The sequence below is a fragment of the Balaenoptera musculus genome, chromosome 5 (genome assembly GCF_009873245.2).
Source record: "Balaenoptera musculus isolate JJ_BM4_2016_0621 chromosome 5, mBalMus1.pri.v3, whole genome shotgun sequence".
Classification (NCBI taxonomy): Eukaryota; Metazoa; Chordata; class Mammalia; order Artiodactyla; family Balaenopteridae; genus Balaenoptera; species Balaenoptera musculus.
The window spans coordinates 48174759-48318937 of record NC_045789.1 but is presented as its reverse complement, the minus strand read 5'-3'; the positions used below and the strand labels follow the sequence as shown (position 1 = coordinate 48318937).

The 144179-nt window shown below is 38.1% G+C and overlaps 3 protein-coding genes across 7 annotated transcripts; 1 reads left to right on the top strand and 2 right to left on the bottom strand.

Annotated features, from left to right (window-relative positions):
- Positions 1-8383: 8383 nt before the first annotated feature.
- Positions 8384-9616, bottom strand: CXCL11 (C-X-C motif chemokine ligand 11). Of its 2 annotated transcripts, none has more exons than XM_036853892.1 (4): positions 9556-9616; positions 8844-8970; positions 8663-8735; positions 8384-8425 (listed from the first exon to the last, which is right to left on the bottom strand). In XM_036853892.1, the coding sequence occupies exons 1-4, from the start codon at positions 9614-9616 to the stop codon at positions 8384-8386; spliced, it is 303 nt and encodes a 100-aa protein (XP_036709787.1). The 2 variants fall into 2 exon arrangements, with proteins under 2 accessions (XP_036709787.1, XP_036709788.1); XM_036853893.1 differs by having other exon boundaries at positions 8410-8427; positions 8669-8735.
- Positions 9617-72369: 62753 nt separating this feature from the next.
- On the top strand, positions 72370-109818 carry ART3 (ADP-ribosyltransferase 3 (inactive)). Of its 4 annotated transcripts, XR_005019966.1 has the most exons (11): positions 72370-72479; positions 73649-73726; positions 79427-80138; positions 99669-99701; positions 100548-100580; positions 103530-103562; positions 104173-104205; positions 104834-104866; positions 106489-106566; positions 107566-107595; positions 109248-109308. XR_005019966.1 is itself a non-coding variant. In XM_036852845.1 (10 exons), the coding sequence occupies exons 2-10, from the start codon at positions 73658-73660 to the stop codon at positions 109388-109390; spliced, it is 1107 nt and encodes a 368-aa protein (XP_036708740.1). In that variant the 5' UTR covers positions 72370-72479; positions 73649-73657; the 3' UTR covers positions 109391-109818. The 4 variants fall into 4 exon arrangements, 3 of the variants coding, with proteins under 3 accessions (XP_036708740.1, XP_036708739.1, XP_036708738.1); XM_036852845.1 differs by lacking the exon at positions 106489-106566 and having other exon boundaries at positions 109260-109818; XM_036852844.1 differs by lacking the exon at positions 106489-106566 and having other exon boundaries at positions 109254-109818.
- Positions 109819-111484: 1666 nt separating this feature from the next.
- On the bottom strand, positions 111485-141609 carry NUP54 (nucleoporin 54). The gene is made up of 12 exons (XM_036852842.1): positions 141419-141609; positions 137549-137632; positions 136942-137091; positions 129646-129872; positions 127855-128042; positions 126929-127125; positions 125212-125266; positions 124688-124781; positions 119399-119506; positions 115127-115246; positions 114479-114589; positions 111485-112338 (listed from the first exon to the last, which is right to left on the bottom strand). Exons 1-12 carry the CDS (start codon positions 141483-141485, stop codon positions 112210-112212), a joined length of 1530 nt encoding a protein of 509 aa, XP_036708737.1. The 5' UTR covers positions 141486-141609; the 3' UTR covers positions 111485-112209.
- Between the last annotated feature and the right edge of the window lie 2570 nt (positions 141610-144179).

Below are 144179 nucleotides of genomic sequence, written 5' to 3'. Positions count from 1 at the left end.
TTCAAAGCTCCTCTTGGTTAATTAGAAGAAACAGTTCTGAACTTCTAAATCACTGTGGATATTTGACATCTCAGGTTTCATATATTTAAAACCCAACCTTCAGTTTTCTCTGCTAAACCACACCTTCCCCTGATCTACCTATTCCTGTTAGTGGCAGTACTTTTCTTCTAAACCTCAAAACCTCAGCTTCTTTTCTCGATTCCTTTCACTGCCTCTACTTCAAATTCAAATCCTTAGCATTTTCCTCGATTCCTTTCCTCAGCTTCAGCCTTCACATACAATCTATCACTAAGTCTTATTGATTCTTTTTGCAGTGTAATCTCATTATATTTCCATTTTCACCGTTACCACCTTATTTTAGCCATTATTATTTTTGTGGTAAAATACACGTAACATAAAAGCTACCATTTTAACCATATAAAATTATAAAATTCAGTGGCATTAAGTTCACAGTGTTGAACATTCACAGTGTTGTATGATCATCATTAGAATCTAGTTCCAGAACTTTTATCACCAACCCAAGCAGAAACTCTGGATCCATTAAGCAGTCTCTCCTCATTACCTCCTCCCCGTAGGCCCTGACAACTATTAATCTGCTTTCTGTTTCTATGGATTTGCCTATTCAGAGTATTTCATATAAATGCAGTCATACAATATGTTGCCTTTTGCATCGGGCTTTTTTTTTTTTTTTTTTTTTTACTGAGTATGTTTACAGGGTTCATCCATGTTGTAGCGTGTATCAGTATTTCATTCATTTAAAATTTTTTTAAATTTTATATTGGAGTATAGTTGATTTAAAATGTTGAGTTAGTTTCAGGTGTACAGCAAAGTGATTCAGTTATACATATATCTATTCTTTTCCAGATTCTCTTCCCGTATAGGTTATTACAGAGTATTTATTTATTTATTTATATTTTATTGGAGTATAGTTGCTCTACAATGTTGTGTCAGTTTCTGCTGTACAACGAAGTGAATCAGCCATATGTATACATATATCCCCATATCTCCTCCCTCTTGGACCTCCCTCCCACCACCCCCCCATCATCCCACCCATCTAGTTCATCACAGAGCATGGAGCTGAGCTCCCTGTGCTATACAACAGGTTCCCACTAGCTATCAGTTTTACACATGGTAGTGTATCTATGTCAATCCCAGTCTCCCAATCCATCCCACCTCCCCCTCCCCCCCCGTTATCCATACATTTGTTCTCCATGTTTTTGTCTCTATTTCTGCTTTGCAAATAAGTTCATCTATACTATTTTTCCAGATTCCACATATATGCATTAATATGCAATATTTGTTTTTCTCTTTCTGACTTACTTCACTCTGTATGGCAGTCTCTAGGTCCATCCACATCTCTGCAAATGGCACAATTTCATTCCTTTTTATGGCTGAGTAATATTCCATTGTATATATTTACTACATCTTCTTTATCCATTCCTCTGTTGATGGGCATTTAGGTTGCTTCCATGTCCTGGCTATTGTAAATAGTGCTGCAGTGAACACTGGGGTGCATGTATCTTTTTGAATTATGGTTTTCTCAGGGTATGTGCCCAGGAATGGGATTGCTGGATCACATGGTAGTTCTGTTTTTAGTTTTTTAAGGAACCTCCATACTGTTCTCCATAGTGGCTGTATCAATTTACATTCCCACCAACAGTGCAAGAGTGTTCCTTTTTCTCCCCAGCCTCTCCAGCATTTATTTTTTGTAGATTTTTTTGATGATGGCCATTCTGACTGGTGTGAGGTGATACCTCATTATAGTTTTGATCTGCATTTCTCTAATAATTAGTGATGTTGAGCATCTTTTCATGTGTTTGTTGGCCATCTGTATGTCTTCTTTCAAGAAATGTTTGTGAAGTCTTCTGCCCATTTTTTTGATTGGGTTGTTTGGTTTTTTTGATATTGAGCCACATGAGCTGTTTGTATGTTTTGGAGATTAATCCCTTGTCAGTTGCTTTGTTTGCAAATATTTTCTCCCATTCTGAGGGTTGTCTTTTCGTCTTGTTTATGGTTTCCTTTGCTGTGCAAAAGCTTTTAAGTTTAATTGGTCCCATTTGTTTATTTTTGTTTTTATCTTCATTACTCTAGGAGGTGGGTCAAAAAAGATCTTGCTGTGATTTATGTCAAAGAGTGTTTTTCCTATGTTTTCCTCTAAGAGTTTTATAGTGTCTGGATTTACATTCAGGTCTTTAATCCTTTTTTTTTTTTTTTTAAACATCTTTATTGAAGTATAATTGCCTTACAATGGTGTGTTAGCTTCTGCTTTATAACAAAGTGAATCAGTTATACATATACAATATGTTCCCATTTCTCTTCCCTCTTGCATCTCCCTCCCTCCCACCCTCCCCATCCCACCCCTCTAGGTGGTCACAAAGCGCCGAGCTGATCTCCCTGTGCTATGCGGCTGCTTCCCACTAGCTATCTATTTTACATTTGGTAGTGTATATATGTCCATGACACTCTCTTACCCTGTCACATCTCACCCCACCCCCTCCCCATATCCTCAAGTCCATTCTCTAGTAGGTCTGTGTCTTTATTCCCGTCTTGCCACTAGGTTCTTCATGGCCTTTTTTTTTTTTTTCCCTTAGATTCCGTATATATGTGTTAGCATACTGTATTTGTTTTTCTCTTTCTGACTTACTTCACTCTGTATGACAGACTCTAACTCCATCCACCTCATTACAAATACCTCCATTTCATTTCTTTTTATGGCTGAGTAATATTCCATTGTATATATGTGCCACATCTTCTTTATCCATTCATCTGTCGATGGACATTTAGGTTGCTTCCATGTCCTGGCTATTGTAAATAGAGCTGCAATGAACATTTTGGTACATGACTCTTTTTGACCTATGGTCTTCTCAGGGTATATGCCCAGTAGTGGGATTGCTGGGTCGTATGGTAGTTCTATTTGTAGTTTTTTAAGGAACCTCCATACTGTTCTCCATAGTGGCTATATCAATTTACATTCCCACCAACAGTGCAAGAGTGTTCCCTTTCCTCCACACCCTCTCCAGCATTTATTGTTTCTAGATTTTTTGATGATGGCCATTCTGACCGGTGTGAGATGATATCTCATTGTAGTTTTGATTTGCATTTCTCTAATGATTAATGATGTTGAGCATTCTTTCATGTGTCTGTAGGCCATCTGTATATCTTTTTTGGAGAAATGTCTATTTAGATCTTCTGCCCATTTTTGGATTGGGTTGTTCGTTTTTTTGTTATTGAGCTGCATGAGCTGCTTGTAAATCTTGGAGATTAATCCTTTGTCAGTTGCTTCATTTGCAAATATTTTCTCCCATTCTGAGGGTTGTCTTTTGGTCTTGTTTATGGTTTCCTTTGCTGTGCAAAAGCTTTTAAGTTTCATTAGGTCCCATTTGTTTATTTGTGTTCTTATTTCCATTTCTCTGGGAGCTGGGTCAAAAAGAATCTTGCTGTGATGTATGTCATAGAGTGTTCTGCCTATGTTTTCCTCTAAGAGTTTGATAGTGTCTGGCCTTACACTTAGGTCTTTAATCCATTTTGAGTTTATTTTTGTGTATGGTGTTACAGAGTGTTCTAATTTCATTCTTTTACATGTAGCTGTCCAGTTTTCCCAGCACCACTTACTGAAGAGACTGTCCTTTCTCCATTGTATACTCTTGCCTCCTTTGTCATAGATTAATTGACCATATGTGCATGGGTTTATCTCTAGGCTTTCTACCCTGTACCATTGACTTATATTTCTGTTTTAGTGCCAGTACCATACTATCTTGATTGCTGTAGCTCTGTAGTATAGTCTGAAGTCAGGGAGCCTGATTCCTCCAGCTCCATTTTTCTTTCTCAAGATTGCTTTGGCTATTCGGGGTCTTTTGTGTTTCCATACAAATTAAAAAATTTTTTGTTCCATTTCTGTGAAAAATGCCATTGGTATTTTGATAGGGATTGCATTGAGTCTGTAGATTACCTTGGGTAGTATAGTTGTTTTGATAATGTTGATTCTTACAGTCCAGAAACATGGTATATCTTACCATCTGTTTGTGTCATCTTCGATTTCTTTCATCAGTATCTTATAGTTTTCTGCATACAGGTCTTTTGCCTCCTTTGGTAGGTTTATTCCTAGCTATTTTATTCTTTTTGATGTGATGGTAAATGAGACTATTTCTTTAATTTCTCTTTGTGATTTTTTTGTTGTTAGTGTATAGAAATGCAACAGATTTCTGTGTATTAATTTTGTATCCTGCAACTTTACTGAATTCATTGATGAGCTCTAGTAGTTTTCTGGTAGCATCTTTAGGACTTTTTTATGTATAGTATCATGTCATCTACAAACAGTGACAGTTTTATTTCTTCTTTTCCAATTTGTATTCCTTTTATTTCTTTTTCTTCTCTGATTGCCATGGCTAGGACTTCCAAAACTATGTTGAATAATAGTGGTGAGAGTGGACAACCTTGTCTTGTTCCTGATCTTAGAGGAAATTGTTTCAGCTTTTCACTGTTGAGTGTGATGTTACCTGTGGATTTGTCATATATGGCCTTTATTATGTTGAGGTACGTTCCCTATGCCCCCACTTTTTGGAGAGTTTTTATCATAAATGGGTGTTGAATTTTGTCAAAAGCTTTTTCTGCATCTATTGAGATGATCATATGCTTTTTATTCTTCAGTTTGTTAATGTGGTGTATCACACTGATTTGTAGATATTGAAAAATCCTTGCATCCCTGGGATAAATTCCACTTGATTGTGGTGTATGATCCTTTTACTGTATTGTTGGATTCAGTTTGCTAGTATGTTGTTGAGGATTTTTGCATCTATGTTCATCAGTGATACTGGCCTGTAATTTTCTTTTTCTTGTGGTATCTTTGTCTGGTTTTGGTATCAGGGTGATAGTGGCCTCATAGAATGAGTCTGGGAGTGTTCCTTTGCAAGTTTTTGGAATAGTTTCAGATGGATAGGTGTTAACTCTTCTCTAAATGTTTCATAAAATTCGCCTGTGAAGCCATCTGTCCTGGACTTTTGTTTGTTGGGAGTTTTTAAAATCACAGTTTCAACTTTAGTACTTGTGATTGGCCTGTTCATATTTTCTATTTCTTCCTGGTTCAGTTTTGGGAGATTGTACGTTTCTGAGAATTTGTCTTATTTCCTTTTATTGTTACATTTTATTTCTATAGCAAGTGATGCTGATTTCACATGTACAGTAGTGAAAGTTTGCTTTTTATGCAAATGTAAGCAAAATAAAGGTGGTACACAGAAGTTGCTAAGGATAATGAAAATTGATCAGAAATGTGGTAAAAAAAAATTGTGATGATGGTATGAGAATGACTTGAATTTTGGTAAATACAGACCTGAGCTATGGCAACATATTCCCTTTCCCAAGCTTTTCTAGTTCCAGTCAACCTTCTATACCATTCCCAGAATAATTTAGAATAACTTGGAATAACTTGGATAAGGTCATTCTCTTATTCGTGAACATTTAATGAATCCCCATTTTATAGAAAGTAAAATTCAAGGTTGTTTAGCTAGACATTTGATGTCCTTCATACTCACTTCAACCAAACTAATTTAATTATTATTTTCAAAGCTCACCTTATACTTTCCTACCATTGTGCATTCCTTCATGACATTCCTCTGCTGTAAGTTCCTTTCCCCTTAGTTTCTATTGCCATTCAGTCATTGTATTCTTAAATATTTGTCAAGGGGTCTCATATCTGCTAGGCACTGTACTGTGGGCTAGGACTACAGTAGCTTTCTTATTGAGCTTACACTTGTGGGAGAGGAGATATTAAGTACAGGAATACTTCTTTACTTGCAACAAATAGTGTCATGAAAAAGTAGAGTGTTCTGAAAACAAATAGGACACCTAATCTAGTTGAGATTGAGGGGGTTGTTTCAAAGATGACCACTTGGAGAAAATGTCACTTAAGCTGAGATCTTATTGATGAATAGGCATTAGCTTAATGAAGGAATGGGCTAAGGGAATAGTCTGTGCAAAGGTACTGAGGTGGGAAGGATCTTGGCTCAAGTATGTTAATTCATTCATATGTTTATTTTGCTGTGAAGAAATTTAAGTTTTATGTTGTTTCTCAATAATAATGTACTGGTCTATGCTACTTTACTTTAAAAATATAAATATCTCAATCATATGTTTATTGTATGATATATAATATAGATATATAGTTTAAAAAATACCAAATTTATCATGTAGTTCTTACTCAGTGAATTTTTTTATTTTTATAGAGACTCTTAAAAAAAATACTGTAAATAGTCAAATGATAGATCCAGGTTTTAAAACTATCCAGGGAATTCATCTAGAAGTCCCATTTCTATGTAGAAATTTATATAGATTTGTGATATATACATATATAATATTTATACTACATATCTATATTATATATCATAGAATAAACATATGATTGAGATATTTATTTATTTATATACAAATCCCCTAGATAACATTTTGGTTTCTCATTATTGCTTGTAGGCACCAGTCAAAAAGTTAGTCAGTAGGAGGGCCTGTTAGGTTCCAGGCAGCCTACTCTGCTATTTACTTTTCTGTCCATTCTCTGATCTGCTTTATGGTTGGCTCTTTGATATCGATGAGAAGGGTACACCAAAGATGCATTTAAATTGTTCTTTTGTTTTCAAATAAACAGAAATACCTGATTTTTGGTAATTCTATAAATATTTTCATTTTTCAAATGTATAGTTGTCTATATAAACAGTGATGTAACAGCTAAGGTTTTTGGATACACGCAGAGAAACCAATTCTGGCTAGCTTCAGCAGGAAAGGAATTTAACTGGTAGTTGAAGAAGCCACAGGAAGACTGAAGAATCAAACTTGGAAAATATACAAAACCTAAGGGTGCTAGGTGGCAGGAAGGACTATAGCCAAAGTCATGCTACAGGAACGTGTTAGGAAGCCTGTACTATCAGACTTACACTGTTACTACTGCTACTTTAAATATTTCTTAGTGATAGCATCTTTGTGGTGCTAGCTGGAGTTCAAAGTCTAGGAACTTCTTCCTTTGGCTTCTGCCTTTTGGCTTCCCACCAAAGCTCACATAATAAGAAATTTGCCCTGAGTAAGAAGGGAGTTTGAGCCTAGGAAGACCCTTTTAAAAAAGGGATAGCTGTCCTTCACGACTACTCATTAAAATATATTTCAAAACAATTCTGTGTGATGACAGGTAGCTGTATGCCTCTTGAAATACAAGGTAAAATTGTTCAAGGCATCTCACATTTCTTGAAAACATATAATTGTTTCTGTTTTAAGAAGGGTTGTGGTGGTTTATTAGAGAAAAATTATTTTCTTTTCAAAGTGAAACTATCATAGATATCTCTAAATTTTATAGTACAGGCATGACTAAAATAGATTAGATGTGTATTTTTCTAAGAAAAAGAATCACAGAAAGTAAAGGTGATTGCCAGATATGCACATATACTTATTTCAACATTTTTATTTGGTAGAGAAAAGCATTTCATATTTAAAATGTGTTCAAAATATTAGTATAATTTATAACAGTAGATAAAACCAAAATTCACGGTAAACACATACATCCTAATTGCTTCAAAATATCTCAATGAAAAAAAAGTTGCTAAAAAAAATCAAGGGCTTCCCTGGTGGAGCAGTGGTTAAGGATCCGCCTGCCAATGCAGGGGACACGGGTTCGAGCCCTGGTGTGGGAAGATCCCACATGCCGCGGAGCAACTAAGCCCGTGCGCCACAACTACTGAAGCCCTCGTGCCGCAACTACTGAAGCCCATGCGCCTAGAGCCCGTGCTCTGCAACAAGAGAAGCCACCACAATGAGAAGCCCGCGCACCGCAACGAAGAGTAGCCCCCGCTCGCCGCAACTAGAGAAAGCCCGTGTGCAGCAATGAAGACCCAACGCAGCCAAAAATTAAAAAAAAAAAAAAAAAATCAAATCAAGACCAGAGCTACTAATTCTGTTATGAAATATTTGCACTCTTACCAGTTACCCTTAGCTTATAATTGTCTTCATAGTACATTTCATGAATTACAGCCTTTTTTATAAAACAAGATGGTGTTTAAGGACTTTTTCCAATTTTTAGGAAAAGGAATGTGGATTTGCATAAAAATATTTAGGGAATGTTCATGGATGCTTTTGACTTATGAGTCATGGTCTTGATTTCAGTAATAATACATATTGTAATATAAAATATAGGTCAAATACAGACAGATAACTTTTAGAGACAGAAATGTTTTCATAGCCACAGCAGAATAGTTACAAGCATCAAATCTCCTAGAAAGTTTCCTAACCTAGAAGTGCATGAATGTTCATTACAACAGGCAGGAGAAAGTCAGTTTCCTATTGCAGAATTCTTATCATGTTTGTAGTCAGTTACACTGTTCTAGGTTTTCAAATCCTCCTTTCCAGGACTTCATACTTTTTGATATTTTAAAAAATTCATTCTTTCAATTTTCTGTAATGAGAAGATGAGAGTTTTACAAACTTGGGCTGTTCTTGTTTCCCAGTGATTTAGAAGTTGACATACAAAAACATACAGCAGGAAAGGGAAGCTAATTATAACCAGAGACCCCTTATCAAAACATTTACACAGGATCATAGCAGAACAATTCTGCAGTTGTCAATTTTATTTTTTCAAAAGATTTGTCTTGGATAAAACAGATTATAAAATGGAAGTAATCTAGTAACCTACCTTCATTATAACTTTTGCTTGCTTTGACTTGGTATTTAGGCATCTTTGTCCTCTATGTGTTTTCAGGGTGATACTGTTAAGGGAAGATCCAAAACAGTCTTAAATTTCAGATGGAAAAACATAAGAAAAACAAAGCAAAAAAGCCACCACCATTGTTATCTTCAGTGAGTCCATTACTTACATCACTTCTGTTTTGTCACAGTTATTACTTGGGTAAATTATGGAGACTTTCTCAATAACTGCCACTTTCACTGCTTTTACTCCAGGGCCTATGCAAAGACACCGTCCCCCTTTGAACATGGGGAAGCCTAGAACAGATCATAGCATCAGTTACTAATACATCTGATTGCAATCATATAGCTATGATTTATGTATAATCTTGATTGAAGAATGTGGGCCAGGTAGGCTAAAGATAGTAATTTGTCAAATAGCACTCAACACTGCTGTTACTGGGAAAGGAGCTTAAGTAAGAAGTTGATGATCTTCTCTTTAAATTTGTAAGCAAACCATTAAAGAATAAGGGGAAGAATGAAAGACGTTTATTGGAGGTCAAGCTTATTTGCCTCTTGCTTTTATGCTCAAGAATTTTTCCAGAAAGCTAATAACATTATCTCATATAAAATCTTCTTAGCAGACATTTAAAACTATTGCTAAAGGCTCTTACCAGATTTTGCAGCCAAATAAGAAATTCTATTAAATTTATCATCTCTAGTTTAAGTAATCATCTCTAGTACTTTAAACATTTCCAATATTCTCTGCCAAACCTATAGTAACTTCTAATGTGTGAGGTTAAATAAAAATTTACTGTATCTTTTAGGATAAAAGTGGAAGAAAAGACATTTGAAGCATTAGAAAAGAAATTTATAGGTTGAGAAGTAAAAAGTACCATATACCTTGAACAATTGTAGCACAGAATATCACAGCCAGGACTGTAGCCATGCCCTTCATATTCATGTTTGTCTGTTGCTGCTGCTTTGGCTTTGATACTCTTCTTGGAGGGAGTAGAAATGCTGATCATGGAAGAGAAGTCTTAATTGGCATATATAAGGCATTTTATACACCAGCAGTCCTCTTACGGCAATAGGAATTTCCCTCCTTGAGTCATGTTCCTTTCTTCCAATAGTTTCTATTTTGTTCTCATCTAAATATTACTCTCCCTTCCTTTTGTTACAGGGTTGAAAGTAATACGAATGTGAAAGCTCTTTGTAGATAGTAAAGTGCTGTATAAATATAGAATAGAGTACACCCACATGGGAACCAGCCTTAAGGTAGCATTTCCTAGAAATGTATTTAATTATTGGACTACCCTGGGCAGTGAAATTCTGATTGCCATTCATTCTTCCATTCAGGAAGATTGTCTTCCTATATTCAGTCCTTTCACTCTCCATCCTTCACATAACTATATAAAAGAACATTCTTTTAAAAAATTATACTTTTTTGGACTTCCCTGGTGGCACAGTGGTTAAGAATCCGCCTGCCAATTCAGGGAACACGGGTTCGATCCCTGGTGCAGGAAGACCCCACATCGTGGAGCTACTAAGCCTGTGCTTGACAACTACTGAGTCTGTGCTCTAGAGCCTGCGAACCACAACTACTGAGCCCGTGCACCACAACTACTGAAGCCTGCATGCCCTAGAGCCCGTGCTCCGCAACAAGAGAAGCCACACAATGAGAAGCCCGTGCACCGCAACGAAGAGTAACCCCCGCTCACTGCAACTAGAGAAAACCTGCGTGCCGCAATGAAGACCCAACACAGCCAAAAAAATGAATAAATAACTAAATAAAGTAAAAAAAAAGTATACTTTTTCTTTTGCTTTTAAGTCCAAACTCTTACATGTAAGGCCTATTTTATTTGACATCAAACGACCTTTTATTTCACCTTATTTATATTTTGCTGACTATAATTGCATGTCTGAAGAAGTCTCCTAAACAGCTATACTTCTGAATTTATATCCATTTCTTTTTGCATGTTTAACAGTGTTTACATATATGTATACGTCTCAAGCACTGTTATTTAGTACATAAAGTTGTATGAGTTGTGGATTTTTAAAAAATGATTGTCTTTTCTCATGTGATGTTTTTATTTCTTGGATTCTACTTCCATGTAACCCCGGTTTTCTTTTTCTTTTTACCTTTCCCTCTTAAGCTTTCTAAATCTGTTTATTTTAAATATGTCACTTGCAAACACTTAAAAAATCATATCAAAGGGAACTTCTAATAGGTGAATTTAATTATTTTCCATGTAATTGGTAATCTGTAAGCTTTTTAAAATGCTTCCTTTATGTATCTTTTCTGTCTTTGTTTTCTTTGATTTCTTTCTAACTTTAAATATATTTTCTTTAACATTTTCTTATGTGATTTGAACAAAATACATTGTTTTGTGTTTTGCTAGTAATCTTAGAAAAAGTCAGGTTAAAAATTTTCTTAATAATTTACATCAACCATAAATAGAATCTTCTGGTTCCTCCCTTTGTAAGATGAGAAGAATCACTGTAACTTTCTTTCAAACATTTCTTCCTATTTCCTAGTTTTGTTGGTATAATCTGGGGTTCGTAGCTAGTTTACTATTTTCAGATGATTATTTCACATTACTCAACTTCTTTTTTGAGAATTGTGATTACATTTTATTCTGAAATCATATATTTATTTAGACATATCCTACATTTAAATTATTTTATCAAACACTACAAGTCTTTAAAACCTCTTAGTCTTTATTTTAATTAATCTCAAAGTAGCTGGATATTATTTCTCATTCATTCATTCATTTAACATATATGATTCAAGGCAAATTTTCTCACAGGAAAACTGGTAAAGTATCAATAAAAGGAATATGTTCTTGGATTTCATAAATCCTTATCCATTATTTTTTCTTCACTTCAAGTTCTCAGGTAATATGTAGATCCAGAATTATGCAGAGTTGGGACAGGAGGTGGTTCTGTGCTTTAACCTTTTTACTTCTTTATTTGAAACATACAAAAAGTAAGCCTAATTAGGCTCTGGCAGGTGCTAATATGGATGCTCTCTCTTTCCTTAACACTCTCTCCCTTTTTACTGCCTTTTCCTCCCAGAGTCCCTGCCTTAAAGTTTACTGGAAAGCACCACCCCATTCTACAATAGTTCATTGCTCATTCATTCATAGAACAAATATTTATTTTAGGTGTCTATTACATGCCTGGCACTCTTTTGAGATTTGAAAATAGAGCAGTGAAAAAATCAACCAAGTTCATTTTTGTGTCTTTCACGTTTTACAGTGTTCTATTGTAGAAGGCAGTCTGCCTAATTTCTACTGGTTCTGTAGATGTGTGTCTTTAAGACTATGACTTCTTCTGACCTAAATACTTTCTATTATCACATGAGGAGGATTAATTTCTATTCATATGTTATGGTTCCTTTAGCACTTTCCTCAGCTTTCCTGTATCCTTTCCTTCTTTTAAGTTTTGATATCTTCATAAAGTTTTCTTCAATACATAGTGATTTCTTCTCCTGGCTTTAGAGCACTTACTGTCTTGTCTAGCTTTATCCAGAAGAAATATAATGGCCACCTACTTAATTTTAAATATTCTAGTAGCCACATTTTTAAATGTTTTTTATTTTAATTTTTTTGGCCATGCTGCGTGGCTTGTGGGATCCTTGTTCTCCAACCAGGTATCAAACCCGTGCTCCCTGCAGTGGAAGTGCGGAGTCCTAACCACTGGACCACCAGGGAATTATCTCTAGTAGCCACATTTAAAAAGTAAAAAGAAACAGGTAAAATTAATTTTAATAATATATTTTATGAAACATGAAAAAGTTATTTCAAAGTGTAATCATTATAAAAACATTAAGAGATTTTAATTTTTTCAGTACTACATCTTCAAATTAGACTAGCCACATTTCAGATGCTTAGTAGCCACGTGTGTTTAGAGATGACCATATTGGACAATACATGTCTAGTTATTCATTTAGCATATTCTACTACCTTGATACTAAATTTTAAATAAAGATGGGTATGGAAAGAAGGAGAGATACTGTGCTTTTTTTTTTTTTTGGTTTGTTTTAGAAACTTTTCTAAATCTTCCTAGTCCTTTTGTTCTTTCTCTCTTCACTAAGTCATTATATCTCATTGCTCTTTATTTTTGTTTTATTTATTTATTTATTTATTGGCTGTGTTGGGTCTTCGTTTCGTGCGAGGGCTTTCTCTAGTTGCGGCGAGCGGGGGCCACTCTTCATCGTGGTGTGGGAGCTACTCTTCATCGCCGTGCGCGGGCCTTTCACTATCGCGGCCCCTCCCATTGCGGGGCACAGGCTCCAGACGCACAGGCTCAGCAGCTGTGGCTCACGGGCCCAGTTGCTCCACGGCACGTGGGATCTTCCCAGACCAGGGCTCGAACCCGTGTCCCCTGCATTGGCAGGCAGATTCTCAACCACTGCGCCACCAGGGAAGCCCTGCTCTTTCTTTTTGATTAAGCAGGACAAAGATTAAACTGTATTCTCTCTCTTTTTAGTAGTGTTTGCCATTTTTTGGTTGTTTCTGGAACTGGACTATTCTAAGTTCATCCACTCAAACAAGTTTCCCCTTGAATTTAAAGGAGAATCCCAGGAAACGAATTTAGTTTTTATAATTAATCACCAAAAACCTTTCCAGCTTAACATTTCTATAATCTGTGATTCATATGAAGTTTTAGTTATGATCCCCAATTATGCAATTAATGTAGAATTTTTAAATGTTTTCAAGTGGGAAGGGATTAGTGCCAGGCACTTAAAGATAATTCCCGACCCACCATTCACTAAGTTTTTGAATAATATATTGCTTGCAGAGAAAAGTAATTGCGACTATTTTGCCAGTTAAATTGGTGAAAAATGGGTTAGGAATGGAACAGTTCCCATTTATTATAAATCAGTATAATGTAACAGAATCCTGTTGTTCTGAGCTTATCACTCCTAGGGAAGAGGTTGCCACACATGTGATAGGCACGTAAAATAATGAATAGATGGAACAGATTGACATAGAGTTCTTAACTCTTAAAAGTATAGTAGTACAAAACCTGAATGCTCTTTTATAAAGAAATTAAGGCATATAAGGAGCTGCCAGTGGATTTTTTCAGAAACCCTTAGTGGAATACTACTTCTGTGATTTTCTTGTAACATTATTAAAATACTTTTCCCAGAAATCAGACATATCCTACAGACTGTGTTCAAGGCAGTTATTAGGCACTGGGCAAGGCTGTATTTTTTCCACTGATGTGTATAAAATTGATGCCTAATAAGAACCTGCAGTATAAAAAAACAAACAAACAAAACAACTAATACTAAACTTTCATTGGGTTATTTGTATGGAAATATGTTAATATAAATGTTTCAGACATTACATGAAATTTCTAAAAATCTTATATTTGTATGGAAATACGTATGGAAATATGTTAATATAAATGTTTCAGACATTACATGAAATTTCTAAAAATCTTATATGTTCTGGTATAACGTTATAAGTAATAATCCTAGTTATTACTTTAAAATGTATATCTCAGAAATAACTAATTTTCTTGTCAACTGCATTATTATGAACTTTCATCAAATCTTTAACTGTGGTCATTTTTAAGTCTTTTGTCATTTACAGACAGTTCTGGGTGTACTCTGATGCTTTTGCAAATATGTTCCTATAAAAGGCTTTCATCTTCAAGAAATTCATGGAAAAGACTCTGACAAGTACAGGTTTCTGGTAACTGACTGTACTGCTGAACTGAATGAATAAGCATTTTCAGAACTCTAATGAAAAACTGATGAACTCATAAAAGTGCTAACAAAAGATCAAGATGAAAAAAAAATTAATTACATGGGAGTGAACTGATGAGGATGAGTATAATTTTTGTGACTTTCTGTCTGAATTAAAAAAAAAAAATCCCACAAGGACTCAGAGGCAAAGAATATACAAATCAATTTTCACTGCAAAGTAAAGGAGCTGTTACAGTGGAGGATTACTGGACTGAATGTCAATATTGTGACATAGTATGAGTGTGTTTCATGTTTGGTAATTGCAATCATTGTTGCTTTTGTTGTGGTCATCCATGTACAATGCTTGGTGTCAGTCTATTTATCTCTTGTAAAAATAAAATACAGTGTGTGTGTGTGAAAAAAAAAATAAATGCAAACAGCGTTTGTATTGTAAAAAAAAAAAAATTTGGGAAAAAATTGTATAAACAATAAAAAAAATCATCAAGGCACTAAGGAATAATGCATATTTTATTGCTGTTTGAAATCATTCCACAGAGACAGTGAATTTTGAATAAGGATGTTTCTGAGCCTATACTTAATCTCTTTCTGGGACTTTGACATAAGAAGACATTTTCAAAACCTGTACCCCGATAATGTAATCTGGTATTTGAGAATGAGATGTACAAAAGCTCACATTTCATAAGGACAACTTCATCTGTGATATGTGCTACCCCAAACATTGCAGTCTCAAATGCACGCACAAAAGAAGAACCAATTTTCAGGGGCCTCCATCACCATACTGACCAACTGCTAGCCATCTACCTTTCCTCTCCTTTTCAGAATGACAGAAGGAATGGAATCAGAACCTGATACACCTTGCATCAAAGATTACTGAACTCTACCAAATTTCTAATGTTAAAGGAGAGACAGTTATCTGTACTCTGAAGGATGAACACAAAAAGAAAAATGACCTTTTAGCTTTCAGTGATTGAAGATTTGAAAGTTACAGTTCAATTTACTTTGCTTTTTAACTATGCCTTTTCATGCTGGTCAGACACAGGCTATCTGTGTCTTGTTCCTGGAGTTGGATGGCTTTCCATTATCTTAATTAAATTTATTGCAAAGGAGAGGGTTTCCTGGAACAGCTAATAAGCTACAGGTGATTTATTGAACTATAACTCTTTGATTTTCTGGGAAATAAGTTGATTACAATTTTAGTCTACCATTCTTCTTCTGAAAAGAAAACTTAATGTTTTACTTTTTTGGAAGGAGAGTTATCAAATAATCATTATTTGCTTTTTTTTTTAACATCGTTATTAGAGTATAATTGCTTTACAATGTTGTGTTTCTGCTGTATAACAAAGTGAATCAGCTATATGTATACATATATCCCTATATCCCCTCCCTCTTGCGTCTCCCTCCCACCCTCCCTATCCCACCCCTCTAGAGGGTAACAAAGCACTGAGCTGATCTCCCTGTGCAATGCAACTGCTTCCCACTAGCTATCTATTTTACATTTGGTAGTATATATACGGCAATGCTACTCTCTCACTTTGTCCCAGCTTACCCTTCCCCATCCCTGTGTCCTCAAGTCTCTTCTCTACGTCTGCGTCTTTATTCCTGTCCTGCCCCTAGGTTCATCAGAACCATTTTTTTTTTAGATTCCATATATATGCATTAGCATACGGTATTTGTTTTTCTGTTTCTGACTTACTTCACTCTGTATGACAGACTCTAGGTCCATCCACCTCACTACAAACAACTCAATTTCGTTTCTTCTTATGGCTGAGTAATATTCCATTGTATATATGTGCCACATCTTTTTTTTTTTTTAACATCTTTATTGGGGTATGATTGCTTTATAATGTTGTGTTAGTTTCTGCTGTATAACAAAGTGAATCAGCTATACATATACATATATCTCCATATCCCCTCCCTCTTGCGTCTCCCTCCCACTTTCCCTATCCCACCCCTCTCAGTGGTCACACAGCACCAAGCTGATCTCCCATGTGCCACACCTTCTTTATCCATTCATCTGTTGATGGACACTTAGGTTGCTTCCATGTCCCGGCTATTGTATATTTGCTTTTTTTTTTAATTTGCTTTTTTTAACCTGTTTGTTTTATGTAGAACCAAACTTACTTGCCTTGGAATATTACTTTTTGCCAAGTTGATTTTATTAGAGTATAATTAACAAGTGTCAAAGAGAAGCTACTTGATTTGTTTTCACAGTAATTCAGAAGGAAAAAAAAACACATGGGTTTGAAAATGAATTACTTTCCTCTAGAATTTTGGGTAAAATTTTAAGACCTCATGTGTTAAAATTTAGAAGACAGAAGAAGAAACAGTCAAGTTCTGTTATCTCACTGAACAGATTAACCCTCTTTTCCATGTCCTCTATACTCCTCACAGAATGTTTGCTGCTATTTGCGTGTATTTGAGCCAGTAACAGTGGGTTGTATAAAGCAGCTTCAACATCACCATAAACTTCAAAGTAATCATTTTTCTCACAGCAAAGGCAGCTCTGTGCATGGCCTTAAATTGCCTGCCTGTAAAATGACTGCAATCTACAACTGCCAGGTCCATGTAGATGTTCATGTTAATTTTCCAAGTTGGGAAACAACATGCTTATTGTTAGGTGATAGAAACATGTGAGAGTTTAGCAATGAACAACTTGACAAACAACTAACTGAAAGAAGCTTGATTCAATAAGTGGAAGGAAAATTTTGCCATAACCTCCTGTATCATTACTCTATTTTTTCTGGTACTCAGAGAAGCTGAAGGAGAGGGAAAAATAGATCTGGAAGATATTATTTCAGGGCTAGTTGAAAAGAGGGTGGTACACAAAAGGATCTTGCCTGGAGAGATGAGTCCTGCATGTGAATGTTAGAGGCACTATGTATGTAAGGTATGAAGTTGCATTGGATTTATTTGTATTTTTAAAAAATAGGATAAATGGTGATTTATAAGGAGCATTTCAGTACACAGGGTTTGACAATATGAACTTTAGCTAAATGTAATGTTTTAAATAGGAGATACAGTCAAGAATGTGAAAAAAAGAACTGGAAGGACTTTTTCTGTTACAAAATTTTATTTCTTGTATTATCTTGATACTTAGAATAAATGAATGTCTTTTGGATTCAAAACAAGAACAACTCTTTAAAATATTTAGATAGGCTGTGTATTATTTTTATTTTATAGATTATGCTGAACGCTATTTCCCTTTTTAATAAAAAGCCAACAAAATGTTCTTGTCTTTTTCCTATTTCTAAGGCTTTCCTGGTTATTGGTTTCACCTTAGAAGCATACATAATCTAGCTTACTTTCCATGTTTCTTGCTTCTCTAGTCTTTAACTTAATTTACTTATTTTTTAACATCTTTATTGGATTATAATTGCTTTACAATGTTGTGTTAGTTTCTGCTGTATAACAAAGTGAATCAGCTATATGTATACATATATCCCCATATCCCCTCCCTCTTGCACCTCCCTCCCACTCTCCCTATCCCACCCCTCTAGGTGGTCACGAAGCACCGAGCTAATCTCCGTGTGCTATGCAGCTGCTTCCCACTAGCTATCTATTTTACATTTGGTAGTGTATACATGTCAGTGCTACTCTGTCACTTTGTCCCAGCTTACCCTTCCCCCTCCCCGTGTCCTCAAGTCCATTCACTACATGTGCATCTTTATTCCTGTCCTGCCCCTAGGTTCGTGAGAACCATTTTTTTTTTTTAGATTCCATATATATGTGTTAGCATACGGTATTTGTTTTTCTCTTTCTGACTTACTTCACTCTGTATGACAGACTCTAGGTCCATCCACCTCACTACCAATAACTCAATTGTGTTTCTTTTTTATGGCTGAGTAATATTCCATTGTATATATGTGCCACATCTTCTTTATCCATTCATCTGTTGATGGACACTTAGGTTGCTTCCATGACCTGGGTATTGTAAATAGTGCTGCAATGAACATTATGGTACATGACGCTTTTTGAATTATGGTATTCTCAGGGTATAAGCCCACTAGTGGGATTGCTAGGTCATATGGTAGTTCTATTTTTAGTTTTTTAAGGACCCTCCATACTGTTTTCCATAGTGGCTGTATCAATTTACATTCCCACCAACAGTGCAAGAGGGTTCCCTTTTCTCCACCCCCTCTCCAGCATTTATTGTTTGTAGATTTTTTGATGATGGCCATTCTGACCGTTGTGAGGTGACACCTCATTGTAGTTTTAATTTGCATTTCTCTAATGATTAGTGATGTTGAGAATCCTTTCATGTGTTTGTTGGCCATCTGTATGTCTTCTTTGGAGAAATGTCTATTTAGGTCTTCTGCCCATTTTTGGATTGGGTTGTTTGTTTTTTTGATATTGAGCTGCATGAACTGCTTGTATATTTTGGAGATGAATCCTTTGTCAGTTGCTTCATTTGCAAATATTTGCTCCCATTCTGAGGGTGGCCTTTTTGTCTTGTTTATGGTCTCCTTTGCTGTGCAAAAGTTTTTAAGTTTCATTAGGTCCCATTTGTTTATGTTTTTATTTCCATTTCTCTAGGAGGTAGGTCAAAAAGGATCTTGCTGTGATTTATGTCATACAGTGTTCTGCCTATGTTTCCTATAAGAGTTTTATAGTGTCTCACCTTACATTTAGGTCTTTAATCCATTTTGAGTTTATTTTTGTGTATGGTGTTAGGAAGTGCTCTAATTTCATTCTTTTACAGGTAACTGTCCAGTTTTCCCAGCACCACTTATTGAAGAGGCTGTCTTTTCTCCATTGTATATTCTTGCCTCCTTCATCAAAGATAAGGTGACCATATGTGTGTGGGTTTATCTCTGGGCTTTCTATCCTGTTCCATTGATCTATATTTCTGTTTTTGTGCCAGTACCATACTGTCTTAATTACTGTAGCTTTGTAGTATAGCCTGAAGTCCAGGAGCCTGATTCCTCCAGCTCTGTTTTTCTTTCTCAAGATTGCTTTGGCTATTCGGGGTCTTTTGTGTTTCCATACAAATTGTGAAATTTTTGTTCTACTTCTTTGAAGAACGCCATTGGTATTTTGATAGGGATTGCACTGAATCTGTAGATTACTTTGGGTACTTTAGTCATTTTCACAATATTGATTCTTCCAATCCAAGAACATGGTATATCTCTCCATCTGTTTGTATCATCTTTAATTTCTTTCATCAGTCTCTTATAGTGTTCTGCATACAGGTCTTTTGTCTCCTTAGGTAGGTTTATTTCTAGGTATTTTATTCCTTTTGTTGCAGTGGTAACTGGGAGTGTTTCCTTCATTTCTCTTTCAGATTTTTCATCATTAGTGTATAGGATTGCAAGAGATTTCTGTGCATTAATTTTGTATTCTGCTACTTTACCATATTCATTGATTAGCTCTAGTAGTTTTCTGGTAGCATCTTTAGGATTCTCTATGTATAGTATCATGTCATCTGCAAACAGTGACAGTCTTCCTTCTTCTTTTCCAATTTGGATTCCTTTTTCTTCTCTAATTGCCATGGCTAAAGCTTCCAAAATTATGTTGAATACTAGTGGTGAGAGTGGGCAACCTTGCCTTGTTTCTGATCTTAGAGGAAATGGTTTCAGTTTTTCACCATTGAGAACGATGTTGGCTGTGGGTTTGTCATATATGGCCTTTATTATGTTGAGGTAGGTTCCCTCTATGCCTACTTTCTGGAGAGTTTTTATCATAAATAGGTGTTGAATTTTGTTGAAAGCTTTTTCTGCATCTATTGAGATGATCATATGGTTTTTCTCCTTCAATTTGTTGATATGGTGTATCACATTGATTGATTTGCACATATTGAAGAATCCTTGCATTCCTGGGATAAACCCCACTTGATCGTGGTGTATGACCCTTTTAATGTGCTGTTGGATTCTGTTTGCTAGTATTTTGTTGAGGATTTTTGCATCTATGTTCATCAGTGATATTGGCCTGTAGTTTTCTTTTTTTGTGACATCTTTGTCTGGTTTTGGTATCAGGGTGATGGTGGCCTCGTAGAATGAGTTGGGGAGTGTTCCTCCCTCTACTATATTTTGGAAGAGTTTGAGAAGGATGGGTGTTAGCTCTTCTGTAAATGTTTGATAGAATTCGCCTGTGAAGCCATCTGGTCCTGGGCTTTTGTTTGTTGGAAGATTTTTAATCACAGTTTCAATTTCAGTGCTTGCGATTGGTCTGTTCATATTTTCTATTTCTTCCTGGTTCAGTCTTGGAATGTTGTGCTTTTCTAAGAATTCATCCATTTCTTCCAGGTTGTCCATTTTATTGGCATATAGTTGCTTATAGTAATCTCTCATGATCCTTTGTATTTCTGCAGTGTCAGTTGTTACTTCTCCTTTTTCATTTCTAATTCTGTTGATCTGAGTTTTCTCCCTTTTTTTCTTGATGAGTCTGCCAAATGTATTATCAATTTTGTTTATCGTCTCAAAGAACCAGCTTTCAGTTTTATTGGTCTTTGCTATTGTTTTCTTCATTTCTTTTTCATTTATTTCTGATCTGATCTTTATGATTTCTTTCCTTCTGTTAACTTGGGGGTTTTTTGTTCTTCTTTCTCTATTTGCTTTAAGTGTAAGGTTAAGTTGTTTATTTGAGATTTTTCTTGTTTCTTGAGGTAGAATTGTATTGCTATAAACTTCCCTCTTAGAACTGCTTTTGTTGCATCCCATAGGTTTTGGGTTGTCGTGTTTTCATTGTCATTTGTTTCTAGGTATTTTTTGATTTCCTCTTTGATTTCTTCAGTAACCTCTTGGTTATTTAGTAGTGTATTGTTTAGCCACCATGTGTTTGTATTTTTTACACTTTTTTTTCCCTGGAATTGATGTCTAGTGTCAAAGCATTGTGGTTGGAAAAAATTATTGATACGATTTCAATTTTCTTAAATTTACCAAGGCTTGATTTATGACCCAAGATATGATCTATCCTGGAGAATATTCCATGAGCACTTGAGAAGAAAGTGTATTCTGTTGTTTTTGGATGGAATGTCCTATAAATATCAATTAAGTCCATTTTGTCTAATGTGTCATTTAAAGCTTGTGTTTCCTTATTTTCATTTTGGATGATCTGTCCATTGGTGAAAGTGGGGTGTTAAAGTCCCCTACTATGATTGTGTTGCTCTCGGTTTCCCCTTTTGTGGCCGTTAGTATATGCCTTATGTATTGAGGGGCTCCTATGTTGGGTGCATAAATATTTACAATTGTTATATTTTCTTCTTGGATTGATCCCTTGATCTTTATGTAGTGTCCTTCTTTGTCTCTTGTAATAGTCTTTATTTTAAAGTCTATTTTGTATGATATGAGAATGGCTACTCCAGTTTTCTTTTGATTTCCATTTGCATGGAATATCTTTTTCCATCCCCTCACTTTCAGTCTCTATGTGTCCCTAGGTCTGAAGTGGGTCTCTTGTAGACAGCATATATATGGGTCTTGTTTTTGTATCCATTCAGCCAGTCTATGTCTTTTGGTTGGAGTATTTAATCCATTTACATTTAAGGTAATTATCGTTATGTATGTTCCTATTTCCATTTTCTTAACTGTTTTTGGTTTGCTTTTGTAAGTCTTTTCCTTCTCTTGTGTTTCCTGCCTAGAGAGGTTCCTTTAGCATTTGTTGTAAAGCTGGTTTGGTGGTGCTGAATTGTCTTAACTTTTGCTTGTCTGTAAAGGTTTTAATTTCTCTGTCAAATCTGAATGAGATCCTTGCTGGGTAGAGTAATCTTGGTTGTAAGTTTTTCCCTTTCATCACTTTAAATATGTCCTGCCACTCCCTCTGGCTTGCAGAGTTTCTGCTGAAAGATCAGCTGTTAACCTTATGGGGATTCCCTTGCATGTTATTTGTTGCTTTTCCCTTGCTGCTTTTTATATTTTTTCTTTGTATTTAATTTTTGATAGTTTGAGTAATATGTGTCTTGACATGTTTCTCCTTGAATTTATCCTGTATGGGATTCTCTGTGCCTCCTGGACTTGATTGACTATTTCCTTTCCCATGTTAGGGAAGTTTTCAACTATAATCTCTTCAAATATTTTCTCAGACCCTTACTTTCCTCTTCTTCTTCTGGGACCCCTATAATTAGAATGTTGGTGTGTTTAATGTTGTCCCAGAGGTCTCTGAGACTGTCCTCAATTCTTTTTATTCTTTATTCTGCTCTGCAGCAGTTATTTCCACTATTGTGTCTTCCAGGTCACTTATCCGTTCTTCTGCCTCAGTTATTCTGCTATTAATTCCTTCTAGAAAATTTTAAATTTCATTTATTGTGTTGTTCATCATTGTTTGTTTTCTCTTTAGTTCTTCTAAATCCTTGTTAAATGTTTCTTATATTTTCTCTATTCTATTTCCAAGATTTTGGATCATCTTTACTATCATTATTCTTAATTCTTCTTCAGGTTGACTGCCTATTTCCTCTTCATCTGTTTGTTCTGGTGGATTTTTACCCTGTTCCTTCATCTGCTGCATATTTCTCTGTCTTCTCATTTTGTTTAACTTAATGTGTTTGGAGTCTCCTTTTCACAGGCTACAGGTTCGTAGTTCCTGTTGTTTTTGGTGTCTTCCCCCATTGGTGAGTTTGGTTCAGTGGCTTGTGTAGGCTTCCTGGTGGAGGGGACTGGTGCCTGTGTTCTGGTGGGTGGGACTGGATCTTGTCTTTCTTGTGGGCAGGGCCGTGTCCATTTGGGGTGTCTGTGAACTTAGTATGATTTTAGGTAGACTATCTGCTAATGGGTGGGGTTGTGTCCCTGTTTTGCCAGTTGTTTTGCATGGGGCATCCAGCACTGGTGCTTGCTGGCCGTTGGGTGGAGCTGGGTCTTAGTGTTGATACGGAGATCTCTGGGAGAACCGTTGCCAATTGATATTATGTGGAGCTGGGAGGTCTCTGGTGGTCTAGTGTTCAGAACTTGGCTCTCCTACCTCGGAGGCTCAGGCCTGACACCCAGCCGGAGCACCAAGACCCTGTCAGCCACATGGTCAGAAGAAAAGGGAGAAAAAAAAGAAAGCAAATAAAACAAAGTAAAAGAATTAAAAAATGATAAAACAAAAAATAATAAAAATAAATAAATAAATAAAAGAGAGCAACCAAACCAATAAACAAATCCACCAATGATCACAAGCACTAAAAACTGAGATAAACGTAAAAATCAGAAACAAATCAATTGCAGACATCAAACCCCAAGTCTACAGTTGCTCCCAAAGTCCACCACCTCAATTTTGAGAACATTTGTTGTCTGTTCAGGTATTCCACAGATGCAGGGTACATCAAGTTGATTGTGGGGATTTAATCCGCTGCTCCTGAGGCTGCTGGGAGAAATTTCCCTTTCTCTTCTTTGTTCGCACAGCTCCTGGGGTTCAGCTTTGGTTTTGACCCCACCTCTGCGTGTAGGTCACCCTCAGGCATCTGTTCCCCGCCCAGACAGGAGGGGGTTAAAGCAGAGGCTGATCAAGGCTCTCTTGGTCTCTCAGGCTGGGGAGAGGGAGGGGTACGGTAGTCATAATTGGAATGTGGGGCGAGCCTGTGGTGGCAGATGCTGGCGTGACGTTGCAACAGCCTGAGGCATGCCGTGTGTTCTCCCAGGGAAGTTGTCCCTGGATCTCGGGACCCTGGCAGTGGCATGCTGCGCAGGCTTCCGGGGTGGGGTGTGGGTAGTGACCTGTGCTTGCACACAGGATTCTTGGTGCCAGCAGCAGCAACGTTAGTGTTTCATGCCTGTCTCTGGGGTCCGAGTTGATAGCTGTGGCTTGTACCTGTCTCTGGAGCTGGCTTAGGTGGTGCTCTGCCTTCTATGGGCACACTGGGAAGGAATCCCCTCACCACATGCACCCTGAAACAGTGGTCTCTTGCCTCTTCAGCAGTTCCAGACTTTTTCCCGGACTCCCTCCCGGCTAGCTGTGGTGCACTAGCCCCCTTCAGGCTGTCTTCACGCAGCCAACCCCAGTCCTCTCCCTGGGGTCTGACCTCCGAAGCCCGAGCCTCAGCTCTCAGCCCCCGCCCGCACTGGCGGGTGAGCAGACAAGCCTCTCAGGCTGGTGAGTGCTGGTCAGCACCGATCCTCTGTGCGGGAATCTCTCTGCTTTTCCCTCTGCACACCTGTGGCTGCGCTCTCCTCCGTGGCTCCAAAACTTCCCCACCCCCACCCCCCATCTCCACCAGTGAAGGGGCTTCCTAGTGTGTGGAAACTTTTCCTGCTTCACAGCTCCCTCCCAGAGGTGTGGGTCCCGTCCCTATTCTTTTGTCTCTTTTTTCTTTTTTCTTTTGCTCTACCCAGGTATGTGGGGAGTTTCCTGCTTTTGGGGAAGTCTGAGGTCTTCTGCCAGCGTTCCGTAGGTGTTCTGTAAGAGTTGTTCCACACATAGATGTATTTTTGATGTATTAGTGGGGAGGAAGGTGATCTCCACATCTTACTCCTCCGCCATCTTGAAGGCCCCCCTTAGTCTTTTAATTTTAATGTGTGGGTAGCTGAGCAGTAAGAGGTGTGGTCAGGGAAACATGTCTTACTCCTCAGCTCTGGTCTCCTACTTCTCACCTTGCATCTGTGCCAGTTGGTAGCAGGATGGGTGATGGAGACCATAATATTTGCGATCATTTGTTGGATGCCTGCCATGTGCCAGGTACTGTACATAGTGTCTCACTCGTCTTTACAATAATTCTGTAGGAAAGAGCACTGGTATTCTCTTTTTAAAGAAGAAGAAAATGAGGCTTCACAAGATTGTGTAACTCTTCCCCAAGTCATTTAACACATTTAATAAGTACTAGAGTCAGAGGGCAAGAGCAATGAAAAAGCCTACCTGAGTTCCCTTCTTCTGTGATGAAACAGGGAAGTGAAAGGGAACCTCAGAGGTCTGTATAATTCCAGACTCAAACCTCCCCGGAAAATAGAAAGCTCAGAATATTGAAGTAGAGGACCAAGTACGGAACAATTTGGGATAAATAGAATCTGAGGTTTTTGGTGAGAGAAATCAATCAGAAAAGCTTGAGAAAGTGTAGAGCCCCATTTAATTTACATTTCATTGAATACCAGGAGAATGGTTATTGTGACTTAAAACTTGGCCTTTGTTAGTCATGTTTATACTCTATTTCCCCATCATGACTAGTAGTCATAACCATTAGAAACCATAACCATTATTCCTGGGAGAGAGGAAAAAGGGAAGAAGACTGTATTCTTTTCTGAGATGGACAGAAAGTCTGGTCAGAGGCAGTAGTTGATTTCAGTGCACTAGGCAGCCAGCAGTCCCTGTCCCTGGGAATTTATACCAGATGAAGGCCTTAGATTCTTCCAGGGAAAACAGGGAGGGATAGAGTAGGAGGCAAGGAAACTACTTTAGGACGTTAGCGCTAATTATTGCCGTGCTGCTCCCTTATTCTCATTCCTCCATTCCACTAACATTTTTTCTCTAGCCTATATTCTAAATCCTTTCTAGAGTACTAGTTGCTACCTCTCCTCATCCCAGGTCTCTTCTGGACCCCTCTAAGTTTGAATTTACATATTTGGAAGGATGCCAAGGATCAGCCCAGCTAGTAGATGGAGTTCTGTCAGAGTTAAACTAGTGGAGGGAGACTTTTACTTATACCTGTGGAGTCTTCTCAAAATCTGAAGAATGTGCAGAGTCCAGAGCTGAGTCTGGAAAGCCTCAGAAAAGAGGCATGTGAACATATTGCCAAGACTGAGGGCTCCAGAAATAGGTCTCAAATTGCCAGGAATCCAAGAGTTTGGGAAGGGGAAAAGAGAAGTAGTTCTAGAGTAAAAGGGGAGCCGTCCTGGGAATTACCAAGAACGAGCATTATTGTTTAACAGCAGCAGAGTAATGGGGTGTTGCATGTGTTTAGATAGACCAGGAAAGAGGCAGAGTTCCTGTTGCTCAGCAGGTTGGGGACAGAGTAAATAAGAGAAAGAGGTGTATTCCTGACATCTCTAGTTGAGACCCATAATACCTTTCTCTCTAGAAAAATAATATATATTAGGTTAGTAAGATTTCTAGGCTAGCCTGCTAAAATAGAGTTACCTCATAATGAACTTGAAATATAGGCTCTGTCATGAAAAAAATCATCTTGGTGGAAAATAATGGGTCTTCAAATGAACTTTTGAATTAGGTTCCATTGATAAGTGGGGAACTACCTGTAAATTAGAATTAAAGTTAGCCAAATTTTGAATGTTATCATGGCTTACAGATATTCATTAAAAATATAATTTACTCTTAATTTTTAAAAAGTTAAAAACTGATAGTGATACTTTTGAAGAGTACTGATCAGTTATTTTGTAGAATGTGCCTCAGTTTTGACGTAACTTATGTTTTCTCATAATTGGAATGAGGTTATGCATTTTTGGCCAGAAAACAACCAAATGCTGTTATGTCCTTTTTAGTGTATCATATCAAGGAACTTATATTGTTGATATGTCTTATGACTAGTGATATTTACTTTGACCATTTGGTTAAGTTTGTGTCTGCAAGGAAAAACTATCACATTTGGAGACTAAGTAGGAATACAGTATAGGTCCTGGATAGGATCTTAGAAAAAAAATGTTAGTGGAAAAAATTGGTGAAATATAAATAAAGTCTGTCATTTAGTTAACAATATTGTACCAATGTTCATTTCCTGTTCTTGATAATTGTGCTATGGTAATATAAGATGTTAACATTAGGGGAAGGGAAGTGATGGAGATAAGGGTACCTGTACTATTTTTGCCACTTTCTACAAGTCTAAAATTAACTCAAAAAGTTAAAAATTAACATAATGATATCTAATATTTACATAGTGCCTACTGTGCGCCAGACTCTATATCTATTAACTCTTTGATTCTTCTCAACCCAGTGAGGGGAACCATTATTATCACCATTGACAGATGAGGAAACTGGATACAGAGAAGTAAGAAACACGTCCATTGTCACATAGTTATTAAGTGATCACATAGCTAGAAAGTGGCTGAGTTGGGATTTGAACTGAGGCATTCTGGATCCAGAAATCCATTATGTTATACTAGCTTTCGTTGTGATATGTGTGTGTGTGTATATCCACACACACACACACAGTTTAAAAATAATTCAGACATACAAAAAACAGGTCTACCTTCCCCTGAGGCAATCTCTGTTACTAGGGTTTTCGTTGTTTGTTTGTTTGTTTTAAACCTTCAGAGAAGAATTTACTCTTGAACATTGATAGCAGCCCATTTTGGTTTTTATCCATAATATTCAGAGTTGCGCTGTCGCAGTGTTTTGTTCTCTCTTCAGAAGCTTCTCATGGTATGCTGACTATTAGAGATAGCAGCTGTATTGGAAACTTAGGGAATCCCTTCTGAGATGGTTGGACAGGAAACCTTTATGAATAAGGTGCTAATTACTCATAACTACAAGGTGCATTCTGTATGATAAGATTAAGTAGAACCAAGCTTAGTTCAGAATTTAGCCAAGAAGTTCTGCTGTCGCTCTCATGAATGCTTTAATTAGTATAAATGTCTTTTTTATCTTAGTATTGAGATTATTTATTTATATTTAAAAAACCCCAACTTGGTAGCCATTGTAACAACAGCTTTGTTTGTATTCTTTGAAAATAAAGAAAGATCATTATATATGGAATACTGTAGATAGGCCCTTTGGGAGTCTGCATGAATTACTTGAGTCTGGTTACCAGATAAGGTAGAGACTGAACCTGAGCTTCCTGTAATGGCTAGAGGTACAGGCTTCCACAAAGAACATATTACTCTGAAGAAAGATTTTATCTTTGAGTGAAAGAGAAAGTTGATAAAATACATATATTAACAGTTACTGACTCACTGAACTTCATAATTCTAGGAATTAATCATTGCTGATGCATATGTTTAAAGAACTTCATTTCTATCTTTCATCTTGGCCAAAAAGAAAAGAAACTAGTTATTTAAAAGGTGATAAAAAGAGTAGGAATTTCCTGCCTATTTATGTACATATAGTCTTTGCTGCAGAAGCAACTAGTGTTTGTCTTTCTTTCCATGGTTAGGGCATTTTTTCCTATGTTTTGAATTAAATTTGTAAACAGCAGCAATAGTGACTTCTTCCTGTTAGCTTTGTATTCATGGTGCAGGGGAAGAATCTCATAGCAGATATTTGCTTTGGAAAGTCCAAAGGTCAAAGTTCCTTTAATTTTCTTACTGTCTTTCCTACCCTTTCTTTTGCTTTTATTTCAAAATTTATTCATATCTCTATCTTTTTTCATCCTTACTTTTTTTAAACACTTTTTAAAAAAAAAATTTATTTATTTATTTATTTATTTATTTATTTTTGGCTGTGTTGGGTCTTCGTTTCTGTGCGAGGGCTTTCTCCAGTTGCGGCAAGCGGGGGCCACTCTTCATCGCGGTGCGCGGGCCTCTCACTATCGCGGCCTCTCTTGTTGCGGAGCACAGGCTCCAGACGCACAGGCTCAGTAGTTGTGGCTCACGGGCTTAGTCGCTTCGTGGCATGTGGGATCTTCCCAGACCAGGGCTCGAACCTGTGTCCCCTGCATTGGCAGGCAGACTCTCAACCACTGCGCCACCAGGGAAGCCCCATCCTTACTTTTTAATTGACTGTAATATGGAATTAAATTTTTTAAAATGTCTGTAAAATTTATTTTTAAAAAGTTATATCTTGAAAAAAAGTTATTTCTGTGTTTTAAATTTAAAAGATTGTGAGTTGAACCATTCTTATTTCTCTAAAAACTTGAATTAAGTGGCTTTTTACTTATATTCTCAATTGTTTTCAATTGATTTTTCCCCTTTTAGGGAAAAAGAAATGTCTTTTACTTGCTGCTCAGTACTCTCATTACATATTCAGGCCATTCCAAATTGTGTGAATAGCTAAATTAAACTACTAAGTGACTTTGACAATTTAGAGAAATGAATAAGTTTGAAGTGCAGTAGCATTAAGGGCAAGGGAATTAAGAGAATAGACTATAGACATATGAGCTGGAAAACTACTATGTTTGTGCATGTATGACAAAGAGAGATGAAGGACACCATTCATCTCTCACCAAAATAAACCATTAGCTAAATATGAGTTACTAACATTTATAAAATTAGGAAAAGTGTTGTTGATGGGGTGATATTCAAGATATCTGTGAGATATTAGTTAGGAAATCAGAAGCTACTTTCCTATAGATGTTAAAATGATGGTGGTGATTGTTAAACTTGAGAGGTCCTTCCAGGGCAGGAACCTTGTCTGATTTATTTTTCATCTCCAATTTATTTGCCTTGCATAAAGTAAAGTGTGTGTGTGTGTGTGTGTGTGTATAAATAATTGAGATTTCAGGTGTAAAACATAATGATTTGATGTTTGTATATACTGCAAAATGATCACCACAATAAGTCAAGTGAACATCTGTCACCATACATAGTTACAGAATTTTTTTCTTGTGATGAAAAATTTTAAGATCTGCTCTCTCAGGAACTTTCAAATATGCCATACAGTATTATTATTAACTATAATTACCATGCTGTGAATTAGATCCCTGGGACTTATTTATTTTATAACTGGAAGTTTGTATATTTTGACTCTCTTCACCCATTTTGCCCATTCCTCCCCCCCCCCCACCCCCACCCCGGCAGCCAGTCTGTTCTCTGTATCTATGAGCTTGGTTTTTTTAGATTCCACATATAATTGAGATCAAGTAAAGTCTTAATAAATGTATTTATGTAATCCTTGGCCTCCAAAATCTAGTTAACTTCTAAAGTACTTTTAAATTCAAGTGCAAAAGTACTATAGAACTTAGCCATTATATAATAATAATGTCTTTGAAAGTTGTTGTAAGGTGTTGCCACAACTTCCGTCTCTCCTTACTTACTTTTTCTGGCCACTAGCCACTGCACACCTGTACCTGCACCTAGCCTAGGGCAAGAAAGAGTAAATTGGGACAGCTTTGATCTCAGGAAAACCTATTATTTGCAATGGATAGAGAAGGGGAGGTGTGCAGAAGTGGGAAACCTCAGAATCCTGTGCTGTGTTTCTGGGTTGGAAAACAGAACCTTTCTGGTTTGTGAACCAGTCTACTGATGCTGAGGTGGTATGTAAAGGATGTACCATAATAATCAGTTACGCTAATTAGGTGCATTAGGATTAACCCACGTGGGAATCCTGCGTTACGGAATCAAATATCTATTTCCAAAACTTATTAGCATTGTCATATATTCTAAGGCTTTCATGGATACACAAAAGGTCTTCATTCATTCTAATCCTATATAAGTTTAGGAAGGAAGCCTCTTAAATAAAAAAAATTGATTAACCATCTACTTCAGAGACCGGTATTGACAGTGTGAAACAACTAGGGCGTCTATAAATGTAAACAGAAACAAAAAAACCCAGCAGCTGCATTGAGACAATGCATCAGTTTAAAAGGTGATGCTATTCTTTAATAGCATGGAGTGAGGAGCAGGGTTTGGGACATACACTACAACAATCTTTCCAGCCTATCTTGAGATATGTTTTCACAGGATTGTTCTTTATTTTAAAGTATTATGGGTTCCTGGTTATCAGTCATAAACCAAATTCAGATGTTAAGATATTTTGAAAATGAAATATATTCCAAAAACAAATGAGTTTTGAATTATCCACTGTCGGATTGATTGTCTATGGAATATGTTTCCCTTCATTCAAAAGATAATTTAGAATTGGCTATATGGTACTGATAGTAATTGCCTCAATTGTCTCTGTCATGTAAAATCACTGAATAAAAGGGGAGGAAAGAGACTGTGTCCCATCTTCCTGCATTCCTTCCACCTCTCCTTCCTTTATTTCTCCCTCCCTTTATCTCTGTGGGGCTGAACTTTTAATTTTACCTGGGCAAGAGAGGATGACTGAGTATGCCAACTTGACAAAGAGTTAGGCTCCAGGTCTTTCTTCCAATTGTTTCCCAGTTAAGCGGTCTTTCCTTTGAATACAAAGTGTAGGATGCTGTGCTGAGATACTGATGCCTAACAGCTTTAGTAGGGGCGGGGGGGTGGGGTGGTGGGGGGCGTGGCTGGGGGTGGTAAAGGAGTGGGTGGCAACTTATTTTCTGGCTGCAGAGCCAGATCAATCAACAGCCTAATTTAGGGTTTAGTGCAGGCTTCTCTTAGAATGGATTATGATTTAAAGGACTTGGAGAAGCTTCAGAAGTATGGCATTAAAATAGCCAGAGGTTTGGTGAAAGACTAAAGTAGGAGAGGTGATTTAATTAAAAAGGAAAAGCTGAGTCAAGTAATCGTCATCAGGCAAATGAGTGTATGAAAAGAGTATTGGCCTATGTATTGGGAATTATGGGTTTAATCTAGATTCGACTAGTTAACTAGTGTATTACCTGAATCCTAATTCCATAATTTGGGAAATAATGGGGCGCTGAATGATGTCTCAGTTCCCTTTAAACTCCGATAGTCTGTGAATTGGTGTCTATCAGCAGCATTTTATACTTTTGAACCCCTCCTCCTTGCAATTCTCTTCCTTTGGTGTCTGTGATACGGAACTCATGGTTTTCCTTCTGCTTCTCTTGCTGTTCCCTCTTTGCAGTCTCATCTTCCTCTCCTTGATAATTAGATGTTGTGTATATCTTCAAGATTTAGGCCTAGGCAGTCTTTTATCACTTTCTATCCTATATCTTCCATCCTATAACACTAGCTGTATCTTAGGCAGCGTAGTCAATGATCATACTTCAGTAATTATGTATATATGTCAATGGTTCCCAAATTATTATTATTTTTTTTTCACACACACACACTGTATTTTATTTTTACAAGAGATAAATAGACTGACACCAAGCATTGTACATGGATGACCACAACAAAAGCAACAATGATTGCAATTACCAAACATGAAACACACTCATACTATGTCATAATATTGACATTCAGTCCAGTAATCCTCCACTGTAACAGCTCCTTTACTTTGCAGTGAATATTGATTTGTATATTCTTTGCCTCTGAGTCCTTGTGGGATTTTTTTTTTTTTTAAATTCAGACAGAAAGTCACAAAAATTATACTCATCCTCATCAGTTCACTCAGTCCCATGTAATTCATTTTTTTTTTCATCTTGATATTTTGTTAGCACTTTTATGAGTTCATCAGTTTTTCATTAGAGTTCTGAAAATGCTTATTCATTCAGTTCAGCAGTACAGTCAGTTACCAGAAACCTGTACTTGTCAGAGTCTTTTCCATGAATTTCTTGAAGATGAAAGCCTTTTATAGGAACATATTTGCAAAAGCATCAGAGTACACCCAGAACTGTCTGTAAATGACAAAAGACTTAAAAATGAATGGTTCCCAAATTATATTTCCACTCTAGACCTCTTCTCTGAGTTCTAGACCTGCGTATAAACTGCTTACTCAGCATCCCTATTTGAGTAGTTAAGAGACACCTCAAACTCAACATATCCAAAACCAAACTCATAAAATCTTTCCCTCTACAGTGTACCTAATCTGAGTGTATCGCACCATCACCCATCAGTTACAACCAGTTGTGCAAGCCAGAAACATGGGAGTCTGCAGTAGTCTCTTAATAGATCAACCCACATCCGTTCTGTTTTCCCCCTAATCTAGTCTCTACAGTGGAGCCAGAGGGACTTTTTTTAAGGCAGATCTAATCTTGTGTGTCTGTGATACTCTTAAAATATTCCAACAGCCTTTAAGATTAAGACCAAATTCATTATCATGGCCCTGCCTGCCTCCTCAGCTTCATCTTCCACCATTCTGCGCTTTGTTATTTCAACACTAACCACAGTAACCTTCTTTCATTTCCTCAAGTATGCTATAGCCCTCCCACACATCCCACAGGGTATTTGCCTTGCTCTTCCTTGTGCCCAGAATATTACCCATCCCCTTCGCCATTGCACATATTACTCGTTCTTCTGTTTTGAGCTCAGGAGTAACTTTCTTTTAGAGTAGTCTTCCCTGACCCCCTCCAATCTAGATCAGGTTCCTTTATTAAATGTTCTCTTAGAAGTATGTTCTTTTCTTTCATAGCACTTATCTCAGTTTATTATTATATAATCCTTTCTGATTATTTAATTAGTCCTGCCTCCCCCCCTAGACCGTTAAGTACTATAAGGGCAAGGACAGTTTCTGGTTTTTGCTCACTATTATAAGATTCTTGTATAGTGCCTGTCACATGATAAGTAGTTAAGAATTATTTGTAGAGGGAATGGCTTAAATAGCTGTGCGTTGTAACTTTTATTTTTCAGTTTTCATCAAGATCAGGGCAGAAGCTAAAAGTGGAACAGTAGAATCAATCTTCAACCTCTCCCTTTCTCTGAGCTTTTTCCTATTTAGTGTATTATCTTGTTCAAGCCATCCTTAGCTTTGGACTAGTAAAAACAAGACAAAAGCAAAGGAAAGAACAAAAAACCTTCCTCATCTTCATATTCTCACCTGGCTGCTGTCTTATTTGTTTCCGTTCCATTACAGCTATTTAAAAAGTAGAGATAGCATTGTGTTTGAAAACATGGGCTTAAGCTAAAAGACCAGGATTCAAGTTTCAGCTCTGCCACTTGTAGATGTATGATTTTGCTTCAGCTTTTCAAATGATAAAATGAGAGAAATAATGGTTCTTTATAGGTTTGCTTTGAGGGTCAAATGACAATACATGTGAAATGTTTAGCACTATGCCTGGCATACAGTAAGCACTCCATAAATGTTAGCAGCGATCATTATTATCATCATCGTCATCATCGTAGTTATAAGCTGAGTTGCGTCCTCTCATAATTTATAGCTTGAAGCCCTAAAACCCATTGTGACTGTATTTGGAGATCGGGCCTTTAAGGAGATGATTGAGGTTAAATGAGGTTATAAGACTGGAGGCCCTAATCCGATAGGAACAGTGTCCTTGCAAGAAAAGGAAGAGGCACCAGGGGCATGTGCACAAAGAAAAAGGCCCTGTGAGGACATAGAGAAAAGGTGGCCATCTGCAAACCAAGGAGAGAGGCCTCAGGAGAAACAAAACCTGTTGGCACCTTGATCTTGGACTTGCAGCCTCCAGGACTGGGAGAAAATAAATTTCTGTTGTTTAGGCCACCCAGTGTGTACTATTTGTTATGGCAGCACGAGTGGACGAACACCACCACCACCACTACCACCATCATCATCATCCCATTGTTTCAGTAAGGATCCCATCCTTTCTCCCATTTTCTCCTTAATCTACTGATGTCAGAATTTCTTCTGTTGTGGAACTGTCATAAGTTACTGGTTATTCTTATATAACCAAGTTCAAAAGACTCTTTTTGTGTCTTATATAGCTTGACTTTGTGGTCCTTGAAAGTCAACTTTTCCTCCCTCATAAAATCTCTCTGCTTTTTTTATTGAAGTATAGTTGTTTTACAATATTTTGTTAGTTTCAGGTGTACAGCAAAGTGATTCAGTTATGTATATAGATTTTCAGATTATTTTCCATTATAGGTTGTTATAAGATATTGAATACTGTTCCCTGTGTTACATAGTAAATCCTTATTGCCTATGTATTTTATATATAGTAGTGTGTATCTGTTAATCCCATGTTCCTAATTTGTCCCTCCCCCTCCTACCTTTTCCCTTTGGTAACCATAAGTTTGTTTTCTATGTCCGTGAGTCTGTTTCTATTTTGTAAATAGATTCATTTGTATTATTTTGTATTTTTTAATTTTAATTGAATTGAATTTTATTTTTTTGGCCATGCAGCATGCAGGATCTTAGTTCCCTGACTAGGGATCGAACCCGTGCCCCTCTCAGTGGAAGTGCAGAGTCTCAACCACTGGACCACCAGGGAATTCCCTGTATTATTTTTTAGATTCCACATGTAAGTGATATCATATAATATTTGTCTTTGTCTGACTGACTTCACTTAGTATGAGATTCTCTAGGTCATCCATGTTGCTGCAAATGGCAATATTTCATTCTTTTTTATGGCAATATTTCATTCTTTTTATGCACATCTTCTTTATCCATTCATCTGTTGATGGACACTTATGTTCCTTCCATGTCTTGGCTATTGTAAATAGTGCTGCTGTGAACATTGGGGTGCATGTATCTTTTTGAATTAGAGTTTTCTTCTTTTCTGGCATGTGCCCAGGAGTGGGATTGCTGGATCATATGGTAGCTCTAAAAAATCTCTCTTCTTGAAACTTCTGCTTAGTCTCCTTCTTAGTTTCCATCTTGAACCTTGTCTCCAGCTGCACCTAAATACCAGTGTTTTCCAGGGCCTTATCCCCTGCATTCAAGTCTACCACACCATTTGGCTAATATGATAGGCAGAATAATGCCTGCCCCCTGGATGTCCATGCTCTAATCTTTTGAAGCTGTGAATATGGCAAAAGGAACCTTGCAATTGGAGTTAAGGTTATGGACCTTAAAATATATACATACATATATTAAGTGGAACCAATGTAATCACATGGGTGCTTAAGAGTGAAAGAGGAAAACAGAACAGTTAGAGAGATACAACAAAAGAAGAGGAAGGGGGGACTCAAGTGTGAGAGGGACTCCACGTGCTGTTGTTGGCTTTGAAGAGGGAGGAAAGGGGCCAGAAACCAAGGAATGTGGTGTCCTCTAGAAACTGGGAATAGCTCTCAGCCGACAGGCAGCAAGGAAATAGGGATTTCAGTCCTGCATCTATCTACAAGGAACAGAAATCTGCCAACAACCTGAATGAGAAAAGAAATGGATTCTCCCCTAGAGCCTCTAGAAAGGATGTCGAGTCACATATAAGAAAGCTACCAGGCCTGTTCATGTAATCATTAACTTCTCTCATCTCCTTAAGGGACCACCCCTTTCAGTTTTGCTTCCCTTTTTTTAAAAGCTAAGATTTTCTGTTCCAGAAGAGAGTAAGCTTAAATTGAAAAGCATTAGGTTATCTTCAGTTTTCTTAAGTTTGAATGATGTTCCAACAGTAGTTGCTTCATGGGGGTTTCCAGCTTTGACAAAAAAGTTAATAACTAAACTCTTGATTACAACATTAGCCATGCCTAGGGACAGAATTTTTCTCTATTCTTCATGTTATATAAAATGCTCACCTTTTTAATAATGTTCTTATGCATTTTAAAAAAAATGTACAGGCTTGAAAGTAAACATTATTCTTCCTTTTTTCCCCTTCTTATTTAGGAATGTGTAACTTCCACAGGATTTTCCAATCAGTAAATCAGATCCTGTTTACCCTTATTTTGTGTGCTCAGTCCACAAGATCCCACGCAATTTTGGACGTCTTATAGCTGATAAGTGAATGAAAATAGCTTATTTTCCGTCTGATTTAAAAGCTTTTTTTCTTTCTAAATCTATGTTAATTAATCGATTTTGTATTGTATGGAGAAAAAAGGCAGATGAAGATATGGCTATTGCTTCAGCTGCTCTTGAAATTTTTTTAATAAAAAAAGTCTTAATAAGCAACCCCCCCCCCAAGTCTCCCACCCTGAGGAGAAGGAGTGAACAAAATGGGAGGTTCCCATTTCTTCAGGGAGAGAGAGGGTGAGTGCTGCCGTGGTTCAGGGATCCTTTTCCTAGGTTTAAAAGGTATATGAGCACCTACATGACATGGACCCTTTACCTCTCTGACTTCATCATCTGCTATACTTTTCACTCACTCTCCATGAGCCAGCCACAATTACCTTTCCTCAGACATAGGAGGAAGGCTCCCTGTTCTAGCTCAGTGTTGTCCAAAAGAAATACAAAGCAAACCACATGTGCAATTTAACATTTTCTAGCAGCAAGGAGGACTTCCCTGGCGATCCAGTGGTTAAGACTCCGCGCTTCCAGTGCAAGGCGCACAGGTTCACTCCCTGGTTGGGGAACTAAGATCCCACATGCCACACAGTGTGGCCAAAAAAAAAAAAAAAAAAAAGTAAGTAAGTAAATAAATAGATAAATAAATAAAAATTTCTAGCAGCACCATTAAAAAAGATTTTAAAAAGCAAGTAAAATTAATTTTATTAATGAATTATTTAACCCAATATATCTAAATAAGAAGTTTTACTATTTTTTCTCCTACTTTGTGTTTGAAATCTGTGTTTTACACTGACAGCACATTTCACTTGGGCACTGAATTTTCATCAGAGATACTTGATCTGTATTTAGATTTTATAAAGTTTACAGTTGAAGCATAGAATCACATATCCTAGTTATTCTAAACATAACTTAAATTTTTTCAAATAAATCCAGTATCAGCTTTTAAGTTTAAATTAAATAAGTTGAAACGCAGTAAAAACAATTCAGTTCCTTAGCCACCAAGTCACATTTCAAGTGTCCAGTAGGCATAGTTGTTACTGGACAGTGCAGTTCTAACTATTCTCTCTCTGTAAAGAATGCTTTCCTACAGATAACGGCTTGGTTAACTCCCTTACCTCCTTAAGTTTTTTTCTCAAATCTCGCCTTCTCAGTGAGGCCTGCCAACCATTCTACTTAATACTACAATCTGCCCATAACTCACCATACTCCATACTTCTAATCTGCCATACTCCACCCTACTTCATCTCTCTTCACTGTATAATTGCTAATTTATTATTTTCATTGTCAGTTGCTTCCCTCCCTTTCTTCTGCTGCTTGCTAGATGGAAGCTTCCTGAAGGCAGAGATCTTTGTTTTGTTCACTGATATATCCCAACACCTAGAATAGTGCTTGGCCTGTAACAGGTACTCAATAAACATTTAGATCAAATTTATTAAATGAATGAATCATTATAAAAACTTGTTGAAATTATTAATAAATACATATTAGGTTCTAGATATAATTCAGACAGAGTTAAAAAGCATTATTGACCAAATTCTGCTTAAATATATCTTGAATGCATTCTTTGTACCTTTATATTGTTTTAATCTGGAAGTCGTGGGAAGAGAAATGAGGAGTACAAAAGAAGTTTATAATCTAGTTAGGAAAGTTGATTCACAAAAAAGAGAAAATATGAAAAATGATGCATTCTGCTGCAAACATTAGAGAATGGACTTAAAATATGGTGCCTCTAGTCGTGCTGCATATATTCCTTTGAGAATTTCTCAATATATATTTGAGTATTTATGTGTTTATCATTTGACAAGACTTGAACACGACAAATAGAAAAACTGAAAGTATTATAAAACCTACACTTGAAAACTAGATAGAACAATGACAAAGAGAGAATAATTTCAGTTCTGAAAATTGAATTTAGCAAAAATAATCTTTTAAAGAAATGTTGCTGGAACAACTAGACATAAACATGCAAAAGAATGAATCTAGTCTCAGACCTTATACCCTTCACAAAAATTAACTCAAAATATATCACAGACCTAAATATGAAATGCAAAACTATAAAACTAGAAGATAACATAAGGAAAAACCTAGATAGCCTTGGGTATGGTGATGATTTTTTGGCTATAACACTGAAAGGCACAATCCATGAAAGAAATAATTGTTAAGTTGGACTTAGTTAAAATTAAAGAGTTCTGCTCTGTGAAGGATAATGTTAAGAGAATAAGAAGAGAAGCCACAGACTGGGAGAAAATATTTGCAAAGACACATCTGATAAAGGACAGTTATCCAAAATATACAAAGAAATCTTAAAACTCAACAATAAGAAAACAAAAAAACCTGATTAAAAATGGGCCAAAGACCTTAATAGACATCTCACCAAAGAAGATATACAAATGGCAAATAAAGCGCATGAAAAGATGCTCCACATCATCTGTCATCAGATGCAAATTAACACAACTATGAAATATCATTAGACACCTGTTAGAACGGCCAAATCCAGAACACTGATGACAACAAATGCTGGTGCAAAAATGTGGAGCAACAGAAACTCTCATTAATTGCTGATGGAAATGCAAAATTATGCAACCACTTTGGAAGACAGTTTGGGGGGTTCTTACAAAACTAAATATACAACATGGTCCATCAGTCACACTCCTTGGTATTTACCCAAATGAATTGAAAACTCAGGTCCACAAGAAACCTGCACATGGATATTTATAGCAGCTTTAACCATAACTGCCAGAACTGGGAAGCAACCAAGATGTCCTTCAGTAGGTGAATGGATAAATAAACTGGGGTACATCCAGACAATGGAATATTCCTCCCTAAAAAGAAATGAGTTATCATGCTTTGAAAAGACATGGGGGAAGACTAAAATTAGACTTCAAGAACAAGCACAGAATAGATTTCAATCAATAAAATTGGAAACAGAAATACATTAGAGATATGATGGAGGCATTATTTCGCCTAAGAGCAACATCAGAGTCACTGGGAAACTCAGGGAAAAATAAAAAAATTGTAATGATCCAAATATGAAACAGACCAAAATGGGGCATGATTTCAAGTGATTAGTGGAGTATATTCCACCAGAAAGGATTTTTCATTTGATCTTAACACTAAAATGCTTTACTTTGTGTGTGATAGCGATCTTGACATTGGAACAGAACAGCAGAGATGGAAGTACAATCCTAGGTGTTTCTTGGCTTTATCCTAAAGAATATTTATTCTTTAGGTGGTTGCAATGTTATAAACAATATTTTTGGGTTTTGTTGTTTTTATTGAAGTATAGTTGATTTACAGTATTAGTTTCAGGTGTATGACATAGTGATTCAATATTTTTATAGATTATACTCCATTTAAAGTTACTAGAAAATAATGGCTTACTTCCACTGTGCTATACAATATATCCTTGTTGCTTATCTATTTTATACATAGTAGTTTGTATCTCTTAATCTCATACCGCTATCATGCCTCTACCCCCTTCCCTCTCCCCCTGGTAACCACTAGTTTGTCCTCTATGTCTGTGAATCTGTTTCTGTTTCTGTTATATACATTTGTTTATTTTTTAGATTCCACATATAAGTGATAACATAGAGTATTTGTCTTTATCTGGCTTATTTCACTAAGGATAATAATCTGTGGGTCCATCCACACTGTTGCAAATGGCAGAATTTCATTCTTTTTTATGACTGAGTAATATTCCATTGTGTATGTATACCATATCTTCTTTACCCATTCATCTGTTCATGGACACTTAGGATTGCTTTCATATCTTGGCTGTTGTAAATAATGCTGCTCTGAACATTGGGGTGCATTTATCTTTTTTTTTAAAATTTATTTATATATTTATTTATGGCTGTGTTGGGTCTTCGTTTCTGTGCGAGGGCTTTCTCTAGTTGTGGCAAGCGGGGGCCACTCTTCATCGCGGTGCGTGGGCCTCTCACTATCGCGGCCTCTCTTGTTGCGGAGCACAGGCTCCAGACGTGCAGGCTCAGTAATTGTGGCTCATGGGCCCAGTTGCTCCGCAGCATGTGGGATCCTCCCAGACCAGGGCTCGAACCTGTGTCCCCTGCATTGGCAAGCAGATTCTCAACCACTGCACCACCAGGGAAGCCCGCATTTATCTTTTCAAATTAGTGTTTTTGTTTTCTTTGGATATAGACCCAGGAATGGAATTGCTGAATCATATAGTAGTTCTATTTTTAGTGATTTGAAGTCCTGCTATACTTTTTTCCACAGCGGCCGCACCAACTTACATTCCCATCAACAGTTACAGGGATTCTTCTTTATGTACATCCTCATCAACATTTGTTATTTGTAGACTTCTTGATGTAGCTATTCTGACAGGTGTGAGGAGATATCTCATCATGGTTTTGATTTGCATTTCTCTGATGATTAGTTATGTGGAGCATCTTTTCATGTGCCTCTTGGCCATCTGTATGTCTTCTTTGGAGAAATGGCTATTCAGGTCTTCTGCCCATTTGTTAATTGGGTTGTTTGGGTTTCTTTTGATATTGAGTTGTATGAGCTCTTTATATATTTTGGATATCAACCCCTTATTGGTGATATCATTTGCAAATATTTTCTCCCATTTGGTAGGATGTTTTTTCTTTTGTTGATGATTTTCTTTGCTGTGCAAAAGTTTTATGTTTAATTAGGTCCTGTTTGTTTACTTTTGCCTTTATTTCTTTTGCCTTGGGAGACAGATCCAAAAAAATATTGCTACAATTTATGTCAGAGACTGTTCTGCCTATGTTTTCTTCCTAGCTTTATGGTTTCCAGTCTTACATTGATACCTTTAATCCATTTTGAGTTTGGTTTTGTATATGGTGTGAGGAAATGTTCTAATCTCACTCTTTTACGTGTATCTGCCAGTTTTCCCAGCACCACTTATTGACAAGTCTTTTCTCCATTGTATATTCTTGACTCCTTTGTTGTAGATTAATTGACTGTAAGTGCATGGGTTTATTTCTGGGCTCTCTATTCTGTTCCATTGATCTATGTGTCTGTTTTTTGCCAGTACCATGCTGTTTTTATTACTGTAGTTTTGTAGTGTAGTCTGAAGTCAGGGAGGGTGATACCACCAGCTTTGTTCTTTTTTCTCAAGATTGCTTTGGCAATTAGGGGTCTTTTGGGGTTCCATATAAATTTTAGGATTATTTGTTGTAGTTCTATGAAAAATGCCATGGGTATTTTGATGAGGATTGTGTTAAATCTGTAGATTGCCTTGGTTAATATGGACATTTTAGTAATATTAATCCTTCCAATCCAAGAACATAGAATATCTTTCTATTTCTTTGTATCATTTTCACATTCCTTCATCAGTGTTTTATAGTTTTCAGAGTATAGGTCTTTCACGTCTTTGTTTAAATTTATTCCTAGGTATTTTACTCTCTTTGATGCAATTGTAAATGGGATTGTTTTCTTGAATTCTCTTTCTGTTGATTCATTGTTAGTGTATAGAAAAGCAACAGATTTCTGTGCATTAATCTTATATCCTGCAACTTACTGAATTCATTTATTCTAATAGTTTTTTCTATATGTAGTATCATGTCATCTGCAGATCTCGAGATTACTTCTTTGCTTCCAGTTTGGATGCCTTTTATTTATTTTTTTGTTTGTTTGTTTTTTTTGTTTACTGTGGCTAAGACTTCCAATACTGTGTTAAGTAGAAGTGGCAAGAGTGGGTACCTTGTCTTGTTCCTGATTTTAGAGGAAAGGTTTTCAGCTTTTCATCATTGAGTATGATGTTAGCTGTTAGTTTGTCATAAATGGTGCTTATTATGTTGACATATGTTCCCTCTATACCGATTTTGATGAGAGTTTTTATCATAAATTGGTGTTGAATTTTGTCAAATGCTTTTTTCTGTGTCTCTTGAGATGATCATGTGATTTTTATCCTCCTTTGGTTAATGTGGTGTATCACATCGATTGATTTGCAAATATTGAACTACCTTTGCATCCCTGAAATAAATCGCTCTTGAGAATGGTGTATGTTCCTTTTTATATACTGTTGAATTTCATTTGCTAATATTTTTTTTTTTTTTTTTTTTTTGGCTGTGTTGGGTCTTCGTTTCTGTGCCAGGGCTTTCTCTAGTTGCGGCGAGCGGGGGCCACTCTTCATCGCGGTGCGCGGGCCTCTCACTATCACGGCCTCTCTTGTTGCGGAGCACAGGCTCCAGACGCGCAGGATCAGTAATTGTGGCTCACGGGCCCAGTTGCTCTGCGGCATGTGGGATCTTCCCAGACCAGGGCTCGAACCCGTGTCCCCTGTATTAGCAGGCGGATTCTCAACCACTGCGCCACCAGGGAAGCCCTCATTTGCTAATATTTTGTTGAGGAGTTTTACATCTACATTCATCAGAGATATTGGCCTGTAATTTTCTTTTTTTGTAGTGTCTTTGTCTACTTTTGGTATCAGGGTAATGGTAGCTTCATAGAATGAATTTGGGAGTATTCCTTTCTCTTTAATTTTTTGGAATAAGTTTGAGAAGGATAGGTATTAGCTTTTCTTTATATGTTCAGTGGAATTCCCCAGTGAAGTCATCCAGTCCTGGATTTTTGTTTGCTGGGAATTTTTAAATTATAAATTCAGTTTCACTACTAGTGACTAGTCTATTCAGCTTGTCTATTTCTTTTTATTCAGTCTTGGCAGATTGTATGTTTCTAGGAATTTGTCAGTTTTTTCTAGGTTGTCATTTTTTTGGCATATAACTGTTTGTAGTGTTCTCTATGAGTTTTTTGTATCTCTGTGGTGTTAGGTGTGATTTCTCTTCTTTCATTTCTTACTTCATTTATTTGGGTCCGCTCTCTTTTTTTCTTAATGAGTGAGGCTAAAGCTTTATCAATTTTGTTTATCTTTTCCAAAAACCAGCTCTTGGTTTCATTGATCTTTTCTTTCTTTCTTTTTTTTGTCTCTATTTTATTTATTTCCTCTTTGATCATTATTATTTCTTTCCTTCTGCTGATTTGGATTTTGGTTTTTTTCAAATTCCTTTAGATGGTAGGTTAGGTTTTTATTTGAGATTTTTCTTCTTTTTTGAGGTAAACCTGTATTGCTGTAAACTTCCCTCTTAGAACTGCTTTTGCTGCATCCCATAGATTTTGAAAGTTGTGTTTTCATTTTCATTTATCTCAAGGTATTTTCTGGTTTTCTCTTTGATTTCTTTATTGACACATTGGTTTTTTAGTAGAATGTTATTTAGTCTCCATGTGTTTGTGCTTTTGTCTCCATGTGTTTGTGCTTTTCCATTTTTCTTCGTGTAACTGATTTCTAGTTATACTGTTGTTGTCAGAGAAAATGCTTGATACAATTTCTATCCTCTTAAATTTGTTGAGACTTATTTTGTGGCCTAGCATGAGATCTATCCTGGAGAATGTTCCATGTGCACTTGAAAAGAATATGTATTCTGCTGTTTTTGGATAGAATATCCTGTAGCTATCTATTAAATCCAACTGCTCTATTGTGTCATTTAAGAATACTGTTGCCTTATTGATTTTCTGTCTGAATGATCTGTCCATTGATATAAGTGGGCTGTTGAAGTCCCCTACTGTTATTATATTATTGTCAGTTTCTCCATTTACGTCTGTTAATGTTTGCTTTATATATTTAGCTGTTCCTGTATTGGGTTAATAATATATTGGGCTGGCCAAAAAGTGCCTTCAGTTTTTAAGTAAAAATAAAAGACACATTTTTCATTTTCACCAAGAACTTTATCGAACAACGTATTCACCCTTTTGTTCCACTACCTTCTGCCATTTTTCAGGCAACTTCATAATTCCACCTTCCCAAAACTTTTTATCTTTTTGAGCAAAGAACTGTTCTGGGTGCCTTTTACAGTCTTCCAGGGAATTGAAATTTTTTCCACTAAGAGAATTTTGTAAAGACCATAATAAATGGAAATCTGAAAGTGCAATGTCTGGTGAATACAGTGGTTGAATCAGAACTTCCCAGCCAAGCTGTAACAGTTTTTGTCTGGTCATCAAAGAAACATGCTGCCTTGTGTCATTCTGATGGAAGATTATTCGTTCTCTGTTGACTAATTCTGGACACTTTTCATCAAGTGCTGCTTTCAGTTGGTCTAACTGGGAGCAGTGCTTGTTGGAATTAATCGTTTGGTTTTCCAGAAGGAGCTCATAATAGAGGACTCCCTTCCAATCCCACCATATACATAACATCACCTTCTTTGGATGAAGACTGGCCTTTGGTGTGGTTGGTTTTGGTTCATTTCACTTGCCCAACGATCTCTTCCGTTCCACATTATTGTACAGTATCCACTTTTCATCACCCGTCACAATTTGTTTAAAAACAGAACGTTTTCATTACATTTAAGTAGAGAATCACATGCGGAAATACAGTCAAAAGGTTTTTTTCACTTGTGTGGAACCCAAACGTCAAAGCGAGTCACATAACCAAGCTGGTGCAAATGATTTTCAGCGCTTGATTTGGATATCTTGAGTATGTCGGCTATCTCCTGCCTGGTATAATGTCGATTGTTCTCAGTTAATGTCTTGATTTGATCGTTATCAACTTCAACTGGTCTACCCAACTGTGGAGCATCATCCAGCGAGAAAACTCCAGCACAAAACTTCGCAAACCGCTTTTGACATGTTCCATCAGTCACAGCACTTTCTCCATACACTACACAAATCTTTTTTTGTGTTTCAGTTGCGTTTTTATCTTCCTTGAAATAATAAAGCATAATATGCTGAAAATGTTGCTTTTTTTCTTCCATCTTCCATATTAAAATGGATACACAAACATTAACCAATTTTGATGTCTTTTTTTAAATGCATGCTGATATGACAGTTGTCACATACAATCTAACAATATTGTTTCAAATGAAGTTAAAGACAACTAAGTGCTACTAGAGCCATCTTACGGAAAGAACTGAATGAACCTTTTGGCCAACCCAATATAATGAGTGTAATATCCTCTTCTTGTATTGACCCCTTTGTCGTTATGTAATGCCCTTCCTTTGTCTTTTGTTATAGAGTTAGAGTCTATTTTGTCTGATCTGAGTATTGCTACCCCACTTTCTTGTCATTTCCATTTGAATGAAATATCTTTTCCCATCCCCTCATTTCAGTCTCTGTGTCTTTAGCTCTGAAGTGAGTCTCTTGCAAGCACATAGATGGATTTTTTTTTAAAATTTTAGAATAGACCTATAATCAAAATATGGAAGATTTTATTGTGGCTGTAGAATAGAAAGCAAATGTTATTAAATTTTAACAATGTAAAGATAAAAGAATTACTGACAGGAATTGGAAAGTAGAAGGCAGTAAAGAGATGAAGGGAAGGATAGGAGTACTAATGTCCTCCTATTATAAAATGAGTTCCAGAAAGAGAATGTTGAAAGCTGATTCTTTTAAATATACTAAAACTACTTTTACAATTATCAGTATTGGGAGGAAGAAGGGAGTTGGAATAGTGTAAAATCTTTGTCTATAATAGTAAGAAGTCAGTAGATTTATTTTCAAGTTGATATACTAGTAGTATAGAAGTGATATAAGCAAATGCTAGTAGTATAAACAGAAGAACTTGAAATAGAAGTGATTATTTCTGGGAACAAATGGAGCACTGGCTATTGTTTATCATTTATACACCCTCTGAAATATTTGATGTTTAAGCTATATGTATTACTTGTATAAAATTTAACTTAAAAAGTTAACTTTATGAGGCCTTGGATAATAGACACTTTGAAATTGATGTATTCAGAAGAAAGGATCATTATAAGGCAATATCCTTTGGAGGAAAACCAAATTATATATCTGTAAGAAAGAGAAATTCTTCTTTCAAGACCTCTCTATTCCTTCCTAGTGATATTATGATATTAAACTTCTTCATCTTAAATCTGTTACCATCACCAGATGGTATCTTGAGGCCAAGGACTCTCTTAAAATTTTTCGTATCCTTCACCTGACTTAACGCATAGTACTCAATAAATATTTGGGTTGCTTGTTTGTGTAAACCTTGTATGCACTTAAGGTTCAGATTACCCTATTCAGAGGCAGAGTGAGGTATAGAGGTGTCACATCCACTTGGCCTTAGTTTCCATCCAGGAGAATACTCAACAGATAACTCAGTGCTTCCCATTGACAAGTGTTTCTATCACAGTGGTGAAGAAAATTAAGTTAATTTACAAATATTAGAACATTGACATTGAACGCTATAGTCTGGCACATAGTAGACACCTCAAGTGGTTTTTTTTTTTTTTGAGTAAGTATTTGAGTGAATGAACACATGAATAAATGAACGACTACCTTTGCTGAATCATATGGATACAGAGAATCCCACAAAAATATAATCTCTGGAGTTACCTTTGTCATCAGTCAGTCACTCAGGAATGGGCCTTTGCCTGGAGAAGAATTCTGATGTAGTTGACTCCTGTGTACTGTGTTCTTGCATATCCCTTTTCTAGAGAGTATCTTTTAAGTGTCGTATCCTAGATTATTGATACCTTTTCTCATTCTTTTAAAGTACTTCATGAGCTCAAATGAATCTCTAATTTTACTAATGTCATATTTCATTTTTTGCTTTTCTACTTTAGTATCAATATTGTTCTTAGTCAGAAGTTCCATTTACAGTCCATTGTCCCAGAATCTTGGTTTGCAAGTTTTAGAAGTCTTCTGAAAGGATGGAATGCAAGGGGGAATTGTCATACGCCCTTATTTCTTTTCCTCGGAGGTGCTTTACTATCCAAATCAGTGATTAGTATATAAGAAACCAAATCCTCAGCAGTTACCATGGGTTCATTCATACTTGGTTGAGTGATGTCTGCCTACGACATTTTGGGTGCTCAGTAAAACGATTCTCTAAATAGTTTTTTTTTTTTTTAAATTACGCCACAGTAGTCTCAGTTACTCTTTTTCCATGGTGATTGTTTGTGGGTTGGACTCTGGAGTTTTACTCTGCAAAAAGGACAGTTGCTAATAACTTCACGATCTTGGTCTAGATTTCTTGACAACCAGCCAAATTATCTGATTTAAATAATCAAATAAAGGCTGCCTGTAGATTTCAGTGTACTAAAAAAAAATTCCTGGGGTGATTTCTAGTACTTGCAAAAGAGATCTGTAAGACCATAACAAGTTAGCTAGGAACAGTCACTGTTCACTTGGCTTTAGCCTCCTTCCAGCATGTAGGAAAATACTCACCAGATAGCTTAGTGCTTCCCACTTGCAAGTGCTCCTATCACAGTGGTGAAGAAAATAAAGTTAATTTGCAAATATTAGAGCACTGACATTGAACTCTATGGCCTGGAACATAGTGTTATATGTGAACTTGCGACTGAGTGTGTCTGTGTGTGTAACAGGTATAAATAAATAGTACAAGACTGCTGAAGCATATGGTTTCAAGTCATAGTTCATCTAAGTGTTCACTGAAGCCTAAATTGTAAGTCCAGGTAACCAAAACCAGGACAAATTAATACTTTTACTGGAAAGTTCCTGTGAGTAAAGCTTCTTCCCCAAGGAAGTGGGCACATTAGATCTAGTTACAAAAACTAAATTGTTTCCCTTAGTGTCTAAAGATGTTGATACTGTTACTGCTAATGTTCATCCTGGAAATCTCATGAAGCTTAGTAAGCCTACTGACTTTCTTTCCTCTCTCTCTCCTTCCCTCTCTTTCCTTGTTTCATAAACATATTTGAAGCTCTCACAGTGTAAAAGACATATACTAAGGAGCATTCTAGGAGATTCGAAGATAAGTTAACATATGTCATGAAGGACATGTGAAAAATATCTGAAGGCATTAAAAAAAAGATACTGTGTCTCTCGCACTGTAATATAACCCACTCCACTCATACACATAAACACTTTTAAATCATTGCCATAGAGATCCATTGTCCTCGTTAAGAATGTGTCTCTAGTTGTAGTAGAAAAAAGAAGTTGAGAGTTAAAGCCTAGAGGCTTAAAATTTACCAACAGAAACATGTCTACAAATATAATAATATATTTTAATCATTGTATATTGAATGTTATAGGGGTAATATTCTGGATTATTTTGAAAATACTAAGTAAATATGCTTTCATTCCCTCTGTAGATTCTGTTCTGTCTGTTCTCCAAACACCTTTAAGATTAAGTCATTAGTAATCCAAGGGAACGAAAAGGTAGAAAATGCAGAACAAGGAGGTTCATAGGCTAGAGGAGGAGGAAATAGCATGTAGGAAGTACCCTACAGGAACTGGGAGTAGAAGAGTAAAACAGAAAGAAAAGGAAAAGGGGAAGATTAGACTCCTGTGTCCTGGCTCCTCTGACTGAAACTCTGGAAAGGGCTGGTGTAGGAGTTTAGAAACAACCTGTTTCAGGGACTCCTGGCACAGTAGTGATTGTTTTCTTTTGCCTCTCCTTGGGCAAACTGGGCCATTTTCAAGGTCTCTTAGAAAACCATCCTGTATAACATGAGACCACCCAAGCAATAATTTGGAAAAAGCAAGGTAACAGAATGAGTTGGGAGCAGACAAAGGTTCCTTCTCTCCAGTTTTCTACAAAATCAAGGTTGTTATGGTGGAAGCCCTAGGTTTCCCTTTGGGCCTATGAAGGTAACTGGGGCACAAACCAGCTATACTCTTCTGTAAGAAGATGCCCAGCAGGGCCAAGGAAGCTCATCTAGAGTTTGTGGGAGGACCACCCAATACAGGTGAGAGGACATAGAAATTGTTCTTTAGAATCCCCAGTGCCTGGAGGCTGTAATTGGGGGGTGGGGGGATTGACCAACAGGGCACCCAACAATCTGTAGAAAATACTAAGTCATTAAACCAGCAATTAAATGTCACCATTGCTGGAGACCATACCAACAGCTAGAGCCAGCAGAGAACAGAGTACAGTTTTCCCCAATAGCAGAGTGCCGCAATGTAGATGGGGAACCATGTGCAGAAAGGAAACCGTATTTGTCTATATTGGAAATAAACATAATTCACAAACTCTCATGTCCACTAATGGTAGAACATTAATCTTGCCAATTAAAATTTAGTTACTTCTAAGCTGAAGCAGTCTTCTTTAGGTAAAAATTTAGTTAAATTCGGAATTATTTTCTCCCCTTCTCCTCTTTGTCCTTCCCAAGAGCAAGCTAAGTCCTGCCATTGTGGTGAGAGGTAACTTGTTCTGGTGCTGACCTCTAGTGGTCTCTGGCCTTCCTTGAAGTGTCTGATCCTGCTGGTCTTTGGATGATGGTAATTTGTAATTTACTTTCTCTGCTTAATATCCTGCCTTGGGCTCCAGTCTCTAAGATAACATGTCCTTTGCATTATCTGATCACAACCCTGAGCTCCTTTGGATTTCCTAGCTCTCTTTCAAGCCTCTTCCTTTGGCCATTGCAACATTACAGATGCTTTCCAATAGTAGTCTTCAAACTGGGATACATGTAAGTCTGGAGGTCATGAAAACATTCCAGGGAGTATGTGGGCAAGGTTGTTGTTGTTATTGTTATTTTAAAAAATTAACTGTATTTATGTATGATTTATATAAATAAAATTCATCAATTTTAAGTGTACAATTCTATGACCCTTAACAAATGTGTATCATCATGTAACTGCCAATACAATCATAATATAAAACATTTCATCACCCCAAAAGGTTTGTAGTCAGCCTCCTCCCTCCATCCAAGGCCCTGGCAGTCACTGATCTGCTTTCTGTCACTACATTTTTGTCTTTTCTAGAATGACAAAGTTCTAGAATGACAAAGTTTCTGTACGGTGTTATGGAAAAACCCAAACGAACATTTTGGCCAACCCAACATTATCATACTTAGTGTAATGCTTTTCAGATTCATCCGTGTTATTTGTATCAGCAGTTCATTCCTCTTTTAAAAAACAGCTTTACTGAGATTTAATTCAGATACCATGTAATTCATAATTCATGTAATTCATGTAATTCACATATTTAAAGTATATGATTCAGGGAATTCGCTGGTGGTCCAGTGGTTAGGACTCTGCCCTCTCACTGCTGAGGGCCCGGGTTCAATCCCTGGTCGGGGAACTAACATCCTGCAAACTGTGCAGCGCAGCCAAAAAAATAAATAGATAAGATAAATAAATAAAGTATACAATTCATTGGTCTTTGGTACATTCACAGAATTGTGAAACCATCACTGTAGTTAGTTTTAGAACTATTGACGCGTGCAACAACGTGGGTGGATTTCAAAGCGTTATGCTAAGAACTCAGTCACAACCTCACCGCCTTTATTGCTGCCATCTTGGTTCAAGCCACCATAATCTCTGCTTGCATTATCGTAATAACCTGTAAGCTGGTTGACTTTCACCCTATAGACTATTCTCAGCATAACAGCCAGGGTCATCATCTTAAAAAATAAGTCAAATCTTTTCATAATTCCATTCAAACCTTGTGATTTGCTCCCTTTCTCTTAAAGTAAAATCCAAGATTCTTAAAATAGCCTACAAAGACTTATCTTCCCACTACCACCCTTACCTTGCTGACCTTATCTCCTACAACTCTTCCCTTACTTATGACTCTTCTGTTCCAGCCATATCAGCCTCTTCTATTCCTTCTGCCTGACCACTCTTCCACCACATGGCTGATCTCCCTCATCTCCGTCAAGTCTTTGCTTATATATCACGTGTTCAGGGATTCCCCCAACCATCCAATTTAAATGACAAACTCTCCATGCACTCGCAGTCTCTCTTGTATCACTTTTTAAAAAACGTAACCTTACTATATTCTAACGTACTTATATAATTTACTTATTTATTTTAGTTGTTATTTGGCTGCCCCCCTCCCACAAAATGCACTTGACAAGGGCAAGATGTTTATCTATTTTGTTCACTGATATACCTCCAGTACCTAAAACAGTTCCTGGAACATTGTGAGGACTCAAATATTTGTTGAATGAATGGATGGATGAATGAAATCAAGAGTTAAAAACTGGAGGTTCCAGTTCAAGATAGCGACATAAGAAGATCCTGAACTCACCTCCTCCCATGGGCATACCAAATCTACAGCCATATATGGAACAGTTTCCTCTGGGAAAAAGCTAAAAACAGGTGGAGCAATCCTTCACATTAGACAAATGAGAAGGAAACCACATTTAAGTGGGTAGGAAAGGCTGAGGCACAATCTTGCCATAAATTCCGCCTCTGATGCTGCGACCCACAATTGGAAGGTAGCTCAGAACTTGGAGCTTTGCTTTGAGGAGTAAAGGGTTCTTACTGCACGCTGGGCACCCCAACTTTAAAGACAGTCACCTGAGAGACGAGCCCTCAAAACACCTGGGTCTAAAGAACAGCAGGGCTCACATACACGAGACCTGTGGGGCTGAGGCAAACCGAGGTACAGTTCTTAAAGGGACCGTGTGCAGACTCACCTGCTCTAGGGTGCAGCGCAGAATCAGCCCTTGAAAATCGCCCAGACTTATATGTAGAAGACTAATTTTAAATTAGTCTTTTAAAGACTAATTTTAAAGCAGTTGGTCTGAGGAGCAGGGGTCTGCTGGAATATTCTCCTGGGACGGAGACTAGTGGGCGCCGTCATCATGCCCTCCCTCTCCTTTGCTAAAGCCCATGGGCGCCAACTTTTCTTCTTCTTTCTTTTTTCCCCCTTCCGATGGGTGTCATCTTTATGCTCCAGTCGGTGGGCGCCATTTTTCACAATTTCTTTCTGTCTTGCTGAAACCAGCGGGTGCCATCTCCCCCGACTTTTAAAAAATTTGTTTCTTTATTTTTCCTTTTTTTGGCAGGTGCCATTTTGGCACACCCTCCCCCCACCCACCTCCCATCTAGCCAGTGGGTGCCGTTTTGTGCTCTCCCTCTGCTGCACTCCAGAGCACCTGTATTTCTCAGAGAGGAGCTTCTGTATACATCTGGTGCCCTGGTTTTCATATTTGGTGACCCAGTTTTTGCAGCTACCACCTGGGGGATCACCTGGCTTTGGAGGCCAAGAGGACTTCTGCCCCTGGGTTTCATAGGACTATAACAATAGGAGATTCAGTTCTTGGCAGACTACCACTCCTAGGGCACTGCACGGAGAGCAGACCGAAACACACTTCTAGTCTTTCTGAGGAAGAGACCTATTTGCTTGTCCAGGAGCTTTGGCCTGAGGGACAGACTTCTGGTTTGGCATACTTATAGGGGCTTATAGAGCTGCTCTCAGGGAATGGAGGCAGGTGGACTCCGTCTTTGCGCTCTCCCTCTGCTTTATTCCAGCTCGCTGGTATCTTCCAGAAAGGAGCTTATACCCTTCTCTGGTGCCCTGATTTTTGCAGATGCTACCAGGGGACACCTCTGCATCACTTGGCTCTGGTGGCCAGCCAGGCTTAGCTCGTGGGCCCCACGAGACTATAACCAATGAGAAAGAGTTCTTAAACAGCAACGACCCCCAGGGCACAGCAGGAGGTAACAGACTCAGGAGCTCAGTGTTTTTGTGAAAAAGGCCTATTAGCTTATCATTATTGCTGCAACATGAGAGGCAGGCTTCTAATTAAACACACAGCTAAGGGCTGACCGTAAACCTTTCCTGAGAACTCGGAGGGCAGGCATTATCTTCCCCTTCTCCTGCTGTACCCCAGAGTGTCAGCATCTCTCGAAAGGGAGCTCTTATAAGTGTCTGGGGTCCCAGTTTTTGCATCTGGTGCCCTGGTTTTTGCAGCTGCTGCCCAGGGAATATCCCTTGATTGCCTGACTCTGGTGGTTAGGGGGGATGACGTTCCTAGGTCCCACAGGATTGTAACAATTAGAGAGAGTTCTTGGAAGGCTACCATCCCCAGGGCACTGCACAGACAGTGGACTAAAACACTCCCCTAGTCTTTCTGTGAAAGAGGCCTACTTGCTAGTCCTGGAACTTTGGCCACAGGGACAGGCCTCAGGTATGAAACATGTTCAGAGGCTATAGAGGTGCTCTCAGGGAATGTAGGCTGGGGAATACCATCTTTTTGCCCTCCCTCTGCCTTGCGACAGCTTACTGGTATCTCCCAGAACGGAGCTTACACACTCATCTGGAGCCCTGATTTTTATGATTGCTGCCCAGGGGATACCTCCAAATCACTTGGCTCTGGGGACCAGCAGGGCTTGCACTTGTGGTCTGAGAAAACTGTTTATTTTGTATTTTTAAAAGCTGCTGGGGACTTCCCTGCTGGCACAGTGGCTAAGAATCCTCCTGCCAGTGCAGGGGATGCGGGTTTGAGCCCTGGTCCGGGAAGATCCCACATGCCGCGGAGCAGCTAAGCCCGTGCGCCACAACTACTGAGCCTGTACTCTAGAGCCCGCGAGCCACAACTACTAAGCCCACACACCGCAACTACTGAAGCCCACTGCCTAGAGCTCGTGCTCTGCAACAAGAGAAGCCACCGCAACAAGAAGCCCACGCACCACAACAAAGACCCAATGCAGCCAAAAATAAATAAATTAAAAAAAAAAAAAAAAATCTGCTGCCTGAGGGTCTGGCTTGTAATCAGCCTGAACTAGATGCTGAGTGAGATCATTCCCTTTGGGACACTAACTAGTCTTAGCGCACCCTCAGCTACTGGGAGCTATTAAATATAAAATAGGCTGCTTGGATAATCACAAACATGTTGAGAAACAACCAAGAGTGCTAGGGCAGGGTTGAATGGTAAGGTTTGTGTCCTACACAGGGCCAACCCTTCCGAACTGGGAGAAGCAACTCTTTCATCTAATGCATAGAAACCAACATAGAGAGTCAAGCAAAGTGAAGAAACAGAGGAGTGTGTTCCAAATGGAAGAACAAGATAAAACCTCAGGAAAAAATCTTAATAAAATAGAGATAAGTAATTAACCCGATAAAGGGTTCAAAGGTAGTGGTCATAAAAATGCTCACTGTGCAAGAGGGAGGAGATATGGGGATATATGTATATGTATAGCTGATTCACTTTGTTATAAAGCAGAAACTAACACACCATTGTAAAGAAATTACACTCCAATAAAGATGCTAAAAACATAAAAACAAAAAAATTTGAAGAAAAAATGCTCACTGAACTCAGAAGAGGAATGGATGAACACAGTGAGAACTTCAGCAAAGACATAGAAAATATTTAAAAGTGTGAACAGAAGTCACAGAACAAAGAATATGGTAACTGAACTGAAAAATACACTAGTGGGATTCAACAGCAGACTAGATGAAACAGAAGGAAGGGTCAGTGAACTCGAAGACAGGGTAGAAGAAGTCACCAAATCAGAGTAGCAAAAAAAGAAAAAAGAATGCAAAAAAGTGAAGATAGCATAAGGAACTTATGGGGCAACATCAAATGGACTAACATTTGTATTATAGGAGTCCTAGAAGGACAGGAGAGAGAGAAAGGGGAGAAAATTTATTTGAATAAATGATGGTTGAAACTTCCCTAACCTGTGGAAGGAAACAGACATCCAGATCCAAGAAACCCAGAGAGTTCCAAATAAGATGAACCTAAAGAGACCCACAATAAAACTCATTATAATTAAAACGTCAAAAGTTAAAGACAAGGAGGGAATCTTAAAACAGAAAGAGAAAAACAACTTGTTATGTATAGGGGAACCCCCATAAGACCAGCAGCAGACTTTTCAGCAGAAACTTTGCAGACCAGAAGGGAGTGGCAAGGAAAGGAAAAAAACCTACCACCAAGAATACTCTACCTGCAAAGTTATCATTCAGAACTGAAGGAGAGATAAGAGTTTCCAGACAAGCAAAAGCTAAAGGAGTGCATCACCACTAAACTGTCATTACAAGAAATGTTAAAGGGACATATTTAAGCTGAAAAGAAAGGACACTAATTAGTAACGACAAACCATATGAAAGTATAAAACTCACTGCTAAAGATAAATATATGAGCATACCTCAGAGATCTAGTGGCTTGGTTCCAGACCACCACAATAAAGTGAATATCACAATAAAGCAAGTCACATGAATTTTTTGGTTTCCCAATGCATATAAAAGTTATGTTTATTCTGTACTATAGACTATTAAGTATGCAATAGCATATGCCTAAAAAACCAGTATGCATACCTTAATTTAAAAGTACTTTATTGCTAAAAAATGCTAACCATTATCTGAGCCTTCAGCAAGCTGTATAGTAGTACCATCAAAGATCACAGATCACCATGACATAATAATTTAAAAGTCTGAAATTTTTCAAGAATTACCAAAATATGACACAGAGACATGAAGTGAGCAAATGCTGTTGGAAAAATAGCACCTACAGAATTGGTCAGGGCAAGGTTGCCACAAAAAAGTGCAATAAAATAAGGTATTCCTGTATGGTAAAGGTAGTAGATTAGGCACTTTTAAAGCTAGTATGAAGGTTAAAAGACAAAGTAGTAAAAGTAACCATAACTACCATAATTAGTTAAGGAATACACACTATTTTTTTTCATATTTGAACATGTATATTTATTGCCTATGTATTTTACAATCAACTTATCTTAGTATACAATCCTTGAGTCATCCACTTTACCCTCAAAATATTATAGACATTGCTCCATTGTCTTCTTTTTTCCCCAGTATTTTTTAATGAACATTTTCAAACATAGAGGGAAGTTGAAAGAATTTTACCATGTTTGCTTTATCATATATCCATCCACCTATCCACCCCTGTATCCATTTCTTTTTTTTTTTTTTAAACATCTTTATTGGAGTATAATTGCTTTACAATAGTGTGTTAGTTTCTGCTTTATAACAAAGTGAGTCAGTTATACATATACATATGTTCCCATATCTCTTTCTTCTTGAATGTCCCTCCCTCCCACCCTCCCTATCCCACCCCTCTAAGTGGTCACAAAGCACCGAGCTGATCTCCCTGTGCTATGTGGCTGCTTCCCACTAGCTATCTATCTTACATCTGGTAGTGTATATATGTCCATGACACTCTCTCACTTTGTCCCAGCTTACCCCTCCCCCTCCCCATATCCTCGAGTCCATTCTCTAGTAGGTCTGTGTCTTTATTCCCGTCTTGCCACTAGGTTTTTCATGACCTTTATTTTCCCTTAGATTCCATATATATGTGTTAGCATACTGTATTTGTTTTTCTCTTTCTGACTTACTTCACTCTGTATGACAGACTCTAAGTCCATCCACCTCACTACAAATACCTCCATTTCATTTCTTTTTTTTTGTTTTTTTTGTTTTTTTTGGAGTTACACTATAATATTGGCATTTAACTACCTTTTTTTTTTTAAACATCTTTATTGAAGTATAATTGCCTTACAATGGTGTGTTAGCTTCTGCTTTATAACAAAGTTACTCAGTTATACATATACAATATGTTCCCATATCTCTTCCCTCTTGCATCTCCCTCCCTCCCACCCTCCCCATCCCACCCCTCTAGGTGGTCACAAAGCACTGAGCTGATCTCCCTGTGCTATGCGGCTGCTTCCCACTAGCTATCTATTTTACATTTGGTAGTGTATATATGTCCATGACACTCTCTCACCCTGTCACATCTCACCCCACCCCCTCCCCATATCCTCAAGTCCATTCTCTAGTAGGTCTGTGTCTTTATTCCCGTCTTACCACTAGGTTCTTCATGGCCTTTTTTTTTTTTTTTTCTTTAGATTCCGTATATATGTGTTAGCATACTGTATTTGTTTTTCTCTTTCTGACTTACATCACTCTGTGTGACAGACTCTAAGTCCATCCACCTCACTACAAATACCTCCATTTCATTTCTTTTTATGGCTGAGTAATATTCCATTGTATATATGTGCCACATCTTCTTTATCCATTCATCCGATGATGGACACTTAGGTTGCTTCCATGTCCTGGCTGTTGTAAATAGAGCTGCAATGAACATTTTGGTACATGACTCTTTTTGAATTATGGTTTTCTCAGGGTATATGCCCAGTAGTGGGATTGCTGGGTCGTAAGGTAGTTCTATTTGTAGTTTTTTAAGGAACCTCCATACTGTTCTCCATAGTGGCTGTATCAATTTACATTCCCACCAACAATGCAAGAGTGTTCCCTTTCCTCCACACCCTCTCCAGCATTTATTGTTTCTAGATTTTTTGATGATGGCCATTCTGACCGGTGTGAAATGATACCTCATTGTAGTTTTGATTTGCATTTCTCTAATGATTAATGATGTTGAGCATTCTTTCATGTGTCTGTTGGCCATCTGTATATCTTCTTTGGAGAAATGTCTATTTAGGTCTTCTGCCCATTTTTGGATTGGGTTGTTTGTTTTTTTGTTATTGAGCTGCATGAGCTGCTTGTAAATCTTGGAGATTAATCCTTTGTCAGTTGCTTCATTTGCAAATATTTTCTCCCATTCTGAGGGTTGTCTTTTGGTCTTGTTTATGGTTTCCTTTGCTGTGCAAAAGCTTTTAAGTTTCATTAGGTCCCATTTGTTTATTTGTGTTTTTATTTCCATTTCTCTAGGGGCTGGGTCAAAAAGGATCTTGCTGTGATTTATGTCATAGAGTGTTCTGCCTATGTTTTCCTCTAAGAGTTTGATAGTGTCTGGCCTTACACTTAGGCCTTTAATCCATTTTGAGTTTATTTTTGTGTATGGTGTCAGGGAGTGTTCTAATTTCATACTTTTACATGTAGCTGTCCAATTTTCCCAGCACCACTTATTGAAGAGGCTGTCTTTTCTCCACTGTATATGCTTGCCTCCTTTATCAAAGATAAGGTGACCGTATGTGCGTGGGTTTATCTCTGGGCTTTCTATCCTGTTCCATTGATCTATATTTGTGTTTTTGTGCCAGTACCAAACTGTCTTGATTACTGTAGCTTTGTAAGATAGTCTGAAGTCAGGGAGCCTGATTCCTCCAGCTCCATTTTTCGTTCTCAAGATTGCTTTGGCTATTCTGGGTCTTTTGTGTTCCCATACAAATTGTGAAATTTTTTGTTCTAGTTCTGTGAAAAATGCCAGTGGTAGTTTGATAGGGATTGCATTGAATCTGTAGATTGCTTTGGGTAGTAGAGTCATTTTCACAATGTTGATTCTTCCAATCCAAGAACATGGTATATCTCTCCATCTATTTGTATCATCTTTAATTTCTTCCATCAGTGTCTTATAATTTTCTGCATACAGGTCTTTTGTCTCCTTAGGTAGGTTTATTCCTAGATATTTTCTTCTTTTTGTTGCAATGGTAAACGGGAGTGTTTTCTTAATTTCACTTTCAGATTTTTCATCATTAGTGTATAGAAATGCAAGAGATTTCTGTGCATTAATTTTATATCCTGCTACTTTACCAAATTCATTGATTAGCTCCAGTAGTTTTCTGGTAGCATCTTTAGGATTCTCTATGTATAGTATCATGTCATCTGCAAACAGTGACAGCTTTACTTCTTCTTTTCCGATTTAGATTCCTTTTATTTCTTTTTCTTCTCTGATTGCTGTGGCTAACACTTCCAAAACTATGTTGAATAATAGTGGTGAGAGTGGGCAACCTTATCTTGTTCCTGATCTTAGTGGAAATGGTTTCAGTTTTTCACCATTGAGGACAATGTTGGCTGTGGGTTTGTCATATATGGCCTTTATTATGTTGAGGAAAGTTCCCTCTATGCCTACTTTCTGCAGGGCTTTTATTATAAATGGGTGTTGAATTTTGTTGAAAGCTTTCTCTGCATCTATTGAGATGATCATATGGTTTTTCTCCTTCAATTTGTTAATATGGTGTATCACGTTGATTGATTTGCATATATTGAAGAATCCTTGCATTCCTGGGATAAACCTCACTTGATCATGGTGTATAATCCTTTTAATGTGCTGTTGGATTCTGTGGGCTAGTATTTTGTTGAGGATTTTTGCATCTATGTTCATCAGTGATATTGGCCTGTAGTTTTCTTTTTTTGTGACATCTTTGTTTGGTTTTGGTATCAGGGTGATGGTGGCCTCGTAGAATGAGTTTGGGAGTGTTCCTCCCTCTGCAATATTTTGGAAGAGTTTGAGAAGGATAAGTGTTAGCTCTTCTCTAAATGTTTGATAGAATTCACCTGTGAAGCCATCTGGTCCTGGGCTTTTGTTTGTTGGAAGATTTTTAATCACAGTTTCAATTTCAGTGCTTGTGATTGGTCTGTTCATATTTTCTATTTCTTCCTGGTTCAGTCTCGGCAGGTTGTGCATTTCTAAGAATCTGTCCATTTCTTCCAGGTTGTCCATTTTATTGGCATAGAGTTGCTTGTAGTAATCTCTCATGATCGTTTGTATTTCTGCAGTGTCCGTTGTTACTTCTCCTTTTTCATTTCTAATTCTGTTGATTTGAGTTTTCTCCCTTTTTTTCTTGATGAGTCTGGCAAATGGATCATCAATTTTGTTTATTGTCTCAAAGAACCAGCTTTTAGTTTTATTGATCTTCGCTATTGTCTCCTTCATTTCTTTTTCATTTATTTCTGATCTGATATTTATGATTTCTTTCCTTCTGCTAGCTTTGGGTTTTTTTTGTTCTTCTTTCTCTAATTGCTTTAGGTGCAAGGTTAGGTTGTTTATTCGAGATGTTTCCTGTTTCTTAAGGTAGGCTTGTATTGCTATAAACTTCCCTCTTAGCACTGCTTTTGCTGCATCCCATAGGTTTTGGGTCATCGTGTCTCCATTGCCATTTGTTTCTAGGTATTTTTTGATTTCCCCTTTGATTTCTTCAGTGATCACTTCGTTATTAAGTAGTGTATTGTGTAGCCTCCATGTGTTTGTATTTTTTACAGATCTTTTCCTGTAATTGATATCTAGTCTCATAGCGTTGTGGTCGGAAAAGATACTTGATACAATTTCAATTTTCTTAAATTTACCAAGGCTTCATTTGTGACCCAAGATATGATCTATCCTGGAGAATGTTCCATGAGCACTTGAGAAAAATGTGTATTCTGTTGTTTTTGGGTGGAATGTCCTATAAATATCAATTAAGTCCATCTTGTTTAATGTATCATTTAAAGCTTGTGTTTCCTTATTTATTTTCATTTTGGATGATCTGTCCATTGGTGAAAGTGGGGTGTTAAAGTCCCCTACTATGATTGTGTTGCTGTCAATTTCCCCTTTTATGGCTGTTAGTATTTGCCTTATGTATTGAGGTGCTCCTGTGTTGAGTGCATAAATATTTACAATTGTTATACCTTCCTCTTGGATCAATCCCTTGATCATTATATAGTGTCCTTCTTTGTCTCTTGTAATAGTCTTTATTTTAAAGTCTATTTCGTCTGATACGAGAATTGCTACTCCAGTTTTCTTTTGATTTCCATTTGCATGGAATATCTTTTTCCATCCCCTCACTTTCAGTCTGTATGTGTCTCTAGGTCTGAAGTGGGTCTCTTGTAGACAGCATATATATGGGTCTTGTTTTTGTATCCATTCAGCCAGTCTGTGTCTTTTGGTGGGAGCATTTAATCCATTTACATTTAAGGTAATTATCGATATGTATGTTCCTATTCCCATTTTCTTAAATGTTTTGGGTTTGTCAGTGTAGGTATTTTCCTTCTCTTGTGTTTCTTGCCTAGAGAAGTTCCTTTAGCATTTGTTGTAAAGCTGGTTTGGTGGTGCTGAACTCTCTCAGCTATTGCTTGTCTGTAAAGGTTTTAATTTCTCCCTCAAATCTGAATGAGATCCTTGCTGGGTAGAGTAATCTTGGTTGTAGGTTTTTCTCCTTCATGACTTTAAGTATATCCTGCCACTCCCTTCTGGCTTGCAGAGTTTCTGCTGAAAGATCAGATGTTAACCTTACGGGGATTCCCTTGTGTGTTATTTGTTGTTTCTCCCTTGCTGCTTTTAATATGTTTTCTTTATATTTAATTTTTGATAGTTTGATTAATATGTGTCTTGGTGTGTTTCTCCTTGGATTTATCCTGTATGGGACTCTCTGTGCTTCCAGGACCTGATTAACTATTTCCTTTCCCATATTAGGGAAGTTTTCAAGTATAATCTCTTCAAATATTTTCTCAGTCCCTTTCTTTTTCTCTTCTTCTTCTGGGACCCCTATAATTTGAATGTTGGTGCGTTTAATGTTGTCCCAAAGGTCTCTGAGACTGTCCTCAGTTCCTTTCATTCTTTTTTCTTTATTCTGCTCTGCAGTAGTTATTTCCATTTATCTTCCAGGTCACTTATCCGTTCTTCTGCCTCAGTTATTCTGCTATTGATCCCATCTAGAGTATTTTTAATTTCATTTATTGTGTTTTTCATCATCGCTTGGTTCCTCTTTAGTTCTTCTACATCCTTGTTAAATGTTTCTTGCATTTTGTCTATTCTATTTCCAAGATTTTGGATCATCCTTACTATCATTATTCTGAATTCTTTTTCAGGTAGACTACCTATTTCCTCTTCATTTGTTAGGTCTGGTGTGTTTTGACCCTGCTCCTTCATCTGCTGTGTGTTTTTCTGTCTTCTCATTTTGCTTATCTTACTGTGTTTGGGGTCTCCTTTTCACAGGCTTCAGGTTCGTAGTTCCCGTTGTTTTTGGTATCTGTCCCCAGTGGCTAAGGTTGGTTCAGTGGGTTGTGTAGGCTTCCTCGTGGAGGGGACTAGTGCCTGTGTTCTGGTGGATGAGGCTGAATCTTGTCTTTCTGGTGGGCACGTCCACGTCTGGTGGTGTGTTTTGGGGTGTCTGTGGCCTTATTATGATTTTAGGCAGCCTCTCTGCTAATGGATGGGGCTGTGTTCCTGTCTTGCTAGTTGTTTGGCATAGGGTGTCCAGCACTGTAGCTTGCTGGTCGTTGAGTGAAGCTGGGTCTTGATGCTTGATGTTGAGATGGAGATCTCTGAGAGGTTTTTGCTGTTTGGTATTACGTGGAGCTGAGAGGTCTTTTGTGGACCAGTGTCCTGAAGTTGGCTCTCCCACCTCAGAGGCACAGCCCTGATGCCTGGCTGGAGCACCAAGAGCATTTCATCCACATGGCTCAGAGTAAAAGGGAGAAAAAATAGAAAGAAAGAAAGAAAGAGGATAAAATAAAATAAAATAAAGCTATTATAAAGCAAAGCTATACAGACAAAATCTCACCCAGAAGCATACACATATACACTCACAAAAAAAGGAAAAGGGGAAAAATTAATATATCCTGCTCCCAAAGTCCACCTCCTGAATTTGGGATGATTCGTTTTGTATTCAGGTATTCAACAGATGCAGGCACATCAAGTTGTTTGTGGAGTTTTAATCCGCTGCTTCTGAGGCTGCTGGGAGAGATTTCCCTTTCTCTTCTTTGTTCGCACAGCTCCTGGGGTTCAGCTTTGGATTTGGACCCGCCTCTGCGTGTAGGTCGCCTGAGGGCGTCTGTTCTTCGCTCAGACAGGATGAAGGAGCAGCTGCTTCGGGGACTCTGGCTCACTTGGGCGGGGGTGGGAGGGGTACGGATGCGGGGCGAGCCTGTGTCGGCAGAGGCCGGCGTGACGTTGCAGCAGCCTGAGGCGCGCCGTGCGTTCTCCCAGGGAAGTTGTCCCTGGATCACGGGACCCTGGCAGTGGCGGGCTGCACAGATTCCCGGGAGAGGTGTTGTGGAGAGTGACCTGTGCTTGCACACAGACTTCTTGGTGGTGGCAGCAGCGGCCTTAGCGTCTCATGCCCATCTTTGGGGTCCGCGCTGATAGCCACGGCTCCCGCCCATCTCTGGAGCCCCTTTAAGCGGCGCTCTGAATCCCCTTTCCTCGCGCACCAGGAAACAAAGAGGTAAGAAAAAGTCTCTTGCCTCTTCGGTAGCTCCAGACCTTTTCCCGGACTGGGCGCGCTAGCCCCTTCAGGCTGTGTTCATGCCGCCAACCCCAGTCCTCTCCCTGCGATCTGACCGAAGCCTGAGCCTCAGCTTCCAGCCCCCGCCCGTCCTGGTGGGTGAGCAGACAAGCCTCTCGGGCTGGTGCGTGCTGGTCGGCACCGAGGCTCTGTGCGGGAATCTCTCCGCTTTGCCCTCCACACCCTGTTGCTGCGCTCTCCTCCGTGGCTCTGAAGCTTTCCCCCTCTGCCACCCGCAGTCTCGGCCCGCGAAGGGGCTTCCTAGTGTGTGGAAACCTTTCCTCCTTCACGGCTCCCTCCCACTGGTGCAGGTCCCATCCCTATTCTTTTGTCTCTGTTATTTCTTTTTTCTTTTGCCCTACCCAGGTACGTGGGGAGTTTCTTGCCTTTTGGGAGGTCTGAGGTCTTCTGCCAGCGTTCAGTGGGTGTTCTGTAGGAGCAGTTCCACGTGTAGATGTATTTCTAATGTATCTGTGGGAAGGAAGGTGATCTCCGCGTCTTACTCTTCCGCCCTACACACTGTTAAAAGATGTGAAATGTGACATCAAAAACATAAAATGTGGGGGATGGGAGAATAAAAATGTAGAACTTTAGAATACATTCAAAGTTAAGTTGTTATCGACTTAAAATAGACTGTTACAAGCTGTTATATGTAAGCTTCACGATAACCACAAAGCAAAAACCTATATTAGATACACAAAAGGAAATGAGAAAGGAATATGAGATAGCACTAAAGAAAATCATCAACCACAAAGGAAGAGACCAAGAGAAGAAGAAAGGAACAGAGGAACTACAAAGCAGCCAGAAAAACAATTAACAAAATGGCAATAAGAACATACCTTTCAATAATCACTTTAAATGTAAAATGAACCAAATTTTCCAATCAAAAGATATAGAATGATTGAGTGACAAAAACAAGACCCATCTATATGCTGCCTACAGAAGACTCACTTCAGACTTAAGGACACACACAGATTGAAAGTGAAGGGATGGGGACTTCCCTGGCAGTCCAGTGGTTAAGACTCTGCCTTCCAGTGCAGGGGGTGTGGGTTCCATTCCTGGTTGGGGAGCTAAGATCCCACATGCCTCACAGCCAAAAACCAAAACATAAAACAGAAGAAATATTGTAACAAATCAATAAAGACTTTAAAAATGGTCCACATCAAAAAAAAAGAATCTTTAAAAAAAAAAAGAAAGTGAAGGGATGGAAAAAGGTATTCCATGCAAATAGAAACCAAAAGAAAGCTGGGGTAGCTATACTTATGTTATGAACGCAAGTCCATGTGCCCGATGCACAGTGAGGCCAAACAATACCAAAACATCAGAGTTTGGTTTATTGCAGGGCCCTGCAAGGAGATGGGTGGCTCATGCCTTAAAAAAACCCAAACTCCCCCAAAACTTTCAGCAAAGCCCTTTTATAGGAAAGGTGAGGGAGGGGCATGGTTAGTTGTTGCAGAATTCTTGGTGTCAGATCCTTTGTTCTTGAGGTCAGGTCATGGTCAGGTCACAATGTTCCTATAAACCTCCACCAAAACAAATGTTATTCTCTGTTCTAATAAGACAGGGCAAGGTGTCAAGTCTCAACTTTCACCCACCAAGTTCCAGGTCCTGGCTAAGAGAAGAGGATCCCTACACGAGTGGGTTACCCTGCCCGGGAGCATTCATCCAGCACCCAGCCTGGGTCCTCCCACCAGTGCCCAGGCCCAGCTGAAGAGGCAGATCTCAGCTGGCGGCACCCTCAGGGCCAGGTTCCCAAACCCTGCCCAGCCGTCATCACTAAGGGAGCAAGGCACCCAGGATCCAGCCAGCTCCCAGCCTTTTCATTTAAACTGGAGAGGCTCTGAGGCCTCCATGGCCTGTGACCCATGGAGACTGCTGTTACCTTAATGGCAGTGTCCATACACTCCAGTTGCTGTGGGCTCCCTGAACTGCAACCCATGGAGACTGCTGCCACCATTAGGTTGCAGAGGTGGGGATGGGGGAGAGGTTCACTGCTGCTGCAAGGCCTGGGGCCGGCCAGTGGGCAGCTGTAGTGAGGGCTCTGGAGCTGTGTAGGACACAGCCCTCAGCCTGAGGCCAGCAGACCTGGAGGGCCTGGAGAAGGCTGCAATCTGGCTCTCACCACACTCTCTGCCCCAGGACCACTCCTTAGCTGACTGTTGGTGGAGCAGGGCCTCTAACTGCCATGTGCTAATGGTCACGAGCTAACGGCTGTGAGCCTGCCCTGCCCCTGTTACAGCGGCAGGTACATCTGCAGGTCAGGCTCTCATGGCCAAGTGGGCACAGGCGTGTGCCACCTCCTTGCCTTCTTCCTGGCTGCCTGCTTCACCTTCCTGTCATAGTTGTCCCAGCAGGGAGTCCAGCAGGAGTCAGCGACTGCCAGGCCAGGCCAGGCTGGGGGCAGCGGCAGTGGCATGAGGCGGGGCAGCACTGGGCAAACTGGCTCCGTCGGATGTGGTGCGTGAAGCCACGGCTCATATCCAGCCGCCTGCCAGGCTTGCAGCAGAGCCCTGGCCTGGGACCTGGCACCACTTCCATCTGGAGTCCCCATGTATCTGACATTCTGGTATTGTTTGGCCTCACTGTGTGTCAAGCATACAGAGTTGCATTTGGTAACACTTATATCAGACAAAATATACTTTAAAACAAAGATTGTGATAAGGGACAAAGAAGGGGATTATATAGTGATAAAGGGGTCAGTCCAACAAGAGGATGTAACATTTGTAAATGTTTATGCACCCAATATAGGAGCACCTAAATATATAAAGCAAATATTAATAGACCTAAAGGGAGAAATAGACAACAGTACAACAATAGTAGGGGACTTTAATACCCCACTTACCTCAGTGGATAGATCATCCAGATAATAAATAAGGAAACATTGGCCTTAAATGACACATTATACCAGATGGACTTAACAGAAATATACAGGACATTCCATCCAAAAGCAATAGAATACACATTCTTCTCAAGTACACATGGAACATTCTCTAGGATAGATCATACGTTAGACCACAAAACAGGTCTTAACAAATTTAATAAAACTGAAATCATATCAAGCACCTTTTCCAATCACAGTGGCATAAAACTAGAAGTCAATTATAAGAAGAAAACTGGAAAATTCATAAATATGTGAAGATTAAACAGCATGCTCCTGTACAGCCAATAGGTCAAAGAAAAAATTGAAAGCAAAATCAAAAAATACCTTGAGACAAACAAAAATGGAAATATAACATACCAAAATTCATGGGCTGCAGTAAAAGCAGTTCTAAGAGGAAAGTTCATAGTGATAAATGCCTACTACAAGAAACAAGAAAAATCTCAAATAAACAACCTAACTTTATACCTCAAAGAACTAGAAAGAGAAGAATAAATAAAGCCTGAAGTTAGTAGAAGGAAAGAAATAACCAAGATCATAGTAGAAATAAATAAAAAGAAACAAAGGCAATAGAGAAGATCAATGAAACCAAGAGCTGTTATTTTTAAATAAACAAAACCAGCAAACCTTTAGCTAGACTAACTAAGAAAAGAAGAGAGGACTCAAATAAATAAAATCAGAAATTAAAGAGAAGACATTACAGATGATACCACAGAAATATAAAGGATCATAAGAGACTACTACAAATAAAGTATATGCCAACAAATTGGGCAAGCTAGAAGAAATGGATAAATTCCTAGAAACAACCTTCCAGAAGTGAATCAGGAAGAAACAGAAAATCGGAACAGACTGATTATTAGTAAGTAGATTGGATCAGTAATTAAAAACTTCCCCCAAATAAAAGTCCAGATGGCGTCACTGGCAAATTCTACTAAACATTTGAAAAGAATTAACACCAATCCTTCTCAAACTCTTCCAAGAAACAGAAGAGGAGGGAACACTTCCGAGCTCACAACTCAGTTTATGGCCAGCATTATCCTGATACCAAAACCAGACAAAGACACTATAAAAAATGAGAATTACAGGCCAGTATCCCTGAGGAACATAGATGCAAAAATCCTTAAAATATTAGCAAACTGAGTTCAACAATACATTGAAAGGATTATACACCATGATCAATTGGGATTTATTCCAGGGATGCAAAGATGGTTTGATATTCACAAATCAATCAGTGAGATACTCCAGATTAACGAAATGAAGGATAAAAATCATGTGATTATCACAAAAGATGCAGAAAAACTGCTTGACAAAATTTAACAGACATTTTTGATAAAAAATTCTCAACAAAGTCAGTATAGAGGGAATGTGCCTCGACATAGTAAAGGCTATCTATGAGAGCCCACAGCTAATATGCTCCGTGGTGAAAAGCTGAAAGCTTTTCCTCTAAAATCATGTTCAAACAAGGATGGCTACTCTTATCACTTCTGTTCAACATAGTATTTGAAGTCCTAGCCAGAGCAATCCAGCAAGGAAAAGAAATTAAGGCATCTGAATTGGAAAGGAAGAAGTAAAACTGTCATTATTTGCAGATGACATGATATTATATACAGAAAACCCTGAAGACTCCTCCCCAAACCAGAACTAATAAATTCAGTGAAGTTGCAGGATGCAAAATCAATACACAGAAATCTGTTGTGTTTCTATACACTGATAATGAATTATCAGAAAGAGAAATAAAGAAAATAACCCCATTTATAATTGCACCAAAAATAATAAAATACCTGTGAATAAATTTAACCAAGGAGGTGAAAAACCTGTATGCTGAAAACTGTAGACATTGATGAAAAAAGATGAAGAAGACTCAGATGAATAGAAGGATAGTCCATGCTCATGGACTGGAAGAATCCATATTGTTAAAATGTCCATACTACCCAAAGCAATCTACATAGTCAGTGCAATCCCTTTCAAAATTCCAATGGCGGGGCTTCCCTGGTGGCGCAGTGGTTGAGAATCTGCCTGCCAATGCAGGGGACACAGGTTCGAGCCCTGGTCTGGGAAGATCCCACATGCTGTGGAGCAAATAGGCCCGTGAGCCACAATTACTGAGCCTGTGCATCTGGAGCCTGTGCTCCGCAACAAGAGAGGCCGCGATAGTGAGAGGCCTGCGCACTGCGATGAAGAGTGGCCCCCACTTGCCGCAATTAGAGAAAGCCCTCGCACAGAAACGAAGACCCAACACAGCCATAAATAAATAAATAAAATTTAAAAAAAAATTCCAATGGCATTTTTCACAGAAATAGGACCAAAAAAAAATCCTAAAACTTGTATGGAACCACAAAACCCCCCAAGCAATCTTGAGAAAGAAGAACAAAGTTGAAGGCATTGTGCGCCATGATTTCAAACTAGATTATAAAGCTACAGTAATCAAAACAGTATGGTAGGGCTTCCCTGGTGGCGCAGTGGTTGAGAATCTGCCTGCCAATGCAGGGGACACGGGTTCGAGCCCTGGTCTGGGAGGATCCCACATGCCGCGGAGCGACTAAGCCCGTGAGCCACAATTGCTGAGCCTGTGCGTCTGGAGCCTGTGCTCCGCAGCGGGAGAGGCCACGATGGTGAGAGGCCCACGCACCGCGATGGAGAGTGGCCCGCACTTGCCGCAACTAGAGAAAGCCCTTGCACAGAAACAAAGACCCAACACAGCCATAAATAAATAAATAAATAAAAATTTAAAAAAAAAACAGTATGGTATTGGCATAAAAACAGATACATAGATCAGTGAAATAGAATGGCAAGCCCAGAAATAAACTCATGTGTATATGGTCAATTAACTTATGACAAAGGAGCCAATATACAGTGGGGAAAGGACAGTCTCTTTAGTAAATGGTGTTTGGAAAACTGAACAGCCACAGGCAAAAGAATGAAACTGGACCACTATCTTACATCATACCTAAGAATTAACTCAAAATGTATTAAAGACTTGAATGTATTGGGTTGGCCAAAAAGTTTGTTTGGGTTTTTCCATAACATCTTATGGGAAAACCTGAGTGAACTTTTTGGCCAACCCAATAAGACCTGAACCATAAAACTCCTAGAGGAAACATAAGTGGTAAGCTCCTTGACATTGGTCTTGGCAGTGATTTTTTGGATATGACACCAAAAGCAAAAGCAACAAAAGCAAAAATCAACAAGTGGGACTATACCAAACTAAGAAGTTTCTGCACAGCAAAGGAAACCATCTAAAAATGAAAATACAGGGGACTTTCCTGGTGGCATAGTGGTTAGGAGTCCGCCTACCAATGGACTCAAGCCCTGGTCCGGGAAGATCCCACATGCCATGGAGCAACTAAGCTCGTGCGCCACAGCTACTGAGCCTGCACTCTAGAGCCCGTGAGCCACAACTGCTGAAGCCCCCATGCCTAGAGCCCCTGCTCCGCAACAGGAGAAGCCACTGCGATGAGAAGCCCACGCACTGCAATGAAGAGTAGCCCTCACTCGCCGCAGCTAGAGAAAAGCCCACACGCAGCAATGAAGACCCACTGCAGCCAAAAATAAATAATATAAATAAATAAATAAATTTTTTTAAAAAACGGCCCCCAGGGACTTACCTGGTTAAAAGAAAAAAAAAAATGAAAATACAGCCTGATTGGGAGATAATATGCAAGTCATACATATGATAAAGGGTTAATATCCAAAATATATAAAGAACTCATACAACTCAATAGGAAAAGAACAATCTATATAAAAAATGGGCAAAGACCTGAATAGATATTTTTTCAAATAAGATATACAGATGGCCAGCAGACACAGGGAAAGATCAACATCACTAATCATCAAGGAAATGCAAATCAAAACCACAATGAGAAGGACTTCCCTGGCTGTCCAGTGGTTAGGACTCTGCACTTCCACTGCAGAGGGCACGGGTTCAATCCCTGGTCAGGGAACTGAGATCCCACATGCTGTGCAGTGCGGCCAAGAAAAAAAAAATAAAAAAAACCACAATGAGATATCACCTCACACCTGTTAGAATGGCTATTATCAAAAAGACAAGAAATAACAAATCTTAGGATATGAAGAAGGAAACCTTTGTGCACTACTGGTGAGAATGTAAATTGGTGCAGTCACTATGAAAAACAGTATGAGTGTTCCTCAAAAAATTAAAAATGGAACTTCTGTATGATCCAACAATTTCACTTCCAGGTATTTACCCAAAGAAAATGGAAACAGTTGGAAAGATTTCTGCACCTTCATGTTCTTTGTGGCATTATTTACAGTAGCCAAGGTATGGAAGCCACCTAAGTGTCCATCGACAGATGAATGGATAAAGAAGGTGTGTCACCTATATACAATGGAATATTACTCAGCCATAAAAAGAATGAAATAATGTCATTTGCAACAACATGGATGGACCTTGAGGGCATTTTGCCAAGTGAAATAAGTCAGATGGAGAAAAACAAATAACGTATGATCTCACTTATATGTGGAATCTAAAAACAAAAGCAACCACCAAGCTCATAGGTACAGAGAACAGATTGGTGGCTGTCAGAGATGGGGGTGGGAGTTGAGCAGAATGGGTGAAGAGAGTCAAAATGCACAAACTTCCAGTTACAAAGTAAGTAAGTCATGGGTATCTAATTGGCAACTAGAGTTCATAATACTATATTGCACATTTGCGAGTTGCCAAGAGACTAAATCCTAAAAGTTCTCATCACACAAAAAAATTTTTTGTAACTGTGTATGGTGATGGATGTTAATTAGACTTAATTGTGGTGATCATGTCACAGTATATACAAATATCAAGTCACTATGTTTTCTTGAAAGAAAACAAGAATGGAGCAAAAGCATACTGGGAATAAATAAGGTCAAACTTGCCTTGAACTTCATGCAGTGTTTGTTATGTTCTTTTTGGTACACTCAGTCTTTTGTGTGATTTATTAATGAATCTGATAGGCTTTAGGGGGCCAAATACAGGAAAAGCCCACTACTTCATTCCCTGTAGGCCCACATGCCTGGGCCTAAAATGCTGGTCATTGTGAGCCTAAGGACTGAAAACATGTGCAAACTTTTTCCTTTCTAACTAAACTCTATTTTTTAAAATGATACAATTACTAAGAGCCTATTCAGTGTATTTAATCTTAAATTGCTTAGTCAGTGAGGTGGGTAGAGGCTAGACGTCTGGAAGAGTCTGAGGAGGAGAGATGGGTTTTGTAAAAGTAGGTTCACTTCATGACAGTTTAAAATGTTTCATTGAGTAAATATGTATGTACACACACAGAGAGAAAAATACATTTAAGTATATAATAGCTTGGTGAATTTTCATAAACAATATATCAGTGTAATCAAGACCCAGAACCAAAAACAGAACCTAACTAGCATCCCAGATGCTCCCCGTGTGCCTCTTCCAGTTACTACCTGCCACTCAGGGTACTGTTCTGACATCTGATGCTGTAGAAGTGTTTTGCCTGATTTTGTACTCTGTACTAATTAAATCATTCAGTGTGTAGATGTTTGTATCTGTTCATAGGTTTAAAATTTGTGGTATTTATGCACATACGTGTAGTTAAGAGTTTATTAATTTTCAATACTATACAAAATTCCATGGTATAAATACACCACAATTTATCTGTTCTACTATTTATAGGCATTTGGATGGTTTGCAGTTTGGGGCTTTTATGAATAGCGCTACTTTCTAAATATTCTATTAATTAATTTTGATACACATATGCGTGAATTTCCTAGGATATTTCATGGTTTTTTTATCCATAGTCCGTGAATTCTTAAGTATTCTTCAGCACTGCAGTCAATATATTTACTAGGTGTACTTTACTCAGATGAGAGCTATAGTTGTAAATATTACCAAATCCTTCCCTTCTTAGTGTTCTCACTGGGCTTTGCCTGTACCTAAGATTTTTAACATGTATTCTGGCTAAGTATGCATGTTCATGTCTTTTGTTAGTTTGAGTGCTTTTCAGCTTTATGTTACTTACTTGTGTGTCCCAGCACCTGGCACAGTACCTAAAATACAGTAAGCCTGTTGAGTGAATGGTGATAGCCATCACCCTTGCCAGTGATTAACACAGCAAGTCCCCCGAGTTATGTGAACCATTTAGCTAGGGTAAAATCCTCGCTTTAGTCTGACGTCTCAGAGTCGAAGGGTCAAAGGGTCAAAGGGTTAGGAATGGGAAGTGATCACTCTCTGAGAAGCCCACAACTGAGGGCTCAGAACTGAACATGCTGTGTGGTTAGAGGGAATTTCTGTGGCTTTACAAGCCTCTTGGAGATTTCATGCGTTAACAGTAATGATTCCAAGGGATAGTCTGGGGGGCAGATATAAATAGCAGGACACAAACGAGGTAATGTGCCACTGCCAAGCTATTGCTGGGGATGTTTATAAAAAGAAAAGCATTCCCTTCTCAGCTCTCAGCGTCAGCAGCCTCCTATCCTGGAGACACGCTCACCGCCACTGAGAGAGTGGGGAAACAGTTTGAGACCTAGCATCATTTAAACCTCCACAGGCAGAAAAGCCAGGTAAACATTTTGACTTATTTACACTCAGACTATGGAAGTGAAGAATTTTCAAGAAAATCCTGATTCAGAGCTTGCTTGGTACATACTGCCTTGTGACAGTTATCTGTCAAGTATTATTTTCCAAATCTTTTTTTAAAGGGAAGCTTCACACAGAAGTGGCATGTTTGTACTATCTTTTGATATCTTTAGTGAAAGAAACTGCTCCTGAATAAAGATGGGGATCTGGGGCCAAAGGGAAGACTATCTTCTTTCCCCTGTGCTGTTCTTCCCCATTTTCAGATGCCATAATATGGTGATTGGTAGGATAAAAAAAGAGATTTCAGTTCAGTTCCAGCCATGTCAACTTTGTTGTAGGTATGTGGAAGGAACTATAAACCAGTCTTTAATTGAATCAGTTAATGGCTCTGGGACAGCTTCAGCCCTTGACAGCCTCTTTCCCTCCTGTTTACCTGTTCCTGTCTCATGAACTTTGGGATGAATATTGGGTATTCAGCCAACAGGATTATATAATCTTACTAGAATTGCTTCCTACCCAGTTCCTTCTTATTCTCATTCCTGCCTTCAGAAAGTTATGCAAGACGCTTGTTTTATCCTTGGCTTCTCTTAAACGTGCATATTTGGGAGAAGCAGACTGCCTCGGATAACCTTCTGGTTTTTACCTCTACTGGCCTCCATTCTAGCCAAATGGGCATGACTTGGTTTGCAAAGAGGATCAAAGAATGGATGATATGCGTGGATACTAACTCCTGGAGAATTCTTGGAGACTGGGAGCTAGGGGACCAATTTGAAATGGTTGTTTTTTAGTTTGTGATTTCCTATGTATGCTGAGGGGAGATTTAGAGATAGGAAGAAAAAATGACTACCAGTGACTATGGTGGGAGAGACAACATGTCTAAAAGAGAATGGAAATGGACAGATTTATCCTTGAGCAAATTGCTGAAGTTCTCCGAGCTTTGGTTTCTTCATCTGTAGAATGAGGGTGTTAGACCACCAGACAAAGTGTAATGACCCTTCCAGCCATTGGAAATTTATTAATAATCACTTCCTAACCATCATGATACCCACTCTTACCCAGAATGAAAAAATATATAGTGTGTGTCATCCTGTTCTACTTCCCTAAACCTTTTTTTTAAAGTCTGCTAAATTGGAATTTTTTCTTTTTAATTTAGAAGAGAAAAATGAAGGCAGGACATTTTGAAGTGGTCACCATGCTGCTGGCACCTATGATTCTAATGGACATCTTCCAGGTAATGTTAGGAATGGGAAGCATGTGGTCACTGGAATGGGAACTCTTGATATGAGGTTGCCTGAGGCATTTGTGTGGGTTGATGATGGAAATGAGAACAGAGAGAGTAGGTAAGTTAGTTTTTTACAAGTAGATCTTATCTTTTACACACTGATACGTGTTAACTGTAGAAAATTGAAAAATTAAAATTAAGCAAAAAGAGGAAAGTAAAAATCATCCACAGTCTTCCACCCAGAGGGAAAGACTCAATCTGTTGGTGTGTATTCTTCTCAGCTTTCTTCTATGTGTTTATGTTTGTAATTTACAAAAATGGATTCACACTATACATAGTATTTTTTTACCTTTTTAAGTTAATATTGTGCTACAGATGTCTGTCCATGGCATCAGATATTCTAAAAATATGTATTTTTCTTTAGATAAGATGACACTGCAATGTTTATCTACGTTTTCCATTAAACTATATAGTGACTATTTTCCCACATTCAGTATTCTTTTTTTTTTCTGATAGTTTATGATTTTATTTTTTACAATTGAATCTTTAAACATTCTGTATCATATTTTTATGTAAAATATGAGCCAGGTATCTCACTTGATATTTCTCGCCACATTGTTAACTCTCACATCACTACTGAATGAGTATTTGTCCACTGGTTTGAAGTATGTTCTTTAAAATGTGTTAAATTCTTAAAATTTTATCCATTTTTAAATTTAATATTCTGATATATTGTTTATAGAATCACTGTATATTCTGTTACCTGGTCTGCAGTGTGACTTTTTAAAAATTGAAGTATAATTCACATATAAAAATATACCATTTTACTTTAAAAAAAATTTTTTTTTAATTTATTTATTTTGGCTGTGTTGGGTCTTCGTTGCTGCGCGTGGGCTTTCTGTAGTTGCGGCAAGCGGGGGCTACTCTTCATCGCGGTGCGCGGGCTTCTCATCGCAGTGGCTTCTCTTGTTGCAGAGCACAGGCTCTAGGCGCACGGGCTTCAGTAGTTGCAGCACACGGGCTCAGTAGTTGTGGCTTGTGGGCTCTAGGGTGCAGTCTCAGTAGTTGTGGCACATGGGCTTAGTTGCTCTGCGGCATGTGGGATCTTCCCGGACCAGGGATCGAATCTGTGCCCCCTGCATTGGCAGGCGGATTCTTAACCGCTGCTCCACCAGGGAAGTCCCCAAAATATACCATTTTAAAGTGTACAGTTCAGTGATTTTCATATATTCACTATGTTGTGCAACCATCACCACTATCTCATTATAGGACATTCCCATCATGACAAAAAAGAAATCCTGTAGCTATTAGCAGTCAATCCCAATTCCCTCTTCCCTGCATCCCCTGGGATGCACTTTGTCTCTATGGATTTGTATATTCTGGACATTTTATCTGGCCTTTTGTGTGGCTTCTTTTACTTAGCATAACATTTTGAAGGTTCATCCATGTTGCAGTGTATATTAGTACATCCTTCTTTTTTATAGTTTAATAATATTCCATTGCATGGCTATGCCACATTTTTTTTATCCATTCATTAACTGATGGACATTTGGGTTGGCCCCACTTTTTTGTTCTTATGAATGAATAGTCCTGCCACAAACTTTCATGCAAAGGTTTTTGTTTGTGGGAACATATATTTTCAGTTCCCTTGGGTATATACCCAGGAGTAGAATTGCTGGGTCATATGGTGACTCTATGTTTAATATTTTGAGGAAGTGCCCCAAACTGTTTTCCACAGTGGCTGCACCATTTTAATTACTTATACAGCAGGGTATGAGGGTTCTATTTCTCTACATCCTTGCTGACACTTGCTATTTTCCTTTTTTTTTGGCTGTGTTGGGTCTTCGTTGCTGCGCGCAGGCTTTCTCTAGTTGCAGCGAGCAGGGGCTACTCTTTGTTGCGGTGCGCAGGCTTCTCGTTGCAGTGGCTTCTCTTGTTGTGGAGCACAGGCTCTAGGCATGTGAGCTTCGGTAGTTGTGGCATGCAAGCTCAGTAGTTGTGACGCATGGGCTTAGTTGTTCCGAGGTATGTGGGATCTTCCCAGACCAGAGGTTGAACCTGTGTCTCGTGTCTCCTGCCCTGGCAGGCGGATTCTTAACCACTGCGCCACCAGGGAAGTCCCTATTTTCCTTTTTTTCCTTATCTTTATAGCCAGCCTAATGGGTGTGAGGTGGTATCTCACTGTGGTTTTGATTTGCCTTTTAATATTCTTCTGCAACATAAATTTGATGTGTTTGTTTTATGAATGTTTCATAATTTGTTTAACCAATTTCTTTTCTTTAACCATTTAGGTCATTTTTACATTTTTGTAACAAACTTTTAGTAATTGAATTTCATCCATATAGGCTTTTGTTTCAATGGATAACTCAGAGGAAGAAAATATAATCAGTGTGTTCACCTAGCCTTTGTACCTGTTCCTTGTCCATTCAGTTTCCCCTGAATTGTGGTGGCATTTGTGAGCTTTTTCAGTGCTCAAGATACTCACTATACAGAACACACAATCAACGGTGGCCTTTGGCCAGAAAGACTTGATGTCTAAAATTAGACATGCAGAGACTGGTTAGAGGCACAGGGGGAAAGACAGGATCATATTGGATCAACCCTTGATATGATGTGAGGAATGTGGGGGGGGGGGTGGTTTCAGGGTATGATGTCTTATAAGATGTTGAAGTCTTGAAGATAAATTAGGCATTGGCGCCCAAGATGCACTCTGATACATTCTGTGCTGTGGAGCAAAGTGCATTTCTTGGCTAGGAGATGGCAATGATTTCATCTCATGAAGCTCAAATTCCCACTTCAAGAAAGTGACCTACAGACCCAGATTTCATCTCATGAAGCTCAAATTCCCACTTCAAGAAAGTGACCTACAGACCCAGGAGTTCAGGGGTCTCAGTGACTTCCCCAGCAGAATATTCTGTGGCTGGTAATCAAGACCATTTCTGATGCCAGCACAATTCCTACATTCATAACACGGTGTTGTGAATCGTCTGCCCAACCTTTCATAAGGGTTGTTATGAGGACAAAATTTAACTCTTTTTTTTAAAAAGTGCTACATAAATGTCAGTGGTCTTCATCATCAGAAACACAACATTTTGGTTAAGAGAACGGACTCTGGAGCCAGATTGCCTGGGTTCAAATATCAATTCCAAACAAGTTAATCTCTCTGTGCCTTAGTTTCCTCATCCTTAAAAAAGGAACTAATAATAGTACCTACCTACCTCACAGGGTTACCATAAAGATTAAATGAATGAATATATATGAACACTTAGTGCTTCACATACAGAAAGTACTCTGGAGAAGTTTGTTAGGCCTTAATGATGAAGTGGCCACAGGGGGTGACTGAGAAGGAGAAATCTAAGAAAATTTCACAAATGAATAAGTTGATGGTAGTTGTAGGCAGTAAGATTATAAGTTTGGTCTTGGTCTTAGATTGTTTTGTTTGAAGGGTCTTTGAGCAATTCAAGTGGAGTTATTAAGTAGGCAGTTGCTATACAGATCTTGCACTTACAAGACAGGTCAGAGGTATTTAGATGATAACTGAAACTATGGGTCTTATATAATTGCCTAAGGGTAGAATTGAGAGTTGGAAAATAAGTAGCCTTGAGAAACTCCAGCATTTAATGGCCAACTAGAATATGCTAGATCTGCAAAGGAGTCTAAGAAGAAATGTTTCCTTAGTGAGAGCTGTTTGGATGGAGGAATGGGGGTCGGAAACCGGATTGAAGAGGGCTGGGATATGAGTGGAAATGAAACGGAGATGGCAAAGTTAGATGTCTTTTTGAAGAAGTTTGACTATGAGGGGAGAAGAGAGATAGTGAGAAGGAGATAGTGTGGGATGTGGAATCAAGTTATATTTTGCTTTCTTAAGTTGGTTCTCTATACCGCCTCTTCCTTTCCACACACACACTCACACACTTTAAGAATCATTCACATGGAGCCTGCAACTTTAACAGATCCTGGCTAAGTGTTTCTATAAAGTCTCCAACTGAGGTTGCAACTTATGCAGTCAGTGTACCATACAAGTATAGCGTAGTGGAGAGAGACAGTGATATGGAGGGCATTATCCTTTTACTTGTAGAAACCCTTAGATGGTATCTCTGGGCAGTTGTGCTCATCCTGTGTTTTGATCCATAGGCCTGAGCACAGGGTTCTTACTTAGTTCACTTGAACTAAGTGTTTTGCCAGTTGCTATGCTAGATGCTTGGAATTCAGAAGATAAATATGATACATATCATGCCCTTGAGGAACTTACAGTATGATACAGTCTGCCCTCCATATCCATACATGCATGACCCCGCAGATAGAGAGGGCCCGCTGTATTCATTGTACCGTGCCTTTTTTTTGGCTGCAGCACGTGGCATGCGGGATCTTAGTTCCCCGACCAGGGTTCAAACCAGCACCCCTGGTTTGTGCAAGCGCGGAGTCTTAACCACTGGACCGCCAGGGAAGGCTGTACTATGCCAGTTTTATAAGGAACTTGAGCATTTGTGGATTTTGGTATTTGCGGGGGCTCCTGGAACCAATCCCCCATGGATACTGAGGGAAGACTGTACATATATTCCTATTACGAAATGATAAAAATAACCACAGCTTGTTGAAGGCTTGATACGTGCCAGGCATGGGGCTAAGGACTTTGCATATATTCATTATATCATGTAATCCTCACAACAATCCTGCAATTAAGATATTATTTCCTCACGTTATCCCCATTTTTTAGATGAAAAAAATTGAAGCTCAGAAATGTCAAGTAACTTTCCCATAAGTAATTAGTACCTAGTTAGTAACAGAAATGGAATTTGAATCCAGATCTATCTGATTCAAAGCTAGTAGTGTTCGTTACACTACACTGCCCTGCTTCTTATGTTATGTGTGTCATATAAAGATGCTTAGTCCTTTTCCAGTTACTTGTAATGGAAAGACAATTCAAACTAGCTCAGATAAATAGGGAATTTACTGATTCTTATGACTGAAGTAAAATACAGTTTTCAGGTAAAGCTAGACTCAGGCCTTAAGTAATGTTATCAGGGCCTCATCTCTCTCTTCACCTCTCAGCTCTGCAAACCTTCCTTTGTTGGCTTTATTTGTAGACAGGATTCTCCATGGGACTAAATGGATAACTATTGGCTGCCGCATGCCAATATTATCCTTAGAGCTTATGGTTATAGGGAAAGAAAGCCTTTTGTTTTTCTGGGAGTGCTCTGGTTTTTAAGCCTGCATCGTTGCTTATCATAGGGGCTGAAGATGCAGAATCAGTCCTAGCTGAACCACACAGACAAGGGGGAGGGGGCAGCCTCAAAGCAAAAAGGGTAATATTTGCCTTTATATATTTATCCTTCATGTAAAGTGTTTCACACAAGATATTTCAAATTCACTCAACAGTCTTGAGTGGTTGAGGAAATCTAGCTAAGAATATTGTTCAAAGCCAGGACTGCCACCCATTTTCTTCAGTTTCACCCTCATTGTTCTTTCCTCCGTACCACAGGGTTCAAACGAATGAGTTGTAGGCATGGTCATTTACTCTTTCGTATAAATATGTGAGAAAAGTTATCATTAGCAGTGGAAGATACTTCCTATGTAAAAACATATCCAAAGTTCACTGTAAGCAAGGGAGAGGGTCTTGGCATGAGGGGCTGGATGCGATAAATTGAGAGAAATGATGTACACCAAATGTCTTTATTTCAAGAGTATTAATGTCCTTTTCCTTTGAAGGTACAAGCTGAACTGTTAGATATGGCAGATAATGCATTTGATGACGAATACCTGAAATGCACTGACAGGATGGAAATCAAATATGTCCCCCAATTGCTCAAGGAGGAAAAAGCAAGCCTCCAGCTCTTGGAAGATGTGTGGGAAAATGCAGAAGCCAAGTGGGAAGCTCGGAAGACTCAGCTCTTTCTCCCTGTGGGTTTTAAGGATAACCATGGAATAGCCCTGATGGCATATATTTCTGAAGCTCAAGAGCAAACTTCCTTTTACCGTCTGTTCAGTGAAGCTGGGAAAATGGCTGGCCAGTCTCGAAAAGATTATGTCTATGGCTTCCAGTTCAAAGCTTTTCATTTTTACCTGTCAAAAGCTCTGCAGTTGCTGAGAAGATCTTGTGAGAACAGTTACAAAAATGTGGTGTATAGCGTAAGGCAGACTACTTTATTTACATTTGGAGGACTAAACCAAGTCCGACTTGGCCATTTCACCTTGGCATATTCAACCAAACCTCAAGTTGCTAATGACCAAGACGTTCTGTTAACCATCAACACATGCTTTGGAATTGCCGTTGAAAAATTTTTTGATAAAGAAAGTGAAAGAATTATTTTAATACCTCTGAATGAGGTTTTTCATGTGTCACAGGGTGGGGCTGGCAATAACCTTATCCTTCAAAGCACAAACAAGACCTGCAGCCATTATGAGTGTGCATTTCTAGGTGGTAAGTGTCTCTGTTCTGTCTGTGCTTGTCTGGGAAAGAAGGAGTGGCGCTCTTAGGCCCAGGGAGAGGTCCGGAAGAAAATTGGGAGGTTTTAAAAGGAGACAAAACATTGGTGGTCTCTCATCTGGCTCTTTTCATACTGTTTCTTTTTTCATAATTTAATTGTATCAAAATAATACATTTACGGTATTATTGAAAGTTAAAAAAACAAAATACTAATATAAGGTAATGGTTCTCAACTAGCAGTTTTGCCCACTAGGGTCAGTTGACCGTAGCTGGAAACATTTTTAATTGTCACAACTATCTTTAGTTGCTGCTAGCATCTAGTGAGTATAGGCCAAGGAACAAAACCTGCCTGGCGGCTCTCATTTAATTGGAAGTCTAGAAGTGGGCTGTCCAGAGTTGGTACAGGGGCTCAACTACATCATGAGTAACTCAGACTCTGTCGTCCACCAATTTTAGCATGTTGGTTTGTTGATTCATGTTTTCAGTGTGACTATTGGCAGCTGTAGACATCAATCCATGTTCAAGACAAAAAGAAAGGATAGGCGGATGGTAGCCAAATCTGCCTGTTTAATCAGGAGAGTAAAAGCTTTCCCAGAAATTCCGAGTAGACTTCTGATTGCATATCATTGACCGGAACAGCTACTTGATCATCTGTAACTACAAGAAAATCTTGAAAAGAGGGTAATTAGCTTTTCCAGACTCTGTCGTGTAGGGAGGCAGGGGAGAAGGGAATTAGAAGAATCTGATCACCACCACCCTCCTCAACATTTGTGCATTTCCCCTTCCCATTCTCCCAGTGTAGTAGACTGGTACCATTTTGTTTTTAAGTACTACTTTTACCTCAGAGTTATCAGTTGTATGATTTTCTGTTTCCTTAGCTTTTTATATCCCATCAATAATTCACCCCCTGAATCCTTAGACATATAAATCTCCTCTTAATACATTTAGGTATATCAGATACTCTCTCTTTTTTTTTTTTTTTTTTTTATACTCCTGGATTCCATCACCTTGCTTTATGAAAATACCCTGAAATCTCTCCTCACTACTATTCTGAGACTTTCTTTTGCTTCTGCCCTATGAGGAATCCCCTATATCTTGGATTTCCTTCTCTTCCTTGAATTACTCCTTAGTTTGGAAGGGGTAGGGATTCTTCAGAAGTTTTCTGAGAAAAGAGATATTAAGACAAATTTTCTAAGACTTTGTATACCTGAAAAATCTATCTTTGAGACCTTGAATAATAGTTTGTAGATTTGTATTTTTGTCTTGGAAATTATTTTCCTTGGAATTTTGGAGATATTCCTTCATTGTCTTTTAGTTTCTGATGCTGCTGTTAAAAAGTGTGAAGCCATTCTAGTTACTAAAACTTTGAATGAGACTTGTTTTTCCCTCTGGGAGGTTTTAGGATATTTTCTTTATCGCCAGCGTTCTGAAATTTTATGGTATTGTGCTTTGGGGTAACCCTTTCTCCTTCCTCTTATGAAAATGGCCTCTTGTTGATCTTCTTCTAGCACTATGTCTCTGTAATCTACTAAAGGTGGAATGACAACTGTATAACCATGCAGCACTGCCTAATGGTAAACATAACCGTTGATCATTACAGTGCCTCTGAGCTGGGAGGTTGTGAATGAAGTATAAATACCTGGAGGGAAGCCATAGCTTTGGGCATTCCTGAATGTGGTGTGACATACTGAGGTATTCTTCTTGCTGAGTCCTGGAGTATACTCATGGCGTGACTGATATAAGAGATGTTGTCTTCTATGTGTGGCATGAGGCTACTAAGCTAGGATAGTTCCTGCACCCACCTGTGTAACCTTGTTTTCTTGTATTTGAGATGTCATTCTGGGGACTGAAGGACAGCCCTGGACTGCTGTGAGGACTTGCATTGAAGGTGTATCTCTCATGCTACCCTTTAATAGTTATGCTGTGTTCCCTGCCTTGCATTCTTCTGCAAAACTGAGTAAACTGGTGAGGGGATGCCTTTTGGAGTCTTATGAGTATGATTGTCTAGCTGAACCCAAAACCACAGCTGCTGGTCAAGCAGAGCGAGTATTGAAGTAGGGCCTTGGAAGTGGGATAGACTTTTAGACCTTGACTCAAATGTGCCAGGGCATTATGAGATAAAAAAGAACAGGTAGAGAAGTGCTGATGAGACATTATGCCTGTGAGATGGAGTGGGGAGGGGAGCTGGTCCACTTTTGATTTAATGGCAGAAGCTATGTGGCCATTGAGATTCCTGGGGCACAAAATTTAAGGATGTCTTCATGCTTAGGGTCGTATACTTGCACAACCTGCACCTGCATGATCCTAAGAGTGAGTGCCTCCTTAAATTTTGCACTCTAAACACCTCATTTGCCTCACCTTAGTCCTGGCCCTGAGTTGGAAGTTAGACCAACTGTTCTCCTTGAGGGGGCAGACGAAGACTGAAGTGAGCAAATTTATGTTGAGAGGAAAAGTGCCCATTTCCCTCACCCAACCATACATTGGACCTGACCAAAAACGAAGCCAGCTGGAGCCAGCTCATACCAGCTCACGGGAGCTGACTGTGGGAGTATATCTCTTGGCAATTCCTCATACATCACGATGGCTTGAAATTGGCCATGGATGAGAGTTATACCATGGACATCAGCAAACACTACAGATCAGAACCCCCATTCTCCACCCCAGAACCTGTTCAATTTATCAGCACATTATAGCCAGAAACCCAGTTGCAGCTGGGCTGACAAAATGATACCACTTTTGGTACTTCTAATGCACTCAGCCAGATGCTATCTGTGGAGGCATTGGTTCTGCAGAAACCCTGGCTACGGTAGCTGCAGTAGGCCAGATCAATCACGCGTATCTGGTTGATGAACAGAGGTAGGCAGTGGAGCCCACAGAGTTCATGTTTGTGAGTAGCATTACGGTAAACAAAAGGGGTGGAGCCGCTGGGTTGATTCAGAATGAGCCAAGTCTCAGACCTACATGGGGAAGTGTGTTATGAGCCCAGTGTGAGGAAAGGGGAGGAGAGTGGGCAAACTTCTGCGGGCCTGCCCAGAAAGTCAGGCCGAGGCTACGCAGCAGGTTAATGTTCAAACCAGCCACAAGGGAAAACCTCCGTGGAGGCTCACCTGTCCTATTTGTTTGGAGAGCTCTGGCAAAGTCAGGCCACTGCACTTGATTGTGTTGCTTTACCTCTAAACTGGAGTCTGACCAATGTCTGTCCTCTGCTGCCATCTGGAGATAACTAATGGGAACTCAGGATCAAAAACACCCTGAAGTGATCATTAAAGCTAGGCTGTTTGAAACACTATGAAGGATAATAACCAGGGGTTTTAAAAGCTCAAGCCAGGAGGGTATAATCAGAACCTTGTTCCATTGTGACTGAATATACCTCTGGATGTAAAAAGGCAGCATTTATGAAAGTGATTAAAAAATTATACTGTGCTAAATTTAGTGTGCTAACACAGTCCTGTGCTGTTACTTTAAACCTGCTTGTGATTTTCAAGGTAAAAATGTATGTGGGCCTTACAAAAACTACTTAGCCAAAGAAAATAGTTCAGTTGGTTAGGAAGTGGAGAGGATAATTCCTGGTGGTCAAAGATACTCGTATCAATCCAAGATAATGGGAGTGAGTAAATGGTAACAAAACCCTTGATCCGTCCTTATGGGAAAATTACCACAGGTTAACCTTCTTTTATACTGTTTTTCTAGAAAACTTGATAAAAGTAGAATGTCAGCTGTGTAATCAGGCTACATTCCTCATCGTTTAAAATGACCCCATCTGAAAACTGTACTTGGATTGGGAGGACTATAGATGAATTATAAATACCTGGTAGGAAGCCATAGCTTTGAGATTTCATGCCCCTTACAGTGTAGATATAATATGATTCATTGGAAGAAAACTTATAAGCAGAGAAATAGTAGAGTATACCTCATCCCCTGAACTCTCATTATTTTACTGAACAGGCTGGTCATAGATCATCTGGTATTTTGGACAGTATTTCCATAGAGAGGGACCAGACTGTATATATGTAAATATATTTTACATATTAATAGAGTCATGGGGGCGGGGAATATCAGTGTTCCCTGACTGCAAAAGTAATCTTGTTAGAAAGGAAGAGCCCCTGAACTCCAGTGGCTGGTGTTAGTCTATTTTGTTGAGCTTACTCAGACCTGCTGAGCCAACTCTCTGCTAAGCCATTGAAAGGGGGAAAGAAGATGAACCTACAGAGCTATCCAGATTTATTTTTTATAAATTCACCCCTAGCACTTGAGGGCTCATCAAATATAAGTACCTTCGTTGGTTCTGATGGACACTCTTTTAGCCTTCCCTGGGAGTAGCAAAGTTGCTGTGTTGTTGTCTGGGATTGGGGATTCAACAGGATTCTGTGTTAGATAAACCAGATAGGAAGTGACATATCACATATCCATCACCTCGAGAAATTCACATTATGAATCAATGCCTAGAACATTTGGAAGGCTGTTCAGACTGTTTATTCCATATTTATAGGAAAAGGGAGAACCCTTCATTACCAACCCCCTCCAGACTTTCACCCACCAGACTTGTTCATGCTGATTGTATCAGACAAGGTTTCCAACCAGAGAAACAGAATCAGTTGTAAGGAATTGGCTTACATGATTGTATGGGCTAGCAAGACAAGTCTGAAATCCATAGGTCAGGCTGTCAGGAAGGGCAGGCTGGAACTCTTGGGTGTGAGCTGAAGCTGTGTCCACAGGCAGAATTTCTTCTTTTGGGAAGCCTAAGCGCTTAAGGCCTTTCTACTCATTGTATCAGGCCCACCAGATTATCTTGGATAATCTCCCTTATATGAAGGTAACTGATTATAGATTTTAATCCCATCTACAAAATACCTTCAAGGCAACAACTTAGATTAATGTTTGATTGAATAACTAGGGACTGTATCCTAGACAAGTTGATGCATAAAACTGACCCTCACACCTGTATTAGTTATCCATCACTGCATAACAAATTACTCCAAGATTTAGTGGCTAAAAACAACATTTATTGTCTCATAGTTGCTGTGTCAGGAATCTGGGTTCAGTGTAGCTGGGTCTTTTGACTCGGGATCTCTCACAAGGCTGCAGTCATCATAATACTTGACTGGGGAAGATGTACTTCCCAGCTCACTCACATGGTTGATGGCAGGATTCAGTTCCTAGTGGGTTGTTGACTAAGGCCTTAGTTCCTCATGAGCTGTTGGCTGGAGGCCTCCCTTGTTCCTAACTACATAGGCCTCTCCATAGACTGTCTCACAGCATGGCAGCTGTCTTTTCAGGTGTGAAGTCTTACAGGTAAGGCCCCCCCATTGAGCCAATAGTTTGGATAAAGTAGTAGGTGAGGCTTTGTACTGTCTAATGTGGAGGTTCTCAGACTTTCTTTCTTCTTGGTGTCCTTAGTGTTGTCATAATTTTTTTCAGAGTGTCCCTAGGCTAAAATAAATGCCTAAGAATTCCATTTATTAAGTAAACTCAAACAACTCAATAAGTGTTTATGTCCTAATATCTTAGTAGCTGTTTTTTAAGAAGTAATATATATAAAAAGTTTTAAGAACTATTATTTCATTTTTAACCACAGTGACTTGCTAATGGGATGTACGTGCCTATTGGACACTGACTGCACAGCTTCTCAAACCTTGGTGTCAGATTAGATCCCACCTTATTTCCTGATCCACATTGATTTTTCACATATATTTGCTTTTTATCACAACACTTGCTAAAAACCCAGCTTTGCAAATATGTGATGTTATCGAATAGAATGTAGCATAACTTTGAAACTGTGTTCTATCTAAAGCTAGTAGTTCATGCAGTGTCTGAAAGATATCAAGTCGGGCTGTGTTTGTCTTGAAATTTTAAAATATCCCTTGGTACCCCTGTGAATTTGCTAGAGCGTGCAGGGACACCTCTACCACTGTTTGGAAACTGCAGGTCTAATGGATGGGCAGCCATTTATTTGCGGAAGTGGCTAAGGCTTTAGGAGCCAGGTTTGGCTCTTAATTGGAGGTAAAATTTCCATGTGACAATGGAACTTTTGGGAGTTTGTCCTACTTCATGGGAATTTAGTTCAAAGAGAACCCATTGCACAATAAGATATTAGGTTGGAGAATCATGACTTTTCTTTTAGTGAGACAGTCTGTCTCATTAGGCCCAGTAACAGGCTAGCAGTAGCAGGGCCTACAAAGGGAGGAGTCCTTGTGTCCAAAAGTGCAGTGGCCAACAAATACTGCTGTAGTCTTGTTGCCAGAAATTCCAATCAGCTATGAGTTTGGTCACAGACATCTGTAATTTCTTGAGATCTGAAGGAGATAGGAACTCCTGGGAGGGCTTTATTTACTGTTGTCTGAACTGCTTCCAAGGCTTCTTACTGTAGAGTTCCCTGCTAAAATAACAACTTATAAGGTTTTCCAGTGTGGCTGGTAGGAATAGTCACTATTCTTCATCCTTTGAGTTCTTTCCCTGGCCTTGGGTAGTTTCCTTAGACAAGTATAAACTGATCAGTACTTTGCTGAGTACTGGAAACCCTTTGAAGATCTCTGGGGTTCTCTGTGCAGCTCCTTTCTCTTTAGTACTCTGTAAAAACCAAACTATCCTGGTATTTTTCATTGTGGAAAAAGTTTAAACTGCTTAATAGTTATAATACCATATGAGTTTTCTGTTTATTCTTGAGTTATTTTTGATAAGTTCCATTTTTCTAGGAATTGTCCATTTGTCTTATATTTCAAATTTATTGGCATAAAGCTAGTCACAGTAATCTCATGTCTTTTTACACCTGCTGAATCCGTGGTTATATTCCCTTTTTCAATCCCTATATATATTTGTGTCTTCTCCCGTTCATTTCTGGATCAATCTCTTACCCATTTTTAACCCTCCTACTTTTTTTTAATTGAAGTATAGTTGATTTACAATATTGTGTTAGGTTCAGGTGTACAGCAAAGTGATTCAGTTATATATATATATATTTTTTTCAGATTATTTTCCATTATAGGTTATACAGGACATTCTGAATATAGTTCCTCATGTTATACAGTAAATCCTTATTGCTTATCTATTTTATATATAGTAGTTTGTATCTGTTAATCGCATATTCCTAATTTATCCCTACCCCCTCCTCCCTTTCCCCTTTGGTAACCATAAGTTTGTTTTCTGTGTCTGTGAATCTGTTTGTTTTGTATATAGATTCATTTGTATTATTTTTTTAGTTTCTACATATAAGAGATATTATATAATATTTGTATTTCACTGTTTGACTTACTTCACTTAGTATGATGTTCTCTAGGTCCATCCATGTTGCCGCAAATGACAATATTTCATTCTTTTTTATGGCTGAGTAATATTCCATTGTGTTTATACATATACATACACAATGGAATATTATATATATAATATATTATAATACATATATGTGGTATATAGAGATATATACCACATCTTCTTAAGCCAATCATCTATTGATGGGCACTTAGGTTGTTTCCACGTCTTGGCTATTCTAAGTAGTGCTGCTGTGAACATTGAGGTGCATGTATCTTTTTTTTTTCTTTAATTAATTAATTCATTAATTAACTTATTTTTGGCTGTGTTGGGTCTTCGTTTCTGTGCGAGGGCTTTCTCTAGTTGCGGCAAGTGGGGGCCACTCTTCATCGCGGTGCACGAGCCTCTCACTATCGCGGCCTCTCTTGTTGTGGAGCACAGGCTCCAGGCGCACAGGCTCAGTAGTTGTGGCTCACGGGCCTAGTTGCTCCGCGGCATGTGGGATCTTCCCAGACCAGGGCTCGAACCCATGTCCCCTGCATCGGCAGGCAGATTCTCAACCACTGCGCCACCAGGGAAGCCCGCATGTATCTTTTTGAATTAGGGTTTTCATCTTTTCTGGATATATACTCAGGAGTGGGATTGCTGGATCATATGGTAGCTCTATTTTTAGTTTCTTAAGGAAACTCCATACTGTTTTCCATAGTGGCTGCACCAATTTACGTTCCCACCAACAGTGTAGGAGGGTTTCCTTTTCTCTACACTCTCTCCAGCATTTATTGTTTGCAGACTTTTTGATGATAGACATTCTGATAGGTGTGAGGTGATACCTCATTGTAGTTTTGATTTACTTGTCTCTAATAATTACGATGTTGAACATCTTTTCATGTGCCTGTTGGCCATCTGTATGTCTTCTTTGGAAAAATATCTATTCAAGTTTTCTTTCTATTTTTTGTTTGGATTGTTTGGTTTTTTGCTGTTGAGTTGTATGAGCTGTTTGTATATTTTGGATATTAACTCCTGTCAGTTGCATTCCATAGGTTGTCTTTTTTTGCTGTTGATTGTTTCCTTTGCTGTGCAAAAGCTTTTATGTTTGTTTAGGTCCCATTTGCTTATTTTTGCTTTAATTTTTTTCTTTTTTTGCCTTGGGAGACTGATCTAAGAAAATACTGCTACAATTTATGTCAGAGAATGTTTTGCCTGTGTTCTCTTCTAGGAATTTTATGGAATTATGTCTTATATTTAGGTCTTTAAACCATTTGAGTTTATTTTTGTATATGCTATGGGAGAGTGTTCTAATTTCATTGATTTTTATGTAGCTGTCCAGCTTTCCCAACACCACTTGTTGAAGAGACTGTCTTTTCTCCATTGTATGTTCTTGCCTCCTTTGTTGTAGATTAATTGACTATAGGTGTGTTGGTTTATTTCTGGACTCTCTATTCTGTTCCATTGATCTATTTGTTTTTGTGCCAATTCCATGCTATTTTGATTACTGTAGCTTTGTAGTATTGTCTGAAGTCTTGGGAGGGTTATGCCTCCAGCTTTGTTCTTTTTCCTCAGGATTGCTTTGGCAATTCTGGGTCTTCCATGGTTCCATATAAATTTTAGGATTATTAGTTCTAGTATTGTGAAAATGGAATGGATATTTTGATAGGGATTACATTAAATCTGTAGATTGCTTCAGGTAGTATGGTCATTTTAATAATATTAATTTTTCTAATCCAAGAGCATGGGATACCTTTCCATTTCTTTGAATCATCTTCAGTCTCTTTATCAGTGTTTTATAGTTTTCAACATATAGGTCTTTCACCTCCTTGCTTAAAAGTTTTTTTCCTAGTTTTTTTTTTTTTTTTACATGATTTTAAACGGGATTTTTTTTTTTTTTTTTTTTTTTTACTTTCTGATAGTTCATTGTTAGTGTAAAGAAATACAACAGATTTCTATATATCAATATTACATCCTGCTGCCTTGCTGAGTTCATTTATTAGTTCTAATAGTTTTTGTGTGGTGTCTTTAGGGTTCTCTATATAGAGTATCATGTCATCTGCAAATAGTGATAGTTTTACCTCTTCCCTTCAAATTTGGATACCATTCGTTTTTCTTGTCTGATTGCTGTGCTAGGATTTCTAATACTCTGTTGAATAGAAGTGGTGAGAGTGGGCATCCTTGTCTTATTCCTGAATTTAGCAGGAAGGCTTTTAGCTTTGAGTATGATGTTGGCTGTGGGTTTGTTATAAATGGCTTTTATTGTGTTGAGTTATGTTCCCTCTGTACCCACTTTGGTGAGAGTTTTTATCTTGAATGGATGTTGAATTTTATCAGTTGCTTTTTCTGCATCTGTTGAGATGGTCATGTGGTTTTGTCTTTTCTTTTGTTGATGTGGTGTATCACATTGATTGATTTACTTATTTGAACCATCCTTATGACCCTGGAATGAATCCAACTTAAACATTCTGCATGACCCTTTTTAGGTATTGTTAGATTAGGTTTGCTAATATTTTGTTGAGGATTTTTGATCTATATTCATCAAAGATATTGGCCTATAATTTTCATTTTTTGTAGTGTTTTTGTCTGGTTTTGGTATCAGGGTGATGGTGGCTTCATAAGAATTTGGGAGCGTTCCCTCCTCTTTAGTCTCTTGGAATAGTTTGAGAAGGATAGGTATAAGTTCTTCTTTATATGTTTGGTAGAATTCCCCAGTGAAGCCGTCCATTCCTAGACTTTTGTTTGCAGGGAATTTTTAAATTACGGATTTTATTTCACTTCTAATGATTGGTTTGTTCAAATTATCTGTTCTTTTTGACTCAGTTTTGACAGGCTGTTTCTAGAAACTTGTCCATTTCTTCTAGGTTGTCCAATTTGTTGGCATATAACTGTTCATAGTATTCTCTTATGATTTTTTGTATTTCTGCACTATTGGTTGTTATTTCTCCTCTTTCATTTCTTATTTTGTTTATTTGGGTCCTCTTTCTTTTCTTCTTGGTGAGCCTGGCTAGAGGTTTGTCGATTTTGTTTGTCTTTTTAAAAAAAACAGCTCTTGGTTTTATTGATCTTTTCTATTGTTTTTTATCTCTATTTTTATTTAGTTCCTTTCTGATCTTTATTATTTCCTTCCTTCTGCTGACTTTGGGTTTTGTTTGGTCTTTTTCTAATTCTTTTAGGTGACAGTTTGTTTATTTGAGACTTGTTTCTTAAGGAAGGCCTGTATTGCTATGACCGTCTCTCTTAGAACTGCTTTTGCTGTATCCCATAGATTTTGTAAGACTGTATTTTCATTGTCATTTGTTTCAAGGTGTTCTCTGATTTCCTCTTTGAGTTCATCATCAACCCATTGTTTTTTTTTAGTAACATGTTGTTTAGTCTCCATGTGATCGGTTTCTACCTTTTTTTTCTTTTTGTGGTTGATTTCTAGTTTCATACTGTGGTGGTCAGAAAAGATGCTTGAAATAATTTCTATCCTCTTAAAATTGTTGAGGCTTGTTTTGTCTCCTAGTATGTGGTCTATTCGAGAGAATGGTCCATGCACCCTTGAAAAGAATGTGTATTCTGGTTTTTTTGGATGTAATGTCCTGTAGATATCAATTAAATCCAACTGGTCTATTGTGTCATTTAGAATCTTTGTTGCCTTATTGATTTCATCTGGAATATCTGTCTATTGATGTCAGTAGAGTGTTAAAGTCTCTTACTATTACTGTATTCCTGTCAGTTTCTCCTTCTATGTCTGTTCATATTTGTTTTATATATCTAGGTGCTTCTATACTGGGTGAATATGTTAATGAGTGTAATATCCTCTTCTTGTATTGATCCCTTTATCATTATATAGTGTCCTTCTTTGTTTTTCCTTATGGACTTTGTTTTAGTCTGTATTGTCTGATATGGATATTGCTACCCCCGCTTTCTTGTTGTTTTCATTTGCATGAAGTACCTTTTTCCATCCCCTCACTTTCAATCTATGTATGTCTTTGCCCTAAAGTGAGTCTCTTGTAAGCAGCATATTGTAGGTTCTTTTTTTTTTTTTTTTTAAATCTGCCATTCTGTGTCTTTTGATTGGAGCATTTAGTCCATTGACATTTAAAGTAATTATTGACAAGTATATATTTATTGCCATTTTAAACCTTGTTTTCCAGGTGATTTTGTAGTTGTTCCCTGTTCATTTCTTCTTCTTTTTGTTTTTCTTTTTGTGGTTTGATGGTTTTCTTTTGTATTATGCTTGAATTGCTTTCTTTTTGTTTTTGGTGACTCTATCATACGGTTTTGACTTGTGGTTACCCTTGTTTTCAAGTATGTTAACCCGTAACTATATCTACTTGCTTTAGACTGGTAGTCATATAAGTTCAAACACATTCTAAAAGATCTACAATTTTAATCCCCTCTCCCATTTTTCATGATTTTGATGTCCTGTTTTACATCTTAATGTTTATGTTTTTGCTGTTAATTGTAGTTATCACTTTTACAAAAATTTTCTGATTGTTTTTTAATCTATGTACTGGCTTATTTAAGTGGTCTTCAATCCTTTTATACATTTGTCATTCCTATTGTGATTTTCCCTTTCCTATAGATTCTTGATTCTTTTCTGTTTAGAGAAGACCTTTCAATATTTCTTTTAGGTTAGGTTTAGTAGTGCTGTATTCTTTTAGTTTTTGCTTGTCTGAGACATCCTTTATCTCTTCTTCTAGCCTAAAGGATAGTCTTGCTGGGTAGAGTATCCTAGGTTGCAGATTTTTCCCTTTCATGACTTTGTCTGACAGTGTTTCTGCAGAGAAATTAGCTAAGAGCTTTATGGGGGTTCCTTTGTAACTGACTCTTTGTTTCTCTTTTGCTGCCTTTAGATTCCTCTCTTTATCTTGAACTTTTTCCATTTTAATTATAATATGTCTTGGTGTTGGTCTGTTTAGGTTCATCTTATTTGGGACCCTCTGTGCTTCCTGTACCTAGATATCTGTTTCCTTCTTTAGGTTTGGAAAGGTTTCAGCCATAATTTCTTCAAATACATTTTTGGTTTTTTTGGCCTTGCCATGCAGCTTGTAGGACCTTAAGGTTGGCACGTTTTATATCATCCCATAGACCGCGTATATTGCTTTCATTTTTTTTTTTCATTTGTCTTTCTGTCTTTTGTTCTGATTGGGTGATTTCCATTATTCTATCTTCCAGATCACTTATTCGTTCTTCTACATTATTTAGTCTGCTATTCATTGCTTCTAGATTGGTTTTTATCTTGGTAATTGAACTGTTTTTGATTGGCTCCTCTTTATAGTTTCTAGTTCCTTGTTACAGTGATTCTGCATTTCTATCAATAATCGTTCTTAATTCCTTTAGCATTTTTATTACCTCCTTTTTGAACTCAGGGTCAAGTAGAGTGGAGAGGTCTGTTTCATTGTTTGTTCTTTCAGAGGATTTCTCTTGTTTTTTAATTTATTAAAAAAAATTTTTTTTTATAACTTTAAAAAATTTATTTATTTATTTATTTTTGACTGCATTGGGTCTTCATTGCTGCACACAGGCTTTCTCTAGTTTCAGTGAGTGAGGGCTACTCTTCGTTGCAGTGTGCGGGCTTCTCATTGTGGTGGCTTCTCTTGTTGCTGAGCATGGGCTCTAGGTGCGTGGGCTTCAGTAGTAGTGGCGCGCTGGCTCAGTAATTGCAGTTTATGGGCTCTAGAGTGCAGGCTCAGTAGTTGTGGCGCACGGACTTAGTTGCTCCGCCGCATGTGGGATCTTCCTGGACCAGGGCTCGAACCTGTGTCCCCTGCATTGGCAGGCGGATTCTTAACCACTGGGCCACCAGGGAAGCCCCTCTCTTGTTCTTTTAACTGGGAGCAGTTCCTGTGCTTTTTAAATTTTACTTAAATTTATGTCTCTATAAATTTAGGAGAAACAGTTATCTACTGTGGTCTTGAAGGGCTGGTTTTTATGTGGGAGCATTCCTGAGTAGACGGTATGAGTCCAATAATTTTGGTGCAATGGCTGCTTTTGGTATGGATGCTAGCCACATCTTTCCTCAGAGCGTTATCCCCTTGATAGGGCATGTGATTGGTGTTGTGATGACCAGAGCCTGCACTGGATTTGGGTGGGGCCTCCTCTTTGCTCCATGGAGTCCCATCCCTTTCTTGCCTAGTGCTAGGCTGGTGCTGGGGGCTGGGGTGTTGTGACTGCAGGAATCGAGGTGATTGCGTTGCCACCTGGGACTGGGGCTGCCTCTATGGTAGGGCTCTCCCAGGACCTGTATGCCCCATGTCACAGCCCTGTAGGGGGGTTGGATCTGCTCCCCAGTAGAAGCCCTGAGTGTTGGTTTGATAAGGCTCCATTGTCCTTAAGTGTGTGCTCTGTCCCCAAGGAGGTGAGCACTAAATCAAGTGAGGCCCATATGGTCACAGTGAACCTGTCCACTGCCCACTTAGGCACCCATGGTTCTGCCCAGAACAGTCCAAGGTCCCATCCCTTTCTTGCCTAGTGCTAGGCTGGTGCTGGGGGCTGGGGTGTTGTGACTGCAGGAATCAAGGTGATTGCATTGCCACCTGGGACTGGGGCTGCCTCTATGGTAGGGCTCTCCCAGGACCTGTCTGCCCCAAATCCGGCGCCAAGCTGCTGTGTGAGGTGGGCAGAACTGGAGCCCTTCTGCCGGGAAAGGAACATCTGAGTACTCCTCACGTGTGATTCTCCGATGCTGCCTCTCACCTACTGTGCACACCAACAGAGTCCACTGCTGGAGCCAAGCTCTGCCATGCATGCTGACAATGAGCTCTGGTTTGGCCCAGATCACACCCCAGGCCCTCTGGGCTGTTTCTGCACAGCTAGACAGAGTCCTCTCCCAGGGTCCGTCTCCCTGAGTTTCAGTGCCTAGCCACTGCAAATACTAGCAGCCCCACCCGGCAGGCCTTTCAGGCTGGGAAGTGCAGCGAAGTGGAAGCTGTCAGCACCAGTCTCTCTCCACCCTGATTGCTAGCAAGCCATAGTAAAGGGTTAGGTTAACTGTTGAGGAGGACATTTAGTATCTGAAGAGAGAACTAGTTAAACAGACAGATAAATTTTCTCCTAAATTTTTCAGACTAATCATATAATCATAAAGTGTTAGCTTGGGGGAGCAGAGTCAAGATGTCAGTGTGGGAAGATGCCGAGTTAGGTCTCCCCACATCTAGGGCGCCTGCTGGCTGCTGATGGGGGACTCTGACAGCCAAGGAGATAGGAGGAATCCCCAAGTGAACTGGTAGGACATGGGAGGACTGAGGGGGGAGGAGAAGTGGAGGCCAGATTGGCGCCCCTGAGGCCAGGGAGATCAGGAGAGGCAGGCGGAGGGGCCCTCCAGGAGGATTGGGAGAGGAGCAGAGGGCAATTGCCCACCCACTCGGGCCCGGGGAGCCTGCTGAGCTCCCAGGCCGGTCCCCTGCCCTCCAAGGCCCCCCCCCAACCCTGGCCGTATTGGTCCTGGGGGCATAGGAAGGAGGCAGGGGAGATCAGGAGAGGCAGGTGGGAGGGGCCCGTCAGGACCAGAGGAGCGGGAGAGGAGAGGAAGGCGTTTGTCCCTCTCACTCGAGCCCAGGAAGCCTGCTGTGCTCCCAGGTGAGGTCCCCCACCCTCTCAGACCAGGGGTGGGGGGCACACCTGGGCCCCTTCTGTTCCATTGAGCCTAAGCCCCACCTCCTACAGCCCCCAGGGCCTTTTCCAGCCCTGTGGGTCCTGAGCACTGGCCCCGCCCAATGCCCAAACCTTGCCCTTGCTTAGGCCCTGCCCTCCAGAGCCAAGGCGTTCCCCCCCCCCTTTTTTTTTTCTTTTTTCTTCTTTTCCCTCTTCCCCTCTTTTACTATTGTGGTACTGTTGTACCTTCTGGTTGTTGTTTCATCTATATTTTTATTTTTATATTCTTTCTAACATATCTGTTAGTTTCCTAGTCTAATTTTATTTTTTACTTTGCTATTGTTCTCTTTTTTTTTTTTTTTTTGCCACCCCACGTGGCTTGTGGGATCTTGGTTCACGAGCTGGGGGTTGGGCGACAGCTCCTGCAGTGGGAGCTCTGAGTCCTAACCACTGGATTAACAGAGAACCTCAGACACCTCAGAGAATATTCATTGGAGTGAGGTCTTACGGAGGTCCTCATCTCAGCACCAAGACCCAGCTCTACGCAACAGCCTACAAACTCCAGTGTTGGAAGCCTCAGGCCATACAACCAGTAAGACAGGAACACAATCCCACTCATTAAAAAAAAAAAAAAAAAGAGATGGCAAAAAAAGTCACAGATGAAGGAGCAAGGTAAAAACCTACAAGACCAAATAAATGATGAGGAAATAGGCAATCTACCTGAAAAAGAATTCAGAGTAATGATAGTAAAGATGATCCAGAATCTCAGAAATAGAATGGAGGCACGGATTGAGAAAATACAAGAACTGTTTAACAAAAATCTAGAAGAACTAAAGAACAAACAAACAGAGATGAACAACACAGTAACTGAAATGAAAAATACACTAGAAGGAATCAATAACAGAATACTGAGGCAGAAGAATGAATAAGTGAGCTGGAAGACAAAATGGTGGAAATAACTGCCAAAGAGCAGAATAAAGAAAAAAGAATGAAAAGAATTGAAGACAATCTCAGAGACTTCTGGGATAACACTAAACACACCAACATTCGAATTATAGAGGTCCCAGAAGAAGAAGAGAAAAAGAAAGGGTCTGAGAAAATATTTCAAGAGATTATAGTGGAAAACTTCCCTAACAATGGAAAGGAAATAGTCACCCAAGTCCAGGAAACACAGAGAGTCCCATACAGGATGAACCCTAGGAGAAGCACACCAAGACACATATTAATCAAACTAGCAAAAATTAAATTCAAAGAAAAAATATTAAAGGCAGCAAGGGAAAAACAAAAAGTAACATACAAAGGAATCCCCATAAGGTTATCAGCTGATTTTTCAGCAGAAACTCTACAGGCCAGAGGGAGTGGCAGGATATACTTAAAGTGATGAAAGAGAAAAACCTACAACCAAGATTACTCTACCCAGCAAGGATCTCATTCAGATTCGAAGGAGAAATCAAAAGCTTCTCAGACAAGCAAAAGCTAAGAGAATTCAGCACCACCAAAGAAACTTCTCTAGGCGGGAAACACAAGAGAAGAAAAAGACCCACAAAACCAAACCCAGAACAATTAAGAAAATGGTAATAGGAACATACATATTGATAATAACCTTGAATGTAAATGGATTAAATGCCCCAACCAAAGGACACAGACTGGCTGAATGGATACAAAAACAAGACCCATATATATGCTGTCTGTAAGACACCCACTTCAGACCTAGGGACACATAGAGGCTGAAAGTGATGGGATGGGAAAAGATATTCCATGCAAATGGAAATCAAAAGAAAGCTGGAGTAGCAGTACTCGTATCAGATAAAATAGACTTTAAAATAAAGACTGTTACAAGAGATAAGAAGGGGCACTACATAACAATCAAAGGATCAATCCAAGAAGAAGATATAACAATTGTAAATGTTTAGTCACCCAACATAGGAGCACCTCAATACATGAGACAAATGCTAACAACCATGAAAGGAGAAATCAACAGTAACACAATAATAGGGGACTTTAACATGCTACTTACACCAATGGACAGATCATCCAAACAGAAAATAAATAAGGAAACACAAGCTTTAAATGACACAATAGACCAGATAGATTTAATTGATATCTATAGAATGTTCCAGCCGAAAGTGGCAGAATACACTTTCTTCTCAAATGCTCACAGAACATTCTCCAGGATAGATCACATCTTGGATCACAAATCAAGCCTCCGTAAATTTAAGAAAATTGAAATTGTATCAAGCATCTTTTCTGACCACAACGCTATGAGATTGGAAATCAGTTACAGGAAAAAAACTGTAAAAAACACAAATACATGGAGGCTAAACAACCAAGAGATCAGTGAAGAAGTCAAGGAAGAAATAAAAAAATACATAGAATCAAATGACAACAAAAATACGATGACCCAAAACCTATGGGACTCAGCAAAAGCAGTTCTAAGAAGGAAGTTTATAGCAATTCAGTCTCACCTCAAGGAACAAGAAAAATCTCAAACAATCTAACCCTACACTTAAAACATCTAGAGAAAGAAGAACAAAGAAAACCCAAAGTCAGTAGAAGGAAAGAAATCATAAAGATCAGAGCAGAAATAAATGAAATAGAAATGAAGAAAACAATAGCAAAGATCAATAAAACTAAAATCTAAAATCTTTGAGAAGATAAACAAAATTGATAAACCCTTAGCCAGCCTCATCAAGAAAAAAAGAGAGAGGATGCAAATCAATAAAATTAGAAATGAAAAAGGAGAAATCACAACTGACACTGCAGAAATAGAAAGGATTGTGAGACTACTACAAACAACTATATGCATATAAAATGGACAGCCACGAAGAAATGGACAAATTCTTGGAAAGATACAATTTTCCAAGACTGAACCAGGAAGAATTAGAAAATATAAACTGACCAATCACAAGTAATGAAATTGAAATGGTAATTGAAACTCTTCCAACAAACAAAAGTCCAGGACCAGATGGCTTCACAGGTGAATTCTATCAAACATTTAGAGAAGAGCTAACACCCATCCTTCTCAAACTCTTCCAAAAAATTGCAGAGGGAGAAACACTCCCAAATTCATTCTGCGAAGTCACCATCACCCTGATACCAAAACCAGAAAAAGATATCACAAAAAAAGAAAATTATAGACCAATATCACTGATGAACATAGATGCAAAAATCCTGAGCAAAATACTAGCAAACAGAATCCAACAACACATTAAAAGGATCATACACCATGATCAAGTGGGATTTATCCCAGGGATGCAAGGATTCTTCAATATACGCAAATAAATCAATGTGATACACCACCTTAACAAATTAAGGAATAAAAACCATATGATCATCTCAATAGATGCAGAAAACACTTTTGACAACATTCAACACCCATTTATGATAAAAACTCTCCAGAAAATGAGCATAGAGGGAACCTACCTCAACATAAAAAAGGCCATATATGACAAATCCACAGCAAGCATCATACTCAATGGTGAAAAACTGAAAGCATTTTCACTAAGATCAGGAACAAGACAAGGACGTCCACTTTCGCCACTCTTATTCAACATAGTTTTGGAAGTCCTAGCCACGGCAATCAGAGAAGAAAAAGAAGTAAAAGAATACAAATTAGAAAAGAAGTAGTAAACTGTCACTGCGGATGACATGATACTATACATAGAAAATCCTAAAGATGCCACCAGAAAACTACTAGAAAACAGTATGGAGGTTCCTTAAAAAACTAAAAATAGAACTACCATATGACCCAGCAATCCCACTACTGGGCATATACCCTGAGAAAACCGTAATTCAAAAAGACATGTACCACAATGTTCATTGCAGCACTGTTTACAATAGCCAGGGCATGGAACCAACCAAAATGTCCATCGACAGATGAATGGATAAAGAAGATGTGGCACATATATACAATGGAATGTTACTCAGTCATAAAAAGGAACGAAATTGAGTTATTTGTAGTGAGATGGATGGACCTAGAGTCTGTCATACAGAGTGAAGTAAGTCAGAAAGAGAAAAACAAATATCGTATGCTAACACATATGTATGGAATCCAAAAAAAAAATTGCTACTGGTGAACCTAGTTGCAGGGCAGGAATAAAGATGTAGACATAGAGAATGGACTTGAGGACACGGGGTGAGAGGGGGAAGCCGGGGTGAAGTGAGAGTACCATCGACATATATACACTACCAAATGTAAAATAGATAGCTAGTGGGAAGCAGCAGCATAGCATAGGGAGATCAGCTCGGTGCTCTGTGATGACCTAGAGGGGTGGGATAGGGAGGATGGGAGGGAGGTTCAAGAGGGAGGGGATATGGGGATATGTGTATAGATATAGCTTATTCACTTCGTTATACGGCAGAAACTAACACAGTATTGTGAAGCAATTATACTCCAATAAAGATCTATTAAAAATAAATACATAAATAAATAGTTAGCTTTGGATGGGACTCTGGAGGTCATTTGAAGCAATCTCCCAATAAAAGATACACATAAGGGAACTGAATTCCAGAAAAGTTAGATGTTTTATCTAGAGCTGCTGCTTTTTGGTGACTGTACTACGAATACAAAAATGTAATTTGCTTCCCACTAAATTATGAGTCTGATAGACTAGGAGCTGACAGATTAGAGTACCAGTAGGCACAGACCAATTTGAAATCTTTACTAAGGTAGATTGTGTCTAACTAATAAACTTTATCTTTATGTTTCAGGACTAAAAACTGCAAATTGTGTTGAGAACATGGGTAAGATATGCTCTAGAGTATTATCTCTGTAATGGGAATTTTATCAGTGTTATTTCTCACAGGAATAGGTCAGAGCCACCCCACTGTACTGTCATACTGTCAGCCATTGTCTTCTCTACCTTTTCAGGGGGAGCTACTACCTTTTCAGGGGGAGGGTACCGGAGCCCATCCTAAGCCTATCCCAGCCTTGCCTGTGGCTGTTCTCTCAAGCATTGCATTTACCTTGGGCATGCAGGGACCATGCCACTCTGACCCTAGCCTATCATTACAGGATTTTGACTCCTGAATACCCCTACATGACTCCTATGCACAGAGTTAGACTTGTATTCCTTTGTTTTGACATCTTGGGAAGTAATATTTGGGAGACTGATGAAGGATTCCTTCATCAGGGGAAAGACTTGGGGGACAGAACGGTAATGTGGTCTGTTTCCTCTTCCTCAGGGAAAAATAGAATATAACAAAAATAGGCTGTCTTAGAGGACCATGGAAAAGATTTGGGAAGGTAAACAGGAATTCTAAGAGTATTCAGGAACAACATTATCAAATTAGGCTCAACCGATCTGAACCAAAGTTGACAGGAAATGCCTTGGACTGATGCATGCTTTGGGTGGATCCTTTTGAAGATTTATTTAAATAGTTTGAAAATAAGGGTCCATTTCTAGCTGTCTTCCTGGCTAGTTTTTCTTTGAATTCTTCTTAAAGTAATTAAAATGAATCTATATCCATTTATTTTTGAGACTGAAATTTTATATTTCTCATATTGCCATATTTTGCATGTATCTTGACTGAACCTGACATTCACATCTAAGTATAGTACTATGTAATGAAAACATGTTTGTATTTCAGAATATTTTCAACCCTTCCATGTCTACAACTCTGGTAAGTATGCTCTGTTTTTAAAAATAGTGGATGTTTATTAGCTACACGGATGTTTAATAGCTCTTTCCTGTTCAGCAAATTCAATTCTTAGCTGAAGAAAAAGAGTACTTTGCACATATGAAGGAGTAACCTGGCAGATATGAGGCGGAAAAAAAGAATCCATTCTGGGGAAATTTACCTCCTTGCAAATGAGAGAGTTGGCTCTCTGGAGATCTGATCAATATGGAAACATTCTGGGGAATAAGGCTGGGCGGACCTGAAGAGCTAGGCACTCTGGACAGGTCTGAGGCCTCTTATGTATAGCTCTGTTTTCAGTCATTGAGATTAGCCTGCGTGACACCAAACATCCAGATGAAAGTAGAAAGTTAGTCATTTGCCTTTTTCAAGTAAGGTGACGTTTGGTATCATTTGACTAAAACATCTGGGTGATTAGACACTTTCCCCAGCCCCTAAGTTTCCACTTATGGTGATATGGCCCAAATCACTTCTTTGCATTTAAGTTCCTTGTTATGTATTTGACCCATGTAGCTACAATAAGTTTTTCTTTATTGAAGAGAGAAAAGTATCTGGCCTTTCCTTAAGTATGCAATTTACCTGACGTTTGGAAGATATTTCCTGTCCTTGTGTGAAGCATTTCATGCTTAGTAACACTTCTTATTGGCAGGGCAGCCACGAGTTTTACTGGTCACTTCACAGGGACTTCAGCTAACTCTTCAAGACAGACATTTTTCTAGCTTGTGGAGATCGCTAGGAGACTTACTGTATATAACAGTTTCTCTTAGTAGGAGTGTCCAGAGGAATGTTCCAGCCCAATTAACCAAGGTGCATTTAGACTGTGGCCGACACTTAAATTTAGTAGCGTTAGTTTACTGGATATTATCAAGTGGATCTTTATGGCCATAATTACCTGAAAATAGTTCTGCTCTAACTGTGGTAACTCCCAATTACTTTGTTCTATCATTAAAACTGGTAAGTTTCTTTTTGTAACTTAAGTGAGAAAAACCAGAAACTTGAAGACCCTGGTAAGACATTTTCATAAACTCTAGGGACTTACATTTGTAAGACAGCTTCCTTAAGGGTGGGAGCAGGTGGGCATGGCATGGTAAGGAAAAGTGGGAAGAAGGCAGAACCCACATTAGCTTACTACTTTGGTATATAAGAGACGCTCCTGAGTTCCAGATATCCTTCTTTATAAGGACGACACAGCAGCTCTGTCTGTCTCCTATCTAACAACCATAAGTCATCCCAGCGGAGCAGTTAGAGACATGACATAAGAAACTAGTTCTAGAGAACTTACTATTTTCTGCTTTAGGCTAGCTGTTACATGGATAGAGGAAGGTGTGACTAATTATTCCACAAACTCTGTAACATAGGGTGTTCATCAGGAGCATAACAAATGGCATTTTTTTCTAAACTGAAATGATTTTATATACGTATATATATTCCTGTTCCTAGCAATCTGAGTAACAAATGCTATTAGCTATATCCATTTGATTATTTAGTATATTCCAAAGTATGACTCATTCCCAATTTTTTTTGTCTTTCTTAAAAATGATATTCTTCAAGGGTGCTGGGACAGAAACACTCTCATAAATTACTGGTGAGATTGTAAGTTGGAACTTTTCTGGAGGACAATTTCAATAGTATGCATCACTAGCCTTAAAAATGTCCATACCTTTTAACTTAGCTATAACACTTTAAATATTTGTCCTAAGGAAATAAACATAAAAATTTGTGTACAAAATATGTACAGAAATGCTTATGCAGTGTTATGATAGCCAAAATTTATAAATAACCTTAGTATCCAACAGTTGGGTATTGTTAAATAAGTTATATCCATATTATGAAACACTAACCAATTTAAACCCATGTTTAAACCATGTTTTTGAAAAATATCTAAAGATATGAGAAAGTACTTATAATACAGTGACAATAAAAATAGGATAAAAACAAACTCTACTCAATACTCTGTAATGGCCTATATGGGAAAAAAATCTAAAAAAGAGTGGATATATGTATATATATGTAACAGATTTACTTTGCTGTACACCTGAAACTAACACATTGTAAATCAACTATACTCCAATAAAAATTTTTTAAAAGATAGGATAAAAACAGCATATGGAGTATAATATCAAATTTATTTTAAGATGTCAAAAGGTACAAACTTCCAGTTTTAAGATAAATAAGTACAGGGGATGTAGTGTACAACATGACTATAGTTAACAGCTGTATGGTGTATTTGAAAGCTGTTAAGAGAATAGATGCTAAGAGTTCTCATCACAAGGAAAAAAAAACATTTTTTCCTTTTTTTTTTTTTTGGTATCTGTATGAGATGCAATAAACTTATTGTGGTAATCCTGTCACAATATATGTAACTCCAGTCATTATGCTGTATACCATAAACTTATACAGTGTTTTATGTCAATTATATCTCAATAAAACTGAGAAAAGTAGTAAAAAATGTATATGAGCATGTACATATATATATATATATATTATATATATATATATATATATATAGCAAAGAGACAGGAAATATACCAAAATATTAAGACTGAATAGCTCTGATATCTGGGATTATGAGTAATTTTTAATAATTTCCTATATTTTTCCAAAGTATCTGTAATTATATTACTTATATAATCAAGAAGTTTCATTTTTAAAAATAAATCATGACAAATGTAGGCCAGAGTCTAAAAAAAAATCAACAAGAGATATTTTGCTTAATCTAGGAGAGTGCCTGGGTCACTGGCCATAGTTCTCACAGTAAGTCAGGCACCAGTGGGTTAAATCTCTTTCCCTTTTACCCAAAACTCTAAAAGCTTTGAGAGTGGGTCATCTCTCAAAGCTTTTAGAGTTTTCTACTGTAAATAGCTATGTAAATATAAGGTTAAATTTTCAAGCTTACTGCGTTTATCACTAAACATTTCCTATTCTCATCTTCAGGAATGAAAAGCCAGGAGTCCACAGTCTTACCTGGTGAGTGATCTTTTACTTACTCTCAGAGACTAGCTACAAGGTTAGAAGGAGGCATGAGGACTCCTAGAACTAAGGACATTACTGGACATGGAGAGTTTGAGGAATAAGTTAAGTCAAAACAGAGGGACTCTAGTTATTGAGAGCTTATTATGTTCCATGCAGTAATGTACTGAGCAGTTTTATAATGTATCACCTTTAATCACCACTTACTACAAACCTACAAGGTATTTCTTTTGAGTAAATAAGGAAATGAAGGTCAGAGGGATTAAGCCTGCCCAATCATAGAGCTAGTAACTATAATGACAATAGAGCTAAACCAAGCAGAGTCTTGGACCCAGTACTATTTCATTTAAAAACCGATGTACTAGGACTGACTGCCTTATGAAGATAAGGTTGGCCAGATAATGAAGTTCTTGAAGTCCACCATAAGGAGTTTGGGCTTTGTCCAGTTAGAGAATGAACAGCAATTGAAAGGTGTTTTTGTTGTTACTGTTTTCTTTTTCCTTTTTCGGTGGGGGGTTGAAGATGGGGGAGGTATAGACCAAAGGGAGCATTATTAACATTGCAAGATAGTCGATTAACACTAACCAATATTCATTTCTGTCTTCAGGTATGAAGAGCCAAGAAGCCACCCAAATACCTGGTAAGACAGCTTTATTTACTTTCTTGGCCAAAGTATGAGAAGAGAAGGATCCCCCCGTGTATTAAAGAGAATATGAAGAGTCATGAGATTATTATTCATTAATATTTCCCTTACAGCTGCCTGCTGGTCGTTCTACAAAGATTTAGCTGGGTAGGAGAGTAGAAAAGTACCTTTCCTCCCTAGTGTTCCTGCCTTCCTGGAGCAGGAAAGTTAGCTCTGCTGGGGGCACGGCTGAAGGCAAGGCTGCTGGGCCCTGGATGAATGCAGCCCAGCCTTAGATTCTATAGCTAAAGGTACTCAATAGAAACTTCAACTTCATGCAAAAGCTAACTGCTAGCTTTGGCTAATAACATCTCAGCATCTAGGATCTCCAGGTAACTAAGCATAGTACTCTCCTGGGATAGAGGCAGGCTTAATGAGGCGCCATGGCAGAAGTCTCCTCTGAATTTGGCATGGATTTGCACAGTGAGGGTTCATGTAGCCAGAACTTTCAAGTAAAAAGCCAGAAACTACAGTGCCGTGGGACCTTTGGTGCTTGTATCTCGTGAGTTCATGAGACAAGAAGGAGTTTGGAAAGTGTACTCACAGGAACAAACTGCAGGTCACTGAAAATTTCTTTCTCATTTAGGAATGAAAACTCCAGAACCTTTTTCACTACCTGGTAAGCGATGTTAGGCATGCTGGAGAGGAAGCTGCCAATCTGGGGAGTATAGATATAATTGTCACCATTAGATACGCAAGGAAGGCTAAGTACTTTGCACAGCAAGATCACGTGAGTGAGTGAAGGACCCAGGTGTCTTACCTTATGGCCAAGCACCTGTTTCTTAAAACCTGTGGTTCCTCTAGTGTTTTTCCAGTATATTTATCATGACACATTTAACCTGCCTTCAAGATATAACCACGAAAGCAGGTATTTAAAAAGTATGAGGCTGTTGCTGAGCGCGGGGCCTTGAGTTTCTGTGGCCAGAGAAACTGAACAGTGTGACTCCTGTCAAGTCAAAAGGGCCTCAGAACTCACGCTTACAGGGGAGGAAAAAAATGAAAAGGCCCTCAAACTTAATTTTTTCCCTGAGACAAGGAGAAGTTAAAAAAAAAAGGTGGACATTGTCTAATATTTTACCAGAAAGCTATGGACAGTAGTAACACTTCTCTAGGCCTCAGAATTGTCATCTTTCAAAGGTGGCTAACACATGTCATGTTACCTTGCAGGGATATCTGTAAGGACTATAAAAACACAAAATCTCAGGGCGCAAACCCCTATCTGATGGTTCAGTCCTGCTTCCGAGTTCATGTAGTGTTTTGGAAATAATTTGCGTTAGGTTTTGTGATTATGGAATGATCATCGGTTAAGGAAATTAGATTGTTGGCATCTGCTAAACGACATCCATCCGCACAGTACCGAGCTTTGCCTCGCATTGCTGCCTTTGGAGATTGTGTGCTGTGTACAGAAACAACCATTCCCAGTTCATGATCTAAAGCACTGACAGACCCAGAGAGAGAGGTTCCGGCAATACCTTTATATTCACCCAGATTTGAACTGTTGGGCTTATTTGGCCGCGACTTTGAAGTGAACCTCTAATGACGCTGATGACACACTGTGTGTGTCTACATCTCTTCAGCTCGCTGGAGCTGAGTTTGCACAGTACTCTGGCTGGCACCTTACTAGGCGCCCCGGTTGCCTGAAAGGCAGCTGCGGAGCAGCATGTGGAGGATGGACACGGTCTGTGTGGACAGACAGACCCAGCTTCATGAAGTCTCTCCTCTGCCATTTTCCTCCGGCTAACTTTGTGTAGAGGTAACTTTATTTCACTTTTCTGCACCTCTGCTCCCACATCTGTAAAATGAAGAAAATTTCTGTCTTGCAAGACTGATTAAAATCCTAATGAGATAAAAGTACTGGCAAAACGAATGGTGCCTTAAAATAGTAGTAAATGGTAGATGCCTTTATTATTATCTGAAAATCTTTTTTTCATTTAGGAATAAAAATGTTACAACCGGGTGAAAAACCTGGTAATAAATTCTTTACTGGGGGTGGGGGCACCATGGGGTTCTGAGTCCTTTACCATAATCGTTCAGTTAGCTCCATCTTAAGGGGGATGGGGAGGGGACACTTGAGCTGTACAGCTTCTGACACCCCAGGCTGCAAGCCAGAGGGGGAAATGTTGAGAACTCCTTTCAGTGTGTGCAGCAGACTGCTATTTCGGCTGCCCGGGTCAGGCAGAGAAAAAGGCAGTTGACGTGAAACTGGGACAGTTGGCTTCCCGCTGCGCCTGTCTATTCCGGAATGGGACAGGAGGCTTCCCAGGGTGCGCAGGCTGCCGTGAGAGAATCTGTAGTCACAGGAATAGCATCATCAAAGAGGTGTGTGTGAGACCCGTACAGTGTGGGACCATCCATTCTGCGCTCCTTAACTACACTCTCCATGTCCTCCAACAAATAGGCCACTCAGTTTTGCCGGGACTGTTTTGTATTGTGCCCTCTCCTAGAAAGCTGTGTGTACTGCAGGCTTTTTAAAAAGTGGTGTCAAAACATTTACACAGGATCTCATAGAATCCAATAAAAGAAATATTGTTATCACCGTTTCAGAGATGGAAACATGGAATATAGGAAGTTAAGGGACCTGTCAAAGGCTAGAATGAGACAGTCAAGACCCAAACTTTTCAAGTTTTGTTCATTTTCTGTCACATGACACTTGTCTTCCAGCTAGATGTAGTTCTAGAAAATACTCCTCTAACCTGGGATCCTAGAACTGGCATTTGGCTTCACAGCTGTCAGAATATGGCAATATTGTAATATTTCAAGGTTAACACACTTGGAGTTAGAATAGCATAGTAAGTAAGAGCAGAGGGTTTGAAAGCAGGCATTGCTACCACTGATTACCTCTGTGATTTTATGCAAGTTTTGGGGAACCTCTGTATAATATGGGTAACTCTACTACCTACTAGGAGTGTAACAAGTAAAGGTAATAATGTACATAAAGCATTTGGTCAATGCGTGACACACAGTAAGCATTCAATAAATGATTAGTGTTATGGTTGTGCTTGGGAATCTGAGTTCAATATGTAGAAAAAAGACTTTTCTGTAAACAAAGTTTAACCTTTCTTTTAATGGAAACACACACATGGTAAAAAATTTCAAAGCATGCAAATGTGTAAACACTGAACCCTTCCCCCAGTCCCACCTATACCTCTAAAACTAGTGCCCTGCCCCTCAGTCCCACCTATACCTCTAAAACTAGTGCCCTGCCCCTCAGTCCCACATGCAGAGATAACCAAGTTAGCTTAATCATTTAATCAGATTTTTCTCTTTGGGATAAACCTGTGTACAATGCAGTTAACTCAAAATCTGTTTGTATTTTAGAAGACAAAAGTCAAGATATCGACAGTCCTAGTAAGAAATATCTCATTTCCTTAGTTGATAAATATCTGTTTCTGCAATATAGAAAAACTGAGAAATTTATTTTCTCTTAATAAAAGGAACAAAATCTCGAGTTTAAAGCATCATAACAGAATATAATGTCATATCCAAATGCTTGTATGTGCAAATGGGGGGGGGGGTCAACTTGATTTTGCTTCTTAAGCACTCATTTTCAACTGTGTATATAGACTGTACTTTTTCGAGCAATGGTTCTCAACCCTGCAACCCAATTCTCTCTTTTTAGAACAAATATTTTATAAAGGTATCCTGAAATAAGATTCATAAATAAGTCCCACTTGCACCATAAAAAAATCAATATAATGTCCTAACTATATAACAAAATTATATACATTTCAATATGTAAATGCCTCGATTGTTCTAGAAGACGTCATGAAGTAGTCAGATTGTATTTACTTACACAGAGAAATCTGGATTTAAGAGAGGACTGGAAGCTATTCTATACAAATATAAGAAAATGAAAGTGAAGAAATACCATGGGCACTAGAAGCCAATATTTATTAAAACTATCCAAAAATATTTTGCTTATATGTAAAACTTAGGTTCTGGGTTTGAGCATTATAAATAGGTTTTTAACATATATATATATGTCTAGCAGTGCATTTGAAATTTATGTGCAAGTGGGTCGATTTTTCCTTGTGCAAGACTGTCGAGAGCACTGCAGGATACTAGCCCTCTACTTCCACCCCAGTGCTGTGACAATCAAAAATATACCCTGACAAATTTCCAAACTGCCTTAGGGGGCAATACAGCCCCCTTGAGAACCACTGCTCTCTAGTAACAGACTAATGCATGAGTGCATCTGCTTGTCCATTTCCCCCACCTGTATACATATAACTGCACGTTTATAATTATAGCAAGTAAATTTATGAGTTGAAGGTTTTTTATAACATTTACTAGCTATTTCTTTTGATTTCACTTATGTGAGTGGTGATCCCATTTGGATATTTCCAATCAGTCTTCCCTTGTACAGTCTAAACCAAAACACAGCCAGAAGTCAGATATCTGAGTTAAGGGCAGTGTGAAACAGACCATCCTGAGATGGCTGGACTCCACTGTCCCTCTCTCCACTAGTTCAGGTGAAAGGGAAGCAGTTTTCTCCAGAGCAGTGTTTTATGTATAGAGGGAAAAAAATTTTTTTTATCAGCTTGCAGGGCTGTTTAAAAAATGCAATTTTTTTTTACACTGTAAAATATTTTACACTGTAAAATATTATACTGTATATTGGTAGAATATGCATATGAAATATACTACCTCGAAATAGAAAAGACACAGAATTAAACTTTATCTTGCATATACAGAAAACGAAAATTTTAAATTGCCAAGAAATTCTAGAGAACTTGAACAAAAAATTACCTTGTCTACAAAGATAATAAAAAGCCTGTGAAATCCTAGATAAAACCTAGATCAGCACACCCTGATGATACATATGAAAATATAGCCCCATATCTGTAATGAACTATATTTAAAGTTGTCCTGGTTAGAATTACTTCATGTAAGTTTCTAACTCAACCTGAATGTTCACATATTCAGGATATACGGTGTAGGTGGATGAAACTTGATACTAAAAATAACATGTGTCAATGACTATGTGTTCTCATTAACAGCTCCAGCTCCAGCTCCAGCTCCAGCTCCAGGTCCCAAAACCCATACCTCTGCATCTTCTGGCAAAATGCTCCTTCCACCGTTTGGGACGTTCATCATTTTAATCAGTGTTTCTGCTATAAATCTCTGTCGCTCTGTAGTCTGATACATTCTTTTTAATTTTTTTTGGGGGGGGGGGCGCGTGCTGATTTATTTATTTATTAGACTCGAGTGCTTTAGTACAGAACGGTACAGAGATGTTTGTGCTTCAGTACTTTCAAACACTGAGATTCTGCTAATTTCAAGGTAAGCAAGTTTCAAGACAGACTAGCTTTTTGATACATTCTTTATTACTTGAAATATGCTACAGGCATCCCACAGAAATCATCAAAAGGAATGATGTATTTTTCACTTGTTGGCCAAAGTCATTTGATAAAATGAGAATTACATATTTGTTAATGTAATTAGCAAATTCAGGTAGCTGACCCAGATGTCATAGAATTCATTTTTCACTTATTTCTATATTAATCTTACGATTGCAAAAAACTGTATACTTTTGATTTAATTCAATAAAAGACAAATTATTAGCTATAATTTCAGTAGAATTGCTAGATATTAAAATGTCAGTAATGCTAGTGGTTAACATGAATTTAATTCCTAATTAGAATTTAGAGGTGTTCTACTTATCTTTAAAGGATCAAACTTTGACTTCAAATAGTGTATTCTTTCAATCTCTTCATTTTCCTTCTATATATGAACACCTTATATTTTTATAACCACAACAGTTTACCAAGTATTATTTCACATACGTAGTCCCTAACTTGAACCTCATGTTAACCCAGGAAGGCAGACAGTACTGAATGAATATGTGGGCTCAATAAGCAAGGGGAATGAGTACAGTACAGTAGTCTTTTCCCCCAGGTATTGTGCTGGTTGAATACTAATTGATTTAGGCATGGGCTCTGGTAACTGACACTTGTTTACACTGCCAGTGTTTCAAAAAAGGACTTAAGGCCCCTTTCAGAGATTCAGAAAAACTACATGAAATCTAAACTAGGTGTTTGTTAGGGGTTCAGTGTGCTTTAATTCTACCATTTACCTCTCTTCATGTTCAGAATTTTGAGTGGACTTACTTACCACAAGAACCATTAGCCAGTTCACAGAACGTCTATAAATTGTGCTGGAGAACACAACTTAGTCCAGAGGCCAAAGTTGGTCTTTTCTTCTCATTTCCTCCCAAATCTAGAACTTGGTTATCAGTTGCTTGGAACACAGCTCAGGTACAGACCAAGTCCAGTTATCTAACCAGCTACATGAACAAGGACCACAGGCCTTGCCTTAAATGTGTAGTCACCAGCAGGATCAAAACTTAGGAGGCTAACTGGGCCTGTCTTTAAAAGGCAGACCCCCGAGCCCTACCTAGGGCTTGTGAAATTAGAAACCTAACAATATGAGAGGACGAGAAATGAAAGGCTAGAGAAGTAAGCATGGTATGTATGATTAGCCATCTGTCCAACAGAGAATGTGGCTCAATGAGTAACAACAGTTCTCATCTATTAGATCACCAGCTCTTCCTACAGTAAGAGGGTGTGCACAGGGCGAATGTGCTCTTCCACATTTGGCTACATGGATGAGAAAGATGAGCGGTGTTATAAGAAACAGCCCCGTGAGCCTTGTTTGTGTCTCCTACACAACCGTTAGCTAGCTGGTCTGCATCGTGACAGATTCCTTCAGTGGGCTCTCAGAGCGAGGCCTCTGGATAATACCGTGCACCACACCCCTCGCCATCCTCATAATACACACGGTGGCACGGTTCATGGGGCTGTTTCTTTGAACACCTCTCATCATCATAAGACAAAGCATTACGCAGAAATGCAGAGTTAAAGCATTCCAAGAGGGGCCAACGTGATGCAGCCCAGGTGTGCAGTTTGTAGTCAGAAAAATTGTTTAAAATTATCTAGTTGTTAAAGAAAGAATCACTATTGCACATTATCAATCATGTCTAATTCAGATTTTCCAGTGTTTTCAGGTACTAATGATGTATTAGAGAATTCTTTATCCTGGATGATACAGGAAGTAATTTTTATTTGCTGTACCCTAGTCAAAGTATATCAGTATTGATATACTTTCCTTAGGAGGGTAAAGTCAGACTTAAGTCCAGGTTAAAACTGAAATTCTTGAGCTGTGATTATGATTTAATATTTGTGTGGACATGAATGGTCATTCTCCCGGAGCCAAATAAACAAAGCACCAGACAGAATTATATAAAAAGTAATTATAATCAAGAATTTATTTATAACTTTTCATCTTTTTTAGAAATAAAGAGGTTTAAAAAAAAGTTGTAAAAACGATAAAATGTAATTTTGTTATATCCTAATTGCTTAGGTGTGTTCTGTAAATTCCAAATAAGTAAAATAATATAAAAATATATTTTCAAATCTTTATAGAATGAAAAGAAAACCACATTAATCATTAAATACTCTTGGATTTTCTTTACTCCTCCCACAGATGAATTCACAAATATAAAAACTGACATACATTTACATTCTGAAGTACAAATCTCCAACAGCCAAGTAATTATACAGTTTGTTCTGTGCAAAAAGTAGACATTTCCTATTTACTTGCTATGGAGAGCAGAATACAGGCTCAATGGAGAATAATCATTAAACACTGATTATTTTTAAGAAGAGTGCTGTTGTAAAAATATACAATAGGAAATATTTTTGGTAATTATGTACTTCTTTTTTAAAGTAATTACAGCTTTTAGATGTAAATCTTTCAAAGGCTATCTCTGAAGAGCAGTGAAGTGACAGTTATTTCAGATTTGATGAACAATAATTTGTCAGGAACCTTCTCAAAAACCAAGTCAGGAGAGAGGATTGTTTTCTTTCTTTTCCCCTCCACGTGGTCAGTTCCATTCTTAAGGAAGGCCTGATATAACAAGAAAATGTATTTCACAAACCTTTAACACAAGTTTGTGAACTGTCAACTGAAGGCACCACCTCTGATGTGGATGGTTTCATTCAATCCATGTTCTACCAACTTGATATCTTCTAAGTCATCTTTTATGATGCTAATCAAGTGGCTAAGGCCTTCCTGTTGTTGTTTCAAATGCTAGAAGGAATTTAAAAAATATCAATGTATTTATTAAACTGCACGCTACTCACAGGAAAAAGGCTATTTTCACTATTTTACCAGCAACACAGCACTTAGTGGCTGCTCTCATTATCTGCATATTTAAACATTTGTACTATATCTTTTGCTTAACACTTTTAAATACAGTAAAATACTACTGTGAAAAGCAATAAAATCAAATATACAATGAACAATATCTGTAACAGAAATTTTACAAAAGATGCAGAGTTTTAAAGGTTCCTTTTATCAACCTTTGATAAAAAACAAAGGTATGTTAAAACAATGCAAGAAGGTACTCAAATATAGATGACTAGCAAAATAATCATTCTGAAAACTGAGGATTTCCATGTTTTAAAGTACAAAGTATAAACTGATGATAATGGTGATAACTACAATTGCTAGCATTTTAAAGAGTCCTTCCCAGATGTTAAGGCAGCTTGAAGAGTTTCATGGGTATTAACTCATTTAAAATCCCTTTGAGCACACACTTTGGGGGTACCATTATTACCTCTTCTCTACAGATAAAGAAACTGAGATACAGGTGATGAGCCATGATGCTTCAATTCCAAAACAATATACTGCTTTTCATCGTTTTAGGTAGGTGTTTATATTATTCCCAATTTTACTGCATACATAAACTCTTTTATATAGTTCTTTATTCTAACATGCTGGAATCTTTCTCAGTTAATTTTATTGTAAATATGAATATCATCAAGTGTATGTATACTTTCCGAGAACCCAGGAGCCAAACTAGTTTTTAGTTGCATATAACGGCAATATCCATTCTAAAGCACGTAATAAAATCAGATTTGCTGATGACATTTATAACTATCTAATATCCTCAGGTCATACCAACCTGCCACGCCAATTAATCCTACCTAATATGTTCCACAAAGTTTACCATCTTAATATATTTTTTTAGACACAGTTAATGGTTGGATAACTTTTATTAAACCAATCTATATTTATACTAATGAAACTAAGCTAGAGCAGTACGTCCCAACTTCTTCATTGAAAATGAGCCTTAGACAAGTGGTTGGAGGTTTTGGCTACCCCAGCCTACACCCAGGTCCCCTGAGGGCTGACAGGATCAGTAACTCTACATACTTATAATTGATATGTGGCATCATATGAGTTGGGAATATGTGACATAGAGCAGTTACTTCTGAAACTTTAACTGTGCATACAAATCACTCTGTGATCTTGAAAAATGCAGCTTCAGGAGGTCTGGCGTACGGCCTGAGCGTCTGCATTTCTAACGACCCCCCAGGTGCTGCTGCCGCCCACACACAGCAGCAGGGTCTAGGGCACTTCGGTTGTCTGTATTACCTCTGAATTCATCGATTTGGGGGACAGGGGAAGAGAACGGTAACTTTTTTTTGGTGGGAAAATATACATAACATGTCCATTTTAACCATTTTATGTCCAGTCCAGTAACACTGAGTAAATCATGTTGTGCAACAATCACTACCATCTATCTGTAGAACGTTTTCATCATCTCAAACTGAAATTCTGTACCCATTAAACACTAGCTCCCCATTCCCCTTCCCCTCAGCCCCTGGCAACTACCATTCTATGGTAGTCTCTATGAATTGGACTACTCTAGGTACCCCCTATAAGTGGAATCATACAACTTTTGTCCTTTTACACTGGCTTATTTCACATAATGTAGTGTGTGCATGTGAGAATCTCCTTCCTTTTTAAGGCTAATATTCCATTGTATATATACCATATTTTGTTTATTCATCCATCTATGGACACTTGGATTGCTTCCACTTTGGCTACTGTGAATAACGCTTCTATGAACCTGGCTATACAAATAATCTGTTTGAGTCCCTACTTTCAATTCTTTTCAGTATGCACCCAGAAGCAGAATTACTGGACTATATTGTAATTCTATGTTTAATATTTTGAGGAACCATTTTTCACAGTGGCTGCACGCACCATTTTTACACTGCCGCTAGCTATGCACAAGGGTTCCATTTTCTTCACATCCTCTAAACCCTTGTTATTTTGTTTTGTTTTTGTTTTTGTTTTTGTTTTTTGGATAATAGCCATCCTAAGGGATGTAAAGTGGTGAATTCACCTTTTTAAAAGGTGACTCTAGTGCAACACTTACCTGCTTGATTTCTCGTAACAGATCTGCATCTATGTAATACCTTTCTTCAGATTTGACTGCTCCAAAATGATTCTGCATCCTGATTTGGGACATCAGTTCATTCAGTCGGCCCTAGAAATAATACAGAGTTGAGGGACTTCCCTGGTGTCATGGTGGATAGGACTCGGCACTCCCAATGCAGGGGGCCTGGGTTCGATCCCTGGTCAGGGAACTAGATCCCACATGCATGCCACAACTAAGAGTTTGCATGCCACAACTAAGGAGCCAGCAAGCCGCAACTAAGGAGCCCGCCTGCCACAACTAAGACCCGGCACAACCAAATAAATAAATAAATAAATAAAAATACTGAGTTGCATTACAACTGCTCACAACAGCAACCATTTCTAAAAGAGAATGTTTTATTTTTAAAAGGATAGGTACTACTCTAATTAAAGGTGTCAATTCTCCCTCTGTACATTATTTGAAACACTAATACAAGGCCAAAACATCATGATTAAGAGTCTACTTTAGAAAGGAAGTTTTGATTAAAGAGAACAAATACTTAATAAAAAACAAGTATACAAAATTCCTCTTTTTGAAGACCAAGTAACATTTCTCTGCAGATCCACCTGAAACAAATTCTAGCTTTATGGTCTTACAAGTGCTTACCTTAAACTGAGTAGGGGCATTTAGTTCACACTGAATTGTATCTAGCTGAACTCGCAGCTGCTCTTCATCAGCCTGGATGGCATACCCGCTCTTCCTCTGAATTTCCTGTTTGATTAGGACCTATACGAAGAAAACCCACCAATAACGACAGAATCATCTCTTTTCACTTATGCAAGTAATTTTATTACACGTCAACTGTTGAAAGAAATTAGCTGAATACACTAACAATAGTTAGAATCATTAACAGTTCAAGACTTGAATTATGTTTGCCCATTTTTATTAGGCAAGTTACATTAATTTGTTACTTTTAATGACTACATAATTTTCATGCATTATTAATCAATAAACTCAAGTATTCTTATGTTGAGGGGCATGTATTTTATTTCTAGTTTTGACACTATGAACAATGCTGTAATAAACATTTTTGTATATGTATCTTTATTTACTGGTATAGACCCCCAGGAATGAGATTGCTGGGTTTAGAAGTGTGTGTGTTCAATCTTTAGAAGCTGCTAGATTGCTTTCCCAAAGATCCTCCTGATGAGTATTAAAGAGATCACACAAATTTTTTTAAAAACCTGCATTCCCTTGAATGTGTTTGTTTTTTTTTGGCCGCGCCACTTGGCCTGTGGGATCGGCTAGCAGGATCTTAGTTCCCTGACCAGGGATCAAACCTGGGGCCCCTGCAGTGGAAGCGCAGAGTCATAATCACTGGACCACCAGGGAATTCCCCCTTTGAATGTTAAAGGACCGTCTTTTAAGGGTTAAGAACTACTTTGCATCTCTTCTTCTGTGAACTGCCTTTATACATTCTTTGCCCGTATTTCACTTGGGGTTTTTTAGGTCAAATTATAGGATCTCTGTATAATACAAACACTACAACTGAAATCAGTGCTGTTTGCAAATTCAAATTTTTCTTTTTCTGAAATCACTTGACTATTGACAAATGGCTTCTGTTACCTTTCACTATACAAAATTTTCTAATTCTTACATAGTCAATTTTGTTTTACAGTTTCTGGCTTTCTAGCTAAAAGTCTCTCCAGTCCCTAGGCTGTACATGCAGCCTCATTAATTTCTTAGAGTTAAGTCTTTAATACACCTTATTTTTGTATATGGTGTGATACAGTGGTCTAATTTTATTTTCCAGATGGATAGCCAATTACTCTAGCATTACTTATTAAATAAACCTACGGAACTGAAATACCACCTTTGTCATATGAAGATACATGTGCATCTATTTCTGGACTGTCCATTCTTTTCTGTGGGTCTTTATATCCAATCCTACACCAATCCCATATTGATTTGATTACAAGAGCTTTAAATAGGTTCTAAAACTTGATAAGGCAAGTCCCCTTCACTATCTTTTTTGTTCCCCCCAGAAGCTATTCTCAAAACAGTTATCTTTATTTATGAACTGAAAGATTTTAATCAATTTTTTTAAAGTTGTAATTCATTTTAAAATTTTATAAAGTAGATATTGTCTTCTCATCTAAGAATATGGTTTATCTGTCTATTTGTGAAAACCTTAATTCAGATTGTATATTTTCCTCAAATTTATTCCTAAGTATTTTACAGTTTTTTCATAATAGTGAATGAAATATTTTCCTATTTCCATTAATAGTATAAAGAAACACTGATTTTTGTACATTTACCTCATATTGAGCCATCTTGCCACATTAATTCTATAGTTTATTTCCTTGGGTTTTCTAGATGTACAATCATGTCATCAGCAAAACAAGATGATTTCTTTTCAGTGTCTATACTAGTTAACTACCGTGCTCATTACATTTATGAAGACTTGTATATTTTCCATGTGTTGCTATGATAAATTATGTTGATAGATATCCTGTTATAAAACCAACCCTCCATTCCTGAAATAAACCTTACTCAAAGTATATTCCTTTAGAATTTGACAAATAGCTGGATTCTCTTTACTTATATTTCATTTAGAATTTCTGTACTTGTTTTCTTTGGTCAGATTTATTGAGGTATAATCCACATACAACAAAATTGACCCTTTTTAGGTGGACAGTTCTATGTATTTGGACAAACACAAGTTACCATCACCACAGTCAAGATACAGAACATTTCCATCACCCCAAAAAGTTCCCTCCTGCCTCCTGGAGTCTCCTCTCCCTTACCTCCTGTTCCTAGCAACTACTGATCTATTACCCACCTCTAGTTGTACTTTTGCATGAATCATATAAATGGAATCATACCATATGTAGCCTTTCAGTCTGGCTTCTTTTGCTTAGCATAATTTGCATCTCTACTAGAATGATCTGTTTATAAATTTTTGTTTTGGGGTACTAAAAACAGAGATGTAAAATGCTGCCACTGCTCTGAGAAACAATTTGGTAGTTCTTCAAAAAGCTGAACATGAGTTACCACATAACCAAGCAATTTCCATCCTAGGTTTATGTATCCAAGAGAAACAAGAGCATACATCCACACAAACACTTGTACACAAGCGTTAATAGCAACATTATTCATACTAGCCAAAAAGTGGAAACAACCAAAATGTTTATCAATTGATGAATAAATTAAAATGTTGTATAGTCATACAATGAAATATTATTCATCAATAAAAAGGAATGAAGTGCTGTTACATGCTACAACATAAATGAACCTTTAAAATATTATGCTATGTGAAAGAAAGCCAGTCAAAAAATACCACATAACATATGATTTCATTTATATGAAGTGTCCAAAAGAGGCAAATCCATACAAACAGAAAGTGGTTGCCTAGGGCTGGGGGGGTTTGGGATGAAATGGGGAGTTGCTGCTAATGGGTATGGAGTTTGTTTTTAGAGTGATGAAAATGTTCTAAAACTGACTGTGATGATGGTTGTACAAAATGGTGCATATACTAAAAATCATTGAATTACATTAAATAGGTGAATTGTATGGTCTGTGAATTATATCTCAATGAAACTGTGTAAAAAAATCTATATTTTTCATTTTGTCTGAAAATAAAGTAACTTTGGAATTAGCTCTTTAATGGTTAGACAAAATTCAGCAATGAAACTATCTGACCTTGGTGCTTTTTCCATGGTTGATCTTTAATAACTTTCCCAATTGCTTCTATGGTATTTGTCTATTTAAGATTTTTCTCTGTAGATCAATTTTGCTAGAAAATCATGCTTTCTCTAACTTCTCAGTTTACTGCTGTGAATTCCATTGCAGTATTTTCTTATTCTCTTGTGTATATCTGTGGTAATGTCTCCTTTCTCACTTCTAATTTTTCTTTACCTTCTTCAGGCTCATGAGATGAGTCTTTTTTTCCTTCTTAAGACTCATGTTTCGCCATTTTAATGGTCTTTTTTTCCCCTTAAATTATTTATTTATTTATTTATTTGGCTGCACCGGGTCTTAGTTGCAGCGTGCAGTATCTTTTAGTTGCAGCATGTGGGATCTTTTAGTTGCAGCGTGCAGGATCTTTAGTTGCAGCATGCGAACCCGTAGCTGCAGCATATGGGATATAGTTCCCTGACCAGGGATCAAACCCTGGCACCCTGCATTGGGAGCATGGAAGTCTTAGCCACTGGGCCACCAGGGAAGTCCCTTAATGGTCTTTTCAAAGAAACAGCTTTTCCATTTAATCTATTATGATTAATTTTTTTTGTTTTACTTATTTCACTTTTATTTCTCTCTTATTGGTTTCTGTTGGCTTATTGATAGTATTTTTCTAACTTAAGATCAGTACTAAGTTCTTTACTTTTTGCATTTGTACTTTTAAAAAATGAAGATTTTTTTAAGGTTATAAATTGTCCTCTGAGTACAGCTTTTGCTGTATCCCACTGATTCTGCTATATAATGTTTATTTTCATAATTTCAACTTTTGTTGCTATTCATTCTTTTACTTCCTCTTGTTAATTTGCAAGTTCTGTTGTTGTTTTTCATTCATTAACAGTTACTCTCCCTTTTCTAGCACTCAAAATCAAAACTGTATTTTTCTACTATTTTTATAAAAACCAGATATGAATGATCTGATGCATACTTTTCTTGTACCAAGATGATTTTTTTTTTCACTGCTTTCCCCCCACCCTCTCAATAAAATGCTAATTTTAAGATATTTTCACGTTCTTCACCCAGTCCCGTAAGATCTCTCCTCCAACTTCCAGGTTTTAATGAGAAAGTTTGGTACTTTCAGTTTCAGACTATTATTGTTATTTCCTTTTAGTCTGTTTTTTTCTATTGCAAAAATCCATATTTAGCATTTCCATCATGTATACAGTCTTATAAATGTTGGAAAAAAGTCCAAATTACTACCTGTAAGGTTCTATGGGAAAGGTCCATGAGTTTCCTCTTGTATTGTGCAATTTTGGCCATAGTTGTAGTTTGATTCTTCTGTAATTCACCAATATCTTCAGATATGATCTGTTTTTTTAAAAAAAAAATTTTTTTTAAGGTAAATCAAATATAGGTATCACAACTATTTATCAGGGTTACCTATATGCAAAAAATGAACCTAAGAGTCATCTTTCAAAATATAAACTCTTTCCCTTTAAATCTCCTTTTATATTTATTCCCCTTTTGTACATCTAAAAATTAAAAAGTACCATTCAAAAATTTCTTTAGAGCTCCAGAAAATTTAGTGACGAGGCAAAGTGTATAGAAAAATAATATACTTCAGAAATAATTAAGGAACTTGAAGTAATACTGTAGAACAGAGCCAACAACCAGGCCATTAATAGAAAAAGCTAAGATCTATAAAGTGACATGCAAGAGGGGCCTAAAATATAGTATATAGTCGAATATCAACTGTAACAGAATATTATGGAGGGATATGCTCACAGTGGAGGGGAAAAGGATGGATATTAATTACACAACTGAAGACATTTTTATGTCTCTGGATCTTTGATTTGCTCTTTCCCTAGCCTGAAATCTTACTGTTCCACCTTATGAAAGTCTTAACCTTAAAGAGTGAGTTAAAATCCTATTTTATTATAGCTTCCCAATCAAAATTAACCCCATTATTGTTCCTATCATAATTAATCATTCTATGACACTAGCTTATATTGAGATGTTATAAGTAAGAGGGTAAGAAGATTGTACAAGACATATTTTAGCATGTCTACCTACACATGTCACCTTTTAAGGAAACTTTCCAATGCCAGGCCATGTTGAAGGGACAAAATTAGGTGACCATATTTTATATTATGTAACCCAGGCACCCTCCCCATCTCAGTTTTGAAAAGTTGGCAGGGCTTCTAGACAACAAGAGTAATTATTCTTCTATACCAGCAATATTAAGAAAAACAGAAATGTTACCACTCCCAGTATTTACTGACAAACACTAAAACATTCTAGGAATTAACCAAGAAAAAATGCCTATGATTTTTAAAGAGGTTATTTTAAAACTGTTACAAAGGACACAAGACACCTCAATAAGTAAAGAAACAACATGTTCATGATGGAATAATTTAATATTACTAAGGTTCAATTATCTACAAATTATATATTTAATGCAATTCCAACTAAAATTCTAGCATTTTGACAAACTCATTCTAAAACTGTTATAGAAGAATGAAGATCCATAAAGAACTTAAAAATGTGAAAAGAACGAAGATTGGAGATTCACTCTACCACATATATTTAAGATATACTACAAAGCCATAAGAGTAAAAAAATGTGAAACTGATTTAAGAACAGACTACATCACATATATATGGGAACTTGGTTTGATAAATGCTTTGATAAATCATTGAGGAAAATAGTTTTTTTGTGAATGACGTTGGAAAAATTGACCCACTATTTAGAGAAAGTTGGGTTCATATCACTTAGTACGTATAAAGTGAACTCCATGAAGACAGACTCAAATGTGAAAGGTTAAAGTATAAAATAATAGAAAAAAAAATATGTAAGAGACTCTAAGACCTTGGGTGAGGAATGATTTCTTAAGCAAATTCCCGAAAAAGAAAACACAAGGCCAAAAAAAACCAATGGATATCATTACATTAAAATTAAGGTTTTCATAAACAACAAGATCCTACTTTATAGCACAGGGAACTATATTCAATATCCTGTGATACACCATAATGGAAAAGAATATGAAAAACAATGTATATATATATGTAAAACTGAATCACTTTGCTGTATAGTAGAAATTAACACAGCACTGTAAATCAACAACAACAACAAAATAAAGGTTTGCTGTTCAACTATGGACACTAAAGACAGAGTTAGCAGAGAGATGAGAAAAGTAGGAGATATTTAAAATGTTATAAACAGACTAGGGGTTAAAATCTATAATAAATGATGAACTCCTGAAATTCAAAAAGAAAAGATATGACGCCCAATAGAAAAACTGGACAAGATAGACTAGGTACATGCCATTCTCTCTCTCCTGTTGAAGACAGCTGTAAAATGAACAGAATGCATGGGCAACTACCTGAGGACTGAAAAATGAAAAGTGGCAGGAGGAAGAAGACATGAATTTGAAGTACCACTGAACTAGTGGTGAGTTTACCATTATTTTCCTCTCTGGCAGCCCCCCAGGTTTGGTTTCAACACAGCCCAAAACCTGGAAGTTTTGGGCTGTGTTGAAACCCAGCTCTAGCTCTAGTGCAAGGAAATACATTGTGGTATCTAGAAAAGAGTTTCTCAGTTTTAACACTATTAATTTGGGCCAGATAATTCTTCGTTGCAGTGCTACTGCTCTGTACACTGTAGGATACTTATCAGAATCCTGGCTTCTACCCACTAGATGCCTGTAGCATCCCCCCAACCCCCCAGTTGTAACAACCAAAGAAGTCTCCAGATACTGCCAAATGTGCCCTGGGGGACAAAATCACCACCACCACAACCCCCAATGAGAACTACTGCCCTCGAGCAACCACTAAAAAAACTGATAGTTGAAATGACAATAAATTAAAAACAGAATACTAAAAAATGTCCAAATAACCCAGAAGAATGCAAAAAAAGAGGAAAGAGAGGAAGGAAAAACAGAGCGAACAAATAACAATAAGACTGTAGACCTAAATCTAAATTTTATGCTGTCTACAGAAAATGTACTTCAAATATGATAAACGTAGGTTAAAAGTAAAAGGATGGAGAAAGACATACCATTCAAACACTAATCAAAAGAAAGCTAGAGTGGCTTTATGTTAATATCAGAGAAAGTAGACTTCCGAACAAAGAGGATTCCCAGCGATAAAGAGGAACATTATGGAATAATAAAAAGTATATATGCCAAAAAAATGTAACAATCCTAGATACTTAGGTACTTAACAGCAAACCTTCAAAATACATGAAAGGAGAAAAAGACAAATCCACAATTGTAACCGGAGACTTCAACTCTCCTCTTACAATAGAACTAGTAGACAGAAAAATCAGTAAGAATATAGAAAAACTGAACAATCTATCAAATGGATCTCACTGACATTAACAGAAAACTCCAAGAATAGCAGAATCCACATTCTTTTCATAGGCATGTGGGTTAAAAACCTTTACAAAGTTAAGGACTTCCCTGGTGGCGCAGTGGTTAAGAATCTGCCTGCCAATGTAGGGGACATGGGTTCAAGCCCTGGTCCTGGAAGATCCCACATGCCACGGAGCAACTAAGCCCATGCACCACAACTACTGAGCCTGTGCTCTAAAGCCTGTGAGCCACAACTACTGAGCCCATGTGCCACAACTACTGAAGCCTGCGCACCTAGAGCCCATGCTCCACAACAAGAGAAGCCACCGCAATGAGAACCCCACGCACTGCAATGAAGAGTAGCTCCTGCTCGCCACAACTAGAGAAAGCCTGCGTGCAGCAACGAAGACCCAATGCAGCCAAAATAAATAAATTTATTTATTTATTTATTAAAAAAAAACAAACCTTTATAAAGTTAAAAGAATTGAAATCATACAAAGTTCTCTGACCATAACAGAATTAGACTAGATAACAACAGAGTAACAGAAAAATCTCCAGACACTTGAATATGAAACAAGTCTAAATAATCCGTTAGTCAAAAAAATCCAATAGTCAAATAGAATCCTCAAGGGAAATTAGAAAATATTTTTAATGAATCAAAGATGACAAATAGAACATTATCAAAACTTGGGGGATTCAGGTAAAGCAGCGCTTAGAAGGCAATTAATAGCATCAAATGCCTTTATGAGAAGTCTCAATAACCTAAGCTGCTACCTTAAGAAACTAGAAAAAGAAGAGAAAAACCCAAAGCAAGCAGAATAAAGGAAATGGTTAAGAGCAAAAATTTATGAAACTGTAAACAGAAAATCAGAAGAAGAAAAAAATCAACGAAACCAAGAACTTGTTCTTTGAAAAGATCAATAAAATTGACAAACCTCTAGCAAGACTGATAAAAATAAAGAGAAATAATAGCTTCTTTGGCTTTACTTTGAAGAAATTTGGTCACACCCCATTTATAGTACTATGGACAACTCATTTTAAAAGTGATGCCAATAAATTCAGTGTATCCAGCCTAAGATAATAAGGCATGGATATCATGTCACATTACAAAACCATGCTGGAATTTTTAGCCAGAGAAAATAATACAAAGGAAGAATGATTATGAAGTTCAAATATTTGTAGGGCTATCATAGGAACATAGTGATTACCTACAAAACATGCCAGAGAAAACGGGTGTAAATTATAGCAAGGCAGATTCTGGGTCAATGTAAGAAAGAGAACTTGTATCAATTAGAGCTGACAATGAAATGGGTTGCTTCATAAAACAGTAAGCTTTTCATTACTCCAACAGAGTCCAAATGAATATCTAATTAGGAATTCCATATAAGAGAACATGGAGGTGACGTCTAAGAACCTTTAGGCATTTGATTACAAAAGTCTACTTCATAAAATATTAAGTAGATTTAAGCATTCAATAATTTAAATTTGCTTCATTAAGCTACAAATTATAATACATTATGACAACATAATCATAATTGTAGCCTTCATTTTCAGAAGTGTTTAATAAAATAATATGCATTCTCTGGCTGGAATTGAAAATAACAGTCTAATTAATCTGTTAAAGCCAACAATTCTGGGACTTCCCTGGTGGCGCAGTGGTTAAGAATCCGCCTGCCAATGCAGGGGACACAGGTTCGAGCCCTGGTCCGGGAAGATCCCACATGCCGCAGAGCAACTAAGCCTGTGTGCCACAGCTACTGAGCCTGCGCTCTAGAGCCCGCGAGCCACAACTACTGAAGCCCGTGCGCCTAGAGCCTGTGCTCCGCAACAAGAGAAGCCACCGCAATGAGAAGCCCGTGCACCGCAAAGAAGAATAGCCCCACTTGCTGCAACTAGAGAAAGCCCGCACACAGCAATGAAGACCCAATGCAGCCAAATATAAATAAATAAATAAATAAATTTATATTATTTAAAAAAAGCCAACAATTCTAAATTCATTGTTAGAATATAACAAATCAAATTTACTTGATTTTGGAGGCTCCATAATAAAGAAGTTATATAAAAGTATAATTGTTAATTTGCAGTATATACTATATTATCTCCCCTAAGACAGAACAGTAACTAAAACACATGGTAAAAAGAAAGGTCTGTAACCCCTATACTACTCCTAGGGCTAGAGAATGAAGCTAGATTCTTACATCTAATCTGGTCTGATGCTGCTTAGTCATCTGATCTTGAACCTTCAGTCTTCGAAGAAGTTCTTTGAAACCCACCATTGGTACAGGAATTAACCTGAAGAAATACAAGTGGTCAATTTTCAGACCTAAACCTATTATTACAAAATACACGGTAAGGTTTTCATAATAACACTCATGTAATTTCACTATATTTCTAGGGTTCAAAGGCAGATCTATGACTATGAAATCAACAATGTTACACCACAGAGATTTCATCTAACCTCCTTATTTTACGAATGAGGAAATACAGTTTGGTCAAAAACTGCATTACTAAATGCAGATATATAATTAGGGCACTAGTACTCAGATTTTAATGTTTTCACCACACTATGCTGCTTTACCATAATCAACATTCTTTAAAAAGCAATGAAAAGGAAAATAAACTCACCTCAAATGTAAGAACTGTAGTTAACAGCTTGCATTTGTTTGCTTCCCTGGTAGTAAATATTAGTTCTTATATGAAAGCAAGATGAAGATACACTTACTTTTCAGAATCAGGGTTATCCACCTTGGCTTGTTCCCAGATAATTGGATCAACACCTACCACAAAGAAGAAATATTTTTTCTAAAAGGAACTATTTTCCATTTTTATAATATTTGTATGGGAAAAGCCCTGCTAAAGTAAGACACAAAACCTAGAAGCTGTAATGAAAAATGATTGTCAAATATGACCACAACAACAAAAAATTGTAAGATAAAGCTAAAAAAAAAAAAGTGACTTGAAAGCAAATATCTATAACCTATAGGGTAATAGATTAACCTCCAGAATATAGAAAGAGCTCTTCTAAATCAGAAAGACAAAAAATTTAATAGAAAATGGGCAAACGACATGAATAGGTAATTCACAAAAATTATAAACACGGGACTAATAAACATACAAAAAGCTGGTCAACTTTAGTAGTTATCAGGGAAATGCAAATGAAAATAAGTATTAATTTTTTGCCATCAGAGTGGCAAAATTAAAGACAGATAATCTCCATTGTTGGCAAAAATAGAGCAGAATGAGAAAATATTAGAAAAATTTAAAATATGAGGAAAAGTAACACATTCCTGTTATGAATGTAAATGGTAGAACTTCCCCTGGAGAGCCATTTGGCAGTTCCAACAATATGTTAAGTACAGTCATCCCTCTGGTATCCACAGAGGATAGGGTTGCGGCCCACCCCACTCCTTGGGGATGCTCAAGTCCCTTGTAAAAAATAGCGTAGTATTTGCATATAATCTACACCCATCCTACCATACACTTTAAATCATTTGTAGGTTACTAACAATATCTAATACAATGTAAATGCTTTGTAAATAGCTGCCAAGGCGCAGCAATTCAAATTTTGTTTTTTCGAACTTCCTAAGATCTTTTTTCTCCTGTTTTGGAGCTGTGGTTAGTTGAATGTGCAAATGCAGAACCTACAGATGTGGAACTCCCAGATACAGAGGGCTGACTGTATACATAATCTTGACTCAAAAATTTCAGTACCAGAGATTATTCTAAAAAAATACATGCCTATGTGTTCTAAGACATATTTACAAGGATGTTAATTGCTGCATAGTTTATAATAGTAAAAGGTAGAAACAACCTAGCGGTTAAATTCAGTAAGGTACATCCACAGTATTCCACGCAGCTTTTAAAAAGAATAAGATTTATGTACTGACATGGAAAATACTAAGAAATACTATAAGTCAAAAGGCAGGTTGCAGTAAATGTATAGTGCAGAATACTTTTTTCAAGGACTTAGTATACATATGCTTACATTAAAATTACAGATAAAGGATTAATAAAGTTCAATAAATTATTGATAATAGTTACTTCTATGGAAGAGAGGTAAAGATCCATCACACAGTCAATCTAGAAACTTTTATGGTGAGAACACATTCAGGTTTTACTTGAATACTTAGTTAAAATAAGAGATAAGCTAAACAAAAATAAAATACTAATATTACATTATCTTTGGGTAGATGGAGTATGGACTATTTTTCCTTAGTTCATCATTGCCCAAATTTCTAACAAACATATTAGCTATATAATAGAAAAAACTAAATGAATGAATACAATAAAAACATTCAAAACTGTGTCCCAAATAAGCAGACACAATAAGCTGACACTGGTGTTATTAATATTAATAACCAAGCAACACCTCCCAAAAGAGAGGAAGCATGTATTTCTAAATTTTTCATTTCCTCAACTCTATGACTCTGGAAACATACCAGCGGGAGGATTCTGTAAAAGCTGTTTGATCTGTGCAGGAGAAAGTTCTGTTCTAGTCATAGAAAGGGTTACACAAAGTTGCTGCAACTGTGTTCTTATATTGGTTTGTTCAAAATGGGCATATAGTGTTGTAGCTGGAACTCTTCTTGAAGTACCATTTGGAGAACGCTCAACAACATAAATGACAACTTCTGTCCTGGGGGAAAGATAACCAAGTTATAAAATATGGAGCATATAACAGCCACAAATATCAATGCAGCATGTGATTTTAGAAGGGTGCTAGCTGAATTCAGAAGCACCCTTCTAAATTAAAGCGTGCTAAATAAAGTTAAAATGAGGTAAGCAAGTAAGATATTATCTATAAAAGGTATGCTTAGCTGCAAAGTCCTATGTAAATGTTATTTTTTTTTCCCCCAGAATTGAGAAGTACTTTGGAGATTCTGTTGAAGTTTATGGGTTGCTTCATTGCAATTTAGTCCAAAAAGTAAAATCTGATTTCAGTTATTATATCTCACTGATAACAATAATTCTTCTAACCCAAGATATCCTAAAGCAAATGTCTTGACACTAAGCATGATAATTATACATAGGACAAGGGAAGTTAATCACATTTATCCATGAGTGAACATGTACAGTAATCAGTTAAAACATTCCAATGTCTTTGTGGCCCCTAATTTGCACACAGCCATAATTAAGTTTCCTCCTGTTTCTGAATGAGAAATCTAAGAAATTATTAGCATCTAATAAGAAACCCAAGATTAAGAAAAAAGCTTTTAAACAAATGCTTCTATAAATACTGAAGAATCACTAGCTGAGAAATATTCTGCTTTGAGATTTAATTTGTGCTTTAGCAACAAAAACACTGTTGATCACTCTCTTTGGACCAGGCACACAGAAATATACAGTATATTTAATGTATACTTACTGATCATCTGGCAATGTTTTAATACCCTCTACATTTACCGTAAGGGTCTGGTTTCCTCCCAAAACTTTATGCAATGATTCTACCAATTGCTGTTGCTGGCTTCGAATATCTGTTTCTTTTTTGTTGAAAACTAAAACCACTAGCCCATCTTCATCTTTATTATTGGGCATACAACTATAACCTACTGCCTGTGGAATGACAAAACAAACAATATCAAAAACATGTACAGATCTCAAATCACGTGTTTAATATTAACAGCTTAACATCTGCTAAAACAGGGAAAACAGCTTAATGTCTGGTAATGAAGGGAATATGTAATGATTCTTTCCACAACTCTGTGCCCTAGAAGGTCACACAATTATAAAGAGAAACTTTCTAACCCAAGAATAACATAAACTTAGAGAGTGAAATTAAAATTTCCTCTTCCACAGAGTAACTAAATAGCTTTCTCCTCTGAAAAACTTTGATATCCATCATCGTTGGGTGTTTCCGAACACTGTGGAAACAACTCTGCATGCCATAAAAATGACTGCAAAAGTCATCGACCAAAATGTAATTTACTTTATTATATATCTGACTCATGGAATCTTAAGTGAAGTTTATATAAAGATATATAAAGAAATGTTTACCAAATAAATACTTTTAAAGTACCATAATAACACTGTCAACTTATAAATGCTATAAACAACGTCTACATTATTTTATGGTTTCATGTAATACAAAACTCTATGAAACAGGTTAGTTTTTTACATATATTAAATGACAAACTATACCTTCCTGAAGAATTACTCTTTTAGACAGAAGCCTTTTTTCTCTTTTGTCACCACTTATAATGCAATTTTTTAAAAAGAATTTAAATTCACTCTGTATTAGTTCATTATGCATTTTACCATATGTATGTTAATATATCAATTAAAAAAAGAAAAAAATTAAATTGTCATATTCAACCTATGTCTACTATATACCTCTTAGTCACTACACAAAAGTATTAAAATTTCAACTATATACACTCAAAAGATATACTTTCTTTTTGTAGAGTGACGAGATAAAGAGGTTCCCTAACAAGATAGGTTGGTCACTTTCTGTTGTTTAACCATGTTCAAGGGTCTGATCCTCAGCCTTGCAACTCCAAACACCAGCCTATGTACACATTGATTAGGTTTAAGAGACTGACATAGGCCAACAAAACTTAAAAGAGGCTGACGTATAAACTGGATTGAAATACGTTAATTTTTTATGAAAAATACATCACCAAGTTGACCTAAATCTCACTGGCTGATAAGTAGAATCTCTGCGAAGTTAAATTCAAATGAGAAAGTTGTTTGGTAGGCATGGAATCAGAGCAAAGAAAACATACTATGTTGTTGGAGTACTGGCTTTGGCAGTCAGCTATAATGACAACAGTATACATGCCAAGCAGAAGAGTTACTCCGATCTGCTGGTTAGGGTGTACTTTCCAGGACAATGTTAGATGAAAACCACTAAATTCTAGTTTTGGGTCTCCCCTTTATAGGTGCCAAGAAGACCATTTCCCCTCTGTTAACATTTTTTCCTGCTATAAATTACACTCTAGTCACACCTTCCTTCAGTCATATTCTAGTCATCTCAATCACACATATGTAAGAAATCACTTCAATTTTATAGTTTCTGTACTTTTAAAACGAAAGTGTTATTGTACCATGTTTAAGGAGTACTAAAAAACCAAGCAATTGTTTTCGTAGTATTATTTTAATCCAAATATCACATTTTCTCATACACTCTTCAAGTGAAGATCAAAAGCAGTATTAATACCTTAAAACGGCAAAATGGGTTTTCTTGTGTGAATTCCACTGGTGGAATGTTACTGTTGAAATATCCTTTTCCTGTTCCCCAAAAGGCCTGTAGTTGATTCCATTTTGCCAAAATAGCATCTCTCTCATCTCCCAGCAGTGTTGGAGCAGAAAGAGCACTTGCAGTATTTATCAGTTGGTTGGACTGGGCAGGAGCTTGTGTAGGCTGGCTGAAGAGACCACCTAATGCTAAAAATGTACCCCAAAATTAGTTTTTTAAAAAAAGAATCAATCAATTCAGGTCCTAGATATGGTAAGAATAATATCCCCCGCCCCAAGAGATCCACATACTAATCCCCAGAACCTGTAAATATGTTACCTTGCACAGCAAAAGGGACTTTGCAGATGTGATTAAATTAACTAAACTGAGATTATCCTGGATTATCAGAGTGGGTTCAACATAATATAAGGGCTCTTTAAAAGGGAAGAGGGAGGTCAGAGTCAAAGTGAGATTTGAAGATGCTGTGCTGCTGGCTTTGAAGATGGAGGAAGGAGCTATAAAAGCTAAGAAATGGAGACTCTAGAATCTGTACAAGGCAAGGGGATGGATTCTCCCCAGAGCCCCCAGAAGTAACGCAGTCCTATCAACACCTCGATTTTAGCTCAGTGAAATTTAGTTCTGGATTTCTGATCTCCAGAACTGTAAGGTAATATGTTTTAAGTCACTAAGTTTGTGACGCTTTGTTATGGCAATAATAGGAAAGTAATATGCCAGAACAATCCTTATAATGTTAAACTTGCATTTCTGATATCATCTTAATACAATTAATTCCATTAAACACAATTTAGATCCATGATATTAATATTAGACCCACACCGAAAAAAGGGTAAAGTCTGTGAAGTTGCAGAATTGTTTTTTTTAAACAACCTTTACTACTGTTATATTTGTATAATATATACAAATTGGAGGATACAAAATAAGCCAAAAGAATCATTATATCAATGTTATATCAATATCAGCTTAATAAACAATTTCCTTCTCTTAGTGCAAAGAAATATATAGTAAAAAAAACAACAAATGGGCAAATCCTAAGCTAAAGCTTTAGCTGGCTGTGTAACTTTGGACAAGTTACTTACTCTGTGTTAAAATTTCTCCAATAGAAAGAAGGGCTGAGTTGTTAGATCAGATCAGTATTTCCAAAGTGCTAGATAAGCAAATAACCTTGGTACATGAAATTATTTTGTCAAGCAACAGTTGAGTCACCAGATGGACTAAATCATATGACGAAAACTTCTCTTTTAATTATCTGATTATATATATTTTTAAAGTCTCAGTTTGGTGCTAGTATACCTTTAATGCCTCGTGTCATCACTTATCTCACTTTTTAACAAAGGGGAGAACAAATCTAAAACTAGGAGTTTAAAGCAAAGGTATCTAGCTAGAATTTATTAACACTATTATATTTTCTGTGGACTTACGTTCAAGTATTGTTTCTTTATAAAGAAACAATAGCTATAGCAAGTGATACTGGTTTTCCATTTATAGCAGTAGTTTGGATTTTCCTTTCAAAATAAACATATTCAATGTTTAAAAGTAAATTGACTTAAAGAAAATTCTCTAATAATAATACAAATGGTATGTAGATAAAAGAAAAATCATGAATACCGAAATGACCTGAATTTTAGGACCACCATATTAGATGGTATTTAAGTTTTCTTTCAGCTTTAAAGATTGCAAGTACCACAAGGCCCATGGGGCTTCTACAGGGCTAAAGAGGGGCTGCCGTTACCCTCAACGTGAGAATTATTAATTCCCAAATGGGCATATTTATGAAAATGGTAAAGAAGTGGAATAGAAGCCAGAAGACTTGAATCCTGATTTGCTATATGCTCACTTTGGAGCTTCCAACAAGAAATTCCTAGGTTTTATCTTCCTCAACTTTTAAATAAGATTAACAAACTATCATCTATACTAATTTACACTTCACACTAGATTCCAACCACACTAGTCTACTCAGAGCTCACTAGCTGGAAGGCATTTGAGAAACGCAAATAACAAAATGCAACAGATGCTTTTAAAGCCTTAGCATATTAGATTTCTCACACCTTTCTACCTTCTCAGGCCCTCACGCTGTTGATTATTCATTCCTTCAATCCTCAAAGAAAATCTTCAACTTTCACTGAATACACATCCTTCTTGAAAAACTCTTCTCTCTTAGATTTCCTGACAATACAGTCTCTCCTGGTTTTATATATCGTACATATATACATACATGCATATTTTCATTCATTCATTCACCATGCATTCATTCAACAAATATTTACTGAGTACCCCCTAAGTGTCAGACATAGAGGCAAACACTAAGGATATCATGGTAAACAAGACTGGTTCTTTAAACAAACTGAGCATATCAAACAAATATTAACAGTTGTGATAAGTGCCTTGAAGTAGAGGCTCTGAGAGTCCTAAATGAGGAAGCTAATCAAGCTTGGGGCAGGAGGGTTAAGAGAAGGCTGTCGCATAAGAACTTCAGCTAAGGTCTAAAGGAAGTAGTCAGCCAGGCCATAGGGTAGCGTCAAAGAAGAACAGCATGTGCAAAATCTCTGTGTCAAAGAGGAGGGGAAGATAAGCTGGCAAAAGGAATATGGAGTACTAAACAATAGGGTAAGAGAAAAAAAAGACCAGACTATCACTGAAGTTGAGGGCTCACATTGGCCAAAAATGTGACAATTTGAGCATCAAAAAGAATAATGAATGCATCCAACTCAAACACATTCAATTTATTAAATCTCATGCATTCAAAATGATAATTTTTAAAAGTAAAAATTAAAAATTCAGAAAAATCTCAACACCTTGGACACCATTGGAAATAATCAGGCCACCAACAACTTCTTACAAAAACTGTCAGTTAAAAAGAAAGAATTTATCTTGCCTTTCCTATACAGATTCCATTTCAGGGTGACCAAGCAGTCTTGGGGGGATGCAGAAAAACTCCTTTTACAGAAGACTTTCAGTGCGGAAGAGAAGGCAGAATTAGAAAATCACTAACTCCTAATATTGCAACTCCTAATAAAATAACTGATTGAGGCAATGACCATCAATGAATGAAACCATTAGGTTAAAGACTGATGGGGAACTTTACAAGACAGACTGGCTCTCACCACCCAAACCCAATGATCAATCTTAGCATCTCTAAAAGAGATGGCCTCATAATATGATACAATAGGAAGCACACAGCACCACCCGCAAAGTATTCATGCCAAAAAGTCAAACTTAAATCTAATAAAGTACCTAAAGCTAACTTCATTTACCAGAAATATGGGGCACAAAGTCAAATGATTCTACAAGGAAACAAACAAATCTAGATTGGGGGATATTTCACAGGACAACTGGTCCAGTTTCTGTAACAATTCATGAGTGGGGTAAAAAAAAACCCAAACAGGGAATTCTCTATACTAAAAAGAAGCTTAAGAGACATAATGTGTGGACCTTGTTTAGATCATGATTCAAATAAACCAACTGAAGAAAACTTTACTGAGACATATGGGGAAATCTGATTAAGGATGATACCAAGGAATTAGTAATTGTGAGTTGGAATGACTCCATGTTTTTAAAGAGAGAAGCATAGTAAAGCAGTAAAGTAAGGGTGAAATGACATGTTTGGGATTTGCTTTAAAGTACTGACACTTCAGCAATTCAAAAAAAAAGGAGGGGGGGGAGGAAGGAGGATATAGATAAAACAAGTGTGGCAAGTTCTGACTTTTGTTGAATCTATTTGGTAGAACGTGGGGTCATTTTACTATTTTTGTGTTAGAATTTTTCACAATTAAAGAACAGTAGATGTTCATTGGATTTGAGATAATTAATGACCATAACTATTTGACTGGGTAAAGAAAGTAGAAAACAGATTAGTGTGGGCTAAGAGGTAACAGAAGACAGCAGCAGGGGATCCCATTCTTCTATATCTATTTCAAGTAGTTTATGAAGGGGAGAAGAGAGTGATAGCAAGAGATAACTGAAGTGAGATGTGAAATTAAAGTAGTTTTATTGTTTTGTTTCTGTTTTAAGAAAAAAGAAACTTCAGACGTTTAAATGTGAATGAGAATAATCCTGGGATAGAGAAGCTGAAGACTTTGTTTTTGGTGGGGGATGAAAGGTGGAATGGGGTGGGGGTCTGCTGGGAAAAATAATCAACAGCACAAGGAGCCCCAGAAGGTGGGAGGATATGAGATCCAGAGCACAGGCGAAAAGAGAAGAGGATGGGTTACAGGGGTAGGTAGATAAATAAGATTCGGTAGTGGGCAACTGAAGGAATTACAATGAGGCATTCCGTTTTCTCTTTGAAGCAGAGGTCAAGGCCATCTACTAAAAGTGAGAACAGAGGACTTTGAGATTTGAAGAGAATAAAGGTTTAAAATAACTTACAGAAAGTGGGAGAAAAATTTGAAAATAGAAACTTCACAGGATTACCAGGCAATGTTGAGGCCCCAACTTGGGTTGGTGATTAAGAATTTAGAGATTCAATCTTCTGTACTGTATGATTTTCTCAAGCAGTATCTAGACAGACAGTTGGGCTTACACAGGCTTGGGGTTGTTTTTTCCAGCGGACATGATACAAGGATAAGGAAGTTTAGCATACTGGCAAGAGTGACTGAAATGGAAGGACAAGGGCTCTAAGCTAATTAGAAAGGACAGTGAGACAGGAAGGAGCTGACGGAAGAGCAGAAAGTGTCAGTGCTCTAAGATCCTAATGAGGTCTAAGAACAGCTATGTTGGAAGTGGTTGAAAAGGCAGGCTAAAAGAGCAATAGGTTGTGGGATGTTTGATTATGGATTATTATTGATGATTGGAATTAGATTATTGATTGATTATGGAATTAGAACAGTTTCAGATGTTGCCAAAGTCCAAGGTAAGAATTGTGGCTAAAGTGAAATGGAAAAGGTCTTTGGAATAAAAGGTAGATGGTATGGCTGTCTGAGTACATAGCCATGTGAATGCTAAAATAACCCAGATTGAGAGCACAAGTTGGAAAGAAAAGTGGGACTCAGAGCCAGCTGCCAAAGTGTTCAATGCCCAGGAAATCAGCAGATAACAGAGATCAGACACATCAGAGGTGGTGTAACCAGACAGCAAGCACCTCAAGCAAGCCAGAGTTTTTAAAAATGAGGCAAAAACTCCACAATCTTTGCAGATTAAACTCAAACTCCTTTCAACAGCAGGTCCCAAATTCATCACGCCATGCCATGCATTCGTGCCTTTGTCACTGTTATTCCGTCTGCCTGGAATACCCTTTTCTGATTTTATCCAACTGGCTAATTCCCTTAAGATTCAACTCTTCCTCTACATTCCAAAGCACCTTGTATGGGTCTATTTTAGTGCTTTCACACATATATATTTTTTATAATTGAATGTTTATTATTCTATCTAATTGGATGTTTGTTATTCTATCTCCTTATAGACTATGAGCAACCTTATATACCCAGTACATATACCTTATATACACAGTGCCTGACATAAAACATACACTCAGCAGAATGAGCCCTTTTCATTCTGAAAATGAACAGCACCAGATTCAAATTCCCATTTTTCCTAACAAGAGTAAGCACAACTATAACTTATAGTTGAAGAGACTTTATGTCAAGAAACAAAGAAAAAACTTCTTTTCCTTTCTTTTTCTTAACTACTTGGATTTCCATCAAACTTTGTATTGTTGCAGGAGGACAGTAAGAAAGATATAATTGTAACACTAGAAAGAATAATTCTATTATCTTCATCCTATTGGTTAGATAATTCTTGAAATTCATTTTTAATACGTTACTAATCTTCAATGACTGAGTAGGATGAATTTCAGCCAATCAATCAACTTACCTAAGAAAAATGAAACAAAAGTGATTTTAAGAGGTAGCAAACTATGGAAAAGCAAAAGGAGCATTACAAAGGAAGTCAAGGAACTTGAATTTATGTTCCTATACTACATCTTGGAAGATATATGGAAAAGTCACAATTTTCTCAGTTACCTCTCTTCACCTATAAAATGGAGGTAACAAGAGTTCTATTTCATAGAGTTCTTGTGATAATTAAATAAACTAATCCATACAAGATAACCCTGCAACATACTGCCACACCAGCTAGTAAGGAAGCTATCAAAGACTAATTCTACACTTGTCTGAAAGGACCTGGGAACCAACCTGAAGAGGCTTACACTGGCCAAAGACGGAACAATTTAAACATCAATATGGAAAACTGCAATGGACTGAAAAATATCAAATAATTTAAATACTTGAGTTCCTGACATAAAAAAAAAAATTGGTTACCTTTGGAGAATGATAGGGAACCAACTCTTTATTTTGAAACCTAAGAATAAAGGGAAAGAATCAACCAAATAGTGGATGAGGTAGTTTCTCTTTATAGAAGTATTTCAACAAATAAATGACAAAGGAATCAGATGGTTGGAATAATACCACTTTACAACCCCTAATGAATTAATTGATCTAGGTAATGATCACCAATGGCTGCTGCTAACATCACAAAAAATAGAATCAGACATTATATGCCTCTTGATAAAAATACAACACTACTTATAAAGTAGTCTTGCAAACAAACAAAAAAACTGAACTATCAACATAAATAAGCCCCTAGATCCAACCTAATTTACAAGAAATACAGAGGACAAGGGATATGCTAAGTGTACAAAGGAATATGCTAACTATACAATAGGAATGCAATCAGTAAAGTTCTGACTGACAACCTCTACAGGACAAATGATCTGATTTCTTCAACAAATTGAAAAATAAAAAAAGAAAGAAAGAGCTAAAAGGGGAACTTACAGAGATTTAAGACAAATGAAACTAAACAATACAAGACAAAACCATAAAGAAAAGTAAGGAAGTGATCAACACAAAAGGCAAAACTATATTTCCTCTGATGGGGAAGTGACTAGGAGGGAAACATGGAGGGCTTCTGAAGTGGCTGGCCAGGGTCCACCTCCTGACATGGGCAGTGGTTACAATGGCGTAATTCATGAAGCTGTAATTTTGTGCCGCTTTCTATATTTGTTATTTTTATCAACAACAACAAAAATTTTAAAGGAGTGATACTAAACACAGAGGCCTTATAGTCAGAATCATGCCAATGTGTCTTTTCCCCAGGTGCTATCATCATATATAAACACAAGAAGTAGCTTTTAGAATACTTTATAATTCCTCCAAAAAAAAAAAAAAAAAAGATATCCACTAAAGTGTTTTCAACAGTGCACTCAACAATGTTGCCTACATTGTTACAGCTTTATATCTGAAAATGAAAACCTCTTATACTTACTAGTCTGTTGCTGCTGCTGCTGCTGTGTATGAAATCCTCCAAATCCAAGTCCAGTTCCCAAACCAGTACCTAAACCAGTACTAGTTCCAGCTGTTGTACCAAAGCCAGTGCCAAATCCAAAACCTTTGTTCTGAGCACCACCGAAGAGTCCTTTGAATGAAAAATTTTAATTGTTTAAGGTAAAAAAACAAGCTGACTTGTAGCTCATTTGCTTCTACAAATGATATAAGATGTCCTCTTGGGCTTCCCTTGTGGTGCAGTGGTTAAGAATCCACCTGCCAATGCAGGGGACACGGGTTTGAGCCCTGGTCCGGGAAGATCCCACGTGCCGTGGAGCAACTAAGCCCGTGCACCACAACTACTGAGCCTGCACTCTAGAGCCCACGAGCCACAACTACTGAGCCCACGTGCTACAACTACTGAAGCCCACGCACCTAGAGCCTGTGCTCTGCAACAAGAGAAGCCACCGCAATGAGAAGCCCGCACACGGCAACGAAGAGTAGCCCCAGCTCGCCACAACTAGAGAAAGCCTGCACGCAGCAACGAGGACCCAACACAGTCAAAAAATAAAAAAATAAAAATTTAAAAAAAAAAGGTGTCCTCTCACCAGTAGTGCCCGTGTTAGCTGGAGCAGAAAAGCTGAACGCAGAACCTGCTGTTGTAGACGGCGTCCCAAATCCACTAAACCCACCTAATTAAAAAAGGATAAATAAAATAGCAAGGAAGAATCTTTTGTATACATATGAGGTAATTTCCTTTTCAAATTACATGATAAGCAATTGCTCCATATAAAGACAAAATATATTGGTCTAACTTTTCCTTTCTCTACTTCAATGTCAATTTTTAAAAAACTATACTACTAATCAAGAAGTCAGTATGTTGCAAGAAATGAGCTACTAAGTATTTAAAGTAGAAATACCACAATGCAATATATACCTTTCAACTAAAGAGGTGATTAAGCTACAGCTGAGTAAACATGTTAATAAGCCTATTGCCATAGTGTTAAGGCTAAAATGACTGTGTACTTTTATAGCAGGGGTTGCAAATTCAAATGCCTACAAGATACAGGCTGATAACATTCATGAATGAAATAGACTAGGTGTTTATTGACTGCCAGAATGGATCAGTGTGAACAGTTTTTTTTAAATGGCAGCAGTTCCCAAATTCCAGCAAATTACTGCTGCAGGAGAATGGTAGTTTAGTAGTGTTGAATATTCCCATTTCTCCCGAGAAATAGAAAATCTAGATTTTCTGTGTGAAATTTACACAATTTTAAACCTGAAGTCAATTGATTTTTTTGTAACTAATTCAAATATTTTTACAACAGTGTGACAAACAGATCATACTGGCAGACTGTGCTGCCAGTTTGCAACCCTGGCTTCAGTGAATTAATTTATACTCTACTTTAGCTTATATTTCTACTTAGTCTCCATCAAGACTGAGCAACTTTTCAAATGAAACATACCAATATACTGACTCTTATATTGGTATGTAAACAAGAATGTGTTTCTTGAAGAGATAAGGGGAAAGAAAATCACAAGGCAACAGTGGCCAGTAAGTAGAGCAGAGCTATCACCATGGCGCTCTGCGCCACAACACTGACAGATACACAAATTTCACTTTTAGATAAATCTAGAGATGAAATTAATCTTAACCATATCGAAGCTGACATATGAATGGAATGGAATGCTGGCCAATACACAATGGCTTTTTTCCCCTTACTGTCAGTCTTTACCTGATTACCAATGTGGTGTCAAAAAAGACTTTTAAGACAGATGTGTGAACCATTAGTGCTGAGTTATACTGCAGACTCTCTGGGATTCTAACTTTTAGTCTCATATATTTCTGGCATAAGAGACAGAGATTCATCAATATTGTAACATAAAAGATATAAGAAGGAAAAAAACCCAACCCACTGATAGTCATCATATGACTCTGACTTGGAAAATTACTCAAGAATAGACTACGTGTTGCATGCAGGCACAACCAAATACTCTATTTACTTGTAGGTTCTACTGCAGTACTGCAAACTGTAAACATTTTGATAAAAATCACCTAAAGTACTGAACATTGTTCCTAATCTTTTTTCATTACTTCTAACTTTCACAGAAAAACTAAGATATATTCTGAATTGGCTATACAATAAAAACATTGGTATCTTAACATGCTTCATAATATGAAAATGTTTATTAGTAAAAATGGATCTGCAAGGATATAAAATAAAAAAGTAAACAAGAATTTCAATCAGCCTTTTGAAGTTGATGAACATACATAAACATACATAAAAGTAGTTAAAACAGTTATATTATCACAACTCAAAACTTCACAGTGATAACTCCAAATGAACATGAAATCAAGCAAATACCAACAGGTTTATTTATTACTGTTGAATTATGAGCTGGGTGGGTTTGTTCGGAAACACAAACTTCAAAATAATGTTTCTGTTTTACCCAGTGCCAATTTTAAGCAAACAGGGAAAAGTAAACATACCAAACAACAGTGATATGTGATCACTTTAAATATACCTTAGTGATAATGGATTGTTTAATCTTTGGCATTTCAAGTATTCTTCAAAACGTTTTCAAATCAGATTGCCAAGGTCATATTCACACTGCAGTAACAAGTAACTGCACAAAATGCCAGACTTCCCAAATATGTCGTAGGGAATAAATCATGCTTACCAAATGCATATAATTGGCATGGGCATAAGTGGCATATGTAAGAGAATATGAATAATAAATTCATATACGAGCAGCTGAGGAACAAGGCTTTTCTATAGGGTCACTGTATGCAAGGTACACATAGACCTATTTTAAATTTATATATATATATATATATACACACACACACACACACACATTATAGTTTGTGTTTTGCAGAATTTCCAACGAGCTTCAAACAATCCATATAGATACCAGAATCTTCATAATTACCTTTTTGAGTACAAAGACGTCTAGCCTATCTTTTAGAAGTTAATGCTATCTGACAATAAATTAAATTGCTCTCTCTGATCATTTCTCAAAAAATCCAGTAAAGAACTGGGGATTCTTTCTATAAGTGCGTTATCTTATAGAAATGTATCCTAATCTGCTTAGTTGGCCAAAGAAACACATTATTATTATTGTACGGGTTAAAAAACAAGATAGGTTGCTGCTGTTCGTATAAGACTTGTTTCTCTCAGGAAACACAAGGACAATCAAATGAAATTCCAATGAAAGATGCAGGAAAAATGGAAAAAAAATGACTGCAGGAGTCCAAGAATTCCAGGAAAATGGGCCTGATTGTTGAGCTTATACTTCGAAAGAGATATCTAATAATCTGGAAGATATATTCTACTCAAAATAAAAATCCATTCCAAATACTTATCACTTGGAAGGTATATTCTGTTCAATTAAATGCAAATTTAACAAAGGAACTTTATAACTTGCAAGACTTCCCCAAACCAAATCTTTTAAGAGAGTCAAAACTTGCTACAAATGTTTTTGATTCGACATTAGGAAATGAATTTCCTTTCCTTGTTAGACAAGTCGCTGTTCTTTCCCAAACTCTGGAACCACAAAATATTCTTGGACTCCAGCTCCCAACATTCGTTACACAGACGACCCGCATATCTACCTGCACTTGCCAGACTGTTACCAAAATTGAACGGAGTCGCCGAGGTAGTAGAAACACCGAAATTCCCAATATTAAAGTTCACTGCAGGATTAGCAGTTAATCCGAAACCCCCAAAATTAAACCCACTGGCGGTGGAGTTGGCAGTCTCAAGCCCACCAAATCCTGATAGGCGTGTAGGCAAAGAAACAAACAGAATTTTAAAAGGGGGAGGGGGGAAGAAGAAAGAAGAAAAAGAAAACAAAGCAAGGTAAAGATTAGAAGAGTTTGCAGGAGGTTTCAAAGAAGTGAACAAAGACAAACCCGGACTTTGCTCCAAACGAGTTAAGAAAGCCGCGGAGGCGGGGACGGGAAGAAGGAGCCGGAGCGTGTAGTCCCGCAGCAAGAACCGAAGGGGCCAGGGCCGAGGGAGCCGCAGAGCAGCGCCCAAGGCTCCCCAACCCTGTCCTCGCCGAGCCCAGCAGCGGGAACCAAGCGAGCGTTCGCGCCCGTCCCGGACGCTGAGGTGGGGAGGGGTGAGTAGGGTTGGGGAGGGAAGGATGGGTCTCCGGCAAAGGGTGAGAGGAGCCGCCTCCGGTCTCTCCGAGTCCGACTCCCGGGCGGCGGGAAACGAACCCTAGGAGGAGAGGGCCCTGCGGGGACCCACCCGCAGCGCGCGAGCTCTGGGTTGGGCCTCCAATTCTCCCCGCGGCCTCCTCAGGAGCCGTCTCTGCCCGCTCTGCTGCCGCCCGCCCTTTTCCGAAGCCCCTAAAGTCTCCGCGCGGGCAGGAGACCCCAGGATCCCCAAGCCGAAGAGTCTCGGACCGAAGGGCTGGACCAAAGGCCTTCCCTCCTCCCCGGGAGAAGGTCCGGGGGACTCACTCACCCGCGGGGGCCGCGGTGGCTGCAGCTGTACCAGAGGTGCCCGAGGGAGCCCCAAAGTTGAAGGCCATGTCGCGGGAGCAGGGGACCAAGGTGCTGCTCCCGCGGCGCTCGGTGCACTCCGCTCTGCGATCCGCGGGGAAACCACTCCCGGATCTCGGCGTTCCGCCTCTTTTCTGGCCTAGCCTAAGAGGCCGGAACGCCTGAAAAGCGTAGGGGGTGGAGGGTGGAGAGGGAACGCCCCCGGCCGGGCTCGCTTCCGGGGGCCTGTGGCTTCACGTGGTGTGGAGCGTCACAACCAATGTGAGATGCTGGGAAGCTCGCGGTGGCGTGCCGCCTGAGAGCCCTTAAAAACTGCTTTAGGGAGGCCCCTTGGGAAAGATGTGCAGCAGGCTGAATACCAGTGTCCAATGAAGACAGGGTAGGAAAGAAAGCTAAATCCTTATTCTCCATAGTGGGGAGACAGTGGATAACACTAAAACTGAAAATTCACGAAGCAGCATGTCACTTAAAGTCATGAGGTAATGGTGGGGAAAAGAAGAAGAAAGAAAGAAAAAAGAAGGCTAAAAGAAGTGCCTCTGAGAATGATGTCCATTTAGGTTTTTGGTTTTTTGTTTTGTAGAATTCTTGGTAGAAACTTTGTAGAATTATTTGCTTCTTAAACCTATGTGCTTCTGTAACTTTAATAAAAATAAAAACAAAGTCATTGTGTCTATCGAAATTAAAATTGTCTTTGGACCTAGCAATGCTGCTTCTAGGAATTTATCTTGTAAATGATTTGGCAAAATTAATAGAATACAAGGTTATAGGTTACAGCATTATTTATAATAACAAATGATTGGGACCAGTGTTTTGCTTAAATAGTTGCATTCATACAAAGGAATACTATTCAGCCAAGTAAAGCTCTTTATGTACTGAAAAGACAGATCTCAAAGGTAAATTATATAAACAATTTAGAACACTGTATATGGTATGCTCCAATTTGGATGGGGAAAAAAAGAGGGCTAGAATATGTAATTACATATATTTGTATGAAATATTCCTGGAAAGATACATTTTTAAAATGAGTAACATCGGTTGCCTCTGAGAAGATGAATTGGGTGGCAAGAAGATGGGTGGAGGAGGACTTTGCAGTGTAAACCCCGTTTAGTTTTTGAAAATGTATATGGGTTACCTACTCATACAATTAAATAATGCTAATAGTGGTCATCGCAGAAGTCCCAGTGAGAACGCTGATATGCGGATGAGGACGGCAGGAATGGAGACTGAGGAGCAGGCGGACTTGATGATTGACGGGGTGTGGAGAGGCGGGCAAAGAGGACTCTAGCAAGAGTCCCTGGTTCCTGGCTTGTACACGGTGATGCCATTGGAATTTGGGAGGGAGACAAGAACAAATGAGTTCCTTTCTTTACTTACTGGATTTGAGGACAACCTGGCTGAGGATATGCAGCTGGCGCTTGGATATGTGGGACTGAGGTGGAACGGAGAGGCCCATGTTTAGGGTGTAATGGAAGTCTGGGAGCCAATGAGGTTGTCAGGGAGAGAGGATCAAGTGAGAAGATGCAGCTGAGCATCAGTAATTAGACCAGAGGAGACAGCGCTCAAGAGAGCCTGCGAGAACGAAGAAGAACCAGCCGAGCCAAATCCAGAAATTATGGATGGAAGGGGAGAACGATCTCAGATGGAAAAGAATGGATGACTATTTCTTCAGTAGGAAGCCATCCCTGATCACCCTTTCTAAAATTGCACATCCCACTGCTGTCACTGGCTGCTTTAATATTCTTAGCATTACCACCACCTATTTATTGCCCCCCAGCCCCCATTTCATGTTAGCTCCATGAGGGCAGCAAACTTTATTTACTGGCTGTGTCCCTAGTGCTGGCAGAGTGCCCACCCACGTGATAGGCCCTTATTCAGTACTGTGGAATGAACGAATGATTTCCTTGACATGTTTCTCTCCCTTGCCTTTCCCATTTTCATCTCCAAGTCCTATATATTTTATCTTTTAAATATTTCTAAAATATTTCATTTCCACTGCCATCTCCCTGATTCAAATTACCATAATCTCTTGCCTAGACCAGGGATCAGCAGACAGCCCATGAGCCAAATGTAGGCTGCTGCCTATTTTGTACACAGTTTCCTTGGAACACAGACATATGCATTTGCTTACGTGTTGTCTATGACTGCTTTCATGCTACAAGTACAGAGTTGAGTAGTTGTGATAGAGAGGCTTGCAAAGCCGAAACTATTTTCTAAGTGGCCCTTTACAGAAAAAAAAGTTTGCCAGCTCCTACCTAGACTACTGCAGTGCAATGAGCAGGATTCGTTCTAGGTTGCCTGGCAAATGCGCTGGCTGTGGCTGGGGGTTCCCCCTTCTCCTAGGGGAGGGGAAGGGGCCGCACCCAACCTTATGTCCCACGTAACTGGTGTCTTCTTCACCCCAGCAGTGGAGGTTGTAATAACGTTCCATGGGCAGCCCAAGTCCAAACTGCCTCTTGTTCAGTTGCTTGTGTATTCCTCCATTGACAAGACTGCTTTTTTCACCTTCGCCCTATAAAAAGGTGGACGAGAAGGAATATGCCCTCTGCACTGAGACCAAGCAGTGCCCTGGCCCTCAGCTTGCCTCACCATGGGATGACAGGAAGATGGAGGGTCTGTGCCTTCCTTTTTCCATAACTTTTCTTTTTCCCCATTAAAGCCATTACTTGACCTATGCTATGTATGTGGCTTTGTGGAATTCACCCTGCAGGCTAGTGCATGACACC

Coding starts and splice junctions, on each gene's coding strand:
- CXCL11 (XM_036853892.1), bottom strand. CDS start 9,616: ATGAATATGAAGGGCATGGCTACAGTCCTGGCTGTGATATTCTGTGCT. Junction 8,736..8,843: donor TGTGACAAAACAGAAGTGAT/GTAAGTAATGGA, acceptor TTCCCTTAACAG/TATCACCCTGAAAACACATA. Junction 8,426..8,662: donor AAGCAAAAGTTATAATGAAG/GTAGGTTACTAG, acceptor TTCTCATTACAG/AAAATTGAAAGAATGAATTT.
- NUP54 (XM_036852842.1), bottom strand. CDS start 141,485: ATGGCCTTCAACTTTGGGGCTCCCTCGGGCACCTCTGGTACAGCTGCA. Junction 124,782..125,211: donor GATAACCCTGATTCTGAAAA/GTAAGTGTATCT, acceptor GTATTTCTTCAG/GTTAATTCCTGTACCAATGG. Junction 112,339..114,478: donor TGTTACGAGAAATCAAGCAG/GTAAGTGTTGCA, acceptor AATTCCTTCTAG/CATTTGAAACAACAACAGGA.
- ART3 (XM_036852843.1), top strand. CDS start 73,658: ATGAAGGCAGGACATTTTGAAGTGGTCACCATGCTGCTGGCACCTATG. Junction 73,727..79,426: donor TTCTAATGGACATCTTCCAG/GTAATGTTAGGA, acceptor TTTCCTTTGAAG/GTACAAGCTGAACTGTTAGA. Junction 103,563..104,172: donor GGAGTCCACAGTCTTACCTG/GTGAGTGATCTT, acceptor TTCTGTCTTCAG/GTATGAAGAGCCAAGAAGCC.